At 37.8% G+C, this 138938-nt stretch overlaps 18 protein-coding genes, 1 non-coding gene and 1 pseudogene across 41 annotated transcripts; 9 read left to right on the forward strand and 11 right to left on the reverse strand.

The window, feature by feature from the left end:
* The first annotated feature begins 10465 nt into the window (after positions 1-10465).
* LOC121802256 (4-coumarate--CoA ligase 2-like) lies at positions 10466-14585 on the forward strand. Its single transcript, XM_042201881.1, has 6 exons — positions 10466-11567; positions 12456-12654; positions 13127-13272; positions 13359-13426; positions 13530-13632; positions 14272-14585. The coding sequence occupies exons 1-6, from the start codon at positions 10500-10502 to the stop codon at positions 14386-14388; spliced, it is 1701 nt and encodes a 566-aa protein (XP_042057815.1). The 5' UTR covers positions 10466-10499; the 3' UTR covers positions 14389-14585.
* A 276-nt stretch (positions 14586-14861) lies between these two features.
* On the reverse strand, positions 14862-17810 carry LOC121802158 (NADH dehydrogenase [ubiquinone] iron-sulfur protein 6, mitochondrial-like). Its single transcript, XM_042201743.1, has 3 exons — positions 17584-17810; positions 15290-15374; positions 14862-15178 (listed from the first exon to the last, which is right to left on the reverse strand). Exons 1-3 carry the CDS (start codon positions 17716-17718, stop codon positions 15069-15071), a joined length of 330 nt encoding a protein of 109 aa, XP_042057677.1. The 5' UTR covers positions 17719-17810; the 3' UTR covers positions 14862-15068.
* Positions 17811-18388: 578 nt separating this feature from the next.
* On the forward strand, positions 18389-22907 carry LOC121803033 (ADP-ribosylation factor 1-like 2). 5 transcript variants are annotated; one of them, XM_042202738.1, is made up of 7 exons: positions 18389-18693; positions 19594-19684; positions 20194-20309; positions 21235-21294; positions 21379-21444; positions 22318-22552; positions 22661-22907. In XM_042202738.1, the coding sequence occupies exons 1-6, from the start codon at positions 18637-18639 to the stop codon at positions 22507-22509; spliced, it is 582 nt and encodes a 193-aa protein (XP_042058672.1). In that variant the 5' UTR covers positions 18389-18636; the 3' UTR covers positions 22510-22552; positions 22661-22907. The 5 variants fall into 5 exon arrangements, with proteins under 5 accessions (XP_042058672.1, XP_042058674.1, XP_042058673.1 ...); XM_042202740.1 differs by having other exon boundaries at positions 22715-22907; XM_042202739.1 differs by having other exon boundaries at positions 22318-22513.
* A 2019-nt stretch (positions 22908-24926) lies between these two features.
* LOC121801975 lies at positions 24927-33162 on the forward strand. 2 transcript variants are annotated; one of them, XM_042201466.1, is made up of 18 exons: positions 24927-25384; positions 26505-26563; positions 26649-26780; positions 27092-27232; positions 27543-27599; positions 28248-28342; positions 28534-28666; positions 28779-28934; positions 29294-29484; positions 29602-29668; positions 30088-30221; positions 30340-30406; positions 30516-30578; positions 30650-30894; positions 31009-31138; positions 31969-32061; positions 32157-32354; positions 32709-33162. In XM_042201466.1, exons 1-18 carry the CDS (start codon positions 25063-25065, stop codon positions 32997-32999), a joined length of 2574 nt encoding a protein of 857 aa, XP_042057400.1. In that variant the 5' UTR covers positions 24927-25062; the 3' UTR covers positions 33000-33162. The 2 variants fall into 2 exon arrangements, with proteins under 2 accessions (XP_042057400.1, XP_042057401.1); XM_042201467.1 differs by having other exon boundaries at positions 25303-25384; positions 26645-26780.
* Positions 33163-33680: 518 nt separating this feature from the next.
* LOC121802164 (glutamic acid-rich protein-like) lies at positions 33681-37583 on the reverse strand. 2 transcript variants are annotated; one of them, XM_042201750.1, is made up of 7 exons: positions 37376-37582; positions 35725-36265; positions 35533-35643; positions 35303-35437; positions 34864-35043; positions 34370-34777; positions 33681-34278 (listed from the first exon to the last, which is right to left on the reverse strand). In XM_042201750.1, exons 1-7 carry the CDS (start codon positions 37487-37489, stop codon positions 33854-33856), a joined length of 1914 nt encoding a protein of 637 aa, XP_042057684.1. In that variant the 5' UTR covers positions 37490-37582; the 3' UTR covers positions 33681-33853. The 2 variants fall into 2 exon arrangements, with proteins under 2 accessions (XP_042057684.1, XP_042057685.1); XM_042201751.1 differs by lacking the exon at positions 35303-35437 and having other exon boundaries at positions 37376-37583.
* A 2786-nt stretch (positions 37584-40369) lies between these two features.
* On the forward strand, positions 40370-42459 carry LOC121802023 (60S ribosomal protein L13-1-like). The gene is made up of 5 exons (XM_042201551.1): positions 40370-40489; positions 41163-41275; positions 41420-41553; positions 41753-41911; positions 42000-42459. Exons 2-5 carry the CDS (start codon positions 41170-41172, stop codon positions 42219-42221), a joined length of 621 nt encoding a protein of 206 aa, XP_042057485.1. The 5' UTR covers positions 40370-40489; positions 41163-41169; the 3' UTR covers positions 42222-42459.
* A 3449-nt stretch (positions 42460-45908) lies between these two features.
* LOC121801979 (aluminum-activated malate transporter 4-like) lies at positions 45909-49918 on the forward strand. Its single transcript, XM_042201468.1, has 6 exons — positions 45909-46459; positions 47041-47178; positions 47451-47714; positions 47789-47925; positions 48229-48375; positions 49061-49918. The coding sequence occupies exons 1-6, from the start codon at positions 46093-46095 to the stop codon at positions 49778-49780; spliced, it is 1773 nt and encodes a 590-aa protein (XP_042057402.1). The 5' UTR covers positions 45909-46092; the 3' UTR covers positions 49781-49918.
* Positions 49919-50176: 258 nt separating this feature from the next.
* Positions 50177-52296, reverse strand: LOC121801980. The gene is made up of 4 exons (XM_042201470.1): positions 51881-52296; positions 51703-51756; positions 51172-51297; positions 50177-50594 (listed from the first exon to the last, which is right to left on the reverse strand). Exons 1-4 carry the CDS (start codon positions 52256-52258, stop codon positions 50409-50411), a joined length of 744 nt encoding a protein of 247 aa, XP_042057404.1. The 5' UTR covers positions 52259-52296; the 3' UTR covers positions 50177-50408.
* A 3146-nt stretch (positions 52297-55442) lies between these two features.
* LOC121801982 (transmembrane protein 120 homolog) lies at positions 55443-59277 on the forward strand. Of its 3 annotated transcripts, none has more exons than XM_042201474.1 (10): positions 55443-55780; positions 55897-55975; positions 56074-56168; positions 56751-56850; positions 56960-57014; positions 57292-57382; positions 57541-57648; positions 58042-58128; positions 58254-58322; positions 58856-59277. In XM_042201474.1, the coding sequence occupies exons 1-10, from the start codon at positions 55592-55594 to the stop codon at positions 59009-59011; spliced, it is 1029 nt and encodes a 342-aa protein (XP_042057408.1). In that variant the 5' UTR covers positions 55443-55591; the 3' UTR covers positions 59012-59277. The 3 variants fall into 3 exon arrangements, with proteins under 3 accessions (XP_042057408.1, XP_042057409.1, XP_042057407.1); XM_042201473.1 differs by having other exon boundaries at positions 55446-55780; positions 56746-56850; positions 56935-57014; XM_042201475.1 differs by lacking the exons at positions 55897-55975; positions 56074-56168 and having other exon boundaries at positions 55444-55780; positions 56746-56850; positions 56935-57014.
* A 255-nt stretch (positions 59278-59532) lies between these two features.
* Positions 59533-62700, reverse strand: LOC121801981 (zinc finger-containing ubiquitin peptidase 1-like). Of its 2 annotated transcripts, none has more exons than XM_042201471.1 (6): positions 62560-62700; positions 62361-62454; positions 60865-61622; positions 60661-60772; positions 59960-60055; positions 59533-59775 (listed from the first exon to the last, which is right to left on the reverse strand). In XM_042201471.1, exons 1-6 carry the CDS (start codon positions 62616-62618, stop codon positions 59692-59694), a joined length of 1203 nt encoding a protein of 400 aa, XP_042057405.1. In that variant the 5' UTR covers positions 62619-62700; the 3' UTR covers positions 59533-59691. The 2 variants fall into 2 exon arrangements, with proteins under 2 accessions (XP_042057405.1, XP_042057406.1); XM_042201472.1 differs by having other exon boundaries at positions 62361-62471; positions 62560-62690.
* Positions 62701-72387: 9687 nt separating this feature from the next.
* LOC121802661 (protein RESPONSE TO LOW SULFUR 3-like) lies at positions 72388-73099 on the forward strand. The gene has a single exon (XM_042202336.1). The coding sequence runs from the start codon at positions 72497-72499 to the stop codon at positions 72827-72829; it is 333 nt and encodes a 110-aa protein (XP_042058270.1). The 5' UTR covers positions 72388-72496; the 3' UTR covers positions 72830-73099.
* A 7598-nt stretch (positions 73100-80697) lies between these two features.
* LOC121801987 lies at positions 80698-82834 on the reverse strand. Its single transcript, XM_042201484.1, has 2 exons — positions 82629-82834; positions 80698-81421 (listed from the first exon to the last, which is right to left on the reverse strand). Exon 2 carries the CDS (start codon positions 81348-81350, stop codon positions 80910-80912), a length of 441 nt encoding a protein of 146 aa, XP_042057418.1. The 5' UTR covers positions 81351-81421; positions 82629-82834; the 3' UTR covers positions 80698-80909.
* Positions 82835-87195: 4361 nt separating this feature from the next.
* LOC121801986 (60S ribosomal protein L9-2-like) lies at positions 87196-90131 on the reverse strand. Of its 3 annotated transcripts, none has more exons than XM_042201481.1 (4): positions 89682-90131; positions 88807-88929; positions 88409-88495; positions 87196-87637 (listed from the first exon to the last, which is right to left on the reverse strand). In XM_042201481.1, the coding sequence occupies exons 1-3, from the start codon at positions 90054-90056 to the stop codon at positions 88409-88411; spliced, it is 585 nt and encodes a 194-aa protein (XP_042057415.1). In that variant the 5' UTR covers positions 90057-90131; the 3' UTR covers positions 87196-87637. The 3 variants fall into 3 exon arrangements, with proteins under 3 accessions (XP_042057415.1, XP_042057414.1, XP_042057416.1); XM_042201480.1 differs by having other exon boundaries at positions 87196-87679; XM_042201482.1 differs by having other exon boundaries at positions 87196-87684.
* Positions 90132-91247: 1116 nt separating this feature from the next.
* Positions 91248-93556, reverse strand: LOC121801985 (40S ribosomal protein S4-1-like). Its single transcript, XM_042201479.1, has 5 exons — positions 93418-93556; positions 92727-92804; positions 92464-92644; positions 92127-92224; positions 91248-91885 (listed from the first exon to the last, which is right to left on the reverse strand). The coding sequence occupies exons 1-5, from the start codon at positions 93418-93420 to the stop codon at positions 91454-91456; spliced, it is 792 nt and encodes a 263-aa protein (XP_042057413.1). The 5' UTR covers positions 93421-93556; the 3' UTR covers positions 91248-91453.
* A 1738-nt stretch (positions 93557-95294) lies between these two features.
* LOC121801983 (uncharacterized calcium-binding protein At1g02270-like) lies at positions 95295-98535 on the forward strand. Of its 3 annotated transcripts, none has more exons than XM_042201477.1 (10): positions 95295-95683; positions 95839-95943; positions 96010-96115; positions 96478-96698; positions 96785-96861; positions 96929-97037; positions 97101-97226; positions 97430-97540; positions 97646-97753; positions 97848-98535. In XM_042201477.1, exons 1-10 carry the CDS (start codon positions 95549-95551, stop codon positions 98073-98075), a joined length of 1326 nt encoding a protein of 441 aa, XP_042057411.1. In that variant the 5' UTR covers positions 95295-95548; the 3' UTR covers positions 98076-98535. The 3 variants fall into 3 exon arrangements, with proteins under 3 accessions (XP_042057411.1, XP_042057412.1, XP_042057410.1); XM_042201478.1 differs by having other exon boundaries at positions 97851-98535; XM_042201476.1 differs by having other exon boundaries at positions 96929-97226.
* A 741-nt stretch (positions 98536-99276) lies between these two features.
* TRNAM-CAU lies at positions 99277-99360 on the reverse strand. Its single transcript is given in 2 exon segments — positions 99277-99312; positions 99323-99360. It is a non-coding gene; the product is annotated as a tRNA-Met (tRNA).
* Positions 99361-101284: 1924 nt separating this feature from the next.
* On the forward strand, positions 101285-103834 carry LOC121803236 (annotated as a pseudogene).
* Positions 103835-104245: 411 nt separating this feature from the next.
* Positions 104246-109381, reverse strand: LOC121801988 (two-component response regulator-like APRR5). The gene is made up of 8 exons (XM_042201485.1): positions 108934-109381; positions 107558-107719; positions 107332-107459; positions 107002-107214; positions 106607-106778; positions 106184-106505; positions 105244-106000; positions 104246-105069 (listed from the first exon to the last, which is right to left on the reverse strand). Exons 1-8 carry the CDS (start codon positions 109364-109366, stop codon positions 104971-104973), a joined length of 2286 nt encoding a protein of 761 aa, XP_042057419.1. The 5' UTR covers positions 109367-109381; the 3' UTR covers positions 104246-104970.
* A 12469-nt stretch (positions 109382-121850) lies between these two features.
* LOC121805738 (60S acidic ribosomal protein P1-like) lies at positions 121851-123216 on the reverse strand. The gene is made up of 3 exons (XM_042205715.1): positions 123071-123216; positions 122738-122953; positions 121851-122091 (listed from the first exon to the last, which is right to left on the reverse strand). Exons 1-3 carry the CDS (start codon positions 123137-123139, stop codon positions 122038-122040), a joined length of 339 nt encoding a protein of 112 aa, XP_042061649.1. The 5' UTR covers positions 123140-123216; the 3' UTR covers positions 121851-122037.
* Positions 123217-124281: 1065 nt separating this feature from the next.
* Positions 124282-129274, reverse strand: LOC121801990 (serine/arginine-rich splicing factor SR34A-like). 10 transcript variants are annotated; one of them, XM_042201498.1, is made up of 15 exons: positions 129136-129274; positions 128943-129032; positions 127915-127951; positions 127322-127442; positions 126518-126583; positions 126270-126344; positions 126019-126169; positions 125853-125899; positions 125704-125761; positions 125502-125551; positions 125360-125416; positions 125093-125169; positions 124919-124978; positions 124757-124817; positions 124282-124591 (listed from the first exon to the last, which is right to left on the reverse strand). In XM_042201498.1, the coding sequence occupies exons 4-15, from the start codon at positions 127406-127408 to the stop codon at positions 124571-124573; spliced, it is 810 nt and encodes a 269-aa protein (XP_042057432.1). In that variant the 5' UTR covers positions 127409-127442; positions 127915-127951; positions 128943-129032; positions 129136-129274; the 3' UTR covers positions 124282-124570. The 10 variants fall into 10 exon arrangements, with proteins under 10 accessions (XP_042057432.1, XP_042057428.1, XP_042057429.1 ...); XM_042201494.1 differs by having other exon boundaries at positions 127322-127852; XM_042201495.1 differs by lacking the exon at positions 127915-127951.
* Between the last annotated feature and the right edge of the window lie 9664 nt (positions 129275-138938).

Raw genomic sequence — 138938 nt, forward strand, 5'->3', positions numbered from 1 at the left:
GAGCCACCTTATAAGAGGGTGGGGCATTTGCCCCTCCTCAAATATGTTTAACTATACTATTCTATGTCCAATTTTGCAAAATATTTTAATTTTCTTTATATTTGCCCCTTCTATAATTCTTATATTTTCCAAGTGGTATAATTTTGCCCCCTTTCATTTATAATCCTAGCTCCGCCCATGGATGATTGTGACCGCTGCTGATGACTATTTTATAAGCGAACCCTAATCACAATTGGGCCGCTTGTGTTGGGCCGAATTATTATATACTATTAACCTATATCATATGTACCCCATTAATTTTTACCAATGAAATTCATTAATAAACTTAGTAATTCAGTTTACTATATTTAAAATATTAAATGGAGTAGAATAAAATGCTGTTTTTAAGAAAGAATAGTTAGTGAATGGAGTAGAATACAATGCTGTTTTATAACATTTTTAAGAAAGTAACTTCTAATCATCCCTGATAAAAAAAATTATACAACTATAAAGAATCAAACATAATATAAAAAATATCTAGATAAAATAATAATATAATGAATTAACAAATTATATTGTACATCATACTATAATATAAAATTTCTTAGTAAACAACATTATAATAAATCAAAATTTATGAATTGTTACTCTACTAAATTATGATTTTATGATATACTCTATTCGATTAAAAATATTATCAAATTTACAAAAACCAGTATTCATCAAACCCTAATAAATGACGTTTTGTTATTTCATTTCCGCCTCGATCCCCTCACCCGCCTGCACAGCCACCTAATATCCTTGCACTACTATTTATTTGAAATTATAACTTGATTTGTTTTTTTATCCTTTTCAGAACACACAGCACGATCGAGAACTGCATGATATAGAGAAGATTTAAAAAAATTTCCTTTTTGTTTACAGGTGTTTATTATTAAATTTTGGTGATCTTTTGTTTCTGTGACATGCTACGCTGCTTCGGAAGAAGGGAAAGGAGACTTTGGAAAATAGAAAAGAATAATTTTATATTAGTAGTATAGAATCATAGCGAAAGGAGACTTTGGAAAATAGAAAAAAGTATAATTTTATATTAATGGGTTGGCTCTTTACTTTATGGGCTACAAATTTATGAGTCGCCCAATATTATTATTGCTTAAATATTAGTTTTATTATATAAGTATTACTTTTGTTGGCATTTTAATATTTTGATGGAAGAGCATAGGAAAATATCTGAACAAAAGTATTGTTTTATGGAATACTAATTATAAAACTTATCGTTATTAATCCATAAAAAATCAAATTATTTAATAATTTTAATTTTCAGTCATAAAGTGAGTGAGAGTTGTGGTAAAATCTAATACTATGTCTTTAGTAAAATTTAATTCATTTTGTTGTTTTTTAGTATCTATGCTCACTTAGGTAGTTTATTAGTTGGCTCCGAAAAATAAATTATTAATATTTTTAATTTTTTAGCACCGGCTTGTTTAAAATTCTAGTTCCGTCCCTGGATGTTGTGCACATCATTACTCTCCATTTATTTTTATGAAGTTATACAATTTTTTAAAATTCACAAATCAATGCTGGAGATGTGCACAGCATCCCCTGCTGTGCATTTTGCCACAGCAGGGGATCCAAATCCGGAGTACTACTTTATCTGTTATTGAGCCCACTTAAACGTTAATTTGAAAAGTATGCCTTATTCAATTAGTACATCTGGAATTTAATAAAATTGTGAATTTTTCAATTTTATCTTTAAACATACTTGTATTGTACGTAACTACATTCGAATAGATAGATTTAGACCACCCATGTGTTAATCTAAAGGTCTAAATTGGGTCAATGGTCGGAATATTACGAGATATCAATATCACCAGACATAAATTTGTTCTAATTGTTGTATGAATACCTTTTTCGTATAAAATTAAAGTCTCACTGATCGGGATAGACTTCAATGCATGATACGACCTACCACGTGAAATTTATTACGACTGGGCACGAATTATTTTTCTGATATGGACTACAACAATTATATCATTTAAATAAGGATTTTTAAAAATCGATGATTTAAAATTTCGAAAACTTACCCCCTATTAAGAGCATCAGCAATGATGAACTTTTCGCCGGACATCGGACTGGCGTGCCGGTCGTCCGCCATTAGATCGGGAGAGGCGGACGCGGACGTCCCCGGTTGACGTGAGGTATCCGCGGCCGTCCGTTATTGAGGTGCCACGACGGATGGCCTGATTTTCGATTTTTTTAAACTCTATATATACGGCTCATTGCAAACTCTATATACACTATTTTTTTAAAAAAACTCTACCGCATATATTATCGTTGAAAATGAAGCCTAAAACAAAAAATATCATACGACTAACGGCAAACTATACAGATTCAAGGCATTACATGTACTTTGTTTGAATTATTTTTTTAATTTGGGTTTTTTTTTAACTATGTATTTTTTAAATTTAAATATGTATGTTTTTTTAAAATAAAATGGTTGCAATTTTCCCATATTCGTGTCAAAATTTTAATTCCGTAATTGTGAATTTGTGAATTTTTATTATTGTTCTTATCCGCCGGGATGTCCTTAGGAATGTCAGCTATTGTGCAGTGGGATGTCCTTATGACGTGACAATGCTGTAATATTGCTATTCTTTTGTCCGCTTCTGTTTAGGTTAAACCGATGCATAAATCTTTGATTGAGGAATGTGTATTTTTGTTTGCTTTTAAAAACATAAAAAATAGTACTACTACATTTACATAAGACTCTCCATTGGAAACATATGCAGAAGCAAATGAAATTTTTAATGGAGAGGGTGTGATTTTTTTTATTTTTCGATCATGTTTAAAATTTAATTTGATAAGTGGAAAAGAAGTGGCAGAGAATGAGAGACAACATCATTTTCGATTAACAATAGCTAGCTGTAATTTATACGTTTATCACTCCTACGCCACAAACATTTATATTGTTGCTATATATTTCTCATTAAAATTTTAGAAAATAAAGTTTTAAATTTTATATTTTAAACGACTGATGATTACTAGAATAAAAATAATTAAATAATATTATATTACAAAAAAATCATGTGTATCGATAATAATGTGATTTAAAAAAATGTAGGCAGTAAGTTAGAAGAGATGATAAAAATGCCTTGCAATTTAATTAGTGAGTTTAATCTAAAAAAAAGAATTTTCAAGAACAATACAACTACAAAATCACATTATTATCGATACACATGATTAAATTTTTGTAATTATCGGCCGTTCATATATTCTCGTAAGGGAATTTAGGAGACAAAGATCCTATAGACATGAGTATAAATTAATATATTCTCGAACTTATCTAGTGGTAACTAACGATGACATAAATAAATTTAAATCATCTATTTTTCAATCTAATAATCGAAATTGATTCTATATTCTCGTCGAAAGGGAATTTAGGAGACAAATATCCTATAGACATTATATGCATATATATAAACGTAGAATTATATGCTTTTATAAAATTAAAGGCTCAACCGTCTCGGGTAGAATTCAATACATGATAAGAACATCCACAATTCCAGTGTATTTAACTAGGTATGGGCACATAATTTGTTTTTGATATTTACTTCAACTTTTCAGGATTTTAGTATAATAAGATGAAAAATTTACAATACGTTATAAAAAAACTGATAATAAATTTAGTCAAATTCTAGTCAATCCTGTAATTTTTAAAATAAATAATTATATCATATTTTAACGTTTTCACAATTTTAAGTGATAGTATATACTCTAGCCAAATCATATACGGGCTATTCTGCATTTTCCATACTAAAAATTAATGCGTTTTTGAGTGATATATAAATTTGCAAAAAATTACTATTGATTTTGACTTTTTCGTCATACGTAATTTTTTCTAAATAGGCCAATTGAGAAAACTAACAAAGTTAATATAATTATATATTATTCAGAATAGCATAATTATTCAGGAATAAATTTTGTGATTTTTTCGGCAATTTCTTCCTGAATATTATTTGGTGCCCACCAAATCATGCTCATGTGAATGGATCCAAAGTGACCGTGCAAAAAGTGATGCCAAAGATTCCAACAAGTCACACACGATTTAAGAGAATCTAAAATCAAATACTTCCCCGTCCCTGAAAATTTGTCACATATTTCCTTTTTCGTCCGTCCCTAAAAATTTGTCACCTTTCACTTTTACCATTTTTTGTAGTAGACCCTACATTCCACTAACTCATTCACATTCACATTTTATTATAAAACTAATATATAAAAGTAGGACCCACATGCCACCAACTTTTTCAACACACCTTCTATTATATTTCTTAAAACTCGTGCCGGGTCAAATGGTGACGAATTTTGAGGGACGGAGGTAGTACTTAAATTGCTTCTTAAACAAATACTATAACAATACAAAATTATACTACTACTTCCATTTTTGGTAGTGGACCTTACATTCCACTAACTCATTCACATTCACATTTTATTATAAAACTAATATATAAAAGTAGGACTCACATGCCACCAACTTTTTCAACCCACTTTCTATTATATTTCTTAAAACTCGTGTCGGGTCAAATGGTGACGAATTTTGAGGGACGGAGGGAGTACTTAAATTGCTTCTTAAACAAATACTATAACAATACAAAATTATACTACTACAGTAGTAGTATTATTTTTAGACGGATGAGCTGCTTCAGTATTAGTAACTTCTCTTTTTATAAGCAAGAAATTGTGGTTGATGTTAGACTAGATTCTTGTGTGGTTACTTCTTGTCGTTAATTCGAACCCGTCAATTTGGTTTAAAATCAGATTGATTTTTTTTAAAAGAAATTGTACTAACCTATATCATAGGTTGTATTGTAACTGACATGTCGGGTTTTGTCGATATGGTCCCAATTCCAAAAAATTGAAACCTTAAATGACATTTAACCACCCATTATGATTCGGAGTTGGAAAAAATAGTGAAATTGAGGAAAATTGTTGAAAACGGCCTTAAGACCATCGATTTTGAATCGAAATTGGAATCACCAATTATCTTTAGAAATGTCAGATGCACGAATTTGCTTGTCAGGATGATCATGGTTCTGTCTATTCTAAATGCTATGAACTCAAATGTTTCACATCCATCGTGAATGACAACTTGTGTGAGGTTAATAGAACAAATAAGCTCTCTCCTATCCGAGCATCTGACTAAACCTTTGAGATTTGTTCTTTTGTTTGATTTGCAACATTAATGCTCTATTGAGAACCTAGTGATTTGGGCTAATGGTATGTAGAAGACAACCAAAACCAACATGGCTATGACTAATGAGTCATTTCAGAGTTGACTTGAGAGTGATGGTCTGACAAAGAAACTTGACCAACGAAGATGTAACACATAATGGAGGGTCGATCCTACAAACTTTAATGTCCCAAATTGCTTGTGGAGGTCAACTAATATGATGGATTTTCTCACTTAACAAATTATTTTGTGATGAATTCTCTTATTTGATACTATGTGTAATACTCCCTCTGTCCCACAAGAATATGCATAATTTTTTTTTTAGTCCGTCTCATAAGACAAGAGTATGACGTGGAACTCATTTTCCATTAACAATACTTTAATTACCTTTTCTTTCTACTTTCTCTTACTTTACTAATTGTGTATTAAAATTTTTGTCCAACTAAAAGTGCATATTTTTTGGAAAGAATGAAGTATTAATATGCTTCTCCAGGATTAATAACTTTGGGTTTCGAACCACACACTCATGGAAATTGGCACTACTATATGGTTGTGTAATAATTGTACAACATCTCATGAGTGCACCCACTTAATTATAAGGTAAGTAGTGGACGTTGCGAATTCATATGACTTTAGCAAAATATCGTTCTCAATCAATAAAGCCTCTTAATTCAAGCAATACTCTAATTAATGACTTTGGACCATCTCACCAAAATTACTCTTATCAATTTGTTTAAATCCATTGAATCATTGGAAAAATTATTTATTGATTAAATCAAATTCTAATCCAAAAATTAGTTGAAAAAAGTTTGTACACAATTTTTGTACACAATTAGGCCACCCGCAACGCGTTACGCGGGTGGCCCGTGTTTCGTTCCGCAGTGACGGAACCAGGACGGGACGCGTTGCAGCGTCTCGTCCCGTCCCGCAACCCGTCCCCAGCACGTCCCGCAACCCGTCCAGCAGTGACCAATCGCGTGACGTCTCGCCACGCGCCGAGGAGATGAGGCGAGCTCCCAGGCGATGCGTGACGCCCACTCGCCGGCCCGCGAGTGGGATGCGTCACGCTGACACAATAATTCATTTTTTTTTAAAAAATCGAAATAAAAAAAATTAGATTGTGAAAATGCGTCAAATAATGGAAGAATCACTTGAAGAAGATCTACGTCGGGAAGCGGAGGAAGCCGCGCCGCCCCAAAGACGCTCCCGGACTTACATCCATCGTAACCGGGAGGAAGCCGCCGCAAGGTTAGTCCGCGACTACTTCTGCGATAATCCGGTGTGGGGAGATACCTACTTACGTCATCGTTTCCGCATGCGGCGACCGCTATTTCTCCACATCTCAAATACATTGGTGGGCCGGGAAGAGTTCTTCAAAGAAAGGTTCGACGCCGTCGGCCGTCCCAGCAACACGACGCTGCAGAAATGTACTGCAACAATCCGTCAGCTTGCGACTGGACAAACGACGGATGTGTTCGACGAATACCTCCACATTGGAGACAGCACTGGGAGAATGTGCTTGCTCCAATTCTGCAAAGGCGTCTGGGCAGCCTTCACCGACGAATTTCTCCGGAATCCAAGCACGACAGATTGCCAGTTCATGCTCCGTCTTCACGAACAAGTGCATGGCTTCCCCGAGATGATTGGCAGCGTCGACTGCATGCACTGACAATGGAAGAATTGCCCAGTGGCGTGGACGGGGTTGTACACGAGCGGCCACAAAGGCACCCACCCCACCGTTATACTCGAGGCCGTCGCCGACTACCGGCTATGGATCTGGCATGCGTACTTCGGGGTCCCGGCTCGAACAACGACATAAACGTGCTCCAACAATCCGACCTCTTCGCCGAACTTTTGGATGGTAAAGCGCTGGACATCAACTTCACCGCTAACAACCGACGCTATAGAATGGGGTACTATCTTGCCGACGGCATCTACCCGAAGTGGCCAACCTTCGTGAAGACATGCGCTAGGCCTGTGAACGCAAAGCAGATGCTTTTTGCGCAGAAGCAGGAGACTGCTCGGAAGGATGTGGAGCGGACGTTCGTCTCCAAGCGCGCTTCAACATTATCAAAGCCCTGGCTCGTTCGTGGTTCATGGAGAACATGGTCGACATCATGTATACGTGCATAATCTTGCACAACATGATTGTCCAAGATATCCGTCTATACAAGAATGATTGTCTATTCGGGCAAGGACATGTGACTCTTCCGCCCACGCCCAACTCCAAGATGATCTCATGGAGCACATTTTATTTTTAATGAAGTGTGTTTTTATTAATTGAATTTGGTGGAAAAAAATAAAAAAATAAAATTGAATGAATAGTAATTTAAAGGATAGTTAAGGGACGGAGGGTTGCAGGTTCCACCCCTTAGTTAAGGGATGAAGTAAAAAAGTATAGTGGAGCCCGAAAATAGTGTTTTAAGGGAAGGTTAAGGGACGGTATAGTGGCAGCGTTGTGGATGGCCTTAGAGCATCTGTAACGCGGCGGGCCGGGCCGCAAGTCGCGAGTCCCGGCCCGTCCCATACGTTACAAGGAGGAGAGTCACGGCCCAGGCCGGTCCCGGGGCCGCGTTCCCGGCCTGGCGAGCGTCCCGCGTCCCGGCCTGGGACGGCGTTGCACGGTGACGGGTCGTAACTGGCGAGTCCCGGCCCAGTGTTACACGCTCCTCGGGCCGGGCCGCAACAGATTTTTATTTTTTTTAAATTCAAAATTTTTTTCTATAAATACTACTCCATTTTCATACACATTCAACTTCAAATCTCTTCCTAGAATTCGAAAATATGCCTCATCGTCAAAGAATATTCGAAGATCAAATGTCCCGGTTGTTAGCAGTGGCCGTACCGGCAATCCAAGAAGAAATCAACAACGAAGTTGAACACTACCAAGCTGCTATTCAAGCTTGGAACGAACAACAAACCCGGGTACCACGTACCCGGATGTATATTCAGTTTTAAAATTTATATGTTGTAATTTTGCAGTATTCGGTGAAATTAAATTTTCCGTCTTATAAATTTTCGGCGTTTATTATTTTACGTTCAAAATAGGTTGGAGTTGTGAATAGTGTCATTTATTAGTTGCGGCCCGAGTTGCGGCCTGCAGGGTTACAGCAGTTGGGGCCTGGGCGCAACTGTAGAGGAATGATGACGTGGATGGGACTTGGGGCCGGAAATGGGGACGGGGTTATTGATGCCCTTAGAGCATCGGTAACGCTATGGGCCGGGCTGCAAATCGCGAGTCCCGGCCCGTCCCACGCGTTAAACGGGAGAGCGTCACGGCCTGGGCCGGTCCCGGGGCCGCATTCCCGGCCTAGTGACCGTCCCGCGGTCCGCCCAGCCACGCGTTAAATGGTGCGGGACGTGACGCAATGCGGCCCGACCTAGGGTTATTTCGTTTTCGGGCCGGGCTGCAACTGATTTTTGTTTTTTTTAATTCGAATTTTTTTTAATAAATACCCCTCCATTCCTCCATTTTCATACACATTCAACTTCATTTCAACTTCAAATCTCTTCCTAGAATTTGAAAAAATGCCTCATCGTCAAAGATTATTCGAATCTCAAATGTCTCGGTTGTTAGCAGAGGCGGTACCGGCAATCCAAGAAGAAATCAACAACGAAGTAGAACGCTACCAAGCTGCTATTCAAGCTTGGAACGAACAACAAATCCTGGTACCACGTACTCGGATGTATATTCACCGAGACCGTGAACAAGCTGCCTTGCGGCTTTTCGTGGATTATTTCTCTATAGATCCGCGATGGAGTGATCAGATGTTCCGTCGCCGGTTCCGGATGCGGAGGCCTTTGTTCCTACACATTGTCAACGCAATTGTAGCTCGTGACACGTATTTGTGCCAAACAACCGATGCTGTGGGCCGACAAAGTATATCGACGTTGCAGAAATGCACGTCTACCATTCGTCAACTCGCTTACGGAACTACATCAGATATGTTCGATGAGTATCTCCATGTAAGCGAGCCTACTAGACGAGAGTGCCTAGCTAGATTCTGTCGGGCAGTCGTCGAAGCATTCAAGGATACATACTTGAGAAAGCCAACGACCGACGACGTTAGGAAGCTGGTCGACATGCACGAGCGGGCCCACGACTTCCCGGGGATGCTTGGAAGCATCGACTGTATGCACTGGCAGTGGAAGAATTGTCCAACGGCTTGGAGAGGACAATACACTAGCAGGCACAAGGGCACGCATCCTACTTTGGTGTCGCGGGGTCCAACAACGACCTCAATGTGTTGAACGAGTCTCCATTGTTCAACGACTTGTGTGCCGGGCGAGCGCCGAACGTAGAGTTCACAGCCAACCACCGTCGGTATAGTATGGGGTACTATCTGGCAGACGGGATCTACCCTCGATGGCCCGTGTTCGTGAAGACTATCACATGTCCGACAACGGATCAGGAGGGCATTGTTTGCCCAAAGGTAAGAGGCGGCTCGGAAAGATGTCGAGCGTGCATTCGGAGTCCTCCAAGCACGGTGGGCTATCGTGAAGGGAGCGGCCCGTGGTTGGCAGCGGTCACTAGTCGCTGACATCATGTATGCATGTATCATAATGCATAACATGATCGTTGAGGACGAGGAAGATAATGTCACTTTGTGGAGCGACGATCCGCTCGCCACCAACGGGAGTGACTACGTTATCACCGACCCGCCCGTGCAGGGCCTTCCTCCCGACATCCGCAATGTCATGGCCCGGTCAGCTGCGATGCGCCAAGAGGAACAACACACTCGCTTCCAAGCCGATCTAATCGAAGAGATTTGGACTCGCACCAACGTTTTCGAGCATTGATGTTGTGTTTTTTATCGTTTTTATTTTGTATTTTAAAATTTCTATGTTGTAATTTTCAATCTTCGATCGAAATTAACTTTTCCGTGTTATAAATTTTCGGCGTTTTTTATTTTACGTTTAAAATAGGTTGAAGTTGTGAATAATATCATTTATTAGTTGCGGCCCGGGTTGTAGCCTGCAGGGTTAGAGCAGTAGGGGCCTGGGCCGCAACTGTAGAGGAGTGATGACGTGGAGGGGACTTGGGTCTGAAGCCGGGCCGAGGTTATTGATGCCCTTATTGTCGATTTCTTTTTCTCAAGAAGGTAGTTGAATCGAACGGCGACGAATTGCGCCGCGTCAGCTCTTGCATTTCAGTTAAAATACATCACTCTCAAATCATAATTCTGAACTACCCAAAATACCCCTTCCTTTCGTATATACACTCTTCATTTTCAATCCTTCCTCCAAAAGAAACCGCCACTTCTCTTTTTCTCTCTTTCGAAATCGATCAACAATGTTGAAGGTAGCGGCGAGCGAAGCTCAGAATCCAGAGCTCTCATCTCACGCGCCGCCGCCGCCTCTATCAGCCGAGGAAACTCACATCTTCGTCTCCAAACTCCCCGCCATTCCGATCACCAACGACATTCCTCTCCACACCTACTGCTTCCAGCACTCCTCTGAGTATCCAGATCGCCCCTGCCTCATCGTCGGCGCCGGCGCCGGAAAATCCTACACCTTCGCCGAAACGCACCTCATCTGCCGTAAGGTGGCGGCCGGCCTCTCCGCCGTCGGAATTAGGAAAGGCGACATGGTGATGTCGCTCCTCCAGAACTGCGCCGAGTTCGTCTTCACGTTCATGGCGGCGTCGATGATCGGCGCCGCCACCACCACCGCGAATCCGTTCTGCACCTCCGGCGAGATCTACAAGCAGTTCAAGGCGTCGGGATCGAAGATGATCGTCACTCAATCGGCGTACGTCGATAAGCTCCGAGACACCGGCGACGAATCGATTGTTTTCGGGAAGGATTTCTCCATCGTCACGATCGATTCGCCGATTGAGGATTGCCTGAGCTTCTCCGATCTAATGGCGGCGGATGAGGCGAGTTTGCCGGAGGTGGAAATCGATCCGAACGACGCCGTTGCGCTTCCGTTCTCTTCAGGAACCACGGGGCTGCCGAAGGGGGTGATTTTGACGCATCGGAGCTTGATCTCGAGCGTCGCGCAGCAGGTCGACGGCGAGAATCCTAATTTGTACTTAAAATCAGACGACGTCGTTCTGTGCGTGCTGCCGCTGTTCCACATCTTCTCGTTGAACTCGGTGCTTCTGTGCTCGCTGAGATCCGGCGCGGCGATTTTGCTGATGCAGAAGTTTGAGATCGGAGCTCTGCTCGAGCTGATTCAGCGGCACCGCGTCTCGGTGGCGGCGGTGGTGCCGCCGCTTGTGCTGGCGTTGGCGAAGAATCCGATGGTGGATGGCTTTGATTTGAGCTCTATTAGGATGGTTCATTCGGGGGGAGCGCCGCTGGGGAAGGAGCTGGAAGCGGCGCTGCTCAGCCGTCTGCCGCAGGCGGTGCTTGGACAGGTATGCAGCTCTCTTTGCACGTGAATAACGATAACTGCCGATTTAACTATCTTTATTTTTATTCTTTTAAAATTACGATTGTTTTACTACTATTAAATTTTGTGTTGATCATTGTTTTAATGTGAAAAATAAAAATTTTACTTTATATATTAGGAAATACTAAGGTCCTAGGAAATAAAATATTGTTAAATTTTGAATATTCTTGTAGTAGTATAACAGATAATGTCATATAAATATAAGTGCTTTTCACTCCTTGGCTGGCTTTATGTGTGCATATATATAATGCAATTGCTTGCATTTTCATATAGTACAAAACTTATATGACAAGAAATACTATATTAATTGTTTTTTATTGTTATAAGTATTATATTCTTTTACAATTTTTGGAATTGTGCTTTTAAAGAAATTGACTTGGTATGTGGGAAGTGGAGGTGGTGGAAATGAATGCTCTCTTAATATTGTTGTGTTGTACATATAGTAGTGTTACTTTGTCAACTTGCAATTATAAAATACTCCAAATGAACACTACTAAAAATAGTCAAGCCTAAAGACTATGAAATTTAAGTTCGTTAATCATGCTCCAAAAATTTTAAACAGCAAATTGTCATAACAATTAAATTTGATAAATTCTGGTTAATTCCGTAATTTTCAAAAATATCCGATTAATTTGCTTAATTACTTCATTTATTCCGATTATTTATGTTCGCTTAATTTGTGGGCCCGACAAATATTAATTTAATTATTTAAGGTTGGAGTACAACTACTTAATGTCTATAGGAGTATATAACCAGTTTGGATTATGTCAACGGTCTAAATAGCCAAAAAAAGCAATTTTACTATTCATCTAATTAATTAGTGTTTAATTGATGTTGGTTTATGATTAATTAGGGCTATGGCATGACTGAGGCCGGGCCCGTGTTATCCATGTGCTCGTCCTTCGCGAAGCTTCCACTGCCAACCAAGTCCGGCTCTTGCGGCAACGTGGTCCGCAACGCTGAGCTCAAAATCGTCGACCCCGACACCGGCTGCTCCCTCCCCCGCAACAAACCCGGTGAAATTTGCATCCGTGGACCTCAAATCATGAAAGGTACTCTAGTTTTAACTACACTACTTGTACAATTGAGACCTATAATTTGTAAAAAATATTAATGTTACAAGCTAGTACTACTATATAAATTACTAATATACTTATATTTTTATACTGCATACACTAACAATTACAATTCAAATTGAATGAGAATGAGAGTTTATCGATAAATAAGGTGAATACCTAGTTAAAAGAATGCAAAATCCAAATTGCAAATAAATTTATTCGTTCAAATCAACGTGTTTTAACCTTGTACATGACAAATTAATTGTAGATCAAAAGGTTTCAAACCTAGACATTTGATCGGAATTCGGAATTAGTATTATTTCAAAGATGTGACTTTCTTATTCAGAACTATTTCGATACACACTAGTCTCATTTCAAAGCAACAACAATGACGACAAATCGACAATAGCTATAAATGCTATTGAGTTGATGTATTTTCATGTTGATGTGTAATCATGTGAAATAGGGTATTTGAATGATCCGGAGGCAACTGCTAGAACTATAGACGTGGACGGTTGGCTCCACACGGGCGACATAGGGTACGTGGATGATGACGATGACGTGTTCATCGTAGATAGGGTGAAGGAACTCATCAAATTCAAAGGCTTTCAGGTAACATACATTTATGTCAATCTATATATCAAAGAAATGTTATGTTACATAATATCTTATGTGGGCGTCTTTTATGACGAGAATAGGTGCCACCAGCTGAGCTCGAGGCTCTTCTCATATCCCATACCCAAATTTCTGATGCTGCAGTTGTATCGTAAGTCATCACAAAAATTATATATTTATTATCTTTTAAACTTAATTATTCATTGTTAAAAAAAATATTAATACCCTTTTCTAATTACACATTTATGTAATAGGCAAAAAGATGAAGCTGCTGGTGAAGTTCCTGTGGCTTTTGTAGTTCCATCAAAGGAATCCAAACTTACTGAAGAATCTGTCAAAGAGTTCATCTCCAAACAGGTACATTACTACACTATAAAGGGTAAATTGCTATTTGAATTATAAATTTTGGTTGACTTTCGGTTAATACTACAACTTTCAAACAAAGCGAATTACATTATAACATACTATAGTACTCACAATTGTTCCAAATCGTGAATACCAAATTTTGCTAGAGTTCGAACCTAAATTCGACTTCGTGAATTACGAACCAAGGTCGCTAATCGAAGATGCTAACCTTGATTTCGAAAGCTAAAATTCAGACGCCAATCAAATTAAAAAATATCCTGAAATTGTTTGAAATCATGGAAACAACATCGTTTTAAGTTTACCTGGATGTCAAATGATTTGAAGATCCAGCATTTTGTCCACGTTGGAAAATTCAGCTTTCACGTCGTCACCAATTTTACTGAAAAACTCGTCTCATGGGACGAGACAATTGCAAATTATAATAGCAAAATTTATCATTTAATTCGCCGAATTTGAAAGTTATGGCATTTACAAAAAATTAACCAAAAGTCGGCATATGGTATAAAGAGTATAAAACCCTTGGGAAATAATATTTCTAATTAAATGTTGTTTGAACCACTATTTTTATTGCACTTCTTGTATATGTCACAGACTAATTTATTTATTTATTTTGTCTTTTTTGATGAGCAGGTTGTATTTTACAAGAGACTACACAAAGTGTACTTTGTTCCTTCGATTCCAAAGTCAGCATCTGGTAAAATATTGAGGAGGGATTTGAGAGCCAAGCTTGCTCATGCTTCCTCTTAATAATTATAATTACATATATTCAAATATGCAATTTAGATTTATCATTTATTGCCTCGCGTTTGTTACCTTTTTTCCATGTTTATTTATACTAAGGAAACAGTTTTTCATCATGTAATTTTTTTGGAGACATCAATTCTTTGTATTAGTAATGTCTATTTATTCGATCCAATGAATATTTTGCAATAATTTATCACTTATGTAGTGATTTTAAAATTTTGAATTTTCCTTTCTAGTTAGTTTTTTTTAGAATTAAAACAATACAATCATCACCAATTTCCTAGAAAAAAGCAACTTTGAGATTTAAAAATATGATCTTGATAATTTGTCTTCCGCTTTATTAGTTTTGAATGTCTTCTAAAGATTTGAATATAATAATTGCACTATATACAAAAATTCACTTTGAAGGTGAATCAATAATAGAATGGTTTTTGGTGACACAGGATATTTTATCTTCATGTGGAAATAGTTGTGGATGATCAGAAAATGTTAGATGAATATAACGTTTTGGTAAAATCATTCTGAGTAAAAGAGGGTGCCAAATGCCAATACCCCAAACATGGGCAATCCTTATTTTAAGGAGAAAGAATAACCATGCCAAACACCATATTATCTGAATATTACAGCTTATAACAACCAGGAGGAAGGGCCATCATAAAACAGCACAACATGAGACACGTCGTCTAGTGATGATGGTCTTGCACGTATCGCAGACCACAATACTTGCACACAACTGGCTCGTCCTTGTCAAGGCATATGAACTCGACCGGATGACCCAGTGCCGGGTTACTATCTGCAGTGAAGTCGAAACGGTGAGACACCTAGCATTATGTGGGTGCATATAATACACTTGAAATTGCAAAGATGAACAGTATCCATAGAGACGAATATTAGCAACACAAACCTCCTTCACAAACAGCGATCCTGTCTTCTACTTTGATTGGTGGAACTTCATTGATCAACTCCATTGGAGACTTTTTACTCGTATCCTATGTCAGCATCCGAAAACCATAATTAGACTAAGAGACCGCATTAGTGCTCAGCTGGAAGATGATATGTCACACATGCTAATATATGAACAAAACAGTAGTACATGAAACCAGGAGCGAAAGTGACAAAATTGTTGAAACCTCAAATAATACATAACGTAAAAGTAAGTAGCCATCAACTTAGGGAGGTACGCGACCACGTACATCTACAGCACATATCACAACTTATATTTGTATGCTATCCAGACAGAACTATGAAACCATTTCCTCGTAATTGGCAAATGCACATACTGCCCCTTCATGCAATTTGTGTAGAGATCAACGGCCAACTCAAGTGTGAATGTGTGATCATAATCATCACGGCCTACTCAACCAAATATGCTACTCAAAACAAAGCAGTACACAGAACCAGGGGAAATAAGTGACAAATTTGTTGAAACCTCAAAGATAATTTCAGTGATATAACCTAAAAGTAAGTATTTATCAACTTAGGGAGGTATGCGACCATGTACATCTACAACACATATCACAAACTTATATTTGTATGCTATCCAGACATAACTATGAAACCATTTCCTTGTAGCTTGCCATGCATACTGCACATTAATGCAACTTGCATAAAGATCAATGGCCAACTCAAGTGTGATCTTAGTTAATCATCACAGTAAAACTCAACCAAATACTCTACTCAATATTCAAACACTTCTTATTTTCCTCTTATTCAGTACCCTCAAGGATCTTGGACTCAACTCACTCCTCGTATTTTCCTAAGCTAGGAGCAAATGGAAAAATCCAATGAACTTACCGCTCCTCGTATTTCCTAAGCTATATTTTTAAATATAAGGCACAAGCATAAAAAATTACTCTGTGGCGGGTGGCCTATACACAAGAATATCAACATGAGTGCAGGTATAGACATTCTATAGCTTACACTATTCACTATTTCTACTAAACCAGATTGCAAAACATTATGTATCACATGCAGCGCCTTCAATCGGTTTTTATACACTCAACTCAAGGAGAGTGACAGCCAGAAACATCTGCAGCCGTAACAGAGACTCGATCTATAAGGAACATATAGGACCAGAAAGGTAAATAAGAAGATAATATTCACACTCTATCCTGCCCCTTCCATAATTGGGAAGACAGTTCTTGAGTTCTCTATCACCTTCCTATCCATTCGGGTAATAGATAAAACAAAAGGTTGAATACAACAACACTGAAAACCAACAAACAAATGGTTACAGATCAGCCCTCCGCATGATACCTAAAAGTAAGTAATCACCTTAGGGAGGTATGCAACCACATACATCTACGGCACATATCACACCTTATTATTGTATGCAGATACAACAAGGAACCATTTCCTCATAGCTTGGTAAACGGCATGCATACTGACCATTCGTGCAATTTGTGTAGAGATCAATGGCCAACTCAAGTGTGATCTTAACCATCACAGCCTACTCAGCCAAATACACTACTAATACTCAACACATTTTTTCTGTCCTCTTATTCAGTACCCTCGAAGATCTCATCTCGTCACTCCTCGTATGTTCCTAAACGAGGAACAAAATGGAAAAATCCAACGAACTTATCACTCCTGGCATTTCCTAAGCTAGTTTTCTAAATTGAAGGCGCAAAGCATAAAAAATAGTAGTATACATTAGTTTGCTGACACTACCCTGCCTAGGCTATACGCGAGAATATCAACAGGAGTAAACCACAGACACTATAGCTTACAATATTCACAAGCTCTATTAAACCAGATTGCACAACATTATGCATCATGCGAGAGAAGGCGGTGTGTTTTCGGTTTTATACACTCAGCTCAAGGAGAGGGACAGCCATAAACATCTGCAGCATTAAATCCGTAACATAGACTGAATCTAGAGAGGGCAATTCTCTACCTATTACCATTCCCTTTTTTTGGAAAACAATATTGAACTGCCAAAATAATTATGACAAAAGAGGCATATCAATTCCGGCGTTTTTTTTTATCAACTTCCTGATAAAAAAAAGGTTGAAAACTATAACACCGAATACCGACGAAAAAAAACGTGATTACAGATCTTCAAATCTAAATCGACAAAGCCGATCATTTGATTGAATAAGATCAGAAGCTCGAAAAATAATTGTATAATTATCATCATACTTAAGTAAAAATAAAAAAAAAACACGAATTTCCCCCAACGTATGTATGATTAGATACCTGCATCCATTTTTGGGTATGAGAGGTGGCAACTTCGCTACTAACGATGCCGCTGAGGCTTCTCGAAGATCCGGTGAGGGTTTTCATGAGGTGCGTGGCCATTTTTAATCCATTCCTTCTCCCGATTGCCGCCATTGTCGAGGGTTGAGGTGCAGACTGCAGAGAGACGGATCGATTTAGGTCAAGAGAGGGGGTAAATGAAATCTCAGTAATTGCGTTTGGGACCTAATTTTTCTAGGTAGTTTCATTTGAATCCTATGTTTATATGGAAATTACATTAAAAAATAAATTGAATTATTAATACTTTTATGCAAAAATACACCTTTAAGCACTCAATATTGAACGCACAACACTTACACTTGCTTAAACACCTCAAAATATATTGATATATATGGATTTATAAGTCCATGTGGTTGATTTATAATATGCTTATGGGCATTTATTATAAAAAAAATAAAATAATAGGTATTAAATGACACTCCTTAACGATGCGTCATTTTAAATAGACATCTTAAATAATAGGACAAAATCAATCCTTTATCTAATTCTTAGTATTATAAATTTAAGTTTTAAAATATTCATGTAAAAACTAATACTATCAAACTTTGGTTGATTGTTTGACATACTAAATAAAAAATTGGATTGCTTTTATATCAATTAATTATTTAAAATTAGATTTGCAGTAGTATTACTTTAAATTTTAAATCTATAAATTTTCAATTAGCCCAATTCAATTTCCATAATATCCAATCAAGTGACTATTTTCGAGCTCTGATATTTAAAAGGAAAAACAAAATAAAAAACTACTAATAACAACGCAGCCCTTTCTTGAATTTCTTCTCTTCGTGAAAGAATCCGTCTCTCCTCTCTGTCTCTCTCTCACAGAGACATTTCTTTGCTTTGTAAATTTCACCAGATCATTTTCTTCAATTCCAAAGCTAATTCAAGTTTGAATACAGCATAAACTCTTGCTAATTCTCCGATCCTTTGATTTTCTCCGATTGTTTGCGTAGTGAGAGAATTGAAGGTGCGGGATAAGGATAAAGCCGGGGAATGGGACAAGCGTTTCGCAAACTCTTCGATACTTTCTTCGGAAACTCGGAGATGCGGGTAGGTGTTTTTCATTACTAAGCCAGAGCTGGATTCGCGAAAGCTGTATGTTCTGATTTGTTCTAAGAGAATTTGGTGCTGGTATTTTGTTCTGCAACATTATGAACTTTATTGGAAGGAGACAACTCAGATGTAGTCGTTTCATGCGCTTTAAAGTTTGATTGTTCATTAGAAGTGATTATTAGGTGAAATTTTGATATCTGGTTTATGAAATGGTAATCGCGTGAGGTTGGTTGTTTATTGTCAAAATTTTGTTGGTTCTGATTCTAAAACTATGCGAGCTTCAATATACTAGTTCTATTGATCAAGCAGTCGTTGTTGCTTAGTAGTATAATTTTGTTTTTCCTTATGGTTTTCTGAATTTGAAATGCACTTCAATTATATTGTCGAATCTACCTTGCCTATATCCAGTAACTCCACTTATGAAGCAGTTTTTTTGTGAAAGAAATTTGAGTTCCATAACCAGACGTGGCATCTCAAATAATGTGACATTAAATTAGTGCCAGTGGTATACGGACATTAAATTGTAGTTATGGGGTACATAGTTATGTGTTATCTAGCTGAAACATGGAAATATTTCATGTTCGAATTTGATGAACCAGCTAGAGTGGTATATCAGCTAATGTTTTTATTAGCTAGTCTAGGCAATCAAATTAATAATGCATGTGCTGATTGATTGTAACAGTACGTTGTATTATTGTTTAATAAATACAGAGGTAGCTGCTACACTTACTTAGACTGCGGTTACTATTTTGTATGTGCAACCTCTGTAATCAGATTCAACATCCTTGTTTGTTAGTTTGATTATAATGATTTCTGACAAACCAAAATGATATGTGTAGATGCTATGCTCACTCATGCTATAAGGTTAGTTTCATATAATAATTTCAACTGTCATAGGTTGTGATGCTTGGGCTGGATGCTGCTGGCAAGACCACTATACTGTATAAGCTTCACATTGGAGAGGTTTTATCAACTGTTCCTACCATTGGTTGGTTTATAATTTATATATTCTCCTTTTTCCTCCCTTTCAGATTGTTATTTCATTTACATTATACCCATTTGAGACATAAAGTGGTTACACGTTGAACATGAGTCATATTGAGTTAACAACATAGTGGGCGTGGCTTGGGCACATTTTGGTGATGGTTATTAGTATTATCAATTGTGAATTGTCAATAGTTATGCATCACATTCCCCTGCCATGAGCTTTGGGTACAACTTCATGTTTCATTTTAATAGACATCAACTTGATGTTCTCATAGAAACAGTTGGCTTCTTTGCATCTAGGTTCTTGTTCTCAGTTCAACTCACCTTGTGATTGATGTTGTCTTCTTCAAGACTTCACAAATAATATGATTTGCATGGAAGCTTCATAATTGATAGAATCTGGTCATGCATCTTTACATGTGCATGTGCTATGTGTTTCTTCTGATGGTTTTTCGGGCTCATAAGCCCTGAAGAAGAATTCGATCTGATCAAAGTTGTGCTATTATGCAGGTTTCAATGTAGAGAAAGTTCAATATAAAAATGTGATCTTTACAGTGTGGGATGTTGGTGGCCAAGAGAAGTTAAGACCTTTATGGAGACATTACTTCAATAATACTGATGGGCTGGTAAGGTTCAATTCACTAGGATTATACTTCTTTTGATCAGTTATTCTTAAGGTAGGTGCGACTTTGAGATGCCAACAACATAAGTCTACTGATAAGTTGGAAATATAATTCCACGTGTTTGATGGAGCAACATGTTTGACCCCATACATTGCCCAAATGAAATAATATCTGGAAACTTGATTGGTTCAATACATTAGCACCTGAAATGCTACTCTATTGCTACCATTCCTTGTTCATTTTAATCTTCCTAGTTCTACCGATCTATATGTAGAGTATTAATTTAGCTATGTAACATGAAGTGGAGAAATATCATTTATACCGGAAGGAAGTATCCTTGGTGATAGAAATTTTGTCAGTTTTGTTTCTGAGATGTGATGTAGGGGAATCAATTCCCTGTTCATCCTTAGGAAAAACAAAAAGAACAAGAAGTAAGAAGATGATAGATAACAATCACTAATATAATAATTTTAACATGGAAACCTCCAAATACCGAGAAAAACCACGGCTTACGAAAGAAATTCACTATATGAAAAATTTCTACAATCACACATATTCCCCTCCCTTTCAGCCCGGCCTTCTGCACTATTACAAGCCTCTGAAAAACCTATCACCTTTCTAACAGGATTCTCCCTCATCACAAATGTTGAATAAGGAATTTGACAATTGTGATTTTTTACTAGAGTTATCACAGTACTAGAGTAGTGATTGGTGCAACTGTATCAAATGCTCTTGTGGTAAAAAATGATAATATTTAATTTTATTTGGAGAGGCCAGCTTGTTATTTGTTATCTTCTATGAAATGTTCTTCTCTTTATTTCAGTGCAAAGTGTAATGGTACAATTTCCATAATTACGCGCTTTCTTTCTTGGTCGTATATGAATTCATTCTCTAACTGTTCCTTAATGCCAACTCTGCTGTTATACAGATCTATGTTGTTGACTCTCTGGATCGAGAGAGAATTGGGAGGGCAAAGGAGGAGTTTCAGGTTTATATCCTCTTGAATGATTCATATGTGTATGCCTCATTTTCTCCAGTTGCATTATGCTAAGTTGATTATTATAATCCCCAGGCCATTATCAAAGACCCGTTCATGCTTAATGCTGTTATACTGGTCTTTGCGAACAAACAAGACATGGTACACATCTCTGTCAATCTCTTAACAGCTTCAGCTTGATTTTTTTGGGAAGCCAATAAACTGTAGGTACTATGGCTCTCTGTATTAATCCAATTTGGTTTGTCTGTGGGAGAAAATTAACTTCTCTTGGAGATTGGTGACATATGAACTTTGAACTTCATGCCTGAAAATTAAGAATGAGAATCTGGATTAGGTTTTGTAACTGAGGTCATCGTCAAGATGGTGGTTGGTGATGGACCAAATTTTAAGCAAGATGAGTAAAACGGGGAACTTTTATTATAACAATCTACATACTACTGCTACGCGATGGACCACCTAAAACATGAGTCACGTGATAGGATGTAGATTGTTGATGAGGAATATATATAAGATAATTATAGGGCTGTTAGTACATGGATCTTCGTTCGGAACTTCCGAGTTTGACCTAGGGTAATAGGGCCAGCCACTTGCAAGTCATCTGAATTTGATGTCATCTCTGTACTTCCATGATCTCATCACACATTCTTCCTCGATCAATTTTCTAATTTCTCGCTTGTTCACATTGCCTCTCTTGGTTACTGCTGTAATTCTGTATTATCATTGCTACTACGAAAATTATGAAATACAAAGTTTAAGTGTATGGTGTTTCACACTCATAAACTAATTATGAATGACATTGTACATCTGACCGGTGTCCAATTGAGTAATAATTATTATTTTCTGTTTGTTTGGGTTAACAAACTTAATTTACCAAATGTAATAGTGGAAAACCATATTTTCACTCTGAAACCCAATTCTTACAATGTGTGTATCACTGGGTTGATATATATGCATTAGCAAATTTTAACATGGTTTGGTTCTGTTTGTCTCTGAAAAGTCTGCTTTTTCATTCAGAGAGGCGCAATGACCCCTATGGAAGTTTGCGAAGGGCTGGGCCTTTACGATCTCAAGAATCGAAAATGGCACATACAAGGGACGTGCGCCCTCAAAGGGGACGGGTTGTATGAAGGTTTGGACTGGTTATCAAGCACTTTGAAGGACCACAATGCTGCTGGATTTTCTTCGGTGGCCTCTTCGTCGTTCTAACGAGGTCGAGTCTCGTTTGCCCTACTCGACTCTCTGGAAACTGGTAAAGCTTGTTTCCAGAGTTCCATATACTCTGTTTTGTAGGTTGATCAAATCTGTATATTGCAAAAGTAATACTGCCCCCTTTTTCCCCCTTGGATTTTTTTTGCAGTGTATTACTAACCAAGACCTCAACATCACTTGGATTATGCTTTGTATGATGTAGGAAGTTGTTGGAGTGGTTTATGATGATCGAATACCGAAATATTGATAGATCGATGGTGAAAGACACAATTTTTAATGCAAAATTGGTGCGTTTGTACAATGGATGAAAATACAGTTGCGTTTATGTAGGAAAATTGTTGTTGCGAGTATGACAAATACCGAAATATTGATTGTGAAAAGCATGATTTTTAATGCAAAATAGGTAGAGCATGATTGAGATGTATATCAAAAAAAAAAAAAGTGACTAATTTTTGGGGATGTCTAATGAAAAGCAAAACTATTTATTATTGATTCATGAGAAGGTTTCATATCAAATATTGATTGCATTGAAGCATGTTTATAGAGAACATATCTATACATTAGGCACTAACATAAATTATCATTATCACTCCCTTCGTTCCATGTTAATAGAATAAATTTTTTTTAAAAGTTCTAAATTATTTAAGTCATTTCTATTTTTTTGGCAAAAAGTTACATCTCTTACTTTATTATCTTCATCTCTTTTACTTTATTCACCATCCACTTAACACTCTATTCTTAAACTCCGTGCGAAAAGAAATGTCTTTATTAACAAGAAACGGATGAGTACTTAGAGCACCCGTAACGCGGGCCGCGGGCATTCCGCGTTTCGTTCCTTCGGAACGAAACCGTAGCGGAACGCGTTGCGGCGCTGCGTTTCGTCGCGGTTCCGTTCCCATGCCGTCCCGGGTGCCGTCGGCACAAGACGCGGCACGGTCCGTGCCGCCACGCGCTTCGGCGACGTGGCTCGCCCTGTGTCGTCACGCTGACGCAATAAATTCATTTTTTTTAAAAATGAATTTTTAAAAAAATATTTTTTATTTATAAAAATTGTTTTTTATATTTAAAAACAATTTTTACAAATAAATGAATACTAGATATTCGTATTAGCCCATATATATTTGATGGGCTTGCGAATTTATGAAACTCATTCTTGGTTGTCTCTCTTTTATAGAGACATCCTTGAATGTTTCATGTTCGATGTGGGACAAACTCATTCTTAGTTATCTCTCACATCCTTGAATGTTTCATGTTCCACTTTCGATGTGGGACAAACTCATTCTTGGTTATCTCTATTTTATAGAGACATCCTTGAATGTTTTATGTTCCACTTTCGATGTGGGACAAACTCATTCTTGGTTATCTCTATTTTATAGAGACATCCTTGAATGTTTTATGTTCCACTTTCGATGTGGGACAAACTCATTCTTGGTTGTCTCTATTTTATAGAGACATCCTTGAATGTTTTATGTTCCACTTTCGATGTGGGACAAACTCATTCTTGGTTATCTCTATTTTATAGAGACATCATTGAATGTTTTATGTTCCACTTTCGATGTGGGACAAACTTATTCTTGGTTATCTCTATTTTATAGAGACATCATTGAATGTTTTATATTCCACTTTCGATGTGGGACAAACTCATTCTTGGTTGTCTCTATAAAATTGTATTTTAAATTATGTCATTTTTTATTTTTTTAGGATTTTAATTATGTCTTTTTCTATTTTTTTGAATTTTAAGTTGTAATGTTATTTTAATTTTAATGAAGTGTGTTTATTTAAATTGAATTGGGTTGGAAATAAAAAAAATGAAATTGAATGAATAGTAATTTAAGGAACGGTTAAGGAACGGTTAAGGAACAGAGGGTTGCAGGTTCCGTTCCTTAGTTAAGGAATGGAGTAAAAAAGTACAGTGGGACCCTCAAATAGTGGTTTAAGGAACGGTATAGGAACGGTATAGGAACAGCGTTGTGGATGGCCTTAATACACAGCTTATTTATTAATTTTAAAAATCAGTAGAAAAATTACTACTGTAAACTTTAGATTTGTTTATATTTATTCCACAATAAAAAAATCTAATCATTTATGTAAAATATATTTTTAACTAAATAATATCGTTTTCTGTAATTATTAAAGATATGATTTAACTCACCAACAAATAGACGTAGAAAATATAATTTTATGTTGTTACATTCAATATAATTTTACCAAAAAATTGACTGAACTTAGTAATTTTGTTCAACAAATCGTGGTAGTTTTTATCGTTAGTTAGACCTAATATAATATTAATATATATTTTCAAAACTTATCCAGTTGAATAATTGCAACTAAAATAAGTCTTGGTTGGCGCTATCATAGGAGTATTTAATAAACTATACCCTATAGCTAAGAATGAAATATTTAATTAATCATGTCTTCGCGAAAGTCCCAACCACTCGTTTTCACTCTTTTTTTTCACTCTATCAAGCAAAATATCACTTCACATTTTCACAATTTCTCTCACAATAAGATGTGAATTTCACCCAAAATCACAACCACCAAAGCAAAGAGATGTCTTCATGCCGCTCTTCCACCATGTTCATTGGTCCAAAAACTTCTGTAATTATCCGGAGAAGTCGTTTTTTCATCGGCAAGCCAGCCAAATTCCGGTGCCTTTTGAGTCCAATTTTGCCGGAATTCGCGGTCACGGCGTCTCTGAGCTCAGTTCTCTCTTCCGGAAACATGATTGCGGCTGCCGCTGGATCGAGCACGGCTCATGGAGCTGTGACTTCAGCGATCACGCAAGTGGCGGTGACGGCGGTTGCGATTGCTTCCGGCGCTTGTCTCTCCACGAAGGTGGAGTTTCTGTGGCCTAAAGTTGATGAGCAACCAGGTAAACTGAATTAGTGCTAAGTTTTTATGCGTTTGATATTCTGTAGCTTATAACTATATGCTGAATTTTCGTATTGAGGTGAATTGCGAAGCTATAATGATATTTCTGTGGTCGGTTGAAGGATAAGTTTCTAGCCTTTATATTTAGTTCAAGTGTTGATCTGAAGTTGATGAACAACGTTTTAAACTGAATAAGTGTTAAGTTTTGATGCGTTTGGTTCTTATTCACTAGCTTATTATGAAGATGTGCTGAATTTTTGTATCGAAGAGAATTGCAATGCTATAATAATATTTCTGTAATCAGTCAAAGGCTAAGTTTCTAGCCTTTATATTTGGTTCAAATGTTGATCTGAAGTTCTGTTTGTGGCTTTGTGCTGAATGATTCTTTTTGAAACTGCAAAAATTTCCGATGACTTGATCGTTGCAATGCCAGTCACTTCTACTGGCTTATAAGGATATCGAGTAATGAAGAAATGTTTAATTTTCAGAAATCCATTGCAGTATGCTACAACTCTAATTTTAAGGGTCCATAACTGATAGTGCGGTTACTCCTATTCAGTATGATGGTTGCCATATGAAAACTAGTACTCCACTATATGACCTTTTCTTTGTAACTGATGAAAACTGACTTAGAAACAGGAGACAGAGAGTTGAATCGAAGAAAATAGTTGGAAAGGATTGTTGAGCACTGCACTTGATAGGACATAACTTAGAAATAAGATGCATTAAGAGATGAGAGAACCAGTTTCTGGGCCAGGAGGTACAAATTACAAAGGACAATATATAAGAGACAGAAAAGAAATCCCAAGGCCCACTGTACGAGCTTGCCATGGTTTCAATCCTAGGTGTTCGATATTTTCTTGATTTGTCCTGCCCTACATGTCAGAAAGTTTTTTTTTCTCTAATGGATGATTATATAACTAGTCCATAGCTGTACAAACTCATTTATTTTGGTTTTTGTTCATCCATTTAGTTGATTATCGTTGATGAGTCCCAAATGAATCATACATCATTAGAATTTTATTAGTCCATATAATTAATGAATGGATCATGGGATTAACAACTCACAATTGATGTTTCAAGTCGTTCGCTATGTTGTAATGAAATTGCACTTTGGGCAGGATCTCATATTCTTGATGGAGTAGATGTTACTGGGTATCCCATATTTAATGATGCAAAGGTTTGCCATCTTTACTCGTTTATCTTATTTGCACCAAAATATTCCTCTACTGTGAGACACTTAGATTCTGAACTTGTGAAGGCAGGTGCAAAAGGCAATTGCATTTGCAAGGAAAGCTCACCATGGTCAGACAAGAAAAACGGGGGACCCCTATATATCCCACTGTATTCACACAGGCAAAATTTTAGCTGTTTTAGTCCCATCAGATGGTAAAAGAGTATGTAATTCTCTTTCATATAATTTATTTTGCATTTTGTACTGCAAGATTATCTTATGAATGGCGCAATTTCCCTCAAGTCATTAACCTATGTGGACAAGTATGATGCATGTTTTAATTGCGTCCATATGATATAGATGAATCATGAATATGAAAACTACTTTGTAAGCGATAGACGACATGGTTCAGTTGAATTAGATTTGAGGCTTCTCTAGTGTGCGACTGTATGTCTCTAATTTTGTGGCCTATAACTTAATTCATAGTGTTTCCTTTTGATCCATATCCAGAGGTAGTAACTGCTCTTTGTTCAGGCAGTTGATACAATTGTAGCTGGGATCCTCCATGACATAGTTGATGACACTTGTGAAAGTTTGGACAGCATAGAGCGAGAATTTGATTCTGATGCTGCAAAGTTGGTGGCTGGAGTTTCCCGACTGAGCTATATTAATCAGGTATAACTCTTTTTGCACATATCTCGAACTCAAGAGGGAATCATAGGCTAAACACCTCTGCAGTTTCCCAAACTCTTTAGTAGGAAGGTGTCATAGGTAAAACACCTCTTAAATATAGAGCTTGAAATCGTCTGGCAAAAAAATGTGGACTGTGAGCCTGTGATGATGATTACTAAACATAGTGATCCATCCTACATATATTTTACTACAAAACATTCGTGTTTCTGACTCCCATCATTCTGTTCTTTGTTTTCCTTCTTTGGACTGACTACCATGCTTTGTACTAACACTGAAAGTTACTTGTCTGCAGCTACTACGAAGACGCCGTAGAATGAGTGTAGGTCAGGATACCCTCAACCATGAAGAGGTAAGCATGCAAGTATGCCATGCTAAGTACAATTAACTTAAGTGTCATAGCTGGACCAATGAGTCTGTGACATCCCTTGCTAAATAACTCTGTTCACACAGGGTCAGTAGAATGGTTGAGGTGGCAAGATGAGAGCTAAGTAAGCTCCGTCCGTTCTTATGGTGCCAAGAAAAATGGCATGTAAAAAAATATTCTTCCTGACTAGGCTTGCAATTGCTAAAATATACCAGAACCAATATTATGTTGTAGATATTAGCTTATTAAAACCAAACAGATATTAGCTAATATGTGCTCAAGAGCATCTCAAGGGATCACAATGGAGATGGCTGTAATATTATTGTGAATGTTGTTTTTTGTTAAGTGTATATGATATGTTACTTAATCTTCATATTATTCTTTCATGTGGCTTCCTGATACTTTCAAATTTTTAGTGCTACTAGTGCAGCATGATGGTTTTTTTTTCCTTGTTACTATTTGATCATCTAGTTTGGTTATACAAATACCAATATACCTGAATAAATCTTACTTATAAATAGTTTTACATTGCTAACCTGAATAATAGGGTCTGGGTGAAATATGTTGCTGAACAGATAATGTTATTTTAAAACTCATTGAAATTAAAAATTCATTTGTCTCGTTCTTGTGTAGGCAAATAATTTACGAGCAATGCTTCTGGGCATGGTTGACGATCCACGTGTCGTTCTCATCAAGCTTGCAGATCGACTTCATAATATGAGAACCATGTACATATTTGAAATTTTATTGCTTTTTCGTTGGCTCTATGTTCTACAAGGCTTGACATTTATAGGAATATTTGTATCTTTATTAACTAGTATATCCATTTTACCAGTTCAAATTTTCTATTTTCCACATTTTCCTCAACAGAGTGAGAGCTAAAATTCATAGAGGAACTTATATATGTGTTTTACTGTAGATATGCTCTACCTCCCAGCAAAGCCCAGGCTGTGGCACAGGAGACGTTAGCTATTTGGTGCTCACTTGCTTCCAGACTGGGTCTGTGGGCTCTTAAAGCTGAACTTGAAGATCTGTGCTTTGCTGTCCTTCAGGTTAGACCTAATTAATTATATTTTAAATATTTTGTGGAAGAGGAAAAATCCAGAACTAGATAGTTTTGATCGTCCTCATCTAGTAAAGCCTGTATGTATCTTCATGTTGCAGCCTAAAGTGTTTCGTCAACTGAGGGCAGACCTTGTGTCCATGTGGAGCCCTAGTAACAATGGCAACCTGAGAAGAATATCAACAAAGTCAAGTGGTGTTGTACACTTTCACGAATGTGAAGAATCTGGAGATTTGGATGAGGAAAATAGCATGAAGGTGCAATTCTTAGATGCTAAACATAGATGAAAATCATGACATAGAGGTTTTTTTTTACTACTTTGGTTATACTTGCATGAGGTCACCGACTCAACCTCTTTTTGGATCTTTCTACTGCTCCCTTACTATAGATAATAGAATGTTTTGTCAATTCGAAACATAGCCAGTGATAATATAATCAGGTTTTCATAGATTGCCGACCTACCAAACAATCATGGGGTATCTGTACCTTTTGTTTGCTGCTATGATAAATAATACTCCCTGTCTTATCTGGAATTTGTGCTGACCATGGTATCCGTTTGCCGGTTTTCCATATTGGTCCTTTCTACTAAATAGTCTTGCTTGTTCTAAATCTGCAGGTTCTTTTGCAAGCTGTGCTTCCATTTGATCTCTTATTGGATAGAAAAAAACGTGTAGATTTTTCTCACAAATTTTCAACATGCTTGGATACTCCAAAAAAACCCAAAGTTGTGAGGGATGCTGGTGTTGCTCTGGCATCACTAGTAGTTTGTGAAGAAGCATTGGAGCGAGAATTATTTATTTCAACATCGTAGGTTCTGTCTGTCTACTACTAGTCTACTATAAAATTGAAATTTTCATGAAGCTAATTTTCAGCACAGTTTGTTAAATGCCAAAAGTTTGTTTTATTATGGATCCTGTCCTGTAGTTATGTTCCTGGAATGGAAGTATCGCTATCTGGACGGCTGAAAAGTCTGTATAGCATCTACAGTAAGGTATGGATGCGATTATGGGGTGTTTTAAAGATAAAATACAAAATTGTTCAGTTCTTTCTGAGATTTGAGTTGCAAATTACACGAAGCAGAGGTATGTCATGTAAAGGAAAGATAAACTGGACTTTGTACGGGAATGGAACCTAAGATTAATCTACTACTTTTAGCCAATACATTAACCAATGTACTTCCTTTTAGTTGTTGAGTTATCCTCCCACTCGCAGGCCCCAGCAAGTCCTTGACTAAATTTTCACATACTGTTACACACACACATAATTTTAAATCTGAATTTTAAGACTTAAAGTTCTATATAACTTATGCAGTCTATAACTATTAAGAAATTTCTTTTGATTCATGATTATCAGTTAGCTGTTCTCTTCTAGATTTTAACCATCACCTGATTCTTTTGTCTTACTCTGTAGATGATAAGAAAAGATGTCGGAATCAGGAAAGTATATGATGCCAGAGCATTGAGGGTCATTGTTGGAGATAAGAATGGGACTTTGCATGGGCAGGCGGTTCAATGTTGTTACAATCTACTTAACATCATACACAAGTACATAACCAAGAATTTTCCTTTCCCTCTTTTCTATCTGTTCATTTTTTCTCACTGTGGTGATGTTATGGTCCATGGTATGATACTAATTGGCTATTTCCATCTTTTCATCCCCCAGACTTTGGGCCCCAATCGACGGCGAATTTGACGATTACATTGTCAACCCAAAACCAAGTGGTTACCAAGTAAACTATTTGTGATAAAGTATTTCTTGTTTCTTGTCAGAAAATGCTTCTTGCATTTTGTTTCTTTACCTTTACGACTTCTCTTGCTGATGGATTTCTGTGGTCTCAGTCACTTCATACTGCAGTGCAAGGGCCTGACTCTTCTCCTCTTGAAGTTCAAATACGAACACAGGTACAATTTCCTCCGTATACTTACTTAAACTAGCTAATCTTTGATTCTTACTGATGTTTTCTTTGACTCAGAGAATGCATGAGTATGCTGAACACGGGCTTGCTGCACATTGGTTATACAAGGAAGCAGAGAATATATTGCCATCAAAGATAATTGTAGATGATTCTAACATTGGGGTCTTGTCAGATTTTTCTGAGAAAATAGAAAATCAAGCTTCCGTTGAGACTGATATGCTACTAAAATATAGCTCACTTAAAGTAGGTCATCCAGTTCTTAGAGTGGAAGCTGGCCAATTGCTTGCTGCAGTTATTGTCAGGTATGACATCATTCGTGGATCAATCGAGACCTGTTACTAACTTTTCTGTACGCCACAGGACAGTAGAATCTTCAGATCAAAGCCCTGATTTAGAAACTGAACTGTGATTTTCAGCGTAGATAATGATGGAAGAGAATTGCTTGTTGCTGTGGGTTTTGGTCTAGCTGCGTATGCTGCAGTAGCTGAAAGAAGATCCCCGTACCAAATAAAAAGATGGAAAGTTCATGCAGATCTGTTTAAAAAGGTGCACATTTAAGAAATAAGCACATTTCATTGTTAAACGAATAAAGTATAAATTGGGCAGCTGCTGCACTTTCCATAATATTAGTTCAATTTTTGGGGGGTAGCGCTAACAAGGTCTAATTCTAACATAAATTGAAGTTTAAAATCTAATTGTAATTCAAATTAAAACATAGGGACAGACATGAAGTCATCAACTCAGTTTCAAAAAATAAAAAGTAAGGAAGTGGCCCAATACAGAAAAAAACAAGGACTTAGCATTTTACTTTGAATAGTAGAAGGTGACACAGTATTGACAAGTCAGCATGTTTTACTTTGTTCTTTTTCCCAAATTGCAAGAAGTTCAATTTTGCTACTACGTTTAGCATCACATATTAGATGCATTTTCTCGTAAATGCTCTGAAAATTATTCTTGCCTTAATCCTATACTCAAAATTGTTAGGTATGATACATGCCTCAAAATTGACTAAATAGGTCTCTATATTCCGAATCTAGTGTTTAAAACGCAACTTTCCAAGAATTGAATCATCAATTTTTCCTTTCTCCTTTAGATATTTTGTTGGTTCCCTCTACTGTATCTTCTTACCATGCTGCTTACTTCGTATGTGGCATTGTATTACCAAAGTAATACTTTGGTGTAGTCTAAATTCGGTTTGGTCGGTCTGAAGTCATCAGAATTGTAGAAATACAACTAAATATATAAGGAAGAATGTCATTTCCTAATCAAATGTTGTCTAACAAAATTGAATTACACAATGGAATAACTACAAAAATAGATAGATCAGCAGAGTTCAGCTGCTTTTGGTTATGTCCCTGAATTTTTTCATCTTCCAGGTATCGGATCAATGGTGGTGCGCACCAGGCCACGGGGATTGGTGTACTAACTTGGAAAAGTACACCCTTTGTCGAGATGGTATATACCATAAGGTAACTTTGATCAGTTTTTTCCTTGTCGTAACGATAGGTTGTGTTTTGACTAGCTAAAGAGGAACACTATAACAGCACCGTATATTACCATGCAGCAAGACCAATTTGAACGATGTTTGCCTACTTTCATCCAAGTTATCGAGTTGACAGAGTGGGAAGAAGCTGAATACTGGGCTGTTGTCTCAGCTGTTTTTGAGGGGAAACCGACTACTCCATCTGTTTTCGACTCAAACTCTTTGAAGCCTACCTCTGCTTTTAATTCTGCTTTGCTGGACACTGGCATCAATAACAAGGTTTGGCTTCTTCGCAGCTCTCATACATTAGCCCAAATGAACTTTTTGGATCCTGCCCATTATGTTCGGACAAACCAAAAAATTATTTTGGGCAAATGTTTGGGACCAAAAATTGACTTTAGTCGTTAAATTAAATATGTTAATCTAATTAATTAATATGGTTTAAGTGACTAAATCGGTCAAAATGCATTTGACCGGTTTTGGAACCAAAAGGTACCCAACATATATGTAGGAGAAAAGTTCGTTTGAACTTTATTAGTCTTTTGAACTATCTTAATAAAAACAGTTGAGTTGATTCCAAGCCAAGTAGACCTGAATAACTCATCCTCCATATCTGGTTTTGTCGAATAACAGGTACAACTTCTGAGAACAATGCTTCAATGGGAAGAGCAGCTGCGTTCTGAAGCAGGGCTACGACAGCTTAAGTTCGACAGGAAATTCAGGAACACAGAATCGCTCTCTCTCGGTGAAGTTGCAGTGGTGTGCTGGCCGCACGGGGAAATAATGAGACTGCGCACTGGTAGCACAGCTGGTGATGCTGCTAGAAGGATCGGATTTGATGGGAAGCTCGTGTCGATAAACGGGCAGCTGGTGCTACCTAACACAGAGTTGAAAGATGGTGATGTAGTTGAAGTCAGGCTGTAAGTATCACATTTTCTTTCCATGTATAATTGGCAGCTGCAACTGTAAATGGTAAATTTCGTTTACTTGTAAATTCTGATATTTGTACTATTCTAACTAGTAGGTGTAGCATGTACATAATTCGTGGGAAACAATTATTCTTCTCATTAAATATCTCATTTTGTTATTTTGAGATATCTATTATTTAGAAATAGGTCTCATATCCAAATAACTATTTTTACTTACATTTTATTATAAAATTAATACTATATCAAAATGAGATCACTCACATTTCAAAAAAATTGTGCCGATCCCAAATGAATGGCGGATAATTCCAAGTTAAGTGATCGACTCACTATATTATCTTGTACTTAATAGATAGCTCTTCGATACAAACAAATTTTGGAGTATTGTTGGTTAATTTGTAAAGTTTGGACAAACACGAAGAAATATTAGAATAGAAAAGATAAAGTTTGGCCAAAAACGAATTATTATTACATTTCATAACGAGAGAGAGAATGTTAAATCTTAAATCAAATTTTTTAGCTAAATGCACAAAACCAATTTTAGACTTTCTATTACATTTGACACGAGAGAAATTGTTAACTTAGAATCATTAGAAACGACCAAAAACATACTATTATTAAATCACAAGAAAATGTAAAATTTGGACCTTAAATTAAGGAGAAAACTGGTATCATGTTATTTAGTAAAATAAAGCTTAAACTTCATTCACTCACTCTTCCAAATATCAAAAACTTGCCTCAACACAAGAACCACAACAGTAGAGTGTTACAGATTGATGAAATATCAAAACTCTCAACTCAAATAATCACTTCTCTTCTTCTATCCTCACAACTCCATCAAAACTCTCTTCATCAAAGGTTTTTTCGCTTTCCAATCAATGTGTTCTCAGGCAGCTCTTGCAAAGCTGCTCTCTGGCTGACCTCGTTGCTTGATCGTTTACTCGATATCTGCAGCTTCTCCTTCAACATCTTGGAGAGCTTTCTCAAGCTCTCATCTTTGAAAGGACGCACTTTGTCTTTCCCTGCCTTGTTCGTGTCATCTGCTTGGACAGCAACAGTTTCTTCAACCTCCATAGTTTCCGTTTCTGCCTTCTTGAGCTCCGTTTTTTCACTTTCTTCGACTTGAACAGTTTCAGTTTCAGTCTTCTTCGTCTCTTCATGAATACCAAAATCAACTTCTTGTTCCAGTCTCATCTCTGTGAGTTTACCTAATGTCACATTCAAGTCATGATCATCTTCACACTCTACCTCAACCTCATCATCATCAGACACTACCACTGCAAAATCAAAAGCTCAACATTATTGTCTTAGAATCAAAAGGTGTTAAACTCATCATTATAACAACGTAAAGAATTATCTTTATTTTACCTTTGCTTTCAAACTCAGCAGCATCATCTTCAGATCCTGCATCTGTCTCATCATCATCTACTTCGTTCAACTTCTCAACCGTGACTTCAGTTTCACATTTGCTTTCAAACTCAGTAGTCTCTTCTTCACATCCTGCATCTATCTCAATATTTTCTACTTCTTTTGAGTTCTCAACTGTGAATTCAGTTTCACATTTGCTTTCAAACTCAGCAGCCTCTTCTTCAGATCCAGCTTCGGTCTCAATATCTTCTACTTCTTTTGAGTTCTCAACTGTGAATTCAGTTTCACATTTGCTTTCAAACTCCACAGCCTCGTCTTCAGATCCTGCATCGGTCTCAATATCTTCAACTTGTTTTGAGTTCTCAACTGTGACTTCTTCATTTTCACATTTGGGGGCATCGACACAGCCTGTATCAGATTTTTCATTTAAATAAATTGAAATTCAATTCAGGCATTCAGCCCATGAAAGAAGCACAATTCAAATGAAAACATACCTTCACTTTGTTGAACTTCCAATTCTGTGTCTTCATCAGCAGGATATTCTGCGTTATCACATATCTTTTCATTATGTTGAACTTCCACTACAAAATCAGTGCCCTTTTCTACTTCTCCCATGGTTATATCCTTTTCAGAATTTTCTTTACCCTCCTCCATATTTTCAACTGCATCAGCACCTGAAAATTTACGGCTTAGATAACTAATCAGTGCACAACAAACAAGCAAACATATGAAACACTCTCTCTGTCCGGCAATATGAGTCCATTTTTGCCATTTCAAATGCTAATAGAAGTCATATTTCACTCATTTTATTTTATTATAAAAGTGAGACTCGCATCCAACTAACTTTTTCAACTACATTTTAAAACTCATGTTGGAAAAAATGGCACTTGTAATCGTGGATGGAGGGAGTAACTGAAAAGAAAGAAAATGTACCAGTAATTCCTGACAGTTCATTGTGGTCTTCTTTCTGATTCACCTTCTGATCTTCACAATCTTTAGCAGATAATTCATCATTGGAAAGCTCAGACTTTTCTTTATCCTCATCCATATTTTTAACTGGATCAGCACCTGAGAAATTACACCATAATCATTCACCATTCCACAGCAAACAAACATATGAAATAAACAATCAAAAAAAACAAAGAATCAGAAAAGAAATATACCAGTAATTCCTGACAGTTCTTTCAGATTCACCTCCTGATCTTCACAATCTCTAGAACATAATTCGTGATTGGAAAGCTCAGATTTTTCTTTATCCTCCTCCACATTTTCAACTGAAAAATTACAGCTTGATCATTAATCATTGCAAACAAACATGCAATAAATAAAAACAAAGAATCAGAACAGAAATATACCAGTAACTCCTGACACTTCTTTCTGATTCACCTCCTGGTCTTCAGAATCTTTAGCAAACAATTCCTCTTTAGAAAGCTCAGTTTCTCCACTCAACAATGGCATACTTTTCACTGCCAACCTGGCCGATCGTCGTGTGCTGTACACCTTCTTCTCTGTCTCCTCGGCCCTTCTTCTCCGGCTAGTAGCCCCCACTGCAGCAGGGGTCATCAAAGCATCCTTCTTCTGTTCCACGCATTTCTCCAACTGCGAATCCAGTTCAAGACACGTTGGGGCAATCTGGACCCTCCTTCGGCTAGCCTGGGCCGCCACTGCCGGAGTTTCCATTGCATCGGCCTGCGCTTTGACAGCAGTTTTCCGGGTAGTTCGTCGAGCCGTGGTCATTACCAAAGGTTCGGCGTTGGAGACATTTCTCCGTCGTGTGCTCCGGCCACCAGTTGGAGGAACATATGGAGATGTTACCTCCAAGCTGTCTTGTAGCTCAATGGATGATTGTGTGCTTTCTGATTGAGATGTCTTCATAAAATCCTCAATGCCTTCAACCTGTAAATCAAAATCAGAATAATTTCTTGAGCAACAAAGTGGATACTGAATTACAGCAGAATAAAGCAACACCATAGCTAGTTAAGTTTCTCAAATTCGATTAGATCTCATAATCACCAAATAAAATATTCTGAAGTATGCAGCTCCTTGACAATCTATCGAGTGTTCCAAGAAGTTCAGTTGAATAAACCCAGATTCCAGCAGAAATTTCTCGAGCAACAAAGCTAATTAAATTTCTGAAATCAGATTAGATCTTCTAATCATTATCACCTCGCCGTTTATATGCTAAAAAATCAAATAAAACCTTCTATAATATGCAGATCTTTGACAACCAATTAGGCGTTCGAAGAAGTTCAGCAAAATGAGTTCAAAGTTAAAACTATAAAACCATCTCGCACGCATATAAATGAAATGGCAGAGCAAATAGATAAAGTTAGCCGATTAAATGAACTAGAGTGAAACGAACATGTTTGCAGATGGATATGCTCATCAGTTCATACAGCTTAGATCCTTATCTCTTCCAATAAGTAATTGAGAAAAAATTCAGGAAATGAGATCACGATCTGGAGAGCTTTGAGAGCGTCACATCAATTATTAGCCAGTCAAACAATAAATAGCTGATTAACTGGAGCGAAACGATCATCATTTCAGCTAGATCTGTTCATACAGCCTCGATCCTTGTCTCTACCAATGAGCTAATTGAAAAAACGAAATTAAAAACCACAAATTCTGGAAATTAGTTCACGTGAGCAGGAGCGCTTTGAGAGCGTCACAGCATTTATCAGCGAATCAACCAAAAAGCGTTTGATTAACTAGAGTGAAACGAACATGACTGCAGCTAGATCTGTTCATACAGCCTCGATCCTAATCTCTACCAATGAGCTAATTGAAAAAACGAAACTAAAACCCACAAATTCTGGAAATTAGCTCACGTGAGCAGGAGAGCTTTGAGAGCGTCACATCATTTATCAGCGAATCAACAATAAAGCGTTTGATTAACTAGAGTGAAACGAACATGATTGCAGCTAGATATGTTCATACCGCCTCGATCCTAAACTCTACCATTGAAAAAACGAAATTAAAATCGAAAAATTGAGGAAATGAGCTTACGATCTCGAGAGCACTGAGAGCGTCGGCCATGGCAGCATTGGTCATGTTGGCTGGGATTTTATTCCTCTTGCAGAACGCCTGCAGCTCTCTCCTTGTAAGGCCGTGGAAATCCATTGCTTCGAAGAGTAAGAATTACGATTAACGTATTCCTTGAGCAGCTAGCTTGGACTGCGGATGAAGGCGCAGCAATGAATGAGAAAGGAGAGAGGAGCGTCGGTATATATAGTGTGCGGTGGGGTAGAGAAATGTAGGGTTGAATTTGATAGTTGGAAACCCTCGTCGAAAATGACCGTTGAAAGTTTGAAATTTGAATTTTGTGGGAGAGAAGCTAGTGTTAGATAGTACCCCCTCCGCCATTAGGAGTCCCATTTATGGGCGGCACGGGTTTTAAGAAATGGTAAGAAAAGTGGGTGGAAAAAAAGTTAGTGGAATAGGGGTCCCACTTGAATATATTAGTTTTAAATGAAATGTGAGTGAAATGAGTTAGTGAAAGGTGGAATCCTATTACCATTTATGATAAAAGTGAACCGAGACTCCTATTCGCGGACGGACTAAAATAGAAAAACGGGACTCCTATTCACGGATAGAGGGAGTATTTATTTATTGGTTTTCTAGATTATACTTAAGTAATCATTTGTGAATTAATTGAATGCGCATCAGTGTCATAATCTCTCTAATTAGTAATCTATTTAATTGACAATGCCATTCTTAATAAATTGTGAATTACAACAGTGAGTGAAATGAGTTAGTGAAAGGTGGGACCCTATTACCATTTATGATAAAAGTGAATCGGAACTCCTATTCGCGGACGGACTAAAATAGAAAAACGGGACTCCTATTCACGGATAGAGGGAGTATTTATTTATTGGTTTTCTAGATTATACTTAAGTAATCATTTGTGAATTAATTGAATGCGCATCAGTGTCATAATCTCTCTAATTAGTAATCTCTTTAATTGAATTGTGAATCACTTTTATCATAAATGGTAATAGGGTCCCATTTGAATATATTAGTTTTAAATGAAATATTAGTGAAATGAGTTAGTGAAAGGTGGGACCCTATTACCATTTATGATAAAAGTGAACCGGGACTCCTATTCGCGGACGGACTAAAATAGAAAAACGGGACTCCTATTCACGGATAGAGGGAGTATTTATTTATTGGTTTTCTAGATTATACTTAAGTAATCATTTGTGAATTAATTGAATGCGCATCAGTGTCATAATCTCTCTAATTAGTAATCTCTTTAATTGAATTGTGAATCACTTTTATCATAAATGGTAATAGGGTCCCATTTGAATATATTAGTTTTAAATGAAATGTTAGTGAAATGAGTTAGTGAAAGGTGGGACCCTATTACCATTTATGATAAAAGTGAACCGGGACTCCTATTCGCGAACGGACTAAAATAGAAAAACGGGACTCCTATTCACGGATAGAGGGAGTATTTATTTATTGGTTTTCTAGATTATACTTAAGTAATCATTTGTGAATTAATTGAATGCGCATCAGTGTCATAATCTCTCTAATTAGTAATCTCTTTAATTGACAATGCCATTCTTAATAAATTGTGAATTACAACAGTGTCCTTCCTCCTTCCTATGGATTAATTATATTACTTAATTGTGTGTTTAGTTTAATAGATTATGTTATATGATAAATTAAAATATTATGATAAAATTTTAAAAAATAGAAAAAGGGATTATTTTTATATGATCACGCAAAATTCATAAAATAGGAACAAAACAATGTCGTCTTTAGTAATAATTTATGAATTAATTAGCAATGTCCTTCCTATTAATTAATTATATTATTTAATTTTGTATTTAGAGTAATTGATTATGGTGTAGGATAAATTGAATGATTATGATAAATTGGAACTGAACTGGTGTGATTGTCAATTAGTCTATTAATCGATCGAAACCGAACTAGATGCAGTATTAAATTTGACCAATATATATTTATTTCTCTAACTTCACTATTTTCCCCTATGATATTTATTATCGGTAATATTACATTAGATATAATGCGTTATGACATTTAATAATATTCTTACTTATTTATCCTCTCGAATTACGAAATACTATTATTGCAATTTGTATTCAATAAAGCACTGACAGCACTATGTCTGTAGGTATAACTTTAAAAGACAAGTGTTAAATTTAACGATAAACAATCGGAATGAATTCATTTTATCATTTTGGTATATTTCATAATAGTGTAGTTATTTTTTTTAGTCAACACATTTCTTTTTTACTTACTTTACTCTGTTTTACTTTATTCATTTTCACTTTTCACCTTTTTCATTTTCCACTTTATTATTTCTTTACTTAATTCATTTAACACAATTTTTCTTAATATCCGTGGCGGAAAAAAAATGCTTCCACTACTATACAATATAGCGAGTAATATATAAACACATCAGTAGACTATAAAATGCAAAATGTTAATACAACGAGTTACCACACAAATAAAAACAACAAAATTTTAAAATGTTAATACAACGAGTTACTACACAAATAAAAATAGCAAAAATTTAAATAATAACGTAAGTACGTAACTATATCCTCTAAAACTATTTAAAATAAAGCTATATTATGTCAGAATCCAATCAATGCCCGTAAAAAAATGAGATATTTGATCATATAATAAAATACTATAGGACTGGGTATTGGGTAATACGATCGGATATCAACACACAAAATTATTTTATTATTATTCAATTTACTAATTTTTTAATTAGGATTAATTAGTGTTTTTCGCTTTGCTCTAAATTTTTAAAGCTAATTTTGAACTGAACAGTTAACCCCCACAACTTCAAATATTGCTTTTAATCGGCCCAAATAAGAATATGGACTCTTGTGACTGTTAATCGGCCCAAATAGTCCATTAGTTAAATATCATTGGGCCTTCTCAAAAGCCCAACAATTCAGCCCAATAGTTTACGATGTAGGGTTTTGTTTTGATGTATCCACATTTTATTATCACCGCAGTCGCCATTTTAATCTACCAGCGGAGTGGAATTATCACCGCAGTCGCCAGCGGAGTGGAATTATCACCGCAGTCGCCATTTTAATCTACCAGCAGAGCTCCACTCCGCCACCTCTCGCCGCCGTAAGTCCAATTTGTCATCTTAGCTGTTGCATTTATTTGTGCACATGTTTCCGCTGAATCTATTGGGATGAAATGCCCAAATTCCAGATTAACGTGTCTAAATTGCTCTGTATTTAGGGTTTAGGGTTATATGTCTGGGGCTTGAGTTTAGTTGAATTTGAAGGGATTTGTTCTCTCTGTTTATGTTTTGAGGGTTTGTAGCCAATTTGAAGGCGATCTGTTGCCGTAAGACTAAGATTTTTTAGTTGCTCATGTTTCTGAAATAGCATTTTTTGATAAAGTGTTATTGTTTGTTCATTGGCTGATTTATGCTTAGTTTTGGAATTATGAAACCATTATATGCTTAATGAATCCTACTTGGCAGTGCTTTGCTTTACTCAGCTGAAGATCACTCTTTGCTAAGAATGTTACTGATTTGTGTTTTGATGATTTTGTTTCATTATATGCTTAATTTTGCTGGATTAATTCTATAGTATGAGTATGCATTCATTGATTATATCATTGAAATCATTAGCTAATTGGGGTTGTTGAAGTTGTAATGTTGAGACTTGGGAGTAGAAATTATTTTATTCTTATAATTTTCTTTAATCTTGTTGAGTTGGTATGAATGTACTAGTTTCGATTAATCTCTAAGACAGTGGTTTTAATCTAAGTCTTTTCTTGTTTGCTTTAGGCAAATCATGAAGCATAACAATGTCATCCCAAATGGGCACTTCAAGAAGCACTGGCAAAACTATGTGAAAACATGGTTTAACCAGCCTGCCCGAAAGGCCAGGAGAAGAACCGGTAAACATTTCATCTTGTCGTGTCGTCAATCTTTTTTAATCAACTGATTTGGGCAAATCCGTGTGTTACAATATTTATTTGACTGATCCATGTTGTCGTCTTGTATCCTATGCTTGGCTCTTGACTGATATGTTCCGTTTTCAGCGCGACAAGAGAAAGCTGTTAAGATCTTCCCCAGACCTACTGCTGGACCACTTCGTCCCGTTGTCCGCGGGCAGACTCTGAAGTACAACATGAAAGTCAGAGCTGGCAGAGGATTCTCTCTTGAGGAGCTTAAGGTGAACTATCCGTAGCTCGATTCTCTATCTAATTAACTCTGTTTGATAATATCCTCTGCATATATTGCTATCAGATCAGGATTTGAGCATCAAAATGTGTTTAATTCTATCATTCTAACAAGATTTCCAGTTGCATTCATAGTAATGAGATCGGCTTTTTTAGTTTTCTAAATTTGCTATTGCTATATTTATCAAACAGGCTGCTGGTATCCCTAAGAAACTCGCACCAACTGTCGGCATCTCTGTTGATCACCGACGTAGAAACAGTTCATTGGAGGGCTTCCAAACTAATGTTCAGAGACTGAAGACATTTAAGGCCAAGCTCGTTGTCTTCCCAAGACGTGTTCGCAAATTCAAGGTAAAATTAGCCCTTGAATAGTTGAATGAATGAGCCTTTTGTCCCTAGCATTTGCATTCTGTCTCAATCACACAATTTCCTCTTTCAGGCGGGTGACTCTACTCCCGAGGAGCTGGCTACAGCCACACAAGTTTCCGGAGCTTACATGCCTATTGTTAGCGAGAAGCCGGCTATGGATCTTGTTAAGGTCACGGAAGAGATGAAATCGTTCAGGGCATATGACAAGCTGCGTCTCGAGAGGACTAATGCCCGCCATGTAGGTGTTAGGGCCAAGAGGGCGGCCGAGGCCGAGAAGGAAGAAAAGAAGTAAATCACACATTAGAGTGAGAGTGTTACCAGGCAAACTCAAACTAATTGTTGGATTTGCATTTTTGCTTATATTTATTACTATATCTTTGAAAGTTTTTTGCATTTTGACACTATCAAGCATTACTTTTTGACACAGACACACAACGTGTAGGCATGTCTCTCTGTTTTCTGACTATTTTAGAATATTTAGTTATTATTACAATTATAATTATTAATATTATTGTCATGTTATTATTTTATCTGGTTGTCATGTTATTATTTTATGTGGTTGTCATGTTTATGATTTGTCTATGATTAGAACAAATGTGGCCAACTAATTACTATATTGCAGGCTTAATTTGATAATTTTCCTGTATATTAGTCGTGCCTAGTTGAAACTTTTAAATAATTTGGTAAAGTTTTAATTAGCTTTAGGCTTTAGCTGTGACTTTCAATTAAAAAGTACTATTTCCGAATATTGGCTGTTTTTATGATTTTATAAAGTTACGTGACGTCTTTAATTAACAGTTTCTAATTCAGTGAGATCTTTCGTCATTTGATTATTCAAAAAATTGGGTTAATGATATAAAATGTAAATGAATTGCTGTCATGTTTTTGACCAACTTAAATCTGTATGAACTATGATGTCTTTTTCCAACATATCTATATGATGGACATAGATAGTAATTGTATTGGACATAATAAATAGTACTATGTATAAGATATTGATATATTTTATTATTTAATTTTCAAAAGTTTCATAAAGGCATTTTTATATTAATGTATTCATAGTCACTAAACTATTCTTAAATTGTACAATACCATATAGATATAGCATATTAAACATTTTATTTGGTAGTAATATTTCATGAATAATATGGTAGTAATATTTCATGAATAATATTAAAGAAATAAATACAGCACGAATCAAATAATTGAGAAAAATCAAACTTGTGATTTAACTGACTAATTTTACTCCATATAATTTAAATGACTATTATATCTTCATTTAATCGAATATTATAAATTTATACACAAAGACATACTCCCTCTGTCCCCCAAAATTCGTCCCGGTTTGACCGGGCACGGATTTTAAGGAGTAGTTTGACTTTGTATTAAATGAAGGAGTGTAGTGGAGTTTGGGTCCCACGTGCTATTCTTTTATTCAGAAACCAAGTGAGAGAAACAAGAACTCAAGCTCAATTGCAGCTCCATCAACACAAACATTCATTCTCCATCCGAGAAAATCTCAAAACACAGCAATCGTCATCAAATCTCTGCAAATCTCACGCAGAGAAATCGTGGAAGCAGCCATGGAGGGAAGAGGCCTCAACGCCGAAACCCTAGAGAAACTGACCAAAATCTGCCCAACACAAGAGGAAACCACCAAAATCCTCCAATTCACCGGCGATTCAGCTAAACTCGCCGACGCGGAGGCCTTCCTCCACCACATTCTACGAGCAATCCCATCATTTTTCGTCCGATTCAACGCCATGCTCTTCCGAGAAAGCTACGAGCCGGAGATTCTCCATCTCAAGGAGTCGCTGCAGACCTGCGAGCTAGGCTGCAACGAGCTCCGTAGCGGCGGCGTCTTCTTCAAATTCCTCGAAGCGATCCTCAAAGCAGGAAATCGATTGAACACCAGCACGAATTGGGGAAACGCGCAGGGATTCAATCTCACATCACTGCGGAGGCTCTCCGACGTGAAGAGCGCCGACGGCAAGACCACGCTGCTCCACTTCGTGGTAGAGCAGGTCGCGAAATCGGAGGGGAAGTGGAAGAGTGAAAAAACAGAGATGGAGGAGAGATAGAGAGATTGATGCTAGGGTTGCCGGTGATGGAGGCGGTGGGGTGGTTGAATTGAATTGAAGGCGGCGGTGGGTGGTTGCACATCATTGAAGGAGGGAGTGTTTAGGGAGGGGAGGCGGTGGGAGTGATGAGGGTGGTGAAAGGGTGGGTCAGAGTGTAAATATCGTGTATATGGAGGAGTATAAAGATATGTCCATTTTTAGTAAGTTTGAAGTGTGACAAATTTTCAGGGACGGACCGAAATGGTAAATTGGGATAAATTTTCAGGGACGGAGGATGGAGTATATCTCAGCTGACTCCCTTCCCTTTTTATGAATTCCCTTCCTCCTAAAACAAAAGAACCACTTCTTGAAGACAAAAAGTGAAATTTAATGTGGAGTATGTGATGTAACAAAAACCAAATTTGTAAAAAGAGAAGTAGTAATTTTATAAATATAAAGGTATATAAAAACGTGAAATTATTCTATTCTCATCTTGTCATCAATATAATAATATTTTAATTCGTTTACAAAGATCGACCCCTTTTCATATTTGGTAACACGATCGACCACTTTTCAAGTATTCCTAACTCTGCTTTCTTATATAAATATAGAGTAAAGGCCAAAATTGGTCCTGAACATATAGTCATTTTACGATTTTGGTCCTAAACATTATCTTTTGGATTTTTTTGTCCTGCACATATGGACATTTGATCATTTTGGTCATGCACATATGAAAATTTGATCATTTTGGTCCCCCGTCAACATTTTCGTTAAAAACTAACGGTCAACATTATCTTTTGGATTTTTTGGTCCTGCACATATGGATATTTGATCATTTTGGTCCTGCACATATGGAATTTTGATCATTTTGGTCCTCCTCCGTCAACATTTTCGTTAAAAACTAACGGTCAACGGCCGATTTTTGACTAAAACAATGGGTTGGGTCGGGTCGTGTTTGGGTCGGGTCGTGTTTGGGTCGGGTTTGGGTTACACGTTAAGAAAAAAAATAATTATTTTTTATTAATTAAAAAATTATAAAACTTTAATTTTTAGTTATTTTTGTTGATTAAAAATATTATAACAACTAAAACATGATGTTATTATACGATTTAAACATGATATTACACAATAAAATAAAAAATTACCAAATTAAAATAATCATTTTTTAATAAAATTAAATAATTAATAATCATTAAAATAAAATTAAAGTATATTAATATTAAATCTATATAATAAAATTAAATAATTAAAAAATTATTTTTAATAAAATCTAAGCATAATATTTTCTTCAAATTCATGAAAAAATTAATTAAAAATACTATACTTTAATTTTATTAATTAAAAAATATTAATTAATTTTTTAAGAATATTATGCTTAGATTTTAACGAAAATATTATGCTTAGATTTTAAGAAAAGATTATTTTTTTCTTAACGTATAACCCAAACCCGACCCAAACACGACCCGACCCAACCCATTGTTTTAGTCAAAAATCGGCCGTTGACCGTTAGTTTTTAACGAAAATATTGACGGAGGACCAAAATGATCAAAATTCCATATGTGCAGGACCAAAATGATCAAATGTCCATATGTGCAGGACCAAAAAATCCAAAAGATAATGTTGACCGTTAGTTTTTAACGGAAATATTGACGGAGGACCAAAATGATCAAATGTCCATATGTGCAGGACCAAAAAATCCAAAAGATAATGTTTAGGACCAAAATCGTAAAATGACTATATGTTCAGGACCAATTTTGGCCTTTACTCATAAATATAATAATACTTCAATCTATTTCTCCCTCTATTATTTTTTCAATTTTATTATTAAAATTTATGAATCGCAAAATAATACTAATCCAAGTACAAACCAGATAGATATTTAAGTTGACTCCCTCTCTTCTTGTGTGAATATCATTGATTCCTTTTATTATTACCCAAACACAAAAGAATCATTACAACATTCATCTTCTCGAGCAAAAAAAGCAAAAATTCACAGCCCTTTCCAACATCAAGATCCTCACAATCCCAATTAAAAAATCCGCCACCCAAAAAGCTCAATAATAAAAACGGCACACCAAAATCCGAGTTGTGGCAGCCAAAAACATGGCGAATTTGGGGTCTCTGCGGCAGAGCTTGGTGGAGAGAGGGAGAGAGCGGCTGCTGTCTCGGAAGTACTACTCGGAGGCGGAATCGGAGGGGTACTACGTGCGGCACGAGGGCTGCTTCCACTGGGTGTTCCGAGTGATGGGGGAGAGCCTGTCGCGGTGGTGGAAGAGACTCGAGGAGATTGCGGTGAGCGCGTATGAGATGGGGAGATCGGATCCCAGGAAGGCCATGTTTGCTGCTAAAATGGGCTGCGCTTTGTCCCTCGTTTCGCTGCTCATCTTTTTTAAAGAGCCCTCCACTTATATCACCAAGCATTCCATTTGGGCCGTTCTTACTGTTGTGGTTGTCTTTGAGTTCAGCATAGGTCAGATTTCTTGATTTTGATCGCTTGATTTGTGTTGGATCTCTTTGCTAATTGGTATTGTTTTGTGTGTTAATGGAGATGAATAAAGTAGGAGGAGTGTGCTTAGAGAAAAAAGTAGTCATCTTTGTTGGGATTAAGGGAGTAGTTGTTTTCGAGTTCAGTATAGGTCAAACTCAGCAATTTGATCAGTTGGAAATGGTGTGGTGATTTTGTTTTGGATTTAGGTGTGTTTGTGTTCTATTTCTATGGTAGTAATTGATAGAGTAACCATTCTTACTGTTGTAGTAGTTGTTTTCGAGTTCATCATAGGTAAAACTCAACAATTTTGATCACTTGTGAAGGGGTGTTATGATTTTGTTTTGATTGTAATCGATTGTTGTAGTTGTCTTTGAGTTTAGCATAGGTGAAATTCTCAATTTTGATCACTTGACTTTGTTTGGATGTTTGATTTCTTTGGTAATTGATAGAGTAGTGTGAAGCTTTGCACCAGTCCTCTGCCAAATTTGAGCAAATTTATGTTGATATATATTTGTTCGTTTAGTTTGCCAATACTAACGGATTGTGTGATTCTGATTCCGTAGGAGCTACTTTGAGCAAAGGGTTTAATCGAGCATTGGGGACCCTCTCGGCTGGTGCACTATCTTTAGGGATTGCAGAATTGGCAAAGCTTGCTGGAGAATTTCATGAAGTCGTCGTTGTCATCAGTATTTTTATCGCGGGTCGGTTTCTTGAAACATTAGTAATTTTTATGCACAAGTATTGTCAATTTGAATATTCGATGATCAGACTAACTTTGAAAAGGTTGGATCTAATGAAAAGTAGCAGCAAATCTCTGTTTTTCGTGTCTGAAATTGACGATGATTGATGATTTATGCACAAGTATGGTCAGTTTGTGTCTTACATCAAACTAGTTCTGAGAAAGTTAGATCTAATGAAAAGAAGCTCTGTTTTTGTGTCTGAAATTGATGATTTATGCGTGTGTGGACCTCAGGGTCCTTGTCTAGTTATCTGAAGCTGCACCCGGCCGTGAAGCAGTACGAATATGGATTCCGTGTCTTCATGCTGACATTCTGCATCGTGCTGGTGTCTGATTCGTCGGAGTTTCTTCAGACCGCTGTTTCCAGACTGGTGCTGATCGCAGTCGGTGCTGGTGTCTGCTTAGTCATGAATGTGTGCATTTTCCCCATTTGGTCCGGCGAGGATTTGCACAAGCTGGTCGTGAAGAACTTTAAAGGGGTCGCCACGTCTTTGGAAGGTGAAGATCGTCTCTTATGCAGAAGTCATCAGATTTAATCGTGTCTTACGTTGCGTTTGTTTGATTGTTTCTAGGTTGTATCAATATGTACTTGCAGTGTGTCGAGTACGAAAGAATACCATCGAAGATTCTGATCTACCAGGCTTCGGATGATCCTCTTTACAAGGGATATCGAACTGCTGTGGAGTCCACTAGCCAAGAGGAGACTCTGGTATGAATCTTCTCTTTGTTAGGAAATAAACACGAATATAAAAGCGATAAACACACGAATAGTTTACCATGTTCGATACGATGTGTATAGTCCGGGGGTGATGCCACGCTAACGATTTTACTTTATAATTTCGGATATAATTTACAATGAGAGTTCAGCCTAAATATAAACTATATGAAAGCCCAAACGAGGTGGATCGCTGTTGGTCGTGGACCTATTCACTTCCTCTCATGCTCTATACGGAACAATCTTTCGTTTAATGGGTTGGGGATAAAATGTTGATTGAAACTGTCTATTTTACAGTTGAGCTTTGCTGTCTGGGAGCCGCCTCACGGACGTTATAGAATGTTGAACTATCCTTGGGGCGAATACGTGAAGGTCAGTGGCGCTCTGAGGCACTGTGCTTTCATGGTGATGGCAATGCACGGGTGTATTCTTTCGGAAATACAGGTATTTTAGTTTGTAAGCCTTGAAATTGTTGTTTGTTTATAAGTTTTTCTAGTTTTAAGTTAAGGTTGGTGTAAGAGTCTTTAGAGAAGCTTTTGAGGCACGAAAATGTTTCTCTTACCTTTTTGTTGGTTTTAGAAAACTAATATTACGGCTTGACTGCTTCTACCACCCAATTTTGGTAAGAGTTTACACATTTTCAAAGTGACTCTAATTTTGATCTTGGACTCCATCGTCACACATTAGTTATGTAAGAGAATTGTTGTGAGGTTTATAGACCAAATGAACTCTATCACACAAACATCTCTTTTGGGATGAGTTCTCGTATTTGGTAGTATTTAACAACAATGAACGACTCGGAGTGGTGACCAATGAGATCGTATGGGAGCCAACTCAGAGTGGTGGCCTTGGCTGGTAAAAAGAAGCCGTGGCCAATGAGAGAGGTCAACTGTTACGGATTTTAGTGACCCACATCGGTTGAGTAGTGTGCGGTTTTATAGACTAAATAAGCTCTCTCTACTAATAGACTAAGAATGAAAGGGAAATGGCATGATCTTGATCATCTACATACATATCTTTACATTAAATGTGCAGTCACAAATCATATGAAAAAATTGCATTTATATCTGAGTTATTGATCATTCAGCAGAATGTTACTAGCAATCATAATATTATCTTTCGATTTCAGGCACCTTCTGAACTAAGGCAGGTATTTAAGGATGGAATTCAGAGAGTCGGCACCGAAGGAGCCAAAGTTCTCACAATGCTTAGTGAAAAAGTCGAAAAGATGGAGAAACTAGACACGGAGGACCCTCTCGAAGCTATTCACGATGCTGCGGAGAATCTGCAGATGATGATTGACCAGAAATCGTACCTTTTGGTGAACGCGGAGAGCTGGGAGAGCGACAGACGCCCTGAAAATCTCGACCCAGAAAAGATCCGCGAAATGAAAGAGAATGAAAACAAGCCATTCTTGATCAAGTCTCTCAGCTCAATCAACCAGCAGTCGACTCAGACACTTCGCAACTACGATGCATTTACTGCAAACCGAAGCATCAACAACTTCTCCCAATCCGAACTGGGTTCTGGAGAGGACGTCCTCAAGCAGCAGACCATGTGGCCTTCACGCCTCTCTCTGATCGGTGATTCCATCCTCAATGAGCGTGAGGTCCGCACATATGAAAGCGCGAGTGCATTGTCTCTCGCGAATTTCACCTCTTTGTTGATCGAGTTCGTTGCCAGGCTTCAGAACCTGGTTCACTCGTTCGAGGAACTCAGCGAGAAGGCTAAGTTCAGAGAGCTGGTTGAGATGACGGAAATGCAAACGAGCACCAGTTTCTGCTCCAGAGTGCTCGAATGCTTGTGCTGCTGCAGACAGACTAACGCAGTCCAAGCAGTTGTACGATGATCAGGTGATATGTTGTACTTTCATTAACCAGAAACATTCAGATCATCACTATAGCAATTTTGTGAATTATGGACATAAAAGTTATAACAAAATGTAATTTTCACCCTTTTTTCATCAACTTTTTATTGAATCAAGCAATGAGAATGGTGTCATATCATCACTATGTACTAGACATGCTCAATGAGAATGGTGTCAGATCATCACTATGTTTAACAAGACATGCTGAATGAAATAATAGTCACAGTTTGCAGGTGGGCATACCATCAACGCTATCAAATATCTCAGTGCACGAAACTCGAAACATAGGGTACGATAGGCATGATAAATAATGAAGACGCTGCCGGATCAAGATATAAAATAAATAAGATAAATACACCTCCTATGAATAAAAGATCATTCTTCGAAACTAGTGGAACTCAACTTATTTATGAACATTGCAACAGTAGGAAACAAAGCTATATTTATAAGACTATAAAAGACTCCAACTTGAATAAAGATTAGGGTATGGGGAATGAGTGTCACAAACTGTTAATAAAAGGAAATCATGTGTTCTCCTATGTTTCTATGAGAGAAAACAAATTCAAGAATATCCACATGAAGGGTGCTAGGCTAAACTCACAGCCCTGGCTCATTTCTCTTCGAATTCAACATCGATGATATCTGGTTGAGACTTTGATTTTGACGAGGAAGGACCCTTACCGCCTCTTGAGAAGAAGTCGCCTTGTGGTTGCCAGACAATATTTCCACAGCTAGCACATCGTAGAGTTTGGCTTTTGTATCCGACAAATTGCTTCTTACAAGCCGGGCACTCGCCCTGCCACAGAACAGACCAAGTGAAAAAATCATCTAAGGAAATAGTACAAAAATGTTTCAAAAAAATATCTAAACATTACAAAGGGAGATCACAAACCATAAGAATGGAAGGCATTGCAAAACTTTCTATCACAAAATTAACTCACACTCTAGTAACAGATTTATGATCTAAAAAGAGAAGTAAACTTAGATGACTTGTAAACAAGAAGAATTTATCTAAACAATAGAGACTTCAACAATATAAGAATCTTGTATCTTTTTTTTTGTTTATCTAGTGTTTGCACGTAGCTCCCATAAATTCATTTACATGTACTGTGTTTCTGTACTCAAATGTTAAAGACGGCATAATACAACACATCGAATTATAATTGAGGAACACAAAATGCGGAATCCCAGTCATCTAGGGTTGTCCAAGAACGAAATAACAGTAATGCAGCTAACCTACCAAACTATGGTGAAGAAACATCTTATGAATGTGGAATATAAGTCATTCAAGGGTTTCCATGGATGAAAATAGTAGAGCTAATCTTTAAAATAAGGAAGTAAGAAACAAGGAAGTTAAAGAACAAAAGGTTTACCTTAATGACTAGATTATTTGCCACCGCCCCAATTAAGAGAGGACCAGCAAATGGAAGCACCCATGTAGCAAAAATCAGAATTCGGAATAGCCATCCCGACAAGGCAAACCATATAAAGAAAAGTGTCTGCAAGGAGAAATTTTCACCAATCACAAATCAGAATATTTGTACACCAGCAAAGGACTTTACACATCTAATATCTCTCTCCTCTACATCCACAAAGGCACACACATATTGATTCTAATTAATCCAACTTATCTCCTCTATATACATAACATTAGACTGAGTAACAAACATGAGATTAAAACAACACTGGCTTTATCCATATGTGAAACTCCACCATCCTCAACATTATCCAACTTCATCAAACTATCCCAAGTTGCAAGCATAAATTAACTTCCTTAACTTCAAAATCAATATAAACTAAGCACTATATTTCATCTTTAATGTTCTACATAGTTCGAATTCCAAACTTTTGGAACTTGAAATACATACATACATACATAAACTAATAATGTTAAAGATGCTTACAGCGAAACTTCTCCCCAATGGAGTATCGAGAAAATCATTGAGCTCCTTCCTGTACTGCAAAAAACGAACAGAAAACCGATATTACCGATTAAAAACCTAATCTCATCGCAGAATCCCAAATTCACCGAGGCACAATAAATTGCATCATATAAACAAACACTTGCAATAAATCACATACCCTAGGCAAATTTCTCCTAAAATCCAGCGAAAACGTCCGCCACCGCTGAGTGATTTCAAATTCACGATCAAGCTCGCGCGCTCGGTCGGCGGCGGACTCCGCCACGGCCGATGCACGCCTGGAGACGTCGTATCTCCGGTCTATCCGCTCCGCCGTCTTCCGCGTCTCGTACACGAAGAGCTCGAAGCCGTCGTTGGCGCTCCTCCAGGCGTCGCGCCACAGCTCGCCGGACTGCACGCGCCTGGCGAATCCGTCGAAGTCGCTGCGCCTAAAGGCGCGTATGCTGACGCGGTGGTGGATTGGATTGTTAGGTCGGTGAAATGGGCGATTTTGGGGCTTCGCAGCCAGTAGAGGTTGGCACGGCAGGCTCGACGCCATGAATAAGTTTTTTTTTGGTTTTTCATTTTCCCCTTTTTTGTGGTTCTTCTACAAGGTTTTCGAATGTTGCGTTTTTGCCCCTTACCTTTGTAAGTATTAATTTTAGGGGCATTGGAGAATTTTGACAATTTAAATGTTATAGTAAGAATTTAATAAAAGTTGCATCTATATTTTCTAAAGAATCTGTATAAAAATAGATCATGAGGATTGACAACTGTGGCTCGCAAAACCTTATATATCGTCCGCATTCGCCAAACAATCTTATATGTATCGATACGTTGAGAATAACACATAATCCACGTCCGAATTTAAGTATCAGTGTATCACTATCCTCTAATCATCACTGATTAATGGTGCAAGAATATGTGTGTAAAACATAGAATTGTGTGGATCCAAACTGTGTCATATATTTATACATTTCCCATTTAAACATATAGAGCAATACTCACATACCCTGAAAAATATTACTACTAAGCACCCCTTTAGTTAATCCGACAATGTAGTTTTCCTTTCTTCTTATATGGTTCACATTAGTTTTATAAATATACTATCTCTGTCCCAAAGGAAGGACTAGTCTTATTTTAGCTATTTTGGTCTATTCAGCAAAATCGTTTTACTTTTATTTTTGTAAATTTTTTCATCACATTCTACTATTCCTAATGACTTAAAATTCACTATCCACTAACATTACTTTAACTATTTATCCTCTTTCTTTATCAAATTTTACTAATTTTCACGTTAAAACTTGTATCATTTCCAAAATTTTGATTAATAGGTTATAAAGGGAATATTTTTTTTAAGAATTCCATTTAACACCATACATTCCCAACTAAATGATTCTTCCCACATCATCGTACGTCAGACAAGAAAATCATTATATTCATAATAGATAACTAATTATCTTTACTACACAATTATATAAATTGTGACTATACACTATAGAATCAATATAGCAATATAGGTCCTTCCCATAGCATCGTACATCAGACAAGAAAACCTAAGATGACTATTCATACTAGGAGTAAATAGCAAAGTCTTGCAAAAAACACTAATTTTTGGACAAAACGCCGGGCCGTGCGAAATTGGGCTTTGAAAACGCCCTGCCCGTGCAAACTCTTTGGAATGCATGGCACAAAACGTCTGCCCGCGCGTTTTTACCCATCAAAACGTCTGGCCTGCACAATTTAATCTTGAATGCGCGACTTTCATAAAATGGCCATAACTTTCTCTCTCAAACTCCAACTGGAGATTTCAAGGTACTCACGCGAAGATCTTTCGAAGATGAAGAAAACGGTGGTCTTAGACATCATATGGATAGACATAATACTGTTTGATCAAATCTCAATTCCGGCTTGGCTTTTTTGTAATGTCTTCACCTTTTTATCTGATCCTAATCAACCCATGACCCTTGACGTCATTGTATTATATCATGTTGAACACCGGGATTCACATCACTATGCCAACGAAAGATTACAACGACACTTGAATCGTCTCTTGTTTAAATTGGAGCAAGAGGTAACCGTATGCCAAAATGCAATTTCATAGTCATGAATATTGCAATTTATCTAATAATCTGCCTTGGATTAACTTAGGCGAGCTTGGACCCGGATCACGAGCTACCGAGGCCGAATGCGATGTTCAAAGCGTGGAAGAAGGACCATACGTTATAGTACTAATGATGCAAGTCTCACTATTCACTAATCCTATTTCAACTATTTTTCCTCTTTATTTATCATATTTTACCAATTTCATATTAGAACTTATATGTTGTCTCTAAAGTCTCTATTTATAGGATACGGAAGAAATATTTTTTACGAAATCCATTTAACACCATGCCTTCCAAGCACATGGTTCTTCCTACAACATTGTACGTTAGACAAGAAAATCATTTAATTCATAATAGATGGCAAATTATCTTTAATACACAACGATATTATGTGACTATATATTATAGCACAATACCTAATATAGTAGTAGCAATGTAATATGGTCCATCCCATAGCATCGTACGTCAGACAAGAAAATTATTTAAAAATAGTAGAACTACTATAGTTCAGTTCATTTGATAAGCAAATACAATTCACCAAACAATTGTGTTCCAATCATGAATAAATGTTGATAAATATTAATATCGTTGATAAGCACATAAAAACAAGTAAGAAAAGATGAATCTGAATCAGAATCTGAATGATCAGTTGCTTGTTCTACCTCATGCATAACATTAAATAGGTACGTAACTAAGTCTGATGTCAATTTTTCCATATTTTCCTGAGATAGTAGTTTGTGTTCTATCACTCTTATTTTATTAATTTTATATTAAAAATCATGCCATTTAAAAAAATTATATTTATATTTTTAAGAGACGGTGGGAGTAATAAATTGAGATTATAAATTAAAAAATCTTTAAATTTTAAGCTACAAACTACTACCATTAACTCTTACGAAAGGAATAAGTTCGTGTAAAATATAGGTAGAAGAATATAAATCTCTGTATTAGCAAGTCTTTACTAATTATGGATAGATAATGACATGTTTGTTTAATTTGTGAAACATTCTTTTATTATAAAAATCCTTTCAAAAAATACGTAGGGAATAGGGATATTAGCCTTAAGCCCGATTAACTCGAATTTCAAATAAAAATCTATACTTCGATAAAGTTCATATTCGATTAAACAACAATTCGAACCACATCCACAGCAACAAACAATTATTACTTCATTTTGGTGTCAACATGCATAAATCCATGCTTGAAATTAATTACACATACTTTGTGTAATTGATATTTGAATAAATTATCAGAAAATTCACTAATTTTGTTATGTCTCGTAAGTTTAAAACTTACTAGTAGAAAAACCATGAAATTTGATTTGTTCGCAATTATAAGAACGTGTAATAAGTAAATTTTTATTGACTTTTTTAACCAAACAACATATGATTTTCCGACTAGTATATCAAATATAATTCCACCAAAAAATATCATTGCGGGATGATTGCGAATAATATCTGACTGAATCAATCAAATTTGTTCAATTTTTATAATTTTCAGATAATTTCTGAAGAAGAAAATTGTAAATTATTCATGTGTTTGAATAATACTAATAAAGTGATTAATATATGCAATTTTTAAAAAGATAAAAGTAAACAAATCTAGTGTAGCTGAAAAATGCTGACCCCATCTTAAAACGCCCATCTCCACAAGTTTTCCCAATTCCCACTTCTGTGTTTAGCGTTAGTACGAGAGAAAAAAAAAGCAAGCAAAAAAGAGTTACAAAAAAAAATCTCCGATCAAATCTGAAATATCGATTCGGTTGATCGGACGGCCAGCGTCATCCGATGGGGGACTCGCCGCGAGAATCATTCGGCGGCGAAGTTTCCAGCCTTGTGGAGCAAGCAAAGGACCTGCAGGAAGCGGCTGCGTCGCTCATCTCCCGCACCTCTCGCGAAGAGGACGCGCTCCGCCAGCGTGCGGCGTCGCTCGATTCCCGAATCAACTCGCTGCGCAGCTCCAAACACGATGATACAGTATGTTTTTATGGATAATTCGCAAAGCAAACGCATGCGGCTGTATAATGTATATCAATCACTTCCATTGCGTTTTTGTTTGTTTGTTTGTTTAATTTATTTTATAATTTGGCTAGTTGGAGGATGAGTTGGTGAGAGCGAGATACGTGCTGAGTGAAGGAGATGCGGCGGCGTATCTTCCTAGCAAATCTCACGGTTTGTGGTGTTTTTGTTTGGTACTACTTCGATTGTGATTGTTGTGTGGGGGAATGGATTGGATTAGTGTAGTGGTTTAATTTGATGTGTGGATGTAGGGAGGTTTTTGAGGATGTTTTTGGGGGCGATTAATGTGCGGGCGAATAGGAAGGATGTGCAGTTGAAAGTAAAAGAAGAATACAATAACTTCAGAGTATGATCTTATTTGCATCCTCTGATGTCAATCTCTGTGTCTGTGTGTATTGTGTGTGTGTGTGTGCGTGTGTTCAGTGTGGTGTGTGTGTATTTGTTGAGTGTGTGCAACTTGTGTGTGTGTGTGTATGCAGTGTATGTAGTGTGTTTGCAATGTGTGAGCGTGTGTTTGCTATGGGTGTGGATTGTGTGTTTGCGCATGTGTGTTTGTCTATGTATATGCAGTGTGTGTGCAATGTGTGTACAGTGTGTGCTGTGTATGTGAATATTTGTGTGAGTGTGTGCAGCATGTGTGTGTGTGCAATGTGTGTTGTGTATTTGTATGAGTGTGTGCATGCAGTGTGTGTGAGTATGTGTGAGCACAGTGTGTGAAATGTGTGTTGGGTATGTGCTAATGTGCAGTGTGTGTGGATTATATGTGTGTGCGCTCCCAATGTGTGTATATGTATCGTGTGCTGTGTATGTTTGTGTGCCAACATGAAACAACGTCGTTACATTTTGTATTGATAAAGTAAGTACCCTGTCGTTTGGGCTATATGAGCTTAGCCAGTTAAAGTAATTGAGTGTTTGAATGGCAGGATAGAACGTCGTATCTGTTCCTGTTTTTTCCGTCTTTGCTGCTAGTCCTAAGGTCGTGGATGTGGGAAGGATGCTTACCTGCATTGCCAGTTCAACTTTACCAGGTATTACGTGGCGAGGTTTTCCTTTTACACCAATGCATCTTGTGGAAGTTCAAAAGTTATATCGAACTGAATGTCTTCATCCAGGCATGGTTGCTGTATCTCTACACAGGTTTGGCCTTGAGAGAAAACATCTTGCGAGTTAACGGAAGTGATATACGTCCATGGTAACCAAAAACATTTTTGACCTTGTTCTTTATTATTAATAATTAGCCATTTAAGCTATAAAGCATCTTATTAGGTGTTAAGGAAGCAATGCTTTTTTCTTCCCGTTTATGTGTCTTTTGAGAATGAATCAGGTTTTGCTTTATCTGAAAGAGCAGAGTTTGCTAGTGTTAATCTCCTACAAATTGTGCTGCTATCACTACATAAATAACTGCTCAAGTTAGGAATAGAATGAAGTCGAGACTTTCATAATTTTCTTTTCCGACTTCATTTATGCAGGTGGATTAAACACCATTATTGTGCTATGGCTATGGCTCTTATTAGTCTTACTTGGGAGACTGAGAGAGGACCCGATTGTGCTCAGAAACAGGTGATTTATGCATTATCGATAATTTCCCTTATAAACAGAAGTGCTCAACTACCAGCCAGCTGGAAAACTAAACTTGCATAGGTCCTTTTGTTATCTATCTGGTTGTTTCTTCTGCTTCATCTGAGTGTCGTGTAATCAAAAGCAAAATGGTCGTGCAGAGAGGCGTTGAGTTGTTTCTACGATGGGCTATCATGCAAGGAGTTGCAATGATTCTTCAGAATCGGTATCAGAGGCAAAGACTTTATACACGTATTGCACTTGGCAAGGTAACAAGTTTCCCTCTTTTTTGGTGTTTACAGTTGCTCTGCCAATTCACTCTCTCCCATAGGGGTTGGATTTAAGAAACTTCGACTCCATTTATCTTTTTCCCTTGCACATTTTCTGTCATTTGCTATTATAATTGTGTGCACTTTTGCATTATTAACAAATTATTAAGGTATGTCATTTTCAAAACATTGTTGCATGATCAATCAACATTGTTCTTCTGTTTGTTTCACTTTTGGTTAAAGTTATCAGCCTTCTCACTTTTCGAAATACCTAGAGCTTTGCCAAGCTATTAACTATGTGTCGTTTTGAACGTAAAAAAGAACTATTCCTATGCAAAGCAAACATGAACTTTGTTTTACTAAAGATATCTCCGGGTGTTGTTTTTGTCGTAGGCAAGGAGAATGGATGTTGTTTGGGGAGAAACTGCCGGAGTGGAGGGTCAGTTATTGCTGCTTTGCCCTATACTTTTCGTACTGCAGGTATTCTAAACATAACCATCCCCTCTTCGTCCTCTTCTCTATGGTAGGCTTGGTTAAGACTCGATTTTCTACCCACTCAAAACTGTCAGTCTAATTCAGCGAGTATATTTTTCCCACCATTGTAGGGTTTTGAAGCCTATGTCGGGGTCTTGTTGCTTAAAACCGCACTTTCTGGATTCAGTCCAGATTGGCAGGTAAATAGAGTATTCATTATATGCAAATTTAATGCCGAACACCTAGAAACTTGAGTAAGAGTTGATATCATCATATGTACTGCCGGGAACAAGTGAAGTGTTCAAGGGGCTCGAGCCCCCCCCCCCAGCTCATTTTTTTTCTTCATAATGTCTCTCTTTTATAGAGTTGGAAATTATCCAAAATTTATGTACTTTTTCTTAGTTCAATACCTACTACTAAATAAAAAAAAATGAGTAGATCTGTTCCGACCAAAACGGGAATGGACTAGGGTTATGAACTTATAATCTGATGATCGAGTCGATTCCATGATTATAAGTTCATTCCATACCGGACCAGTCCCAAATATACATTCTCAAGGAGTCATTCGAGCGTAGTTACATATTGTTATGCAAAAGCCTCATCAATGATCTGATTCACCTAAAAAATATAGTATTTTCCAATAACACTCAGAAAACATAGCCTCCCTGCCAATCTTTTCTTATGCATCCGCCCCTGTTCGTATGGAATCAGTGTTGACGCACACTTATTTCAGGTTATTACATGCGGGATTCTATTCATAATCATGGCTGTTGGGAATTTCGCGAACACGGTGCAGACACTGGCGACTAAGTCTAAGGTGAAGGCGAAGATAAGGAAAGGTAAAAGCAGGCAAGAATTGAACAGTGGATCTGAGGGTAAGAGTTTATGATGAAAGAGAAAGGGCACTCATTTGTGTAATAATGGGGAGAAGAAGGCTTAGGGATTTTGACCTTTGTTCACGAGCTGTTGGTTTCTGACAGTGACAGGGAACTTGGATTTCAGGAGCTGAAGAGGTTGACTTTTGTTGTCTGTTTTAATTTATTCTGTGTTTCTTTTTTTTATTTAACTTTTATAGATGTTGCCCCATGTACAATGAATTTCCCATAATTTTTATTTAATGAAACCTATTGGTTGCAGCGGGCTTATGCTCGAAAACATGTGCATTGGCTACGTGCTTAAGGAGATCTGCGACGGCGTGCTTAATGCCTTAATGGCCTTATACACGTTGAATACGAATGATAAAGAAAGCAGAAATATACTTATGTTTCTCATTCGTCGGTACGTATAGATCGATAAGAATGAGATATTATCCGTATGTATACATTTCATCATGGGAGCATAATCCTTTATTTAGACAATTAATCCCTAGCTTTATTATAACTTCAATTTCCCTCTGAAATTATTCAAAACTATATTTGCAGAATAGATCTCATACTTAATTGGGTTAATCGACAGACATTTACAACCTCCATATTATAATGTTCCAACAAAAGCACCTTTGCTTTTAATTTAGAAGAATACAACATTTTAAACTGAAGTAGTGATAGATAAAATTAGTCAGATTAGTTTCTACAACTCATGGAGCACACTGTGGATGTTCTTCAGCTCCTCCAACTCTTCACCACTTGCGATTCCAGGATCAACATAGCATAACTGGAAAACAGACCAATTTCTCGGATCAATAATGATTTCGTATTTACCCCGTGACTATGGTGACTCGAATCCCGAACCCATAGGTTTGGTTGGAGGCTAAATAAGCGTCTTAGTAAGACTGTAAGATGCGCTTCATTGTCACTAAGAGACTAAAGGAATAGAGCGTAAAGACATTTTTATGAACCTGGTATTGCGGCTTCTTCAGAGTGTGCACACCTCTCTTTATTAATTGCTGCCAACCACCATTTACGCTGAGAGATTTCTCCAGAGCTCTTGTCCTCTACGAGAAAATTATACCGGAAATCAAAACATTAAAAATTTTCAACAGGTATCTGCAAAGGTAGTTCTAAACTTGATTTACAGTAAATGTGGTGCATGCAACGAATGGTTTATTAAGGATCAAACAGAGGAGGTCTCGTAGATAAGGGAATTTGCCGGTTGATGACTGAGATCATTAGCTCTGTAAGTGAAGGGATGCGGACTCAAGGAGATCAAAACATTTTACCTCAACATTCATCTTTAGGAATGAAAGCCCCAGGCTGTGGTGGCCACAACTAGATTAAGGCAAGCTCGAGATTTAAAAAAAATCAGCACGAAAGTAAAGACGAACAAATCTATGCTAATCAAACCCCAACACACTCTCCAAATATTCACATTTGAAGCATCAATTTCCTAAAATTAGCAAATTGGTAAATATACACACATACATATAGAAGGAACCAATGGGCTATGAGTAAATTATAGACAAACTATAGTCATGACGGCTTCACAAAGGCTAGAAAGTTCTACCTTTAAACACAACATGTCAATAGCATCATATCTCCATATAAATATAAAAAAAACATTGATAGTTGATGGATATGACTTGCAAATAAGTTTTCTTACTTCACTAGGATCCAGAATCAGTAAGTTGTACTGCAGCATCCCATTCTTCTCGGGCTTAGCTTGAATGCCAACAATGGTTCTTGAATGGCCATCATGTTGGAAGTACAGAGGCCTGGTTGGGAATTCTCAGCATATGTTAACAATGTCTAACGCATATTCAAATTAAAGTGGATCTTATTCAAATTAAATACAGAATTCACTTACGATTTCTCACTAAGAACAACACGCTGATTGCCTGATCTACCTGTATTGCTGCTAGAAAAGTAATTCCAAACCCATCGAGCAAGAACCTGGTGACCCTTACCCTTCCCATAATCTCTATCGCTTTCTTTCCCAGTGGATACTGCAATTGAAGAGCCTACTCCCTTTGAAAGAAACCTGTCCATTGGCCCATAAACCCCTGCGGCTTTCCTCGTAGAAAAATCCACAATTCTGGCACGCAGACCAAAGGAATGGAGAAGTGCAGCACACTCCGTGGTTCCAATCCACGTTCTCGTGCCATGAACTCTCCGATCAAAATCATCAGAGCCAGGAGGATCGAACCCTTTCTCCCAGGCAAGTTCAAGCCACCTTTGAAGCGATTCAATATTAGGTACAAACCCAGAACCACCATAAAGGACTTGTCGTGCTTCTTGTCTTTGTTTGATCAAGTGAGAGCTGAGCATCTGTATGTTACGCCACCCACATCCCCAACCATGATCGTGGGATACAATGCTCTGGAAATGATCAATATACCCACACAACACAGTTCTCGAGCTTCCTGATTCCGATTCCAAACATTTTCTCAGCATAACCATCAAATCACATTCGATTTTGTAGAACACCTCCTGTCTCTGTGAGACGACTAAAGAAGCATGGACTTGATCATATCTATTCCCTCCACTTGCAGTTGTATCTACCCTAGCATCAATAACATAAGAACTACTCGTAGCACTATCCTCATAAATCGAAATATAGTTATTCTGCACAAGAAATCATATATTCATCGATTGTGAAAATAACTATGATTGCGAGTAAACAACACAGGTAATAAAAGAAAAGTGCCTACTGCCTAATCACCTCATCTCAATTATAGTAACACTTCAGGAGTAATTTATAAGGAAGAGCTTAAGGATCAATGCTATGCCAATACGACAATTTATTCAATTATTTTCAATTTGCAACGTAGCTGAATTTATCTTAATCCCCCTAACAGCAAAGCCAAAATAACCATCAAATCACAATCAATTATGTGAACACCTCCTGTTTCAGTGTGAGGACCAAAGAAGCATGTCCTTGATCATTTTTATTCCCTCGACTTGCAGTTGTAGCTACCCTAGCATCAATAGATTCAATACCATAAGAACTGCTCGGAGCACTATCCTAACAAATCCAAAAACATTTATTCTGCACAGGCTTTCATATATATTCATCGACTTTGAAAATAACTACGATTCTACGAGTAAATGACACAGATAACCAAAGCAAAGTGCCAAATCACCTCATCTCAATTGTGATAGCACTTCAATCTGCCAAAGCTCAAGGATCAATACTAAGCCAAGCCTATTTACTTATTTTCAGCAGACTTTATCTTAATACGACAAACAGAAAAATTCAAAACAATCTACAATTAACGAATCAGCAGAGACAAAAGCTAAACAAATCACAAATTCGAAAAAAGTGAATCATATAAAATCCAATAGAGATAGAACAAAACACACAGTTGGAGATGGACTGGGCGGAAGATGAGCGATTCGCCGCGCGAACTCCATATCTCTCGCCTCATCTTCACCGATAAAATGCTGATTCGCGTGTCTGGAGAATCGATTGAACTTGAAAATCAATAATAATCAACAAAATCAGATGTGAAAAAGCGCGTTAACGAAAAAGTAAAAGAGATAAGAGAGAATACACAATCACCTCTCTAGTTCGTGAGTCGGAACGCTGAAATTGCAGAAAGGGCAAGCTGAGAAAGCCATGAACACCAACTCAGAATTTGAAATTTATGTGTAGATTTATTGTTTGGATTAACCGCGGAAAAATAAGTCTTTTGTAATCCATTTATGCAATCAATTAATTAATTCTTAAATGGGGATCCATTTAATTTAGTTGTATTTTCAACGTAACTGAAAATATTGTGAATATTTGGATATTTCTGCAATTAAATGAAGGGTAAATTGCTTCAAAAGTCGTCAACTTTGCAAATAGTTTGATATTTCCCGTAAACTTTAAAAGTTGCATGAAAAGTCATGAACTTTACATTTGGGTGCCGATTTCCCGTGTCGGGTATTCCGGCAATGGAGAAGAAAGAGTTGAACCCTACCTATGGAGGAAACACGATGGGACTGTAGATTGACGAATCGCGACCAGTTACATGTAGCAATGAAGAAGAAAGAGTTGAAATCTCGACGGGAATTGAGATTTCTGTCACAGAGAGAAGATACATAAACCCTAAATTGATATATATTTTAATTTAATTGAAACTAAAAAACAACGTCGTTTTATTGTTCTGCCGGAGATTTTGCCATGTTACGCCTTCGGCGAGCCACGTAGGATTAGTTTTTGCCGGAAATGTATCGGGTCGGGTCGTACGGGAAATTTGCAACACCTGGTAAAGTTCATGACTTTCCCTGCAACTTTTAAAGTTTACGGGAAATACCAAACTATTTGCAAAGTTGACGACTTTTGAAGCAATTTACCCTTAAATGAATAATGCCAATATATATGAATAACAATATACTATTAGTCTACATTTTAAAGATGTCATAACTTTATGTATAATAGAAATCGTAGGCAAATACTAATCGCTTAGTCCCTTATATTTTCTATTTTTGTGATTTTGGTACATACTTCTATATTTATTTATAGACATCAACCACAATAATATGCCTATTTATTTATCAATTTTATCAAATCCACGATAGATTGGTTGGAGGAATTTTGTAGTACAACCATGAGCAAACTTCAAGTCTTTGATTAGATTGTGTAAATAAATTATCCTCTTCTACTTGGTCTTTGTTGTTGTTGTTTTTTTTATATTTCTAGTGTTACAGGACATCGTTGATAGCTTTTGACTTTTCTTATTTAAAAAAAAAATCAGTATATTTTTCAAGGTGAACAATATCAATATATACTATTAAGAATATACTATTCTATATTTTAAAGTTGACATAAGTAATACTCGTTAATCATGAATCATGTATTTTAAAGGTGAACAATTTCAATCATTTTGGCATATCTATAAAAAAATAGTCCATTTTTATCTATAAGTTATAAACATCGTCATGTACTTATATTGCTCTTTACTTCGTATATTTTTATCTTGATGAATCACTATTTTTTGAATTCACAATATATTTATCAAAGTGATACATGTAATAAAATTTATGTCGCACTCCATTAGGCCCATATTTTCCAATAAAATTAAACAATGCTAAAGTAATCGGCCCAATTCTTAATAAGCCGGCCCTCTCTCCATTTCATAGTTTAGCCCAATTTGAATTATCAATGAAACAAGAGTTCGACATTGAAATTTTTAATTAGGTAAAGTATAGATTTAACCAAAGACACAAGATTTTCTTTGTTGGTTTTTTTTACCGTCAAATGTAAAACTAACTCAATGCAAGTGTCCATCTCATATTGAAAAAATAGTGTGAGAAATACTTTTCTAAATTCACCATTATATGTAGTACTTACAACTTTTTTCTTATAAATACAAAATGCTTTACGAAACAATATCCCGTTTTACCATTTCGGGATGTTAACGATTTAAAGTCTTATTTAGCTTTTCCTATTTTAAATAAGTTAACCCCACATTCTACTAAATGTCTAAATCATTAAATTCAGAGTACTATTTTATTTTAAAAAATCAAATTCCATTTATTTTCTTTCGTACGAGTGTTTCTTGAAATTAGTAAAGTAAGACCTTAAACAGTTGACTATAGGAATATTTTTTCTTAGGTCATCCACAATAGGAATAGCCCAGCAATAGCTCAGCCATAGCCCAGCCACTGCCACATCATCAGCACTAAAAATCCTCCTGCCACATCATAAATAGCCCAGCCATAGCCTAGCCACATCATAAATAGCTCAGACACATCAATAGCCACATCACTAATAACAATTATATAAAATGACATAATTAACAATCACACAATATACGGAATTTAATTTACGAGACATATACGGGAAAAGTTTAATAATACTATTAAAATTTAAAAAAGTACAATAATTTAAAAAAAGTACATTAATTTAAAAAAAAAATACATTAATAAAAAAGAGTAACAATTCACTCCTCGTCTCCGTCGTCGTCGCCTCCGTCGCTGTCGCCTCCGTCGCCACCATCGCCGCTGCCACCATCGCCGTCGCCTCCGCCGCCTACGCCGCTGCCGCCGCCACCGGTCTCCCTCCGTATAGCCTCCAACTCGTCCTGCAGGCTCATGAGCAAGGTTTGAAGCACGCTCTTCTCCACGGGATCCGTCGCCACCCGCCATTCGGCCATCGTCTTGATCAACTGAGCGCGCGTTTGGGCGCGAGCGAAGAATTTGAGCTCCTGGGTGGATTGGCCAAGGGGGGATGCCGACTGGACCTCCTGGGAAGCTCCGGCGTTCCCTCTCGCCGCCTGCTGAGCGCGCTTGCGCCCAATCGGGCGAGGTCGGCCACCGACCGAACGCGGCGTGGGGAACTCCTGCGTCGTCTCGGGGAGGTCGTGGGAACCTCCGCTGCTGCCGCTGTAATCGCCGGTGTAGTTCAGTCGTTGCTTCTTCGGCCAGCCAGAGTCGACACCTACTCGGAACTTCTCGGACTCGCTCAGTACAAGAAAGCAGTTCCAGTAGGTGAAGTCCTTGTATAAACCCTTCAGTGGGAAGGCTTTCTCCGCTATTCTCCTGCAGTCATCCTCCGTTTGGCCACTGCTCATCATGCGGAGTGCGTTGGTGTACAAACCCGAAAATCGGGAGACCGCCGCCCTGATTCGGTTCCAGCCCTTCCGGCAATCCTCCCCGTTGCGGGGCCTCCCCTCCGGGCAAAATCTCTAGTAGGCTGCTGCTATCTTGCCCCACATGTTTATGATCCTTTGCTCGTTCGAAACGAGAGGATCGTCGCAAACACTCACCCACGCCTTGCTGAGCGCGACGTTCTCGTCGTCCGTCCACCTCCTCCGTACCTCCTCCTCACCCGGCTGCGACGACTCGCCGACCTTCTTCTTGCCCTTCTTCTTTGGGGCGCCACGCCCCGGCACTGCCCCCCCTTGAACTAGAGTCTCCGGAGCTCCGAGAGTATCAAACCCCAACTCATCTAAGGAGAAACTATCAAACCCCAAGGGTGTTTGGGTCGATGTGTGCGAAGACCCAGTCGAAAAATCAAAACTGGGGCGATAGACATCCCCCGCCGTCGCCGGGGACCCCCCAGGAGTCCCCTGTGTAGCCGGTACGACCCCCGGAGTCCCCTGTGTAGCCGGTACGACCCCCGGAGTCCACTGTGTCGCCGGTACGACCCCCGGAGTCCACTGTGTCGCCGATGCTCCCCCGGGCATCATCTGCATCCCGGGTACCCACCCCGGTATCGTCGGAAACCCCCCCGGCGGACTCCCCCCCATTGGGGCCCCGGGCATCATCTGCTGCCACGGGTACATGTTGTAGTACCCGGGCACCTGACCCCATCCACTTCCCACAGGGATCGTTGGAGTTTGTGGCCCGCTACTCCCGGTACTAGGCTCGTTGTTGAGATCCATTTCCCGTTGTTGATCTTGAACAGAAATTAAGATAGAGAGAGTACTCGTTAAAACAAGTGGTGCGAATGAAAATGACGAGCAAAGCGCGTATATATAGTGTTTCGGAAAAAAAAAATTAATTTTCGCGCTAGGCGGTGCGCTGGGCGATCCGGGCGCTGCAATAGCGCCGAACGGACCGCCCAGCCGACCGCCCAGCGCCGGCGCTCGGCTGGGCGGTCGCTGGGCGCCTATTGTGGATGGCCTTATGACTCAATACCTTTGTTGGAGTTAAATGATAATCTCTATAGAATAAGTGGAAAGAGAAGAGTAGTATTTTAAAGGGAGTTAGCATTAAATAAGACTACTAGTTTATTATAGACTCCATATTTTATTAAAATTTACAATAATATTCTTTTATAGTCGACAACATTATAGCTCATATCTTTATTCAACAGTAAAATGAAAATGATTTAAGAATAGAGTTTGTTTTTTCTATATCTTTAGTTATTACTCTCTCAATATGCAGTTTGAGTTTGATACGAGTTTAATGCAAAATTGGTAAAGTAAGAGAGAGGAAGAGAGAAAAAGTAATTAAAGTATTGTTAGTGGAGAATGAGTCTTACTTATTAGAGAAGAGAATTTCTTAAATTAAAAAGTGCATATTCATGTGGAACGAAATGAGTATTATGTTAAAGAAATTGAAATCGACTTTTACGGAATGTCCACGGAATATTCCATTTTGAAATAAGGGTAATAGTGCCGTCATAATTGATTAGAAACTTTAACGTCAAATAGTGTTGGTTAAAAATAATTGTCATCTGTCACTCAATTTATGATCTGCTCCTATTTCGCAAAAACCACTCAAAAATTACGAACTTTTCTTTTTTCTAACGTCCTAATAAATATTTCTTCTCTTTTGTCCTTTATCCGAGTTTACCAATTCAAAAAAAGAAGGTTTTCGTGGGCGAATATTTACTCTTTCAATCTCTATTTCAGTCCTAGCACGTGTTCGTCATTTTTCAAAATAAATGAATGGATTTCTGTATGTGTCGCAATTATTTGATGATAAAAAATTTGATCACGTGCGTGTAATATATTGATGATGATGTTTTTAATAGACGAATCATTTAACTTACCAACGCCAGCCTATATTCCTTCCACTATCATATCATATACAATGTCGTCAAAAAATTTCAACATGGACAGTTTCATATAAATTATAATTTTAAGATTATTCCAGCTAATATTTTAAATAATGAAATACAGATAATAATTTAATCAAATTTCATAATTATTTACTGTCATTTTTAATTCTTGATACAATCCTTTTCAAAATTTCTAGGATAGCACTTCAGATCATTCAATTCCACAGCTGAGAAGTCAAGAAAAAAAAATCTCATTCTCAAAAGAATAAATGTGAGAAAGTTTATAATATTAAGTAAAAATAAAAAATATTTTTATAAATTATTGCCAAGAAGAATCGAATCATAAAAGGCCAAAGAATGAATTAAGTACTGTACTAAAAAAATCACAATTTATGTGGTCCGAATTTGTAGAAGGAAAAAAAGTCTTCATTCAAGCCAATGGTGGATTATTATTCTTCGATCCAATCACATAAAAGAAATTAGTTCTTTTTAATTTTTATCATTTTAATTGGTTCACAAAAAGTTTATTTTCTTTTGTTGTAAATGGAGTATTTCAGAACTTATTATTTAATAAGATAAGATATACTATTATCTACTTATAATCCTTTTTTAAATTTCATTAAAACCTAACTATATCCTATTTTTTATGGAGACATGAAATATAAAAGTAAAGGAAAAATTGTCAAAAAAAGAATTAAATTTTTTGTTAAATTTTGGTATATCTTGTAAATTTAAAAATCACCTGTCATGTATAATATATTGTTGATGTTTTTTCAAATAAATGACGTTGTTTTCTTTATAAATAGAACGATATCATTTAACTTACTGATGTTGACGTCCCCATAGGATTTTTCGACTAACATGTCAGATATCATTTCATTAAAAAATTTTGTTATACGATAATTACAAACATTTTCGATTGGTTTTAAAGTAGCGGGATGGACAATAATAACTAAATTTGGCGATTTTTTTAGCAATTTGTTCACAAATAAAGCCATAAAACGACATGAAAGGGTAAAGACAAATTCAATAAGATGGTGTTCGGTTTACATAATAAAATAATACCAAGATACAATCTAGGATTGAGTTGTGATATTATTTTAGTAATATGAGGTTATTCATGACTAATTATCCAATTATTATCCATCTAGGATTGAGTTGTGAGGTTAAATCTCATGAACCAAACACACTACAAATTTGATTCCGGATACAATCTTGCAAACCGAACACTTCCTAATAGTACTCACGAATTGCAATCTTGCATTCTTGCATAATAATCGATTAAATTTTATCAGATCCAGTTTTCTTGCTATTTTCAGATACATTGAACCTAGACACCCTTCACAAAGAAAAAGGAAATTAGTTATTAGCATAGTCCACATGATACTTACATATACACTTTACAGTATATATTTTCCTGCATTATTTACGTAACGGCATATAATAATCACAATAGATTTAACACGCAATCATTTGATATTACGACTATTATTGTTTACTTTTTCATTGCACAAAATTAATATCTTAATTTAATTGACAAAATATTTTTTCTCAACAAATAAATTCTGAGTTTAAGTAATCTCTTGTGCATATCTGCAAATGTACAAAACACACAATCTCTCGCCCACAACTGCGTCTCGTAGAAGGAAAGTCTCATCATTATGGGATGATCCCCTTTTTTCGATACATTGCTGACGCCCTTTAACTCCGATTTACAAATATTCTAAATAGATAATTTATTCTCCCTCCATCCAACTATAAGAATCTTGTTTTTCATTTTAGTATTTTTTTTTTATTATAGTTGATATATGAGATTTATATTCGCCTAACTCATTTTATTAGTATTTTATTAAAATTATTACTATAAAAATGAGACTTGGATTCTTAATTATGGATGCCATTCTTACTTGTGGTTGTGGATAGATGAAGTAATAAATATATGACAGATATGCATTAATTGAATGAGTTAGAACAACAATTGTAAATGTGCTAAATATGAATTATGGATGTGTTTGATAAGTTAGTAATACTAAGATAGAAAATTATATATGAACATTTCTAATTATTTGATATCATAGTTAAGCAGTTAAGTTTAACTCAAACCTCAATATAAGACAATGGCCCTCTCCAATCTTACCAAAATTATAACTTTAACCATGTTTATGTAACCCATCAATTTGTCAAGTTAAGCCATGTTATTTAATATACTATACAAATTTAGATAATTTCTTTTCTATCAACTAACAACGAAAAAAATCTTATCTTTGCATATCTTGACATAAAGCACGTATTTCTTATCTTGTTTTACATATCTTCTCATATCCATCTTTCTTATCAAACGGATACTGTTTGTTACACAGGTACTTATTACTACTAGCAAATTCGTATTTAAAATATTGACCTATTAAAACGATATTATCAAATAAAGTAAGATGACTTTATTAAAATATAACAAATTCAATAATCCATGTAAATTGTAATATTGTGATTACGTCTTAGAGCATCCACAATGGGGCGGACGATAGCGCGCCTTGTAAATTGTAATATTGTGATTACGTCTTAGAGCATCCACAATGGGGCGGACGATAGCGCGCCCGATCTATCGTCCGCCACTGTGGGTGCGCGGACGACGGACGATGCGTCGTCCGCGCCCTAAGCTTAGTCGGCAGACGAAGCGCGGATGATGCCCACTATGGGTGACGCGGACGATGGTGCGGACGATGCAACGCGTTTTAGTTTTTTTTTTTAATTCAAAAATTTTGTTTATATAAATACTCCATCCTCATATTTCATTTGTAATTTTCGATTCACTTTTCAACTCTCAAATTACGCTATAAAATGGATTCCGGTGGATACTCAAGTCCTGGTAGCCCGATATTTGGAGATGGCGCACGGTGGCCGGGTACACAACTTGGCGAATATCGGGCGTTCGACGACAACACGCAGTACGACCCCGACTTCAGTACGGATTCGTACGGTCTCTCTGACATAGAGTCGTCTCCAACTCGCCCTGCCGCCCCTTCCCGTCGCGCAGCCGCCGCCCCCGCCTCGCCCGCCGCCGCCGCCCCCTCCGCCGATGAGCCCTCGGCCGCTGCCACCTCCGCCGCTGTCGCCCCGCCAGAAAGAAGCGGACCAAGCACCGCGCGTACAAGTTGCCACCTCCGGCAACGAATGAAGAGTACGCCCCCCGGTCGTACGAACTACTAGCCAGATGAAACCCTCTTCTTGGCGAGGTGTTGGGTGGATATATCGGAGGACCCAATATTCGCTAACAACCAAAAGCAGCTCGCGTACTGGGAGCGCATCGCCGAGCGCTACAATGAGGCGAAGCCGCCGAGCGCGTACAAGTGCCAAAGGGAGCAGCTCCGCAAGCACTGAGATCAGGTGAAGAAGCATGTCAACCTCTTCACGGCGGAGTACGAGAAGTGCTCGAGGGATCAGGGAAGCGGCGAGAGCTTGAGTGACGTGCGCGATAGAGCGTTGTTGCCGTACCGGTCCATGTACGACGACTTCAAGCATTTCAGCATCTGGGCGCTCTTGAGGGACAAGCAGAAGTTCCAAGGCAGGATTCTGCACACCGGTGCGACAAAGAGGACGAAGACCACCGACATTGGTGGTTACACGACCAGCGAAAGCGAAACTCGTCTGGTGGACCTCAAGCGGACGTGCACGGAGGAAGAGAGTTCCGGCACACCGATGTCCTCCCGGGGACGTCCCATAGGCGTCAAGGCTGCGAAGAACAAGGGGAAGGCGAAGGCGACATCTTCCTCGGTCGCCGCCCCCCATCGCCGATCCCTACCCCGACCCCAGCGACAATTGCCTACTCGGATTTGGCAACAGCCTCGATGGCGCGGACGTTGTTGGATACGCACAACGCCCTTATGAAGTGTACGGATCCGACCAGAGCCGAATACCTCCAGGGGTTGATCGATGAGTTTCGCCGGAAGTTGGGGCTTTTGTAGAATAGTCATTTTTTTTATTTATAACCATTGTAACTTTTTTTTAAGAGCATCCACAATGGCGCCTAGCGCACCGCCTAGCCGAGCGCAGGCGCTAGGGGGTCGCTAGGCGAACCATTGGAGGAGCCGAAAACCGCCGAACGGTTTTTCGGAAATCAATTTCGCCTAGCGCTAGGCGGTCAAAATCCGCTGGGCTATGCGCTGGGCGATCCGCTCGGCTCCATTACAGCCCCCGGATCGCCCAGCGCATAGCCCAGCGGATTTTTTATTTTTTATTTTTAATTTTCGAAACATTATATATACGCGATTTGCACTTCATTTTCATTCGCACCACTTGTATTAACGAGTACTCTCTCTATCTTAATTTTTTTATTAATGTAATTTTGAATGTAATTTTTTTATTAATGTATTTTTTTAAAATTTTTGTACTTTTTTTAATTTATTGTACTTTTTTTTAAAAATTAAATAGTATTATTAATGTTTCCCGTATATGTCTCGTAAATTAAATTCCGTATATTGTGTTATTAGTGATGTGGCTATTGATGTGGCTGAGCTATTTATGATATGACTAGGCTATGGCTAGGCTATTTCTGATGTGGCAGGAGGATTTTTAGTATTGATGATGTGGCAGGAGGAGTTTGTGGCTAGGCTATGGTTGGGCTATTGCTGGGCTATAACCACTGTGGATGCTCTAATCAATGTATTATTTGTAGTTTCTATTTAATCGTTGTGTTTTTTAATTAATTTGCATTTATATATTTGAAAATATTTAAATTAATTAATAAAACAATAGTAAAATCTATATGGCGCCCATTAGGGCGCCCCACTGCAGGTGAAAGGGCATGAGTATAAAATGCTGACATGGCGGTGCATAGGGTGGGCTTTAGGATGGATGCCTTAGTAAAATTTACTCTATAAAAAGCCTTCAAACTAAACCAAACACATCACACTTCGCCAAATTAAATCGATCGCTAATTACTTCAGCAATTTAACATTGCATTTTGCTTTTGCCTTTTTCCCCCAAATTTCCCAACCCAACCCAAATGGCTCCAACAATCGCCGTGCCGATCTCCGGCCAACGCCGAGACGCGGCGGAGGCGCTGCGGCGGAGGAACGAGGAGCTGGAGAAGGAGCTCCGGAGCAGCCTGGAGAGGGAGGAGAGGATGAAGGAGGAGCTGCGGATGACGTGGCAGCGCGTGCGGTTGGCGGAGGAGGCGGAGGAGCGTCTCTGCAGCGAGCTCGGCGAGCTGGAGGCGGAGGCCGTCGATCACGTCAGGGAATCTAGGGCTCAGATTACGCTTCTGATGGAGAAGCTCTCCGTTGCTCACAAGCTTCTTCAAGGTGCTTCAATCGATGCTTTCTCTCTCACTCAATAATCTCTCTCTCATTCGATAATCTCTCTCTATCTCTATAGATCTGTGTGTGTGATGTAGATTTGTAGTATTTTGTAGTTTCGTTTGGATTTGAAATCCTTGGGATTTTCATTTTTTAGGAGTTTCCTTGGGATGAATTGTCGTAACAGAGATGGAGATTTTTATGTAATTGTAGTGTTATTGATTTTGTAATGGTGATGTTTAATCATGCATTTGTATATTATTCATCTTTTCTTCATAGAAAAATATATTATGAGTATTTTGTATTTTAAACTATTGGTAATTTATTTATTTATTGGACAAATTGACAGGAAAAATTATGTATAGCTTGATTAAATTCGAGTATGTTTGATGACTATAAAAATCAGATACAGAAACCAAGAAGTTTAACATCTTTGCCTAATTGTATTTATACATGAATTTGAATCTACGAGTGAGTAATTTTCATCACTTTGACAAAACATAACACATACTCAACCACGTCACCAATTTACATATGCATCACATCAATTTGGATGCGAGAATATGACCTAGCTTTTAGTTTTCCTAATTTTTATAACTATGAGTTTTTGATGTATCCAATTGGCCTTTGACATGAAATATTACAAACCAACACGTGATAACTCAATTTTAAATGAGAGAACTCATTTGATCTATAAATCAAACCCTAATTATTCACATAATCAATATGGACCACTTAAATATGTTACAATCGCTCTCCTATAAGGATCACTGTCCTCTTTGGCCATGGTCACATTAGTCACAATTGGTTTCTTTTACTTATCCACCACCGAGTTGGCTTCCAAACGATCTCGTTGATCACAATTGGTTGTTTTCCCAAGCCATCACTCCAGGTCGTTTAGCCTCTCAACGTAAGCATGAATGTTACATATTAAACATAAAAATTTTATCAGTATATACCGAATACCATTTGTTTACTTAAATAACAAAAAAAATTCTAACTCTAATTTGTAGATGACATTACATATGTGGTAAATTTAATTATTGTGACTAGTTAGTATAGTTTATTGGTAACTTTGGCAATATCTGCCAAACATCCATGTAATCACAATTAATTGTTTATCTAAATATCTAGACTTTCTACTTATGAATAGGTTTGCTCGTGATAGTTCCATTATCCATTTATTATCAATTAGTGATATGCAATGACAATCAATACAATTAATTGTTTATCTAAATATCTAGACTTCCTACTTATGAACAGATGTGCTTGTGACATTTCAATGCATTCTTATCAATTAGTGCACTCAAGTATGCATGAAGAAATATTATCTTGATGAGTCAACTTCAACTATTTAACCACTTTGTGCTAATTGGAAATCTTTAAATTGGCTTCTCACCTATCAAATGAAAGTTTTGGATTTATGGGTTTCCTTGTTAAACATAGTTTAATTTGATGGCCGGCCTATGACACTTAAAATCTAATTTTTGACTATTTAACCACTATCTGCAAATCTTTAAATTGGCTTCCCACATATCAAATGAAAGTTTTGGATTTATGGTTTTGTTTGTTAAATAGTTTAGTTGGCCTTATGAAATTTTAAATTACAAGTAGCACATGAAAATCACCAAGAGCCACTACTTCTATTTTCTACAAAAGAATAGGGAAAACTTGGGATTATTTAATGGTTTAGTGGAGTGTAACTCACTAGAATAGACAACCATAGATTGTTAACATGAGAAGAGTATAGAAGGAATGAAATCAAAATTGGAATATAATAGACATATATTGTGTGGTGACTAGGTATTCTAAAGGAGAATCATCAATAGTGTCATCTTTGACACTGGGTGATGATTTTAAATAAAATTATACGATTGGTCTCGTACAGAATTTGAAATTTTGATGGTGATGTAATCAAATAAATTCAATTACCATGTGTCATGGATTTTTTTTTGAAGATAACATAAATTATGGAGTCCTAGTACTATTATGCAGTTTTGTGAATGATTGACACAAATTTTAATATATAATACTAAATAAATAAAATTAGTTTGAAATATTATTAATAAAAAATAGATTTAATCTTAAATGAGTGAGAAACTTATCATAAATAGCTAAAATTAATTTTTATGGAAGACTAAAAATAGTAAAACATGATTATTTTGCTTGAGCGGATGTATTATTTTTTTCAAATCAAACGAGCCATTTTTCTTTGTAATAAACTCTTTTAATCTCTCATATTTTATTTTTTATTCACTTACTATTTACTTTGACCTCTTTTGTTTTTGTTCTCTTTGTATTTATCTACTTTATTCTTATTTCAAATAACTACTCCATATAATACACTTGAAAATCGTGCATGCTAAGCTAAAAGTCTTACAAAAAAAATCGAGATTTGGGATTTGGAGAGTGATTTCAATGTCTATAGAAGCACTCCATCATCAATTTAATACTAAGAGAAACATTTAAAATGAGTACATCCTGATTCAGATTCCACAACAACTTAGCCACCTTTCTCCAAACAATTTTGTTGGTCATAGACATGTCAATTGCAATTAACTTTTTTCTCCGGCCATGATTCCAAGTCACTATTTATTCTCAATAAAAGCATAACTATTACCTACCAAATATACCAAATATGAGAATTCATTAAAAATATATATAATCTATTAGAAAAAAAGTGATCTATTATAAATTTTACACTGATTTTATAAGTACTATTCCCTCCGTTTCATGTTAATTGAGTCATTTTTCTATTTTAAAAAGTTTCAAAATAATTGAGTTATTTCTATTTTTAGTAAAAAGTAGCCTTCTCACTTTAGATTATTCTTACTTTATTCACCATCTACTTAACATACTATTTCTAATCTTCGTACCGAAAAAAAGTGTCTCAATTAACAAGGAAGGGAGAGAGTAACTATGGAACATTGAAGTCCGTACGTAACACAAAATCCTATGCTGACATTGCATATTTGGTAAAAATAAATATTGTGACTAGTTAGGCCATCCGCAATGTTGTCTCTTATCCGTCTCTTAACCGTCTCATCTCTTAACTATTCATGGGCCCCACTGTACTTTTCACTCCATCTCTTAACTAAGAGACAAAACCTGCAACCCTCCATTTCTTATTCGTCTCTTAACCATCTCATCCCTTAACTATTCATTCAATTTCATTTTTTATTTTTATTTCCAACAAATTCAATTAATAAAAACACACTTCATTAAATAAAATAAAATTACAACTTAAAATCGTAAAAAATACATAATTAAATTCGTGGCAAAATAAATAAAAAAAGACATAATTTAAAATACAATTTTATAGAAATTATAAAAACTACTCCGCCGACGAATCATCCCCCGAGGGAGGCGGAATACCAAGTTGTCCCGCCAGATACACAATGTCGGCATGATGGGCTTGAAATTGGGCAGACGTCATGCGGGAAGTGTCCGCCATTGTCGTGGTGAAGTACATGGACATTAAGGAGGAGGGCGACCCTTGAGAGCCCGCCTGACTTGATTCGCCTTGGCCCCTTCTCCCTCTAGCCGCCTTCGCCGCCTTGGCCCCTCCTCCCTCGAGCCCGAGCTGGACCGGACACCGCCGGCCCACCTTTCCTCGTCTTTGACGGCCTCCCAAACATCCACATGTCTGAATTCTTTGCCGGTGTCGTTGAAATAGCTCGCAAAGCCGATCTTAGAATGTCGTCTCCCGTGGCTCCGCTTTGGTAATGAGCCGCTTCGTTCTTGTAGATGCCGCATAATTTTTTAACCTCTCTGTCGACTCGGTCAAAGTGAGCGCGGAGCATCTTCAATGTGCGGCGGTGGGACCCCTTCGGCTTAATCTCGTTGTAGGCCTCGGTGACCTTTTCCCAGAAGCACTTCCGGGTTTGTTGAATCCCGACGATGGGATCGTACGAGATGTTGATCCAGGCGTTGTACACAACCATCGTGTCTTTGCGGCTGTACGGATGCCGGCCTACATCCTCCCCCTCCTCGGCCGCCTCCGCCTCTTCTTCCACGGTGTCGAATGCCCTGAAGCTTCCACCGCCTCGTCCTCCTTCCGGAGTGGGTTCATCTGGATAATCCTCCCGAATTTGGGATAATCCCTGCGAATACCTCGGGGCGGAGGGACGGGCGTATGCATCAACGTCAAAATGGGGTGGTTGGTACCCCGCCGGCGTCGGCGAGCCCTAGGTGCCTGGCGTTGACGAACCGGAACCGGAACCACCCAAGACATTGTTCATGCCCCCCCAGTCGCCAAACGCGTTGATGTCAAACCCGCCGAAGCCGCCCTCGTTTCCGTCGCCGGACATTTTGTGATGAAAATTGGAGAGGTTAGATGAAAATTGAAGAGGAAATGGAGATGATTTGGGAAGAATAGATGTGTGTTTGTGTGTAATAAGGATGAAATAGGAGTATTTATAGAGTAAAAAAATTAAAATAAAAAATGGTCGAAAAAAATGATAATATTACCGTTTTCATTTTTTAAAATTTTATTTATGAAATTCAAATTTTTTAAAAAATAATTTATTGCGTCAGCGTGACGAAGCCCACTCGCGGGCCGACGAGTGGGCGTCACGCGTGGCGCAGGCGCATGTTGAGCCAGCCCGAGAGACGTCTCGGTGGGACGAGCGTCTCAGCTAGACCGGGACGAGACGGGGCGCTGCAACGCGTCTCGCCGCCGTTTCTTTTCGGCGGGACGAGATAGAGCCACCCGCGGGACGCGTTGCCTTAGGCTAGTTTATTGGGCACTTAGGCAATATGTTATCTGCCAAGCACTTAGGCAATATGTTATCTGCCAAACTATCCATGTAATTACAATCAATATATTAATTGTTTATCTAAATATCTAGAGTTTCTACTTACTTATGATACGTGTGCTCGAATCAATCAATTAGTGCACTCGATTTCTTTTGAAGAAATATTTTATTGATGGGCCAACTTCAATTATTCAGCCACTTTGTGACTATTGGAAATCTTTAAATAGGTTTTCCACCTATCAAATGAAAATGAAAGTTTAGGATTTATGGTTTACTTGTTAAATAAGTATAGTTTAGATGGCCCTCCTATGAAATTTTAAATTACAAGTAGCACAAGAAGGTCACCAAGAGCCACTACTTTTATTTCCCACAAAAATAGTGGAATAACTTATTACTTAATGATATAGAGCGTGTCACGCAAAAGAAAATAAATTCAACATTGGAATATAATACTGTATATTGTATGGTGAGAATAATCAATAGTGGCTTCTACAGCTTTGACTTCCGTGATGAAATTAAATAAAATTATATTGGTCTCCTATATTTGCAATATTGATGGTGGTGCAATCAAAAGTTATTGAAATAAATTCAATTGACGTATACCATGAATTTTAATTTTTATAACATTTAAAAAATTAGACTCCCTCCCATCTCACAAGAAGCGGACGGTGGACGGATAATTTTTTTTTTGTAGGATATTATCTTTATTTCGTATTCAATATATTATCAGAAAATTTTTCCTATTATTTGTTTCGATAATAGAGATTTTGGTATAACAATTTATGCAAAAATATTAATTATCTAACATTATTATAAGAATAATTTACTTTGCTAAGGGCTGAAGCCTTGCATCCCACTCTCACGGTACATATTTCTTTTCTTATTTCGAAATGTCTCGTTAAGGTATAGTCTTTTCATATTTTGACATTTTTTTATCCTTTTATACTTTATTTACTTTACACTAAACACTACTCCTAGTATATAGGCTTTTCATATTTTGACAATTTTTTTATCCTTTTATACTTTATTAACTTTACACCAAACACTACTACTTTCTTATATTATTTGTTGAATTTTTTTTCATTTACCTTGAGGAATTAATAATTTGAATATATAATGGATAAAATGGTACCTACCAAGTTCCAACTAGCTAGTTCTAACAATGTCTATAATAGAGTGACACAACCACGATTCCGCCCAAGATACAACCACAAAAACTCTTCCAGCACAATAATGACCACACCACAGCCACAAATTTCTTTAATTTATCAATTATTGATATATTTTAATTGGATTAGAATAAAATTAATTGGACAAAAATAAATAGATCATGGAATGGAACGAAAAGAATGATTTGAGAATGAATATTTTATAAATAACGATTTTAAAAATAAAAAATCAGCACCGCGGCAGCTCCGCCCACCACCTCTGCTGCCACCTCCCCTGTCCACGCCGCAAATGCGGCTCTCATATATTATTTGGAAAGTGATTTCAAATATATTTAGCTTTCTTTAGAATTAAAACCGTCAAATTAGCAACAGTGACAAAGCTACATATATGCATGGGTCTTGGAATTTATACGTATATATATTATGTATCCATAAATTTATATGTATTCTATTTCAGTGCAATTGGTCTCGAAATAGATTGTAGAATCACTTGATTCCAAGGCCGAGTTCGAGTTGAATCTAGACACAACACATATATTTACTTTCTTTAGTAGAAATAAATAGTTTAAAAATAAATTTCCCAAAAACAGAGAAATTTGTCAAAAACAAGCTGAATCCGTTTAAATGCCATTTTCAGTTTTCACAGTTAGATTCACAGTCAGGTTCACTGAACCGAGACACCACACCTATTTTCCTTCTTACTCCATTTTCCTCTTGCATATAAAACGAAACAGTTTAATCCACAATGCTATCAAATCAAGAAAATTAACCTCAAATCGCAGACATAAACAAATCGACGATGGATTCGATCGGTGTGAAGGCGGAGGCGCTGCGGCGGAGGAACGAGGAGCTGGAGAGGGAGCTGAGGAAGAGTTGTGAGAGAGAAGAGAGGATGAAGGAGGAGTTGGTGACGGCTCTAACGTGGTAGTCTAATGTTCAAAAACAGGTATACAGTATATTTTTATGATATAGGAGTATCTCAGCAAACCAATTACATGCCACATGAATTTTCGATTGTCAGAAATAAGCCCAAAATCGAAACAAATTTGTGGTAACTTAAAAACCAGTAAAAAACCAGCTGAAATCATAGAAAGAAACCGCAATTTTGAAATAGGAGCCAAACTGTGAATTTTCTTGCCAGAAAAACTGTTGAAAATCCAGAAAAACCAGTATCAACACCAGAATCTTAAACTTTGTAGAGAGTGATCGCAATGAAACTTATTTCCCGATAATATCAACAAGAACTAAGCAAAGAATTGAAGAAGGGGAAATTGAAAGAGAACAGTTGCACATACATGACATATTTCCAAATATGTAGAAGCCTGATGAAAACTGACTCCAAAATCGTGGTCGATGATTGCCTTGATGGCAGAATGTCCGGGAACAAAATTATCTCCTGCACGAGAGACTTTTTTAGTTAGAAGCTTCCACAAGATGTATAACATAAATCATTAAAAAACAAAACAAGAGATATTACAAAGCCTCCTGTAAAATACTTAATCCCCCTGCAAAAAATGCCATAATGTTAGGGTACAAAAGGAGTAAAAGACAGTTCAACCAGAACAAAAAAAAGGAAATTACTCCCTCCGCCCCGACTGAAATGATGCATCACTTACTTTCGGATGTCTCAATAAGGAATATGCATCACTTACCTTGAGACGGAGGGAGTATAAATGAATTGAACTGATCAACTGTGTTTCTTCCTTGACCTGCAATGCTATCAAACAGATAAATTGAATAAAGTTTCCGTCAACAAAGAAAGTATTATTGCTCCTTCTGACCCAACAAATGGACAATTCATCAAGTGAAAGGATGTTTCTAAGGAAAGAGAAACATCACATGCATTTATAGATCAGGCAAGTTTTGGATCGTAAAATTCTCCAGAAAAAAGATCTTCCGGACTAGCACTCGTTAACTAAAAGTGATTGGATTAATGCTCAAGGGACTAGTGACAAAAGACAAAGTAGGAAGAAAGAAGTAATATAAAGGTTACAAAATAAGGTTCCACCTTCCTTTCTCAATAATAAGCAAGAAATACCGAAGACAATGTTTTTCCTGATAAAGGGCAGGGTGGTCATGTCCGCCAACAAAGTAACGACCAAGTTCTTTTACACATAACTAGTCCTAGGGAAAAAGTAATTAAAAGGGGTAGGGGGTTAGGAAGGCCAAATATAGCAAGAAAGCAGCTACAGTATCTAGCTCATATCCATGCCCTCTCCAATCTGACTGCAGATTGGGCTAACAGCAGTAAATGATCTCTCAAATGGCGAGGGATGGCGCTGTGCATCCCTTCTGCGCTTGAAAGAACAGCTCTCTGCCGTGGAGAAACTCTCAGCATCGAGCTTCCTCCGGACACCTCTCACGGCTTGTTGTTCAACTTGTGATAAAGGAAAAATCTGCTTGCTCGCTCTGCAGAGTGAGCTATGGTTATCATACAAAATTCTCTGGTTACAGTTTTTGTCACAAATGTGCATCTGTCCAGTTAGCCTGCAGCGATACATATTCCCACATACAAGTTCGTTTTCACATTTCCAGTCACACTTGTGAACTGGGTTAGGCCCATCTTGGCCCAGAATACTCGACAAATAAATAACATTTGTAGGTACAGTTACCATAGATTTGCCAAATACCTCCATTTTTTTTTATCTTGGCAAGCAAATCTTAACGACTAGAAGGAATCTCAATCCGAACTCCTCGACCAGATCTTCTGCATACACAAAAGGAGATGTGAATTATTATGTTTTGATAGCAGAATCATTTTGAGTATATCGAATCTGCTTAGATAAAACAAATAAACAGTTGCTCCGCTACTAAGAAGCTCTAGTCAAGTAAAGAGTTTTGAGGGATAAAAGTATAATCATTTCCACTGGTAGCAATTTTTAACTTTTTAACCCGTTCATCCTTAGTACTGCGCTAAGACCATCTCAAACCAGTAATTAATGTGTTACATGCTTCCGAAGAGTCTCATAACACACAGCTTATGAATGTAGAAGGCATAATTAAGACATGACCTACTAAAGAAACAAGCTGCTTCAAGAGCACATCACATAAAAGCATAACTATTTTGAAAGCTATAACGAGTATAAGAGACTGCAAATGTATACCTAGCGCATTACAATACATGAACGAGCTAACAGATAAGACTCAAGCCACCCATGTGATGTATTTTGAACAAAATCCACAAAATCTCTCAAAACCAAGCAATTTCTGCTATCTTCATTACTTCACAATACAAAGCGATTTTTTGTGCAGATCCTTGACGCATAACAGGGAAAATTATAAATGCACATTTGTCTGATGAAAATTAAACTTAAAGTCTCAGAAATTCAAGTTAAAGGCGCTGGTTTCCTTCTTTTCCAATGTAAAAACAAACAAATCGACATGTTCTAGCTTATTTTTGTGTGATATAAGTGATTTACCCTTCAGCCAACAATATGAGACAAAACAGTTCAAATTACAATCAGATTCCTCAAAAAAATCAAAGAAATGAAGAATTTAAGAAACGAGTTACATATCATCACCTCACAACGCACAAATAACAGAAAATAATCTCTCGCGTAGCTCGGCCAAATTGATTTATCCTTAAGCCATCAACATTACCAAAAAAATTCAAATTACAATCAGATTCAAACAAAATAAGAGAAATGAAGAAAAATTAATACTCCTAGCTACATATCATCAGAAATAACATAAATACAATCTCTCGCGTAGCTAAGCAGATTGATTTATCCTTCATCCATCAAAATTACTCAAAACAGTTCAAATTACAATCAGATTCATCAACAAAACAAGAGAAATGAAGAAAAAATAACACTAGCAACATATCATCACCTCAAAACGCACAAATAACAGAAACAAATCTCTCGCATAGCAACAAAATTGAAGAAAGGAAGAGAGAGGGAGAGAGAGCTTACACAGTAAGACGGAAGCTTCGGCGCAAGCCAACGGTCACCGACTTTCTCTCTCACACACACACACACGCAGCACGCACACGATAGGCGAAAAAGGGGAGGGAGTGTGTGATATTTATAGAGCACGAAGATAAGGTGATCCGATTCAGACGTTGGAGTTTTCCACGTGTTTCAATTCGGTGATGAAATGCAAATGCATGTATAGTATTGTTAGTGCAAATGTAGGTGAAATTTCGGGGAAATGCAGATGGAATTCACATTTAATATGAGGCCACAAACTAGTCGTTATCCATCCGTGAATTTTAAATATTCATGAATCCGATTCCTCTCTTTTACATGATTGATTTGTTTATATGCCTAGAACTAGTAGACATGACAAATTAATTTGAAATATTTGCAATTTAAGTAATAAAATTAATGTTCGTGAAGTTTTAATATGAATGACGAATAAATATTTAGTGAGTTAAGTGAAATAGAAATAGAAATAGAAATAAAAATAAATATGTAAAATAGATATTATCTCTATCTCTTGTTAAATGATATTTTTTCATTGAGTATGTAATTTAAGAAAGTGGTATTTTAGCTGGTTATGTATAAATCACTTAATTATAAAATAAAAATAGTAATTGAAGAGAGAATAGAATGAAAGAAAATTATGTGTATTGAATTTTGCTCTGAACATGCCATAAAATAAATACGTATTGATGGCATGCTATATCATTACGTAGTAGTGTTGGAGTAAATTTTTTCTGTAAGACTTATAATGGGACAAAGCTAATATTTAAAATTGATTGTTTCTTTTAAGTCCACTCTTCGACCAAAATTAACAATAACGTAGTGATGCTTACTTTTAGTCATTACTTGATGAACGTTGTGGGATGGGCCCACACGGATGAAGATTTTTAGAGCATCTCCAATGGTCGGCGTCACCACCGGAGCGCCGATTTTTCGCCCACGCCGGTTTGACGCCGAACCATTGGAACCGGCGTGGGCGAAATCGGCGTCAAAATCGGCGTCGCCATGCCGATTCCCGCGCTGACGCCGGTTCCCACGCCGATCCTCACGGGCGCCATTGTGGCTCCCGGATCGGCGCCAAACCGGCGTCGGATTTAAATATTTTTTTTTTTTTTTCGCAAAACACTATATATACGCGCGTTGAACCTCATTTTCATTCGCACCACTTGTTTTAACGAGTACTCTCTCTCTACCTTACTTTCTGTACAAGATCAATTTAAGAAATGAGTAATGCCGGTGGTAGTGGTGGGGATGCGGATGAGTACGAGCGTATGATGAACGAAGAGCTTGATGCCTATACGAGCCGTGAGGTTGATCGATGGATGCAGAGTTATATGCAGCCGGCGGCACCTCGCCCACGACCAGTTGTCCACCGTCGACAAGTGGTGCATCGTGATCATGACGCTGCACATCAGCGCCTGTTCACAGATTACTTCGCAGAGGAGCCGCGTTTTGACGCCAACCATTTCAGGCGTCGTTTTAGGATGAGGCGGGACTTATTTATGCGTATTGTTAACGAATTGGAGCAGCGATATCTGTATTTCCGCTTCAGGCACGATGCGGTTGGCAGACCCGGCCACACCCCTATTCAAAAGTGCACTGCGGCAATCAGGCAGTTGGCCTACGGCACCGCGGCAGACATGTGGGACGAATTCCTCCACATCGGTGAGACGACTGCCATCGAATGTATGAAGTATTTCTGCCAGGGCGTGATCGAAGTATTCGGTGATCAGTATCTCCGAAAGCCTACCCCCGAAGATTGCCGGAATTTGCTGCGGATGCACGGGGATCAGCACGGGTTCCCGGGAATGCTAGGCAGCATAGATTGTATGCATTGGGAATGGAAGAACTGTCCCGCTGCCTGGAAGGGGTTTTACACGACCGGCTACAAGGGAAAAAATCCCACGATGATCCTCGAGGCCGTGGCTGATTACCGGTTGTGGATTTGGCATGCGTATTTTGGGATAGCCGGTTCGAACAACGACCTAAACGTCCTCAACTCGTCGCCCCTTTTCAACGAGCAGTGCCAGGGCGTCGGTCCGGCCATCAGTTTTGTCGCCAACGGCAACCAGCATGATATGGGCTACTACTTGGCGGATGGGATATACCCTAGGTGGCCCGTCTTTGTGAAGACGATCCGGTGCGCATCAGAGCCGAAGAAGGCCTACTTTGCGACGCGGCAGGAGTCGGCGCGAAAGGACGTGGAGCGCGCATTTGGTGTGCTTCAAGCTCGATGGGCTGCAGTTAAGGGACCAACGCGTTTGTGGCATGTCGACTGCATTGCTGATATAATGTATGCCTGTATTATCATGCACAACATGATCGTCGAAGATGAAGGTGTACAACTGACTGATTGGGCCACCGACGATAATGAAGCAGGTCCAAGCCACGGCGTCATCACCGCCAACGTACGAGGTGGGGTACCGCACGATGAAGAAGCCCTCCTCCAAGCACATGCCGACATGCGTCAGACGGAGGCTCATATTCGACTGCAAAATGATTTAGTTGAAGAGTTGTGGGCGCTGAGGACTGCAAGGCGGTAGTTTTTATGCAAATTTATGTAATTTTTTAAATGTAATATTTTTAATTATTGTACTTTTTTTTATATTAATGTAATAAAAAAATTTTAATATTATTATTCGAATTTTCCGTATTTGTCTCGTAATTTAAATTCCGTATGTTGATACAAGTGTAAATTAAATTATATAATTGTTATTAGTGATGTGGATAGGTAGTGTGAAGGCTATTTGATGGCTATTTGATGTCCAGTTGATGTGGCAAGCTGATGTGGCAGGAGAATTGTAGTGCTGATGATGTGGCAGTGTGAAGGCTATTTGACGGCTATTTGACGTCCGTCAGCATTGGAGATGCTCTTAAGCCGCAATTCGATGCAATTTCACATGTGAGTGATATTATTTGTAGATACAATTTGAATTTATATAATTTTATTGGTGGATGTATTTGAATTTGGATAAAAGCGAATTGTTATTGATCTAAACATGTTCTTTGTGTGACTTTGTTCTGCATTTCTGTATTTAAATTTAATTTTGCATAGATCAAAATTATATATATATATATATATATATATAGAGGATGTATTCATTTCCTTTTGATATATAGGGATGTATATATCAAATGAATCAAGTTATAAATAGAGTTGTTTAAGTGCACAATTCAAAAATAATTCTAAAATATGAATAAATGAATGTAATAAAGACATGTCTTTCCCTATACTACACGTAATAAATGTAAGAGATTGCCACTCCTAGAATTACAATTAGGGAGTACTCCCTCCGTCCCGCACTACTCGCACGTATTTCCTTTTTGGGCGTCCCAAATTACTTGCACTCTTTCCATTTTTAGTAAAAATTTTCACCTATAGCCGTCATTTTTTACTTTCCTATACACTCATTCCTTAGTCTCCGTGCCGAAAAGGAAATGAGCGAGTAGCTCGGGACGGAGGGAGTATTATTTAATGTCACTAAGTGAATATCATTGAATGTCATTTAATTTTAGATATATTCAGCAACTCAGTCTAATTTCCAAAAAGGCAAAAACCCTAGCCATCACTACCGGAATACAAGAAACCTTAGCTGCCATGGCCGGAATTTCAATCGCCCAATAGCTGCTCATGTCGCCCCGACCGCAGCACCCCCACCGGATATCGACCACCTTGGGGCGAGTCGGACCTCACTCCTCACTCTTTTAACAATTCTACTTGCAACTTATATATTAATGTACCAACCACCCAACTCTAGCCATATATGGGTTGACATTATTATACAAGTGCTAAACATGATCTTCTCGGACAAAAAAATGCAAAATTACTTCGCAAATCTGAACACCACAAGAATTAAGGCTGAGAGAGTTATATTGTGTCATTTTTCTATTTTGGAAAGTTTTATGTCAATTGAGTCAACACATTATTTCACCTTCATCCAAATAAACAACTTGTTTCACCTAATTTAACACAATAATCACACTCATAACATAGATGATATTTCAAGAACCAATTACCTAAAGCTACCAAAGCCATTCAACCCTTTCTTTCTCTGAATCCATAATTGGAAAAGTAAACCTCTCAAGAACAAAGATTGAGAGAGTTGTATCATATCATACGTCAATTCATCATTTACATTAAATATATAATCTTTGCATACTGATTCTGATTAGAAAACGCCAAAATGATGGAATAAAGATACTCCCTTCAACCCAAGTTATTTGAGTAGTATTTAGTTTATTGAATTTTCTATCCTAATTTACTCTCTTCTATACTTTATTCTTTCTTATACGTTATTCCCTTCGACTTGATCATCAAACATCACTTTCTTAAATCTCGTTCCAAAGAAAGCCTCAAGTAACATGAATCAGAGAGAGTAGAAAGAAACGATTTTCAAATGGATCATGGATGTTTGCCGGAGCTTTCTAGAAATGAACAGCTCACAAATGTATAAATTTAACAGAACAATCACACTCCTAACAAAGATGATATTCTCTGATTCCATAATTGGTAAAGTAAACCTTCAAAACACCACATTCAAAATATAGCGATCACTTTCCAGAATCAACAGGTATACTTATATAGAAAAGAATCATCATCAATTCATCATCATCCTCCACTACAAAGAATACAACAAATAACCACTCATATCAATATACATACAATATAAAGCGCCGAATTCTAACCTCAATTCCAAATGTAAGAGAAGTAACAAGGAAAACCCCCTCCGAATCGGATCAAAGCATCCCAAACAGCACAAATATGCCGAGCAAGATCAGCCATATGATGTGAACCAACAGAAGCGCCTGACCCGCGGGGCCCGACCCGCCATTGCCGACTTCACAATACCCGGATTTCTTCACACGCGCCCCGGCGCAGTGAGCCTCTGCGCACCCGCACCAGTAGGTGACGCCGTTGACGCCACAGACCGGGTCGTGGCGGAAGCATTTCACAGGGCACGCATCTGGTTCCGAATTCAACGGGCAGAGGTCGGTCTCTGGGTGATCGGAAGGAAGCTTGAGGATACTAGGCTCGGATACTAAGCTTGAGGATATTAATTATTCAGAACCATAACAAATTTAATTCATGTTTTAGATCATATTAATAATAGAGTTTTAACACCATACAAAAATTCGATTGGAAAGCTGAGGTGAACTTTTTCATTTTAAAATAACAAAGATCACCAACTTTACCATATTTCAAAAAATATCTCTAATTGTAGCATACTTTAGAATGCATCCCCAACATTTAAGTTAGGAAAAAAGCAATACCACCCTTGTTTTTTATTTGCTAAACCGAGATTACGTAAGTGTTGTGTAAAACATTTTATGGAAAAAACCGAAAAATTGGGAACATTCGATTCAAAACAAAAGTTCAAGAAATTTTATAGAAAACACTGAAACTTGGAGACAACATAACCAAAACTCATTTAACAGCAAAAAATTAACCGAACCCCGACAAAATAAAATTTCAAGATCAAACATTTTCACCACCAAAAAAAGGATGTATAAAAGAGATGAGCATTGTCATTTTTCATCGAAGAAAAATGAAAGTCTTTACAAATTCAAGCAAGTCATTGAACATGTAAACGGAGAGTAATATTCTTACATCAAATGGCCTGTGTTTCCATTAAGCAACTCTCGTGATAAAAAAACTGTAAATACCATAAGCACCTATCTATCCATAATAAGCTCTATAATAATATTTGACTAAATTGAAAATTAGTCAAAAAAGAGACTATCAAAAGAAAGCACTTCAATCAACTTACTTATTCTTCAACAGCTATAGCCCCCTTTTCACTTACGTAGATACCGTCAAGGAACTTCCGAATATCCTTGTTCTTCACATGGCATTTCTGTACAAGTAAAGAAAAGCATAAGCTATGTATGCATTGGAAGATAAAAACACATCCGGGTCTGAATTATATAGTCCACTAAAGAATTATGCCCTGTGTTGCGCATAGTAATTAAAGGAAGGCATATGTACATAGGATGTTTATTTGTGAAAGTTGTTTTTCTAGTACGCATACATGTTCGTATGAAAGTCAAATTAGGATAAATAATGGGTGGAAATAGTATGCAAAGTGCTTCCAAGAATAGTGTTAATTTATTATAGTGAAAAGATATAGTATCAATTTAACATCATTGGTAAACAGTGATGGAATACCTGGTTTATCAAAGCACATGATCTAGAAACAAGCTCGATGTCATTGCCCTCCAAAACAAGCTCATCCTTCACCTTCTCAGACCGCACAATGGAAACCCCTCCGAGCATATCAACCTTCCTCACCTGTGTTCATTTTTACAGGAACAAGTATGAGAGACATTAGTCGAACCAAGGAAAGATCCAGCCATGTGGATCCAAATAAAAATAAACAGAGCAATCTTATTCAAGAGATACATAACAAGCATTGACGGACGCAAACGAGGAGCTCAGGGGGTTTAAGTCCCTACTAAACTTATTTTAAAAACTTTATCCAAATTTTAATGCAAAGGACTCTAGCAATGGGCTAAATCATCCAATTTTAAACTTCATTCCAATTTAACCCCATACTATATATTTTACTCTGTATAAAAAGTACAAATGCCAAGACCACTGGGAATTCAATGTTCATGAAATACTCTAGCATTTCAAATATCAATAGAAACATCAAAATTTCTTAGAATTCCACTATAAATCGAAATTCTAACTTCAAAAAATACAGTATAGGATATGACACAGCTGCAAATGAAAAACAGCATTTCTGAAAAAAGCATCAGAATTGTCCAAAATTAAAGAGAGCAAACATCAAAGCTCAAACCACTGAGATTTATATGAAATCCAAACAACAAACTCATCAACACTATCATGTGTTATGATTCAACTACGAATGAAGAAACAGTATTTCTAAAACCATCAGAACTGTTTCCAAACTTTAAAGGCACAAAGCCAAACAACAACAAAATCATCAACACTATCAATACTTGTGGCAACATTTGAACTTATTAAAACGAAAAATCCGTCGCAGAAAAAAAAATCAACAGAAAAATAGTGCTACCTACCTTCTTCTCGCCAAGGAAGTTGCGGATCTCAATGGCGGTGCCGCTGCCAGTGATGGAAGCGTTGATCGGAAAGTGAGCATAAACGAAACGCATCTTGTAACGGTAGCCGTTGGTGACACCGTTGATCAAATTCTGGACGTGGCTAAGCGCGGTGCGGATGGAGGCGGTGGCTTTCCTGCTGCCGAACCAGGCATCGATCTTCAGCTTCTTCTTCCCGGTTTCCTGGTCAGTGACGAGCTGGAAATCCAGATTTAGATGCTTGAAGTTGCGGGAGAGTGTTCCCCTCTGGCCTTGGACCTCGATCACCTTGGCGCTAACCTTGATTTTGATGCCGTCGGGGATATCCATGGAGTCGGAGGATAGGATCGTCTTCATTTCTGCGTGTGTGTGTATGAGCTCTGGGAAGATGAACTATAACCCTAGCTATGGCGAATTTTATGTGAAGAACCCTAATTTGATTTAAATTAGGCTGTTGCAAAATGGGCTGGTTTTCTAAACTGATTTCTATTTCAATTGGGCCTATCGGTGGCTATTTTTAAATATGCCCTTACTTTCTTTTCTTTTTTGTTATAAATAAAATATTCCATTACGCTTTGAAAAAAATTGCAGAGAGATGAAAAGGGAATAAGAGAGAAATTGAAAAAATGCAGAGAGATGAAAAGGGAATAAGTAAGAGAGATTAAAGTAAGTGAAAAGAAATGGGTTGACTTTTATTAAAAAATGAAATGACTTCACTATTTCGGAACGTACTAAAATGACAAAATGACTCCAGTACTGTAGAACTGAGAGAATAGGAGATTGGTGTGAGCCAATTTGTTACGGGAGTGTTTCTCGCCATGGTTCAAATCTACGTGACATATCATGGTACATATCTACGTGACATAATAATTCTACTAGGAACGTGACATAATCACAGTTGAGTTACATCTCGGACCTCACAAGATTCAGGTCAAATTGGAAGATTTGCACAAGTTGCTAATTCTGAAGACCTATATCAGAGTTTACTTGAAAAATCAAATTTTGTTACAAGTTTATAATTTTAGATGAACAAAATACTTAATAATTAAACGTTTAACTTTTATTACCTATCTTTCTCTTTCCTCTATGATATTGATACTACAATAATATATGATGTACAATCTCATAATCACAGTAGTGATTTTTAAACTATAATCCATCATACTATATAATTGTGGAAGTAATATATTTTGGACTAAAGTCCAACCCTTAATTGTGTCATCCTTTTTCCATATTTCACTAGACAGCTGAAAGACAAGAATTTGAGCCTTAAATTATTCTAGGCAAGTGATAACAACTACATTTCGAACTAATTTTGCGTAAATCTTAAAGTACTATTGAAATTATTAAGATAGTAAACCTTAATAACAGTGATAATGATTAATCAATTTTGTGTTTTAAAAAAATAAAAAGTAAACACTTTCAATAGAAGACAAAGAATCCTATAATAAATAGGGTCCACCGGTGAGAAATTCAAGGATTGCACAATCATTATTTTCAAGGGTGAAAAGTCACAACGCAATACAATGAATAAAACTAAAAGTAATCTTGTGGAAGAAATCAAACTTTATAAAAAATTGTCAGCAAATACCCAAATACAAGATTATCCAACAGATGAAATGGGAAATAGAATAGCAAACTTTATCAAAATTGTCAAAATTTAAGGTTGGAAAACACATAAGTTTGCAACAAAACATCCTATAATAGCACAATGATATCATCTCATCGTACAACTTCCAAAACAATTTAAACAACTAAGCTGTAGCAGCCTGAGCCTGAAGTCTCTTCCTTGCCTCCTCAATAATGGTCAACTTAATACCTTTGTCCTTTGGAAGAGATATCCACGGCTTTGTACCCTTCCCGATTGTGAACACATTACCTGATCTTGTTGCAAACTCATGGCCGGTAGCATCCTGAATGTGAAGAGTCTCGAAGCTTCCCTTATGCTTCTCACGGTTCTTGATCACACCAACACGTCCTCTGTTCCTACCACCAGTCACCATGACAACATTGCCCACATCGTACTTGATGAAATCGACAATCTTGTTGCTCTCAAGGTCCAGCTTGATGGTGTCGTTGGCCTTGATAAGAGGGTCTGGGTAGCGGATGGTCCTTCCATCAAAAGTGTTGATGTAAGGAATGCCCTTCTTTCCAAACTGAACGGAACGAACCTTGCACATCTTGAACTGCATGACATAATAATTTGATGAGAGCTACAATGGTAGCAAGTGAAACATTGATAATAGTACTACAAAGATAGTAAAATTGGATTAAAAGCATTGCATAAAAGTGATTATCTTATTCATAAACGTTTGAACAAGAAAAGCAGTAAAAGTTTCGACCACAAACGGTAACAATTAGCATGTACACAAGCTGTCTACAGAAATTTAATTTAATTGAAAACCAAGAACGACTAAGCAGACGTACCTTAGCCTCCTCGTCACGGATAGAGTGAAGTCTGAAGCGGCCCTTGGTGTCGTAGAGAAGACGGAAATTCTCATTGGTCTTTGGAATAGATACAACATCTGTAATGAAAGGAGAGTTAAGTATGGTATCAAACTAAACTACACAAAAACTGTAGCAAACTACACCACAAGTAAAAGAATAGTTCATGCAAGCTGCTTATCACATTAAACATGTTAAAGCAAAGAAGATTTAATCAAGCATATAACATGACATTGGCAAAAATATCATAAAGAGTACCTAAATTACATACATAGTTTAGAAAACAAATGTCGATAGAGGTAAAGAGGGGAATGCATACCCATGAAACCAGCAGGATAAGTCTTGTCAGTCCTGACCTTTCCATCAACCTGAATGTGACGTTGCATCAAAATAGCAATAACCTCACGGTAAGTAAGAGCATACTTGAGCCTGTTCCTGAGGATCAGAATCAATGGGAGGCATTCCCTGGATTTGTGGGGTCCAGATGATGGTTTGGGGGCCTGTAACAGATAGGTTGAGGGCGATCAATACAAAACATTGACAACTACTGTTCAATCACTAAAGAGGCCAGCAATTACTTACAAAAGCACCACCAAGCTTGTCAAGCATCCAATGACTGGGGGCATTGAGCCTCTTCAAGTGTTTCTTCAAACCTCTAGCCTGAAGTTCAACAAGGCATTAAAAAACAGACAATTATAACAAGCTTTGTGGAGGAATCAAATTCAATCAATGCACCAAAACACAAAGTTAGCAAGTCTTTCATTGCCAAAACTATGACATCTACCGTTTACTTTGTATATGACAAGTTAATAGCATAAACCAGCAAAACATGGATAATACCAATTTGATATCCATATTTATGTAGAAGGAAATTTAATTGACTACATCAATTTTGGATCAGAAAAAAGTGAATCAAAATAATTAATACTCTCCTAGCCATAATCAGTATAACTAATCATAGGTATCGCAACAGAGTCGTGAAAATTTCAAGACAGTGCTAGAATTGTAGCAATTGGTTCTCGATAAACAACCAATCGCTTCACTATTGCAGTTTCTATATCACTGATTGTTGAAACTTAAAAAAATTGCAACCCTAACAATAAAAAACGTGCGAAAACCAAATCTGAGCATGAACCAGCTAGCGAGTCCAGAAAAAAAAAACATCAAAACTCCAAAACCGGCAATTCAGCAGGAAAACAAAATCCTTAGGCGTATGGAAGATTAATAGATTATCAAGATACATCAGTAACATTAAACGTAGACGGAAACTAACCATATTGAAGACGAATCTTAGAACTCTCTCTCTCTCAGATGAACTCAAGCTGCGGAAATATTAGGTCAATACTTGCGTTTGCTCTCAAGTAGGCTGAAGTGCTACTCGGCCCAGCAAATATTACAGAGCCCATCAATAATCATTTAATAAAGAAATACTAATAGGTATTTAAATCAAATTCGATAAAAATTTAAATTGGTTTCCTAAGAACAAAATATTAAATCAGAAAGTTATTATTTCGATGTTTCATGATTCATTCTTGCCAAAACGGAATAGTGCTAAAAAAATATTGGTTTCATGAGTACAACATAGTTTTAAATATTGATGACTAATGTGGGAAAAATATGGATAAGGAATCTCATTGAGACTATATTTGGTGTTCATAATCATATATACTCCATAAAAATAGAGAGAAGGAGTTCTTATCAAATAAGATACACAACTCAAATGAGAATTATGGCAAATAATATTTATTTTATTTATTGATCCAATGATATAAAGCATGTCATGTAGCAATGGTTTTTAATTAATTTAAACAAAAATCATGTCACCAGTCGTTAAAGATAAGGTAGTTGCGATAAGAAAAATATTTACGGTGTCTATTGATATTGTGCGTATCAAATATCGATGTATCATAGATATACAGATATGACTTTACTGATATATACATATATGATATACCTATAATGTTATTATAGGTCGAGAGTTTTTTTTTGGTCTAAAGTAGCTGAGTTATTTCTTTATTTGGAAAAAGTTTTTTCTCTTTCTAATATTTTATTCTCTCTTTCTCTTACTTTCCCCTCTTACTTTATTTTCTCTACTTTAACCTTTAACCAATCAATTTTTTCAATCTCGTACCCAAAAGAAATATCTTTACTACTTTGGAACGAAGTGAGTATTTGTACATGGTGATAGATTGCAAATATTTAAAGATTTTAGAAATACATGAACATGCAACTAAAATTTTCAAATTTAACGATGAAGCACAACTCAGTTGGTAAAACACTTCTAATCCATCCAATAAATCGGAGGTTTAACCAACGACCAAAAATGTCAAAACAAGAACCGGAACGGACACCATCCAATAGGTCGGAGGTTTAAGTCGTCATTTAGGTAGATAGAGAACCATTATTGATAGGGCTGTGAATTCGGTCGGTTAGGTTCCTAACCGATCCGATTGGTCCGTCCGAAATTGACAAAACCAAGAACAGTGGCATTAAGTGTGCAATATAAGAAAATAATATCCATCGATAACAACAAATTTGACATTAGCTACAAATGATCTGGTTAAGGTACTTGAGCCCCATATACTTTTCGTATAGTGTCTAAAAATTTATCCATATTTTACAAAAATATAAGTACTACTACTACTACATAAATATGATGCAAAGGCCATATCAACCCTCTAAAACAACGTGAAATCATTATTTTTAGTGAAATTTGGAAAACTTAGCTTGTATCAATTTGTTATATGCGTCCGCTCATGTATACTACTATATACGCTAACACACGCGAGAGTCATGACTCATGTCATTCCAAAATGCACTGCATAATCATGATGGCCTGACCCGTAGCCAACGAGTCATATCCCCATGCAATGCGCGAGGGCGAGCGTTGCCAATCCTCTAAATCAGATCTTCAGAATCGTATACGATTCAATATGTCCCGAATTAAATGGATTACTTCTCGAGGTCTAAGCTTCTAATTATTACCAAAATAGTATCATGAAAATATCCAAAAAATATTATAATAATATCTAAAGAAGAAATATAGGAGAGATGAAACAACATGCGATTCACACTGCGGAAAATTTGGCCACATGAATTTGCCAAGATTTTCGAGCACAATAATTAACACCACCATTCCCCTCCCTCCTTTCCTCTCTCTCTCCGTCTCTCTCATTCTCATTCTCATTCACATTCACATTCAAATAAAACCACCGCCATCGCCATCATCTTGAGGAGCTCCAACATCTTCTCTGCATTCGTTGGTTGCATTCCTTCTCATTGCCACCTGCGAAGCAAACACCGTCATTCATTCCTCTCTCTCTCTCTCTCTCTCCTCTGCATTATACATTATTGAGCTATTGTTTCATCGCAACTTCAATTTTCTCACGTATACTTTGTTATTAATGGGGGGGAAGAACAATGGCAGGGTTTCGAGAATTGGCAGTTACGCAATAGCTTCCTCGATCACGGATGCAACTTGTTTCTCCTGCACCACTTTCAACATCCTTGCTCCTATTTACAAAAGACTTGATCACGAGGTATTTTGTTTCTAGCTCTTCGATTTAGTAGTTGGTTTTTATCTCTGTTTTCTATTTTCAAATTATGCATACAATTTTATGTTGGTGGTGCGTGTTTCAATTAATTTTATTCAAAAAAATGCGAAATGTTGATTTGTTCGTTGCATTGAGGACAGGATCCTAAATGTCGAGAAAGCGACGTTAAGGAAATTTGGCTTAAGAGGAACAAACGGATTTTGGATTGGTTGCTGTGTGAAAGATCTTCCATTATATGCCTTCAGGTTTTGTTTTCCCTCTTTTTTCTGAAGTAGTGCAAGTTTGATTAAGATCGAACTTCAAATGAGCAGGAATTTTGGGTTGGGAATGAGGAGCTTGTAAGCATATATGATAAGAGGCTTGGAGATGCTGGTTATGACAGTTTCAAGCTTCCCAGGACGAATAATCGAGGCGATGGTATTCTATCATCCTTATTTGTAGGATTTGATGCATCTTTACTTTGTCTATTGTTGTTTTGATTTGGTAGATTATGAAATTTACAAAATTATCATGTAATGTAGAGAGAAGCATTGATGGAACTTATCATATTAAGCATTGATAATGAGTAAGATAAATGAGTATATTAGCTACTGATTAAATAGAGATAACCTGTTTTTCCATTGGGATCAATATGAATGCTCTTCTTTTAGAGGAAAATAAGTTCAATTATGTAACCTGCATTATGATTTATAGAACATGTAGGTTTAGTCTTATTTAATAGTAAAGGAAGTAAGCTTGTTATCCCATCATGAAATTTTGTATTTCTTGAATTTGGAAAGGTCTTTTGATTGCTGTGCGTAAGGACTACTTTAGGGTCATCAACCACAGAGAGTTGCTGTTTAATGATGTTGGTGACCGTGTGGCTCAGCTACTTCATGTCGAGCTAATTCCTCGCTTTTCTCAATTGCAAAGCAACTGCATACGCCAGGAAATTATCATATTGAACACTCATTTGTTGTTTCCACATGATTCGAGTCTGTGCTTGGAGCGGCTAAGGCAGGTATATGTTGAAACTCAATCTCATGATTAAACTGAAATCAGCCATTGGCATTGCTGAATTGGTTTGTGCCATTATTTGTTTGAAAGATCTACAAAATATTGCAATATGTGGAGTCATACCAGAAAGACAAAAACCTCAACCCTTTACCGATTCTACTTTGCGGGTACGTGTGTTTAAACGCCAAGGCCAAATATGAGAGGAGAATAAAATGTTTGGTTTGGTGTGTTCAGTGACTTGAATGGGAGCAAGAGTGGACATATTTACAAGTTTCTAAGGTCTCAAGGATTCATTTCATCATATGATGCTGCCCATCTGTATACTGATGCAGATGCACACAAGGTATTACCGTTTAGTTATATGCAAACAAATCATGTTCCTGATGCCATTCTCATTTTCTTGCAGTGGGTGAGCCACCGTAATCACCGTGGAAACATATGTGGTGTGGATTTCATATGGCTCCTTAATCCTAATAGATATAAGAAACTACTTAGAACAAGCTGGGGTGAAGCATTGTCAGGATTGCTCAAGGTAAGACAAGCAGTAAGTGTTCAAATTTCTGATCTTCACCATATATCTCAGTTTGAATTTTTGATACATTGTTGTGTAGTTTCGACTTAGTGCAGAAGCAATAAATGGTGTTTCATTTTTTGGCACATACATCCATTTCCTGCTCAATCCGAATGTTTCCATCGGTCCGTATAATGTTTGACAGGTTCGTGTTTGTGTTTCAGTATCACCTGAAGCGCGCTTTATTCACAGAGGACAGTGCGTTTGCGTTCCTAAAGGGGAGTGGTCATGGACACGGCGTCTCATACTATGACTTCTGTGAAGCATTGCAGCAGGTAGGAGCATTTCTACTAGGTCAGCTAGCTTTCTTCATTTAGGTTGCACCACGCCATGATGTCTCAGAAAAAGTAACACATCTTCTTCTTGTACTGTACACCCAGCTGAATTTGATCGGTCACTGCTACGGGCTCCACGAGGAAGAGATTCACGAGCTTTGGGTGCAAGCAGATATGGATGGAAATGGTGTTGTTGACTACGATGAATTCAAGGTACTAGAGAGACTACTTTACTTTTAGTTTGTCCCATGCGTAAGGACATGTGTTTGTTTATTTACTTTGTGGTGTGGTGTGGGTTTCATTACAGCAGCGGATATGGAATGCATATTCGGGGCAAGGGGAGAAAGTGAACGAGGGTGGTGAATCCATATTTGGCACGGAGCAAACAATAGGATTCAGCATCAAGAACGCGGTCTTCTTCCCCACAGAGGTGGAGAAAGGGCTGTGGCCCGAGGATTACTCTCTCTCTGATCACGCCCGACTAACAGTGGTGTTTTCGCCAGTGAGAATGCCACGCTCACAATTGGCCACTTGACTTGAGGGACGATGGATGCATATGCACCGGCACCCCTATTTGAGGCCACCGGCACCTACGATGATAGATGGTAAAATTGTGATTTTACGGTGTATGAAGGAAGTGTGGTGGCGTTGGGAGGTTTTTGAGGGTTGATGACATCTCTCTACTTTGTTGGGAGGTTTTTGAGGGTTGATGATATCTCTCTACTTTGTTGAGTGGTGATTGATGATAAAAAAAAAAAAAGAAAAGCATGTACTATAATTTTTGAGGGTGTGTGGTTTGAGTGGTGAGAGTTTAGAGAGATTTTCAAGTGTAGTTAGTTGAATAGATGAGTAGACATATTCTTTATAGTTATGTTTAGACCATCAAAATTCAAAGGGAATTCGTCTTAGTAGTGTTTTAGTTTATGTGTATCTGGTGTAAATACTAGACAAGTTGGACGAGTCTAATTTGTACATTGTTGTGGCTATAAACTTGTTTGGTCATGCCCCCAAACAAATAATTTTGTTGCCTTATCTTTTATGCGACTTTTGGTAACTGATATACAATTTCTCTTTTGTTTACGTAGATTTTGCAAAAGATCTATCCATCTACGAAATGAAGAGTTTTCTTTTGCAAAATATGTACACGTGAAGTAGATTCATTGTGACATACTTAAATAGTACTCCCTACATTCCATGTTAATAGAGTCATTTTTCTATTTTTAGAAGTTTCAAGTTAATAGAGTAATTTCTAGTTTTGGCAAAAAGTTATTTTCCTTTTTACATTATTCACTCTTCGATCGCTTACTTTTTTCATCATCCTTTTAACACACTATTCTTAAACTCTGTGCCGAAAAGAAATGCATCTATTAACAAGGACTCTGTGCCGAAAAGAAATGCATCTATTAACAAGGAATGGAGGGAGTACACACTCAATACAATACTGACCGTCACACAAAATAACGTTGATGGCAAAAAAAATCATACTAAAACCACACAAAATGAAGTAGATGATATAAAAGCATACAAAATTGAAGTAAATGGTAAAAAAAACATATCAAAACCACACAAAATGAAGTACTCCTAGATGGTAAAAAACCATATTAAAACCATACAAATTGAAGTAAATGGAAAAAAAATAAGTAAAAAATCACACAATTCAAAGCACATAAAGTGAAGTAAAAAACCATATTCAAAACCCGCAAAATACAGTAAATGGGTTAAAAACAAAAAATAAATGGGGTGAGAGAGGCTCGAACTCTCGACCTCAGGATTACTCGTAGCTATGAGACCTACGCGCTAGCCAACTGCGCCACCACCCCTTGGTGTTTACTTGCTACTATTCTGTATAATTGTAAGTGCAAAGTAAAACTCCATATTATGTATCAATAATTTTCTTATTTATGATATGGTAATGATATAGACGATCATGGACTATAATAATTTAATACTAGTCTATTGTATTTTCATACTCCCTCTATTCTCTGTTAAGACGTTTTTTTCATGTAAAAAAAAAAGAATAAAGTAAGACTTATTTTTATCTTATTATTCATTTCAATCGATTTATGTTTCAAACTGTTAAGTTCTCTAACCGCAAAATTGAACAAAACTGTTGATTGCCTATAACAGCAGGATAAATACAGTATAAACTTGCAAAAACATGTCATAAACTGTTCTTTATTGCGGTACAGGGACAGATTGAATCTCAGATCAGGATTCTCCTCCAGATCTCTCAACAACTGTTCGTACTCGGTGTTCGTCTTCTCCTCGTGTTCCCTACCATCATCGACATCCATGTTAAGAGAACCGTTTAACTCGCCAACCGTTTGGCCTGTTTTGTATACGGGTTATAAATTACAGCTTTAGCCCATTTATTTTGTCGGGCTATTTGAATCGATCCACAGATTTTGAGTTAGATTGGCATGATGTTATGCACCTCCCCGCACTCGTCGCGATGCCCGTCTTAAGTTCCCCATAGCGGAGGGGGACGCTTAACGCACCTTCTGCATCGCGGCTCCCCCTCTTCTCTCCAGCTATGGATGCTCTAATTAATTGTATGGTACTCCTATTATTGTAAGTTACTATTAATTTTATAAGTATTTATTTTCGTAATAAGTAAACTTTTTTAGTTCATCGCTTGAAAAAAACTAAATTATCACTATTTTTGGCTAGGCAGCACACCGGCGATAAGTTGATCTATGGTCATGCCATATAATACTCCCTCCATCTCATAAAAATATGTGCACTTTCCATTTTTGCACGTCTTACAAAAATATATGTATTACATTTTTGAAAAGTTATAGCAATTTAATAATGTATGTCTCATTATCTCCTAATACTACTTTAACTATCATTCTCTTTCTCTCTCTTACTTTAGAGCATCCGCAACCGAGGACGTCCCGGCGGACGTTGCACCGGCGTGCCGGACGTCCGCCATTAGGCGTGCGAGGGGCGGACGCGGATGTCCGCCGGGATGTTCTTGAGGATGTCCGTCATTGTGCAGTGGGATGTCCTTTCGCACCACTGTGGATGCTCTTATCATACCATTTTCCTCTTCTCTCTTACTTTATCAATTTTGTCTTAATTCTCATGTTATATCCATTGCTCATATTTTTATGGGACGGAGAGAGTAATTAGAAAATTGACGGGGAAAATTGGTCGGTTGAACCGGTTCTCTCAATTTTTTAATATTTTTGAGAAAGTTTGCTATAAAATCAGAGATGATAATATTCTTTTATTTTCATAAGAAATGTTACTATATATACTCCATAAATGGAGGAATTCTCATTATCCATAGTTGGAGAAATGGTGGCCTCACTTTACAGTTGCTCTTGCACATGCTCGTTGCTTCTTCACCAAAAATTTCCTAGTAATTTCTCTCAAACTACTTTATATTCTCTGTCTCTGCTGCTTTTTATCATTATTGTAGCTTCGTTGAGGCGTTTCATATATGAGAATCCACTCTATAAGCATATCATATCTTATGATGATATATATAGAAAATATGTAAAAAAAATCATGATTTAATGACTGAATCGAAGAGAAGGAGTGTAATCAAGTTATTGATATATATAAACAGGTAAGTGCTATAATGCAAGGAAATCAATTTCAATAAATAATACTCCCTCCGTTTCTTCATAGTTGAGTCATTTTTCCATTTCAGAAAATTTCTTCATAGTTGAGTCATTTCCATATTGTTTTCTCTTTCTTACTTTACTCTATCTCTTACTTTTTTTCTCTCTACTTTATTCACTTTCTACTTTATTCTATCCACTTTTTTTCTCTCTTACTTATTTTATCTATTTATTCAACATCCATTTCTTAAACTCCATGCCGAAAAGTTTCGTCTCAACTATAGTGAAACGGAGGGAGTTGTAAATCAGAAGCAAGCAACCTTATTATGAGAAGTGTGAACATGGACGTTGACGTTGTAGTTGGGGAAAAGCTGTATCTCGGAATGGACTTCGGCACATCTGGTGCTCGGTATGCTCTGATCAACAAGGAAGGCGAGATACATGCCGAGGGAAAGAGAGAGTACCCCTTGCATATGGAACACTCTCATTTTTTTTACTCGGCATAAATGTAAAAGAAAGTGGGTTGAAAAAACTGCATCCCACTTTTATCTATTAAATTTTATAATGAAATGTGCAGTGGAATTCTGAGTCTACTTTCCATTTATGGTAAACAGTTAAATGTATTAGTAGTATTTGATAGATTAGTTGTGTCAAGTTATTGGTAAAGATGAGTTTGGAAGTGATTGTTTGTGTTTTCTAGAAAGAGTGAGGAAAGAGTAGATTGGGTGAAATCATGGAGAGCAACACTATACAGTCTGTTGGAGGATATCCCAGTTAGCCTTCGGCCCTTTGTTGCTTCAATTTCGATTGATGGCACTTCTGCAACGACGATGATTGTTGATAGGTTGGATAAAAAGCTCATTTATAGTCCAATACGGGCGAATGCATCTTACATTTTAGTTTGATTCAGAGAAACAGGTGAATCGTTGTGTAGACCGTTCCTCTACAACGAGAGTTGTCCAGAAGCCTTGGCGACTGTGAAGGAAGTCGCTCCTCTGAATCACACGGTTTGCTCTGGCTCTTCCACGTTGTGCAAGCTCGTCTCATGGTGGCGTAGTACTTGTGCTGCTGAGAGGCCTCCAACTTCAGCAGTGCTGCTGCATCAAGCGGACTGGCTGTTGTCGCTTCTCCACGGAACGATTGGATTACAACAATGCTTTGAAAGTAGTACTACTCATATTTCTTCTTGCTTTATTTTCTATACAACATGTCAAGATTGTAAAAAGATTTTCTTGTTTGGTAGGTTGGTTATGATCCTGAAGTCGAGTCGTATCCTCGTTGGTTGCTGGCTCAGCCGTATTCTAGCGCTCTGCCTCTTGTACAAGCTCCCGGAACCACAATTGGTTATATGCAAGAGAATATCAGAACATGTTATGGTCTGTGATTTATTGCCTCCACAATTGGATTAATAGAAACTGGAGATATATAAGCCAAGTCCATGCTCCAGTTATGTAATAATCTAGCTAGCTTTTGTTTTTGTTTTTAAGGGCATTTTGTTGTTGTTAGGTTTCGGAAAGGGTTGTGTAATCTGCAGAGGGACGACGGATAGTATCGCGGCCGTCCTTGCAGCACTTGCTGATCGGCCTGGAAAAGCTGTAAGATGCAGACACATAACTCTTCGACTCTAGCAAGAAAATGGATTGATTCATTTTGAAATTGTGTGAAACAATTAATTAGAAAAATTTCAGATTAGTTTTAGTCATTATGAACTTGTGCTCAGGTCACATCTTTGGGTTCGACTCTATGCGAGTGGAAGATGCGCGTGTATAGCCATAGGCTTGACGATAAATGGCTTGTTGGAGGAGCGGAAAATTTTCACAGACGAACAACTACAAGAGCTAAGCAAAAGCAAGAGGATAAATCCCGAACGAGCCTATTATCCCCTCGTAGGCATCGGGGAGAGGTTTCCTAGTGCTGACCCGAATATGGAGCCGAGGTACTCATTAAAATTTAATACTAACATATATAGCTTATAACTCGGTCGTGATCAAAATACAACTAATTCCTAATGCAGAAGTGTCATTGTTAGATACTAACATTTAGGAATTAGTTGTATTTTGATCACACACTGAATGTATCAGGTTATAACCTCGCCCGCCCAGAAAATGATGCCGACTACCTACACAGACAGTATACTGGAGTCGATTGCTCGCATTGAGGTAGTGAATAAATTTATAATCAACTCCATTTGACATTACTAGTTAGTACTCCCTCCGTCCCGCACTACTCGCACTTATTTCCTTTTTGGGCGTCCCAAGTTACTTGCATTCTTTCCATTTTTAGTAAAAAATTTCACCTACAGCCGTCATTTTTGACTTTCCTATACACTCATTCCTTAATCTCCGAGCCGAAAAGGAAATGAGCGAGTAGCCCGGGACGGAGGGAGTATATCCTTACTCCTTACATGTTATTCTAGGCAAAGGGTTACACCTTGTTCGAGGAACGAGAAATGGATCGCTATCCGAGAGCGCTTGCCTGTGAGTCGGGCGCTGCTTATGGAACTGCATTGCTAGCCATCAAGGAGCTATAATTACATGGTTATTTATCCATACATATATAAACCACAATAACCAAATTTTGTCACTATTTCAAAGATACAACTTCAAATGACTTACTATTATGGTTGACTTCAAATGACTTGCGTAGCCAGAGAAGATGAAGCCATGGGTGTAATGAGGCATGTTCTTTATGGTCAATTATTTAATAAATACTTAATTAATCATGGATTATCTATTTATCATACTAACAATTAGTCAAAAATGACTTAATTATGTTTGACCATTAGTTTTGAGACGGCATAGTAAAAAAAATAGATCATTTTCGAACCGTTTTCGTTTGTTCGGGATTCAAAGATCCAGAAGATAATGTTTTGGACCAAAACATAAAATTGTTAAATATTTAGAACAAATAATGGACTTTATTCTTCTGAAAATAACTCTAAAACTCGCATTTTATATTAGTATAGATATAAATAGATTTTCTCGTTTTCTTCATTCCATCTTATTATTTCTAAATATAAACTAGTATTATTCAACAAATAAATTCTTTAATTTGGTACCCATCTTATGTCATTATACTACCACCAATGTAACGCATTCGATATTATCATGTAATTAAGTAAATAATCAAGACAGATCAACAACAAATTAATTTAATTATTTACATCGAGTGATCTGATTAACACCCCCTTTTAATATTAGCCAATATTTAATCATACAAAAACATACTGAAGTTCTTATTGTTAGATAAACAACCAAAACAGTTATACAGCCTACATAGAATCTATATCTCCTTGATATCCAATTCGGGAATTTCCACCTGAGGCCGCCGGTGACCGTGAAACCCAACGGGCAGTCTTCCAGCAGCTAGAGATGGGTCGACTGGCTGATTGTTTCAGAACAAGGAGGCAATGCACGTCGATGATCTTGAAAGAATTGCGGAATGGGAGTATCGGGAGTGATGGAGCGGGATATGGCTATTAACTAACATTATATCCAGGGACGGATGGAAGTGGGGTCGCACCGGTTGGCCCATGAGTACCCGGAAAATCTATTAAATTCGGTCTTTTGAGTCACCATCAACTCCACGTCCGGAAGCTCCGACCTCACGAGTTCTGTTTCTCGAATCCGTCACTGCTTGATATATCTACAAATCAAGATGAAAAGGGAGGAGAAACCACGTTTCTACGTAGTAAACGCCTAAACAAAGCGACATAAATTACATGGTAACCAGCCATTTTTCATAAGCCGTTGGAACACTGCTACTTTGTACTAACAATTACCACCATCTAACCGACCAATCTAATTATTTCCACCTAAGTATCTAAAATTGTAAGAGGATGTTGAGCTAACCCGGTGGTCAGCTCCCGGGTTGAGCATCATCGTGTACATGACGCACAAACTGTCCTCTTACACGAGGACGCTGCTCAGCCAGCTTCCTTCTGCTTTCATAGCGCACCTGTCAAACAAAGTCGGATATTGGATACGAAAATACACCAGAGTTTTCAAGGATTGTGCAATTACTACCCTTAACAACACCAGTGCTCTCACAGCATCACCAAACAAGATAATTAGTTTCGTCATACTATGTTTTGGTAAACGAATAAGACTGAGATAAGTAAAACCAACAAACCTTCTTTTCAAAGCATCTCTCCTTCCTCTTCAGTCTGAATTTTTTTAGAGCTGCTTCTCTCTGCACGGAACGGCTTGATGTACTATCATGAACATGAACTCCATCTTCGCTAGCAACGTCTGATGTGGCATTGACAACTGAGATCGAATTAATCTTGCTGATGTCACCAGAACCTACGCTGTGATGGTGGCTTGTATAGCCGTTATAGAAACCACTGTTACGACTCTGATCATTGGCAAAAGAAACATGTCCCGTATCCTCAAAAGTTTCCTGCTCCTGCCCTTGTTTATTATCAGTCTGATGCATGGTACAGTTGATCCTTTGATCAAGAAGGTCACGAACACTCTGGGTATTTGCAGGTTGATGGTCTGTTTGATGGAAAGGATTCGAATAAGCAAAAGGTTGTGAGTTACTAGCTGCGCCTGGACTAGGCAAAGGCGACAGGCCAGACTGTGCAGAATGCATTTCAGGCATCACAGCACCTAAGCCGTTGATCACATTTTCAAATCTTACGCCTCTAACTGGAAATGGTTGAGATGTTTCTTTTAGCTGAGGGTCGGAAAATGGAGTTTCAGGTAGTTCGGGTTGGATCCCAGTCACAGAAGCACATTTCTGTGAGCTTATTCTTGAACCATGTGCATCGGAAGTGTACTCAGGGGTATGATTGGATTGTTGTTTCTCAGAATTGGTCTCGAGGTCTTTCTGTTGATTACAAGTGCTTCGAGATGTGGAATTGGGCAATGACTTGTTGACATACCTGCATGAGTTTATACCCATCACTGTCAATTGCATTCACATTGATAACAAAAGTCATGGAATATAGGGGGGAACACTTGATTTGAAGATCTTCGATGAGATGATGGTGGTGGAGGGATTAACAGGAAAGCATAATATAAGACAATAAGATTGATGAACAATTTCTTTTCGAGTGCCAACTCACCGAGAGAATGCTGATGCATCGGAATGGTTTATCCTGTGGGTTTCGTCATTTTCTTGATTCACTGAGCCACTAGGATGAGATCCTCTCAAAGACAGATCCAACAGTGGCAAAGTATCAAACTTGTTCGTGCTAGTATCTGAGGCGGGACTAGCCAAAGTGCCTTTACAACAGTTACTAAAAGCTCCAATCAAGTCAATAGCCTCTCTGACATGATTATTCATAGCACTCTGACCATTGACATTAACTTGTTCCGAAGCAGAATTCTTGTCCTGTCCTCGTGTCGTTTCATTGCTAACATCTATGCTAGCCACAATCTGCAGCCCTAATTTCAAAATGACAAAGTTTGCAAATTGTTAAGCCTTTAAATATTCATGGAGCTGAAAGGGTAAATGATAGATACAGGAAAGGCAAAAAGACCATTACCTCCCCCCTCATTATCATGAGCTCCTGTTCTTTTAATTTCTTCTTGACATTCTTTGTGCACATATTTATTTACGTCGTCTGAAAGGCATTTATTGGTTTTTGGTTGTAAGAGGGAATTTAGTTGCTCAACATCTGGTTCATCAGTTTCCAGCTCTGGTCTCGTGCATGAACTCTGCAAATATAATCCACAGGTTCTATTTAATCATAACCGCACAGGATTATTTGGAGTTGTGTTCATTCAACTAGCTATTGATAACGTAAAAATTGATGCTTTTATCAGCTGTACCATCACATGGACTAGCGGATAAGGCGAGGTAGCATAGAGTATTCGGAATCCAGAGATGCATCAACTCCTAGAAGGAAAAAAAAGAGAATATGTACAGAACTGAAAATACCTGGGCATCGGTTCCTTTCTCGATGCACTCCCTATTTCTCTGAACGCATGCCCTATAACCACTCGAATGATTACTAGCAGCATTGTTCTCAGCTGTGGCTTCAATTTTCTGTTGACTTGAATGATTACTAGTAGCATTGTTCTCGGCTGTAGCTTCGATCTTTTGTTGAGCCATGCTCTCATCTAGAGGTACACGGCCAGCACCACTTGATTGCTTCATGATCAAAAAAAGGAAGGAAACTAGAGAGATAAGATTCTTGATCTTCATGAAACTTTGTTCCTAAAAGTAAGAAAAATGCGAGAAAAGAAAAGAAAAGTAAGGGATCACAACTTGTTTCCTCCACACATGCTGCCACAAGTTCCTGAGCTCGTTTTTCCTTACAGGCTTTACGAGAAAATCAGCTGCACCTCTCAGCATGCATTTGTAAACTATACTGACCGAGTCATACGAAGACATCACTGCATGATCAAAGAAAGGTGTTTGAATCCATCATTATCAAACCATATTGGAAGAAATATTCGAAGAGCCAAACAAGGCAGAGCATATTTGAACGCACTTATCACTGGAATTTTTTTGCAAATATCATGCTCCATAATTAAAGTGAGAAGAGCATATCCAGAGATTGATGGCAATTCAACTTCTGTCAGAATAAGATCAATGTTCTCAGCTCGCGCTTTCAATACCTCCCATGCTTTTAAACCATCAGACACTGCCGCAACTGCTTAAAAAAAAGAAGAGGTGCTTAGTATGTGATTTCTGAACTACCATGCAACAGTATCAATCCACAAGCAGAAGATTTAAATCAAGATCAAACAGACTAAATAACCAGAAACTAAAAATGCCGGAAGTAAAGCTCAGACGCAAGAAATCCCTTCGTAGAGCATTTCCCTCGTCCAAACATAAACAGATTCTGATGACCAAATTTGCAGTATCTCATTAAAGCCCCTGTCAGTTGAGATTCAACTATCCAGGAGCATAGCTGGCATTATCTGAACCACGACAGGAAACTACTTAAGTCAATAATTAGCTGGTGAGAGATAAAAGGATGCACAGAAGAAGGACTCAGTATTTGATAAACAAGATGCGATTCACATCACATCTTTTAAGCAGGTATTTTCCGACCAGAACTTAGTAGGTATTGAGCCTATTCTTTTATTGATGATTGACCATCAAAACGAACACCATGAGAGCAGAAAGATAACTGTATATAAGATTATAAATCATATCTTCTTTCCTGAAGGAATGAAAGTGTTGCCTACCAAATTTATTGTTCTGGCCTCTTATAGCTCAGAATCAAACTGACATAGATATTAACAAAATATAACCGCAAATCTACACCCAGCTGGCTAAAAACAAACGTATCTCAAGATTGAAGGCCACAGGCCAAGTTCAAGTTTGATGCATCTTTTACCTCTCCAGCTCAACCTGGTTGCTGCAAGTTAGAATTTATCCTCTTTGCCACATATAAAGCTCCTTAAATGCTAGCAGAATTCGAAAGCGTATAAATATACCCTGCGAATATGTTTCTAATTTCAAGTGTCAGCGTAAATTCAAATGTCCAAAACAACAATTTCAGTTCCAAGTATCTATACCATGGATCCAAGCTTTCCAAATTCTTGTGATAACAGACTCCATGGTGCCAATATACAACCACATGATTTACTCATATAAGCATATGAAAAAACCAAGGTAGCAAAATGATCACCTTAAGAGGCTTTCAGGATTTGCAGAAACAATAACCTTTTTCCACCTTCTATATAGATTATAAAAGCTATATCTAACTAAACAATCAACCCTAGCTTCACCTAAAAATCAAAATAGCTAATCAACAAAATACCTAAACAATTAACCAAACATATCCCAACCCCAACACACTGCATGCCTTACCATCAAAAGCCAAAAATCAGAGAAATCACAGAAAATAAAAGCAACCTTTGTAGCTACATTTCCTGAGAAGCGCAGCAATGATCTGTCGAGTGGAATCATCAGCTTCTACCAACAACACTCGCAAAGCCAATTTCGGCAGAAACCTCTCCCACCGGACGAGAGATGAGCTGCCGGCAGCATCCTCCGCCGCAGCGACGTTTTCCGCGGCGTCAGACGTGATATTCTGGCGGCGATCGCTTTCAGCTGCGGCTGCTTCCATCTCTACGGCTCCGCCTTCATTGCTCAACACAACTTGTCCCATTCCTTTGGAGATTGGTGGTGGTTTGAGAGGAGGAGGAGGAAGAGGAGTGGCAATGTGAGCAAGGATCAACAACTGAATCGATTGGAGAATTATGCTTTCTTCAGCACCAAAATATCTCAGAAATGGAGTCGCCTTTTTCTCAGTATTTTCATCTCCGATTTCTTTTTTTTTCGACATAATTGTGATGTTATCGTCTTTGCAGACTTGCCCCCTAAATAAATTATGATTATGCTTTTTCACCCCAAAATTTTGACAAATGTTTACTACTCCTACTTATATCAGAATGATTTTATATAAATATATTTATAGAAAATTTTGAAAATAAAATTTCAAGAGTTTAACTAGAATAACAAAACAAATTCGCTTAGCGTTCCCTCTGTCTCAAATTAATAGATTCATTGGAGTAGTATTTATTTTTCGAAGGTCATAACTCATAAGTAAATAAGTCATTTCTTATTTATGTGTGTGAGCATGAGAAACGCAAAGACGTGTCTCCACTGTTCAAATATGCGATGTTTTCAATTCGATTTGTTGAACCATTAGAAAAATTATTTTTTGCATTTTAGGCTTTGGAGCATCTGTAGAGATGCTCTAACCACTATTCAAAAATTATTTTTTGCATTTAAGTTCAGAATCGTTGATTATAGTTCCAAAGCGGTGGATGGACCAGCTCAGTTTAATAAATTTATGTTGAATTTACTAAAACTGTAGGGTGAAAAGTGCAATACACAAAATTCTAGGGGTTTACCTATGCAAATATAGGGAGGGGTAAAAGTGGCTGAATATATAAAATATCTGTATGCCTCCGATGTATGGCCCAAATATGCGTATGCCACGTCCCATAATACTCAAAGTGACGAAAATACCCCCACATCAAAAAGTAGCTGCCCATTGGTTTTTAGTACTTTTACCCCCGTTTTATTTACTAATATGATATTCGCTCACATTTTATTTCATACATATTTTCCCAATTTATAAATATTGATGTGGCCCCAAATAGTAGATATTTTTTGTGTCTTGTGGATAAGACCTTGACACATGGACACAAGGACCAAAGATTTTTTTATAAAAAATTTCAATAATATTTGTCCCACAATAACTAGAACGCTCGATCTATTTGACGAAGGAGAAATGTTTAATTAGTACAGGTTGTCTTTCATCAATCAAAATCTGTATTAAGTTTACATTTCGTTGAACAATGTAAAATGTTTATAACCTTAAGCTACAAATTTTATCTTCTCTTCGAAGTTCGTTGGATAGATAATCCAAATTTCGATTAGGTAAGCTAAGCGCATCCATAGTGGTGCGGATGTCTTGGCGGACATTCCAAAAACACCTTCTGCTACGTCATAAGGACTTCCCACTGCATTGTCACGTCATAAGGTCATCCTATTGCCCAGTGGCGGATATTTCCCACAATAATAAAAAAATAATAAAATAATCGGGACGTCCACGCAGACGTCTGTGGAGTCAACGCAATGGCGGATGTCCGCAAGGACGTCGCGACGGACGTCCCGAGAACGCCGCGGAACTCCGGTGTCCGCAACGGACGTCCGTATCCGCGTCACCGTTGTACAATGGCGGACGTCCCGCGCGGAACTCCAGCACGTCGGCCGGACGTCCGCCGAGGTGAGCGCCATTGTGGATGCTCTAACAATCATGATATGTATCATGGTTTGTACTAGCTATGATTAGTAACATAGCCTAAAGTTTACATCATCTTTAGTTTATGTAGTACAACACAAAAGAATACCATGTTAACTTTTATATAGCTAAAATAACATTAACAATATATCTACACAAATAAAGAGTGAGAAAGATGGATGGAAACATTGTACTTTCATCTCATTATCTAGGTTGAATTTCAAGTTGTAAGTCTAACCAATCAAAATGATGAGATTAAATTTCTAGGCTGAAACATAAGTTTAAGACGGATTTTTCCAGACCATAAAAATAATACGGGTCATTCACTAAGACTAACATGTGTATCAAAATTTCGCACAAAGTGGTTTTGACTTGCTCTAACATGGTTTCAAAAATAATTCTGAATATTCATATATTACACTACAAATGACGCGGATTTCAATATCTATTAATACTATTTCGACTATTTAACCTTTTTTATATTTTATTAATTTTGTATTAAAATACACATCATCCTAATGCCTCTATTTTTAAATATCGGTGGAGTAATTTACAAAAATTAGATTAGCTCATCTCCACCTGAGGGCTCATCTCAGTTCTTGCACAAACATTGATCAACTTCTTGCAATGATCAAACTTGTCTCTACCTAGAGACTTTGTTAGCATGTCAGCCGGATTGTGCAAGGTGTTAATCTTAATCACCTTCACTCTCCCCTTCTCAATCTCATCTCTAATAAAATGCAACTTTATGTCTATGTGCTTGCTCCTTTCATGAAAACCCGGATGTTTAGCCAAGCACATAGCTGAGCTGCTGTCACAATGAATCACCATTGTCTTTTGGTCAAAACCAAAGTCAGAAATCACTCCCTGAATCCAAAAGCTCTCCTGTACAGCTGCAGTGAGAGCTATATACTCTGATTCTGTTGTTGAGAGAGCAACAACACTTTGCAAACCTGATTTCCAGCTGATTACAGTTCCAAACATGGTGAAAAGATAACCTGTTTGGGACTTTCTGTTGTCCAGGTTTGCAGCATAGTCTGCATCACAATAGCCCTGCACAACCTCCTCAGATTCACCTTCCCAGCCATTGAAGACAATTCCCCAGCCACTGGTTGACTTCATGTACCTCAATATCCACTTAAGAGCATTCCAATGCTCCTTCCCCGGGTCAGCCATGTATCTGCTAGTCACTGAGATAGCATGTGCCAGATCTGGTCTGGTACAGATCATAGTATACATAACACTTCCAACCACACTAGCATAAGGAATAGACTCCATCTCCTCAGCCTCTTGCTTAGATTTAGGGGCCTGCTCCTTTGAAAGCTTAAAACTCTGGGACAGAGGAGTTGATGCAGCTTTTGCATTTTCCATTTTGAATCTCTGCAAAACTTTCTCAATATAGCCAGTTTGAAGCATCCACAGCTTCTTGCAGCCTCTGTCTCTCTGAATGTGTATGCCTAGGATCTTCCTTGACTCTCCTAGATCCTTCATTTCAAAGCTAGACTTCAAATCCTCCTTGACTTGCTGAATTTCTGTCATAGAAGGTCCTGCAAGTAGCATATCATCCACATAGAGCAATAGATAGGCAATAGGTGTTTTGCCCTTCCTCTTGATGTAGATGCAATCATCAAACTCTGATCTAATGAAGCCAATCTTCTTCATTTGTGCATCAAACTTCTTGTTCCACTGTCTAGGACTTTGCTTAAGACCATAAAGACTCTTTTGTAGCAAGCACACCTTGCTTTCTTCACCACTCTTCACATAGCCCTCTGGCTGATCCATGAAGATAGTCTCCTCTAGGTCTCCATTTAGGAAGGCAGTCTTCACATCAAGCTGCTGCAATTCCCAATCTAGCTGATTCACCACAGCCAACAAAATCCTAATAGAAGTGTGCTTAACAACCGGAGCAAACACCTCATTGAAGTCAACTCCTTCTTGCTGTGTAAATCCCCTTGCCACCAGCCTTGCTTTGAACCTGATTCTGTCTTTATCAGTGGTCTCTACCTTCTTTTTAAACAACCACTTGCAACTGATCAGCTTCCTCTCCTTTCCATCTGTATTCAGCTTGGATTTGTCCACCAAAATCCAGGTTTTGTTCTTGAGTAAAGACTCTATTTCTTCATTCATGGCCTCTATCCATCTCTCTCTGTCTTTGCTTCTCATGGCCTCTTTATAGGTGAGAGGATCAGCAATATCAATACTCTCAGCAGCACAAAGTGCATAATAGACCATATCTGCAAATTTCTCGGGAGGCTTTGCATTTCTCCTTCCCCTATCTCTTGCAATCTGGTACTCTCTGGTAGGATCTGCTGTGGGCTCATCATTTCTTCTACCTTGAGCTGGAGCACCATCACCCTCTGGATCAGGTTCATTTTCTGAGTCAGTGACTCCACCTGCTCCTAGGCCAACTCCCATAGGCTCCACCTTGAAGAAATCACTCTCAACTTCACTGGAGTCACTGGAGTCCAGCTTATCTTTCAAGTAGGGCATCTGATCCTCCAAGAACACCACATCCCTACTCACCACCACCTTCTGCCTACCAGGCTCAATACACCAGAGCCTATACCCCTTAACACCCCTCTGATATCCCAGCAAGATACATTTCAGAGCCCTAGCTTCAAGCTTACTTTGCCTAGCATGAGCATAGGCTGCACACCCAAACACCTTGTATTTTGAGTAGTCACTATGAGCTCCATACCACATGTAATCAGGAGTTTCAGATTTCAGGGCAGTAGATGGGCATTTATTGATGAGATAGGCTGCTGTATACACCGCCTCTCCCCAGAACCTGCTGCTCAAACCAGAACCAAGAAGCAGGCACCTCACCCTCTCTAGGATAGTCCTATTCATCCTCTCCACAACACCATTTTGCTGGGGATTACCAGGAACAGTACGGTGCCTCTTCATACCCTTCTCTTTGCAAAATATATCAAATTCAGCAGACAAGAATTCCAAGCCATTGTCAGTTCTTAAACATTTAACACTCCTTCCTTTCTCTAGCTCCACCTCCTTACACCATATCTTGAACTTAGTGAGTGTTTCAGATTTTTCCTTAAGAATATATACCCACAACTTCCTTGTATAGTCATCAATGATAGCTAGATAATACTTTCCTCCACCAATTGAACACACCGGTGAAGGCCCCCAAAGATCACTATGTATGTAGTCTAAAGGGGCTGTAGAAGAGTGAATACCTGTAGGATAGGGTGTCTTCTTTGCTTTTCCAAGTATACACTGCTCACAGGGGTCCATCTTGTTGAAATCTCCAGAGATCAGGCCCTTCTTGATGAGTTCTTTCAAGCTTCCTTCTGCTGGATGGCCCAGCCTCTTGTGCCATAGCATTAGGGAATCATCTGACACAGCATTGCTTTCTCCATCAACAGCCTTAGCCTTCAAATAATAGAGAATATGCTCTCTGTCAGCCTCCATCATCACTGCATCTCCAGATTTCACAAACAATTTTCCTTGACTCATTAATATAGTGAACCCCCTCTGCTCCAGCATTCCCAATGAGATGAGGTTCCTCTTCACTTCTGGAATATACCTCACCCCAGTCAGGATCTTCACAGAGCCATCTTGTAGGCTTAGCTTCACCTTCCCTATCCCTTTTATCTGACAAGTATGATTATTTCCAAGAACAACCGTACCCGATGCTTCTTGAAGATCATGAAACCAGCTTCTATTGGGGCACATATGGAAGCTGCACCCCGAGTCCATTATCCACCTGTGACTGACCCCACTGTCACTAATATTCATAAGTTGAGCCGGGGGATCAGCACTCTCCACACAATCAGATTGGTTGTGTCCCTCAGAGGCCATCTTTCTCTTCCATGCATGACAATCTTTCTTCAAATGTCCAGGTTTCTTGCACCAATAGCAAGCTCTGGTTTCCTTCTGAGCATCAGAACTTGAGGGTTTAGGGCCCTCAAACTTCTTCTTGAAGTTCTGCCTCTTGAATTTCTTCACATTCAAGGCCTCTGCAGCTTGAACATTGGAGCTTGCAGAGCCTCTGTTGGCTGTCTTCTGGAGTTCTTTGGCCATCAAGGCTGAATAGACTTCTGCATAGGTGATAGGTTTATCTCTTCCATAGATAATTGCATCACTTAACTGGTCATACGAGCTAGGCAAGGCATTCAATGTGAGAATGGCCTTATCCTCATCTGAAATCTTGACATCAACAGATCTCAGGTCATCAATGATCTTGTTGAACTCCTCTAGCTGCTCAATGATGGACCTATCTCCAGAAAAACTATAGGCATACAGCCTCTTCTTGAGATACAGCCGGTTAGCCAAGGATTTGGCCAAGTAAACTTCATCCAACTTGTCCAAGATCTCCACCGCAGTCTTGGCTTCTTGAACATCCCTCAAGACCTTATCTCCAAGGCACAGAATCACTGCAGAATGTGCCTTGAGCTGCATCTCCTCCATCTTTGCCTGAGCTTTATCATCAAGCACTGGAGCCTTTCCTTTCTCCTCTGGTTTTGCAAGAACTGCGGCCAAGCCTTGTTGAATCAAAACCGCCTTCATCTTCATCTTCCACAGGCTATAATCATTCTTGCCTGTGAACTTTTCTGCATCAAGCCTTGCTGCCATCTCTGAAACCGTTTGATCCTCTGCAAATCAGCTTCAATATCCATTCCCACAGACGGCGCCACTTGTTGGGATTTACCCACACAAGGCTTTCACACACTCAAGAAGATCACACACACACTCACTGTTGTATGAGATCACACAATGCAGAAACACACACACACTCACACTTTGAGTATTGAAGATGATAATCTTGGAGAGAAACTGGAAAACTCTTTATTGATCAAAACTACTAACTACATACACGGTTTATGAGCTATTTAAAGCTCTACAATCAAGTAGCAACTGCTACTAACTAACTACAACAAGAATCAAGAAAACAAGAAGAATAACCGCTACATCTCAGCTAACTAACTGCTGCTCCAACGGCTAGTTTCTCTAGGTTGCTTCTTCCTTCTCGGCTCAAGACCGAACTCCCTTCTCGGCTCAAAACCGAACTCCCTTCTCGGCTCAAAAACCGAACTCCCTTCTCGGCTAGTTCCAGCTCAAAGCCGAGCTTCCTTCTTCTGCCTTCTTCTTCCAATTGAAATGAGCACTCCATTATTACAGCTCATTTGGCGCATATCCATTTACATCGTTTGAGAATAATTTTAAAGCATGGATTATCCAATTGAGGTGGGAGTTGAAGATATAGACAAATTTTGCCCCACTTTCTCACCCAAACATTCGTTTATGCCTAAATTTTGAGGTAGCCTTTTCATCTTTATGCCTAAAACCCTACATTCTTGGATCTTTTGCCTCTATTCAAAGAGAAAGATAGGGGAATATGTTACGTTGATCATTGGACTTGTTAATATTTTTTGGTTGCTGGTTTGAAAGAGGAAATAACACATGGGTCAAAGAAATTAAGTCTAGTTAACAACACATGATTATAATGAAATAATCATGAGGGAAAACATCAAGAACTTGAAATGGTCTCATGATATGCAATGATGAAATAATTTTTATTCTTAATTCTTATCCTTTTTTTAGTGTCTTAGCTAAAATTACACTATCACTCTACATTTGTTCTAAACACACCAAAATTATAATTGAAATAAAATAAAACCCAAAGCTATAGTCAAGTCCGAAGTTCAAGCGTTCGTGCATCTGTTTTCGATGTTATAATAAAGCCGGAAAACAAGTCCCAAAAAATTAAGAAAATATATTTTTCCAACAAAAACTATTTCAAAGATTGTTAGATGATGAGAAGAAGCAGATAGTAAACAAATGTTTTTATTCCGTAGCACTAAAAAGAGTCACATGGACTATGTTGAAGTGAATCAACAGGAATAAACATCACCTACAAAAATATCAATGTGCTTAAAAAACAACCTCATCATACAATAGATATTGGGTTTCCTACACAAACATCATTTGCCAAAACTATATAACCTCCATTGATAAAATTATAGCAATTTGGAAATTGAAGAAGCAACTAGGACTATACCTGCAAAATGTCAACAAATATATTAATACTTCAAAAACTATAGAAGGTTGGGTATTAAAAAAAATAATTACTTAACGATTTTGAAGTCACTAGGTCAAAGTTAAGTGGATTTTATTTAAAAAATGCCATGTATAACCTTTTAAGTGGGCATTTTATATTCAACTAGATATTAGTGGATAAAATAAAAATAAATAGACATTGTAGAAACAATATTTTAAAAAAAACAAGTAGAACTATTACAAATTTGTATTTTACAACATTTATTTTATGTTGTATAAATTTTTAATTTATACTTCAATTTTATGCGCATGGTAATATTTAATATTTTTTTACTATAAATATCAAATATAAAATAATGTATATTCACTTCCACCCTATTTAAGTGATGCATTTAATTTTGGTACGTGAATTAAAAAAAAATTGATATTTAGTGAATCAAATAGATATTATAAACAAGAGAGAATAAAGTTTGGAACGGTGATACTATAGTTTTTTTAATACATAAAAATTAATTATATATCGTATATTGAGTAGAAATTATATTGAGTTCATGGTTATATATTAAATAATTTATCAAATAATTAAATTAGATAGGGTTGAATAAAGCTCACGGATGAGAATAGTCTAACGTCGAACAATCGTCTCGAAGCAATGCAAACCATCAAACTGTGGAGCCAACTTCGGCACCACCGCCCCCGTCGACTTTTTCTCGATCCTCCCATTTTCCTCGTCCTTGGGCGCCGTCATTCCGGCCATTCCTCCATCCTCACCATCCTACAAAACACAAAACTTCAACAAATTCCAATATTATTGAAAAAAACAACAAAATAAATTAGGTACATTGGTGTTGGAGATGTTTTTTCCAAAGAAATAGAGCCCCATTGCTGCTGCTGCAGCAGGTGCTGTGACATAAACACCACTTAGAGCCATTGTGATTTTTTTTTTAATATAGATTTTTTAGCTCCAAAGTTTGTTTTAGTGTTTATTGAGAGAGAGATGATATCTAAAGAGAGAGAATACAAGGAAGGGATATTATGAATGGGAAGATGGTTTTTAGATTAGATAATGTATAGATAAAGCGTTTATGAAGGACCCATTTTGTGTGGGATTTATTATGGCCATTGCTTTGTAGTTTGGATATTTTCAACCATTGTTTTTTTACAATTTGTATTTTTTTGGTGACATAAACCCTTTTCTTCAATTCGTGAGTTAAGAATTCTTACAAAAACGAGTCTACATTTTTTTTTGTCAGAGGGTGAAGGTTTAGTTTCAATAGTAATCAGTTTGGTATAGTAGTGGAATTTTTATTTTGTGGTAATATAAATCGCTCTGTACAATTCATAAGGCATGAAGTCCCAATTAAATTGCCATCAAATAATTACCATATTTTAAAGGTATAAACTTAATATTTACAAAATCCAAATCGTATATTTTATCTATTTATTAGTAAATATCCATTTCATATTTATTAGATACAGAACATACTTGCATGTGAATGGATAACTTTATCATAATTGCCATCAAATAATAATCATAGCTTTACAATGGTACGTTATTTTGGTCATTCACAATAATTAATACGATTATTTTTCCCTCTGTTTCTCTTACTATTAGTATTGAATTTTCCCTATTTATACTATATTTTCCCTCTAATTCACTTGATAACACTCAAGAACCGAGTACCCAGATTGTCAGGCAGTATTAAAACTGCATTACAGTAAGGCATAAAAGCTAAAGAGAAAAAAGACCTAACAGAAGTTCAACAGAAATGTAAAACAAAATGCAAATTCAAACAAGCCAAAACACAAGTCATCATCACTTTCCTCCTTTTCTTCCTCCTGAAATTAGAACAAAAAAACACAATATTACTCAACAAAACCTCATAAGAATATATACAGATGGGGGTGTAAATTAAAATCTACTTGTAATCTTAAGAAAATTAATTAAGAACTAGTTCACATACAAAGTCCTACTGATGTTCAATCTACATACAATGTCACACAATTAATATCATACCATAAATAATAGTTCAATCAAAACAATCCTCTAATCCATTATAAATATCACCAAAATCCTTCATAGCTATAAGCTATGATCAAATCAAGTAAACCATAAACTACTATTCATCTTAACTTATTTCAGAACTAGCTCAAGTTTAAAATCCATACCAAAACACAACCACCTCATGTTTAATTGAAAACAATCTCACGAAACAAATCTCAATGCTACTACCAAATCATGAAAAACAGAAACCACTTCCAATCATCTTGACTTATTTGAGAACTAGCTAATTATTCAAATCCATATCAAAACCAACAAACAATCTCCCAAAATCAATACCTTCAAATTAATCTTCATCTACTTTCACCCTCTTCATACTTCACAATCATATTCTAGTCCACATTATTAGAGATCGTTCACGAGATTCAAAAATTCAAACTACAGAAAATCTAATAGATAAAAAACAAATCAAATTATACCTTCTTTTTCTTATCTTCATCTACTTTTACCATCTTCATCATTTCCCTTATTCCACCACTTCTCCTTCCTCTTCTTTGTCTGGCCCTCACGAAAATCTTTGTGATCACCTTTGGTCTTGACTTTTCAATGTTCCTATGAAATATGCCCTATGCATAAAGTCAAAACCAAAGGTGTTGCAAAAATTTTTATGAGGGTCGTGAAAGTGGAAGAGGAAGGAGAAGTGGTGGAAGAAGGGAAATGATGAAAAATGTGAAAGTAAATGAAAATAAGAATAAGGTATAATTTGATCTATTTTTTTATCTATTTGATTTTCTGTAGTTTGAATTGAATCTCGTGGACGATCTTTAATAAGCAGGACTAGAATATGATTGGGCTACTAAAACCTTCCAAAAAACGGCTACTAAAACCTTCCAAAAAACGGCTACTAAAACCTTCCCAAAAACGGCTACTAAAACCTTCCCAAAAACGTGTAACCATGATCTCTTGCCCAATGCTCCTTCATGGCTTGCGGGAATTTATAGGGCTTATAGCAGCAATTACACCGGTGACGGCAACCATTTTTCGCCATTGATTTCTGATTTTTGCGCTTAGGATATGACTTCAGAACTGAGTACCCAGATTGTCAGGCAGTATTAAAACTGCATTACAGTAAGGCATAAAAGCTAAAGATAAAAAAAGACCTAACAGAAGTTCAACAGAGACATAAAACATAATGCAAATTCAAATAAGCCAAAACACATGTCATCATCACTTTCCTCCTTTTCTTCCTCCTGAAATTACAACAAAAAAAAATAAAATATTACTCAACAAAACTTCACAAGAATATATACAGATGGTCGTAAATTAAAATCTGCTTGTAATCTTCTGAAGAAAATTAATTAAGAACTAGTTCACATGCAAATTCCAACTGATGTTCAATCTACAAACAATGCCACACAATTAATATCATACCATAAATAATAATAATTCTATCAAAACAATCATCTAATCCATTATAAATATCACCAAAATCCTTCATAGCTATAAGCTATGACCAAAACAAGTAAACCATAAACTACTTCTATACATCTTAACTTATTTCAGAACTAGCTCAAGTTTCAAATCCATACCAAAACACAACCACCTCATGTTGTTTAATTGACAACAATCTCACGAAACAAATCTCATTTCTACTACCAAATCATGAAAAACAGAAACCACTTCCAACCATTTAATTTTGGTACGTGAATTAAAAAAAAATGATATTTAGTGAATCAAATAGATATTATAAACAATAGATATTATAAACAAGAGAGAATAAAGTTTGGAACGGTGATACTATAGTTTTTTTAATACGTAAATATTAAGTATATAGCGTATATTGAAAAATTCAATATTGTGCGAATATTATTGAAAAACACAAAACTTCAAGAAATTCCAATATTATTGAAAAAAACAACAAAATAAATTAGGTACATTGGTGTTGGAGATGTTTTTTCCAAAGAAATAGAGCCCCATTGCTGCTGCAGCAGCAGGTGCTGTGACATAAACATCACTTAGAGCCATTGTGATTTTTTTTAATACAGATTTTTTAGCCCCAAAGTTTGTTTTAGTGTTTATTGAGAGAGATAATATCTAAAGAGGGAGAATATAGGGAAGGGATATTATGAATGAGAAGATGGTTTTTAGATTAGATAATGTATAGATAAAGCGTTTATGAAGGACCCATTTTGTGTGGGATTTATTATGGCCATTGCTTTGTAGTTTTGGATATTTTCAACCATTGTTTTTTTTCAATTTATATTTGTTGGTGCCATAAATCCTTTTCTTCAATTCGTGAGTTAAGAATTCTTACAAAAACAAGTCTACATTTTTTTTTGTCAGGGGGTGAAGGTTTAGTTTCAATAGTAATCAGTTTGGTATAGTTGTGGAATTTTTATTTTGTGTTAATATAAATCCCTCTGTACAATTCTTAAGGCATGAAGTCCCAATTAAATTGCCATCAAATAATAGCCATATTTTAAAGGTATAAACTTAATATTTACAAAATCCAAATTGTATATTTTATCTATTTATTAGTAAATATCCATTTCATATTTACTAGATACAGAACATACTTTGTGAATGGATAACTTTATCATAATTGCCATCAAATAATAATCATAGCTTTACAATATAAACTTACTAATATTTGATAGTAGAAGGAATTTAAGAGTAGATGGTGATAATGGTATGATAAGCAGTGTGTGATCAAAAATTAAATACACACACATAAACATTTAATGACACAAAAAAAGGACTATATAACTTATTTACAGAGAAAAATAACACAGAGATGTATGCAAGTTTAGGATCAAGCTGAGAATGATACTAGGACCAAAGGTGGAAAAATCAAATCCAGCTTAGCAAAATCTAAAAAAATTTATGTTTATTTTCCAAATTGAAAAAATGAAACCAAACCTGCTGAGGTTATACAATTCCAATTCAAAGTTAGTTGATTGTTCAAAGATAAGAAAAAGAATACAAAAGCAGAACTAATAGTGTGAAAATTGAAGTTCACATAGATGAGTAGATCCCTTGATAACACTCAAAAACTGAGTACCCATATTGTCAAGCAGTATTAAGACTGCATTACAGCAAGGCATAAAAGCTATAGATAAAAAAAGACCTAACAGAAGTTCAACAGAAATGAAAAACAAAATGCAAATTCAAACTATAAATTTCCTTAATCAAACAAGCCAAAACCCATGTCATCATCACTTTCCTCCTTTTCTTCCTCCTGTAATTAGAAACATTAGAAACAAAAAAACACAATATTACTCAACAAAACTTCATAAGAATATATACAGATGGGGTGTAAATTAAAATCTACTTGTAATCTTCTGATGACAATTAATTAAGAAATGTTCAATCTACAAACAATGTCGCACAATTAATATCATACCATAGATAATAATTCTATCATAACAATCCTCTAATCCATTATAAATATCACCAAAATCCTTTATAGCTATAAGCTATAACCAAATCAAGTAAATCATAAACTACTTCTAATCATCTCAACTTATTTCAGAACTAGCTCAAGTTCCAAATCCATACCAAAACACGACCGCCTCATGTTATCTAATTGATAACAATCTCACGAAACAAATATCATTGCTACTACCAAATCATGTAAATTGGAAACCACTTCCAATCTTCTTGACTTTTTTGAGAACTAGCTAATGATTCAAATCCATATCAAAATCAACAAACAATCTCCCAAAATCAATACCTTCCAAGTATATTATAATTTTATTATAACAATACTTTAAGTCTATCTTGAACATCACAATTATATTCTAGTCCTGCTTATTAGAGATCGTCCACGAGATTCAATTTAATCTACAGAAAATCTAATTGGTAAAAAACAGATCAAATTATACCTTCTTCTTCTCCTCAGCAGCAGGAGCAGCTGCAGCGGCACCACCACCAGCGCCGGTGGGGGCAGCGACGGCAACGGCGCCACCGCCGCCACCAGCGCCGACGTTCATGATGAGATCCTCTACATTCCTCTTCTCGCAAAGCTTTGCGAAAAGGCTCGGCCAGTAGGATTCAACCGACAAATTGGCAGCCTTCAACAGAGTCGAGATTTTATCCGCCTAAAATCGGAATTCAACCAAAATTAAACACAAAAACATATCCACCAAACAACAACACGAAATTCCAGTGAGAAAAAAAAAAGAAAAACACGAAGATGTAAATCAAAAAGTAATTACAGTGATAGGAATTCCATCGTCGTGGAGGACCAAAGCGGCGTAGGTGCAAGCGAGCTCTCCAACCGACATCTTTCTCTTGCAGTTACGGAAACTAGGGTTTTGCAGATGAGAGAGGGAGACGCTGCTGCGAGTTATGTAGGGTTTGCATACACAGCTCATCTATGTATCCATATATATAAGAAGAGGTGTGCAAAGGCCTGCGGCCCAAATCAAATAGTTTTTGGGCTTTCTCGGTTTATTGATGGAAATTTACTCTATTAGATGGGGTAAACTGGAAAGAAGATTATTATGGTAAATTTCTAGTTAATTTGGTAACTTTCAAAAATAAAATTTTAGTATTTTTCACAATTATTCCATGATTTGGGATTTTTAAAAAATAAGTCTTACTCATTTGGTACACTGAAAATGCATAAAATCCATGTCTTTAATTTTGTAAAATAAAATGGTGTCGTTTAACCAAAAAAATTTACTATGTGAAAAATATCAAACTTCTGATTTATCGGCCAAAGATTAAACACAAAAGTATATTACAAGGATTACAAGTTTAAAGTATTTTTATTAATTTATTAAAACTATTATAGTTCAAGAATAATTTTATATTTATTCAATATAAATGTTACTTTTACTCTCATATACCTTACTAAATGGCAATTTTATTTATAGCAAGTATAACAATTTTCGATAGAGTAAATTGTAAACATAGTAATTGTAAATCACTTTCATATATAGTAAATGTGAAAACAGCAATTACCAAACAAAAAATTTACCAATTTTATAAGAAATCTATATAGGAAAAAATTAAATTGAAAATGTATATTTCTCATTTATCTTTAAAAAATAAAGATTCCTTTTTAAAAGTAGTCAAAATTAATTAAAAAAAGTAAATAAGAAATAATTACCATATTTATCTTGTGTATAGAATAGGTAAATGTACCTCTTTACAATTAAAAAAAATATAGCAGTAATAATACATTCTCATATAATCTTAAAATATTATAGAATGAATGTATATATAAAAAATAAAGATAAATAAGATAGGTGTTTCTCTTTAAATTTTTATTTACTATATCTTGGCCTGGTTTTTCTCTAAGGTTCATCTTTTCCATCACAATTTTCTTATTTTCAAAAACACTACACATGAGCCATGACCACCATCTGTCCTATATACAATTACTACATAACATTTATAAAAAAAATCAGATAAAATGCTGTTATCAACAAACAAGATGTCCACAGTAGTAATTTCATAATATTCAAAGTTGTCAAGAATACTGTTTGATTCAACTAATGACAGAAAATACTTGGAAACACAGCAATGATAATACTAATCCAAAATGCCAATAAAGTAAATCTAGTCGCAGAAAACCATAAAGCCAAACAAATCTCTCCAAGTTGTGAATAAACTAGATCTCTAAATCGATAACAACAAACATCCCCAAGTTCTAATAATTTTCGATGTCGAATGAAGTTTCAGCTGAAGCCATCACGTCCCGCTCCAAATCAGGCACTGCCGGACCTCGCCTGCAATATAAAAAAATTAGAAAATATATTTTAAAAAAATCGTTATAATAATATCCATTTTACTAGTTTCCGATTCAAAGGAGAGAAGAAACTACTAAAGAGCGTGAAATTATGCACTTCACAAAATTTAGGGACATTCCGTTTTCATTTGGAACAGGGCATTACCGGAAGTGGGGATGCAGACCTCGATTTGGACCTTGATCTTGATCTGGACCTCGATCTGGGTCTGCAAATATATATCAGGCAAAGCCCAAGAAAATGAATCGAGATGTTCAGAAAGTGAAACAGCAGAACAGTATCACAGCAGTTTCATATCTACCAACGTACCGAGATGGTTTGACAGGCGATGCTGAGGGTGATCTTGAAGCTGATCGGGGCAGTGACCTGCTGCATAAAGAACGACTATTTTTTAGTGTCTGGAATCAGATATGAATATCATACCATATCTTCTGCAGTGAGGCATGTGCTCAGTCTGCTTCTAAATAAGAGCTATGTTCATACCTTCTCCTCCTCGGGCTTCTGCTTCTGCTGCGACTCCTGCTTCGGCTTCGGGATGGACTGCCCTTGTATTCCTTCACCTAAATTAAGTTCACAGCAGACAAACCAAAAATGAAAGCATACAATTGATCAACCAAACATCATTGCTCAAATAGCAAAGGCATACAGATATGAATGAACAGCAAATGCTGATATGAAATTTTGAATAATTAAAGACAACCCAACCAAAAAGCGTAGGAGATAAAGCAAAGAGTAGAAGAAAGGGGATACCCGGATATAAGTTCTGGTCCAAGGGTTTTTGAACTCACTATCATCAAGCTTACGCATCTGAAGAATAAAAAAAGTTTGTTTGGAGAAATTAAAAGAATTGGAGTCATTATTAGTATAGAATGACTGGTTAAGATAAACTTACAGCATATTTCATGTCCTCATAATTAGTATAATCAACTAGGCCGTACGTTCCTGCAGTGAAAATAAAGCTCAGCACCCGCTTCAGCGACTCATTCATAACCATAAGTTAGCTTTAATGACAATGGAAAACATTATCTTCAAGATTACAACACTGCAGCTGACAAACATGAATCCGTTACCTCTGCTGTCAGTAAATGTAATACCTTCACTATCTCGGGAAACTTCAGCAAAACACACATCACCAGCTTTCCGCATATGATCCTGAAGCATTTCATGCAAGGATTAGTAAACAAGTCTAGTCAAACATGCACCATATTAAAAATTAGAATGGAAAAGATCCTACTTAACTAACCTTTAAATCTTGCCAAGAAGCAGAAGAAGGAAGCCCACGCACAATCACTGTTGCACGAGGTACCAGATCAAGGGAAATCATAAGATTATGCAAGAGACTTTCAGAAAAGCAGCCATATTCAGGCAAGCATAGAAACATTTCAAATTTTCAACCAGAATCAGCATACCTCGATAATCAGAATGGCGGGACACACCAAATCTGCCACCACCGCTGCCACCTCCGCCTCCCCCACCACCTCCACCTCCCCTTTCACTATAACCACCACCACGACGATCACTAGAGGATGATGGTCCTCTGCCACCATGAGCAAGTTCAACCTGAATTCAGAAGCAAATTAGCGAGAGAAGGAAAAATACACTATAAGATTTACAAATAAAAGGATAGGGAAGATATTCAAGTTTGAGAAAATGCTCTCACCCTCAAACGGCAGCCATCAAAGCTATAGCCATCTCTTCCCCTTATCGCATCTTCAGCATCCCGAGCATTCTCAAACTACATATACGAAATTAGACAAACAGGAATAGAATATTTTATATCAAATGTTTCGGGGTAAGAAAATAACATCAGAGAGAGATACAAATTTGCATTGAAATATCTGGAATATAATATTTGAAAAGCATCTTGCAGACAGCAAAACTAGTGCAGGCCGCAGAGAAGAAAAGTACCTCAACGAAACAATAGCAAGGTGGACGAGGTGGACTCTTCAGTTCAATATCCAAGATGCGACCATACTACATGAATAAAAGAGTGAGCAAATAAGGTTTACTATTAATGCACGAGGTAAAAACAAAATCACAGAAAATACCAAAAGGCAGACAGTAAATAGAGGTTTTCTAGATTTAACTATTTATGCTTTAAATTTGAAATGCAATATGAACTTTCAATTTTGAGAATTTAAGTCGTGAACTTTAAAATTTTCTGATTGCAACATTTTACAGCCCAGTATTATTTGATATAAATGCTAGATCTTGTCCGTTACTATCACATAGACACACCATTAAAAAATTTCAAGTAGAGAGAGAAAGATTCATATTTTCAAGGTTGAAGGTTGAAAATATAAAAATAAGTAATGGGAAATGGGATAAAAGAAATATTAATGTATATAGCAAGCAATCTAAAAATATCAAATATGGCTTTACCTCACCAGAATCTATAAATGTCAACTTTCTGTTTTTTACAAAGTGTGTAATGTTTATTTTGAAACTGAAATATATGAAAGCTGAATGATATTGAAAAAGCAGTTCATTTTTCAATCGAAAACTGGATAAAAATTTATAATTGTTATGCAACTAGCCATTTTTTAACATTAGGATTGTCATGCATATCTAACAAAAAGAATAAAACATAAAGAATAATTTTAGATACTAACTTCCTACAGCAAGAACAATTAAGTAACCCAATGAAGGGGAGTTGGCTACCACAATAATACATAGTCAAATTTAGTCAAAGCTCACAATAAAATGACGAACCTTATAAAATATGTCCTCGACTTCTGATTCCCTGATATCAGCAGGGAGGTTTCCAACATAGATGGTGCGAGAGAATCGGCCACTCATTCTTGGTCTTTGTAGGTGAAGTCAAAGAAAAATTCTGCAGATAGAAACCACTTATGAATGGGTAGACAAGTTATATCAGTTAACAGTGCCAGCTTAGGTAACCCTATATGTCTTCGTCATTATCTGAATGGTTTGACATGAAGTGAAAAAATCAAACAAGAACAAAACTTATGAAGCAAACCAAGAGAGCAATCCTTGAGGTGAGCAGTGCTCCACAAGCTCCGTTGCTCATATGCTCCAAGATACTCCAAAGCAATTATTTATTTGAATTAAAATATGATCTCCTCATCCTCTAATTTTTTGCCAGATCAAATACTCTCCAGAGAGCGAGCAAGTACTTCCAATTATATAAATATACCAAAAACTCCACCCTGACTTCTCCCACTCCCATTCTACATCCCTATGTATGATTGCAACGCTCATATTTGTCCAAGCGCTTGACATCTATCATAAACAAAGCGTGTGTCATGAAATGAGACAATAATGTCATATACTGATGTATTCACCTTATTTAGACCTCTTTACGCTGTGGAAAAAATGGTCCTGGAAAATATGTATACATTCAGGGATCCAGTATTGATTACCCTTTCTTGACATGATATTTATATCAGTAAGAGGTAAAACATTTATTAGTAAAAAAACAAAATGGCCTGAACAAACAAGACTCGCTGATGATTTTGCGACTATGGCCAGTTATCCATCAGGAATCAATTTGTGGGGAAATGATATGGAACAAGACATGTTTAAAAACCAGTACATATGCCTGAGGGATTTGAAAGAAAAGTGTATACAAAACAAACTAATAGATACCTCTTTCCCTAGGCTTTTCCATGGACTATTGTCAGCAAAAAAAAGAGAGATTTTTCAAATATAAGTTTCAAGAAAGATTATCGCATAATATTTCAAAACAACGCAGCACATCAAAATTATATCATTATCACCAAGACTCGGACATTGCAACAGTTCATTAAACTTAACTAGAAGACCAGAATACACATGGATTTGCATTGAACATAAACCACACAAGGGTGCTAGTTTATTCAGAGTCGGATCAGAATACAGTTTTAATTGTGTGCAACATCTCCCACTCCAGGAGACCACGAAAAGCAAAATGACTGGCCTACTTACACCAGGTAATGCTGTTTATAATTACACCTCAACTCGTTATCCATTTTGAAATAGTTCTTTCAAGGTTACATAAATGGTTGACACAAAATACAAATACACTTGTATCTCACGACTTCTTAAGGTTTAAAACTTGGGATATTGGTCCCTGAAACCACGAATTTTGGCCTGATTCTGGAATTTCCCACCAACTTTAAAATTGATCAAATTGGTCTAAACCTACATCAACGAATTGCATTCAAACAAAATTTACTGATACAATTAGCTTTAAATTCGAGAGCTTGGAATTGGAAATCTAATAGAAAGCCTAATTTTAAAAAACGCATAATTAGAATGATAAAAGGCCAAATTCCAATCATGAACTCGAATCGGGTAACGAATTACACCGACGCGTGAAGTAAACACATACCCGAGCAAATAATAGTAACTCCTCGCGCAAATCAACTATCTGAAGCAGAGACTCCGATGCCTCGTACAGCTAGGGTTTCTTCAGCTGAATCTGGTGAAGCGGTCATGAAAAATCGTGAGTCTAGCGTGAAATTCAATATGAATGCCGGTAATTATGGTTGAGAAAATGAAGAATCTGCGCAATTTCTACATACCTGTTTCGCAGAATTTGGGCGGCGCCTTTGCAAATTTTTCGAATTCGCTTCGCTGCTAGCTTGGTTTAGGGCTCAGCCTTCGCCACCAGCGTATTATATTCCCCTTTCAGGTTTTGCAGTGAGGGTGCTCTTCTTTTGCAAAATTGCATATAGCTCCATAAACATATAATATCTATCAATTAGATATTTGTATTTAGACATGGACTAGAGACAATGACTCCAAATCCCGATCTATTTGTTCGAGCCTTCCAAGAGGATGTTAGAGTGTCCACTATAAGGCGGACACGCCCAATAGCTCTGCCCCAATTTTTATCTATAACCCAAGTTTTATTGTACATAGCCCCAAAATTCTATTTCCGCCACTATAGTGGACACCTCCAATAGCCCCCAAAATTTTATAATCAACTTTCATTTTATAATGTTTCAAGTAATTATGAACAAATTTATCGGGCTATACGTAATTAGAAGAACACGACTATACGGAAGTAGAAGTAGAATTAGAATTAGAATTAGAATTAGAATTAGAATTAGAATTAGAATTAGAATTAAAATTAAAATTAAAATTAAAATTACACACTACATTTAATCTAGTACAAATCACTAACATGTTTACACTGCGCCACCACCTTCTCTACGTGCCCACACTTCTTCAATCAAATCGGCCTGCAGCGTGTTATGTGATGTGGTCCTGCGCATATCAGCGAAGCGTTGGATCAAATATTCATTGCTCCGTGGTACGCCCACCTGGATCGGCGCGGAGGCAACACCGTGACTTGTACTTGCGCCTTCTTCCGGTGCCCATCGCTCTGCCGAAAAGCCTTCATCTTCTACTATCATATTATGCAATATGATAGAGGCTAACATAATATTCGCGACATCCTCTTCTTGCCAAACTCGTGCCGGACACCGTATCATAGCCCACCGCGATTGGAGGACACCAAAAGCCAGCTCAACATCCTTCCTAGCACTCTCTTGTTTGCGCGCAAAATATTGTTTCTTCGGTCCAACCGGTTGGCGGACAGTCTTCACGAATACAGGCCAGCGCGGATATATCCCATCTGCCAAATAGTAGGCCCTACTGTACTGCGTACCGTTGGCTACAAAGCTGATTTCTGGACCCTCCCCCGGCACTCCTCGTTGAAGAGCGGCGATGACTGAAGAACATTGATGTCGTTGTTCGAACCTGCCACACCGAAATACGCATGCCAGATCCGCAGACGGTAGTCCGCAACGGCTTCCAGAATCATCGTTGGATGTTTGCTTTTGAATCCAGTAGTGAACTGGCCTTTCCATGCCACGGGGTAGTTTCTCCACTCCCAATGCATGCAATCGATGCTTCCTAACATTCCTGGGAACCCGTGCATCGAACCGTGCATATCCAGTAGGCGCTGACACTCATCCGGGTTGGGCTTCTGTAGAAACTCCCCACCGAAAATTCCCCGGATCCCCTTACAGAACTGCCTGAGCACCGTGAGGCCAGTCGTCTCACCCATCTGTAGGTATTCATCGAACATGTCTGCTGGTCCGGCGTAGGCAAGCTGTCGGATTGCAGCGGTGCACTTCTGTTGCGTAGACAGCCCGATCCGGCCAGCCGCATCACGCCGGAGGGTGAAGCACCGGTAACGCTCAGCCAAATTCGTCGCTATATAGTTGAACAGCCGTCGCGACATCCTGAATCTCCGGCGGAATATCTCGGGTGGATAACGGGGGTTATCCACAAAGTAATCATCCATTAGACGATGGTGCGCACCGACGTGGTCTCGTGGGATTGTCCGCCGATGAGTAATGGCACGAGGGATCGCATCCTCCGCCAAACGGGCCGCTTCCTCCTGGGCGGCCTGGTGTTGCGCTTGTTGAACCAGAGCATTCCAGCTGTCTCTCCACAAATTGTTCATTTTCAACCCCAAATTGTAGTGAGAGAAATTTTTATAGATGTAGAGTTGGAATGGTGTGAAAATAATGAATGAAGTGGGGTGTATTTATAGGTGAATTGAAATTAAAAAAAAATCGGCTATAGCTGCAGCGGTCGGTGCCGCCACTATAGGCGCCGCGGCTATAGCCGCGTCCTCGCCCCGGAGTCGGCTGAAGGCCGTCCGCCCTCCTACCGCCCCCAAATCACCGTCCGCCCGCGCCCTCCACTATAGCCTGCCCGCCCCCCGCCCCAATCTGCGGCTATAGCCGCGGGCACCCCGCAGTGGATACTGGGTGTCCACTATGGGACGCCCGCGGCTATAGCCGCGGGTTGGGGCGGTGGGCGGGCGGCTTATAGTGGGGGAGTTGTCCGCCCCGCGGGCGGACAACATTTCGGGGGCGGTAGGCGGCGGACGCCGACTCCGGGGCGAGCCCGCGGCGGAGAGAGAAGGAGTGAGGCTATAGCCGCGGCTGTCTATTGCTATGAAATGGGGCGGACGCGGCGGCGCGGCGGTTCAAGAAGGGGGGCGGCGGTGGGAGGGGCTGTCCGCCCCTTATAGTGGACACTCTTATATCAATTGAGTTGCATTTTGTACTACGTGTTAAATTCAAAGTAAATACACAAATCCAGAAATTCATTTTATTGGAATTGAAATTTGGTGTGGCATGAAGTTCATTTTTCAATAATATATATATTTTAAATATGTTGCTAAGACCCTATCGATGAAGGCTTTGTAATTGTATAGATAGTATCACTAAAAATAGACGTAAATGACTTGAAGAAATTATCACCCGAGTCTAATTTTGTAGTTGAATTTAGATATTTGATGCATGTACCATTAAAAAGGTATCATCGATAACTTTATAACGTTGTTTTCAAATTCTGCATTTTAGAGATGCAACAAATTTTAATAATTGTGTACCTTTTAAACTCAAAATAAAAGAAACTGGTTGAAAGCTAAATTTTGAATACACTTCATGTCTATTATATATAGACTTGATTCTTATATGTCCTCTCCTATTAAAGTAAATTGACTAGTCACTAAAATTAAATATTTGATCATACAATTGAACGTTAGTGCACTTGATATATATATGTAATCATATTTTCGAAAATAGTCATATTGGCTTTATTGTTAAATTCAGTTTCAATTATGCAATGGCATATAAATATTGCGTGGATATTTTTTAGTAACATTAATCTCAAATTCTCAATGTAGAGCCTACTAGTAAAATCCACACAACTTTTACAAACATACTCTCTACGTGCACAATCAATAGTTATGTTTTTCTAATTTGCTAGTCCACGAAAATTAGTCATAGTATTATATTTTTGAAAATATATATCTTTAACGTGTCGAGCTCATTCTCCACTAATAACACTATTTCATCAATTTTTTATTTTTATCATATTTTAACAAATTTACATTAAAACTTCTACCTATCCACATAAAAGGGCCACATATCCTAATATCATCATACTTACATGCATTATTAACCACTCGGACTGAAGAGCGGGTACTAATATGGTGGATTCGTGTATTTCAGTGTCTTTGCTGGATGTTCTTAGTGTTTGGGAAAATAAGTTGGTCAAAAGTCAAAACTTATAGCAGATCAATTTAATAATAAAATATAAAAAGTAATTGAAATAAATCATATACTAGTTTAAAGAATACCGTTTTTCCCTCGCAAAAAAAACTCCACAATATCATTCATTACAATACTCTAATCATATAACATCTCAAATGAAAACTATATATAATCATAGCATAACCATGTGTATAACATAATTAACATACACATAATGACAATAACTAATTGCAATTATTTCCCACTGACTATAACAACTATAATGACCTCAAGTAATTACATGTAACTAACATGCTCCACTATTTAATGGAAAATTTAGTTTAAATAACTATTGCACTCTTCCATACCTTTTTTATGCATGATGTGTATCAATTGCATCATCGTCGAACAATTTTGTTATCAATAATGGGTTTTGATGGGGTACGTACTAAACTAGCCCAATAGCAGTGACAGCTCGGCCAGCCCAAAGCCCAAGAGTTCAGTTCGGCATTACCAAAGAGTTCGGCCTCAGCCTACAGCTCGGTAAAAGCCAACCAATCAAGCTCTGCTCTCAGGTCGGCATCAAGCTCTACTCTCAGATCGGCAACCAAAGCAGTTCGGTCTCGGTATTCGACCGAACAAGGAGTTAGTGGACCCATACCGGATGTCCAACACACCCACTACCACGTGATGTCAGTTCAGGCCACGATCGTAGGCCATGACCTACGCTTCACCCACGATCTTAGGCCATAACCTACACGACATCCACGACTTAGGGTGGTGACGCAAGCCATGATCTGAGTTCATTATATAAATAGAACTTAGATCTGATAGAAGAGGTTGGAATCTCTCTAGAGAAACAATCATATAGCAAGTCTGTGTTGTAAGCTGTATTTGGCAGATCAAGCAATACAATCTTGCCCTCCCTTTTTCCCGTGGACGTAGATTTACTTCAGTAAATCGAACCACGTAAATTCTTTGTGTCTGTATTTTCATTCTCTACCAGCATTTGCTAACATCAAAAATTCGCGGATCCATCACTGGCGCCGTCTGTGGGAAACGAAGAACAAAATTTGTGATAAAGCGAATTTTTGATCCATTTTTTCCACCCAAAAAATGCATACCAGATCGCAGAATACCCGCATTCCTGCCCGTGAGAACCCGGAGGAAGCCAATCCATCCCATAGGTCTGGAAAACAGCCTAGGGATAAATCCACCACCAGTTCTCATGGCGAAGGAACAGGCCGCTCCAAAAATCGTCCCACTGAGTCTTCCCAGCAGCCTGATCTGAATGAGGCTGTCAAGCTGTTCTTGGCTGAGAAGCAGGATGAGTTCTTAGCCTTCCTGCAAAAGAGCCAAGAGCCGAAGACGAAAACGGAGGATTCTCCTTCCTCATCCAGACATGAAAGTCACTACCGCAGTAGTGCCGTGTCTTCCAGGAAGAAGAATCCTCAACCCCGACATATTCCTGATCTTCCTCGGTACCGGAATCACAGGAGAACTCAATCTCCTCCATACCGACGAGATATCGGATTCGCCGTGTACGGAGCACTGAAGACTCCGTTCTCGGACGACATCACCCGAACTCCCCTACCACAGAACTACCGAACTCCGTCGATGACTTACGACGGGCTCGTGGACCCTCACGATTTCCTGGGGCGCTATCAATATAACATGGCGAACCAGGGTCTCAACGAGGTCCACATGTGCAAGCTGTTTCCCGAGCTGCTCATCGGGAACGCGAGAAGGTGGTTCGATAGCCTCCCCCAGGGCAGCATCAGATCTTACCGAGATCTAATGGATGCCTTCCACAGGAGGTTCTTTCAGAAAGCGGAAGCCCGAATTACTTCGGCTCAGCTGCTTTCCATTCGTCAAGGTCGCGACGAAAAAATCAGCGACTTTATGACAAGATTCCACAAGGAATGCCTGCAAGTAGACGATCTCAACGATCTGCTTGTCATCTCGGCATTCCAAAATGGAATCCTGCCCGGAGCTCTCTACAGGAAGCTCGTTGAGTGCGGTCCGCAGACAGCTCAAGAAATGTGGGACATTGCGGACCAGTACTCCCGGGCCGATGAGGCAGACCGTCGCAAACGGTCGTTAGACAGCTCATCGTCCCGAGGAGACAGGAGGAAGCCCGATCATAGCGATCAGGGACATCCTCGCCGGACTCCTTTTGGCGATCAGGGACATCCTCGCCGAACTCCCTTTGAAAGGATTCAAAGGACTCCGGTGCAAGACAGATTGGGACCCCGTCTCAATCCCGAGAAGCCGCCCGCTCAGTTCGTACCGCTGAACAAGCCGAGAGCGGAAATTTTCGAACTGCACTCTGACCTGTTCGAAAAGCCAAAGCGGATGACGAAATCAGCCGCGCGCCGACCCCAGGATAACTACTGCTCCTACCATCAAGACCACGGTCACGATACCGAGGAGTGCAGAAACTTGGCTGCAGGTATCGATGTTCTTGTGAGGGCAGGGACATTGAAAAAATACCAAAGCAAGCAGTCAAAGAAGAATAAGAAGCAGAGAGGGGCGAACTGCGCTCCTCAGGATCCGAAAAGGCAGCCGGATCCCGAAGACGATGACGAGCCGCAATATGATGGAGTAATCCTGACTATTGACGCTCTCCCTGCCGGGAAGACCAAGTCGTCCCTGAAGTCAGAGCGCAGGGGCTCCAATCGAGAGGAGCCAACGCATAAAAGGCTGAAGCAGGACGAAGTGATTACGTTCTCGGATGCTGATCCCGTCCCGGCCATCTCTCCTCACCAAGACGCCATTGTCATCCAAGCCGGAGTGGCAAACAAACTGATCCACAGGGTGTTTGTGGATACAGGAGCGTCAGTCAGCATTCTTTTTAAAGAGTGCTTCGACAAACTAGAAGTGGACCCAGCTCGGCTCAGCCCGGCTCCGCTTCCCCTGAAGAGCTTCGCCCAGGAGGACACCCGCCCTGAAGGTATTATCAGCCTTCCGATCACGGTGGGGAAAGCGCCTACTAGCTCCAGTACGATGATTGAGTTTTTCGTGGTGAAAGCTCGGTCCCCGTACAACGTCATCCTGGGAAGAGACTGGCTCAACACAGTTCGGGCCATTTGCTCCACTTATCACCTCACCATCAAGATCCCTACTAAAGGAGGGATAGCGGTCATCCGAGGTGACCAAAAGAGAGCAAAGGAATGTCTGCAAATTGCGCTTAGAAGTGCCGAGCAGTCAGATCGGCACCACCAAGCATAGCAATCACAGCAGCCGGAGTCAGAGGCGATGACCGAAGTCATACATGAGCCGAACTCGATGACAGTTCAGCTGTACGAAGACGACCCATCCAGAACGGTTAAGATCGGCTTCGCGGGAACGCCTCTACTTCGGGAAAAAACCATCCAGCTCCTCAAGGAGTACAAAGACGTCTTTGCATGGTCTCCGTTGGACATGACCGGAGTGCCCCCCGAGGTAATCACTCATCGTTTAAATATTGATCCTTCGGTCCGGCCGATAAAACAGAAGCAAAGACTCTTTGCGGCAGAACGAAGTCAAGTCATCCATGACGAAGTCCGTCAATTATTGAAGGCGGATGTGTTATTCGAAGTGAAGTACCCTTCGTGGGTGGCCAATCCTGTCATGATCAAGAAAAAGGAAGGAGGATGGCGGATGTGCATAGATTTCACCGATCTAAATAAGCACTGTCCCAAAGATTGCTATCCCCTTCCGAACATAGATAAAAAAGTAGAAGCTCTGATAGGCTTTGAAATTTTTTGTTTTCTTGATCTATACAAAGGATACCATCAGGTTTTAATGGATGAGATTGACGCTTCAAAAACGGCCTTCATTACTGATTTCGGCATTTTCGCTTATAAAAAGATGCCATTCGGTTTAAAGAATGCCGGAGCCACTTATCAAAGGATGGTAGACAAGCTTTTTCGGCACCTGATTGGAAAGGAAGTCGAAGTATATGTTGACGATATAGTCGTCAAGAGCAAAAGCACCTCGGAGTACGAGCACAACCTCAAGTCCACTCTCAACGTGCTCAAGAAAGCCAACCTCAAACTTAATCCCCAAAAGTGTACCTTTTTGGTAGATTCGGGAAAGTTTCTGGGTTGTTGGGTTTCAAAAGACGGACTCAAGGCAAACCCATCAAAAGTTCAAGTCGTTCAGAACATGGCAATGCCGAAGTCCATACATGACGTGCAAAGGCTAACCGGATGTCTAGCCGCACTGAGTCGATTCCTTTCCCAAGCAGCCGAAAAGCAACTGCCGTTCTTCAAGGTGTTGAAAAAGGCACCAAAGTTCGAGTGGGGAGCCGAGCAGAAAAAGGCCTTTGACGAGCTCAAAAGTTATCTAGCCGAGCTTCCTATTCTCTCTGCTCCAGCCGAAGCCGAAGTACTATTCTTATACTTAGCGGCATCGGATCAAACCATCAGCGCGGTGCTTGTACGAGAAGAAGGCCTAAAGCAGTTTCCCATCTACTTTACAAGCCGAGCATTAAGAGGTCCAGAAACAAGGTATCAACCTCTGGAAAAAATTGCTCTGGCGTTAGTAAATGCAGCAAGGAGACTGCGGCCATACTTCTATGCTCACAAGGTATGCGTCTTAACCGATCTACCTCTTCGGCAAGTTTTGACCAAGCCAGAAGCATCAGGCAGAATCGCCAAGTGGGCTATAGAGTTGGGAGAGCACACAATTGAATATCTACCTCGGAAAGCCATCAAGGGACAAGCCTTGGCAGATTTTCTTGCAGAAGCGAAGTTCGATCAAGCAATTCCTATTATTGCCGAACAGAAGAATTCTGCCAATGCCGAACTAGCACAGCCCTTGGAATCCGAAGTAGAGCCGCCGGACTGCTGGAGCGGATTCGTAGATGGAGCTTCAAACAAGATGGGAAGTGGAGCTGGTATTTTACTTGTCGCTCCCGACGGACACGAGGTAACCTACTCACTTCGTTTCCTATTCCCCACTACTAATAATGAAGCCGAGTACGAAGCCCTCCTGGCCGGACTCCAGTTAGCGCAAAGTCTACTCGTCAAATCTCTCAAAGTCCATTGTGATTCACAAGTCATAGTAAATCACATGTTGGGTACAAGTGAAGCCCGTGACGAGAGAATGAAGAAGTATTTGGACAAAGCGCAAAGCATCAGCCGAAGTTTCTCCTATTTCCGGATAATCCGCATTCCCAGAGCGGAAAATAGCCGAGCAGATACCTTAAGTAAGTTGGCCTCAGATCCGAGCTCAAAGGCGGAAGAATTAATGCATCGAAGCATTGATGAAGCCGAGGTACATTCTGTATCCAGCTCGCCGAACTGGATGACGCCGATCTTGCAGTATCTGGATCAAGGACAATTGCCCGAGGATAAGAGAGAAGCTCGGAAGATCACGTGCCGAGCTCTTCGGTACGAACTTCATGAAGGAGTCCTCTTTAGAAAGTCTTACCTCCAGCCGTTATTGCGGTGCGTAGGACCAGAAGAGACGGACTACATCCTCAGAGAAGTTCATGAAGGATCGTGCGGTAGCCACATCGGAGCCAGAGCTTTAGCTAAAAAAGTTCTGAGATGGGGATATTATTGGCCAACCATGGTACAAGAGGCAGTGCAGCTCGTCAAGAAGTGTACGAAGTGCCAAATTCATGCAAATGTCCCAAGGATGCCGCAGACCGATCTATACACTATGCAAAGCCCTTGGCCTTTCATGCAATGGGGCATAGACATAGTGGGACCACTTCCTCAAGCTCCTCGGCAAATGAAATTCCTTATCGTTGCCGTGGACTACTTCACGAAGTGGGTGGAGGCTGAACCTTTAGCTACGATAACGAGCTCAAAGGCATTGGACTTCGTCTGGAAGAACATAGTGTGCCGATTTGGCATACCCCACATCCTCATCTCGGATAATGGGACTCAGTTCACCGACAAGACGTTCAAGAATTGGTGCCAAGAGCTGAACATTCAACAGCGGTTCACTTCGGTCTCCCATCCCCAAGCAAACGGACAAACGGAAGTAACGAACCGGATTCTGGTGAAAGGGTTAAAAGCTCGGTTAGAACAAGCCAAAGGACAATGGGTAGAAAATCTCCCTCAAGTCCTATGGTCCTACCGAACTACACCCAAAACCTCCAACGGTGAAACTCCGTATAGCCTGGTGTACGGCACTGAAGCCGTAATTCCGGTGGAGATCGGCGTACCCAGTCCCCGAACCCTAAATTTCTCCTCAGAAATGAATGACGACGGACTGAGAGCAGAACTAGATCTCGCCGAAGAAAGAAGAGAATTGGCGTGCATAAAAGCAGCCAAGTATAAGGAGCAAGTAGCCCGGTATTATAACCAAAGGGTGAAAAAGCTTCA

This window comes from Salvia splendens, chromosome 5, assembly GCF_004379255.2.
Source record: "Salvia splendens isolate huo1 chromosome 5, SspV2, whole genome shotgun sequence".
In the NCBI taxonomy this organism is placed as follows: Eukaryota; Viridiplantae; Streptophyta; class Magnoliopsida; order Lamiales; family Lamiaceae; genus Salvia; species Salvia splendens.

Coding starts and splice junctions, on each gene's coding strand:
- LOC121801983 (XM_042201476.1), top strand. CDS start 95,549: ATGGGGGGGAAGAACAATGGCAGGGTTTCGAGAATTGGCAGTTACGCA. Junction 96,699..96,784: donor GCTTGGAGCGGCTAAGGCAG/GTATATGTTGAA, acceptor TTTGTTTGAAAG/ATCTACAAAATATTGCAATA. Junction 96,862..96,928: donor TTACCGATTCTACTTTGCGG/GTACGTGTGTTT, acceptor TGGTGTGTTCAG/TGACTTGAATGGGAGCAAGA.
- LOC121802164 (XM_042201750.1), bottom strand. CDS start 37,489: ATGGATTTCCACGGCCTTACAAGGAGAGAGCTGCAGGCGTTCTGCAAG. Junction 35,644..35,724: donor AGAAGTGTCAGGAGTTACTG/GTATATTTCTGT, acceptor GTAATTTTTCAG/TTGAAAATGTGGAGGAGGAT. Junction 34,279..34,369: donor TGCTGAGTTTGAAAGCAAAG/GTAAAATAAAGA, acceptor TTGATTTTGCAG/TGGTAGTGTCTGATGATGAT.
- LOC121802023 (XM_042201551.1), top strand. CDS start 41,170: ATGAAGCATAACAATGTCATCCCAAATGGGCACTTCAAGAAGCACTGG. Junction 41,276..41,419: donor AAAGGCCAGGAGAAGAACCG/GTAAACATTTCA, acceptor TTCCGTTTTCAG/CGCGACAAGAGAAAGCTGTT. Junction 41,912..41,999: donor GACGTGTTCGCAAATTCAAG/GTAAAATTAGCC, acceptor TTCCTCTTTCAG/GCGGGTGACTCTACTCCCGA.
- LOC121801981 (XM_042201471.1), bottom strand. CDS start 62,618: ATGGCTTTCTCAGCTTGCCCTTTCTGCAATTTCAGCGTTCCGACTCAC. Junction 62,455..62,559: donor CCGACTCACGAACTAGAGAG/GTGATTGTGTAT, acceptor TCGATTCTCCAG/ACACGCGAATCAGCATTTTA. Junction 60,056..60,660: donor TGATTCTGGATCCTAGTGAA/GTAAGAAAACTT, acceptor ATTTTCTCGTAG/AGGACAAGAGCTCTGGAGAA.
- LOC121802661 (XM_042202336.1), top strand. CDS start 72,497: ATGGCTCCAACAATCGCCGTGCCGATCTCCGGCCAACGCCGAGACGCG.
- LOC121801979 (XM_042201468.1), top strand. CDS start 46,093: ATGGCGAATTTGGGGTCTCTGCGGCAGAGCTTGGTGGAGAGAGGGAGA. Junction 46,460..47,040: donor TGTCTTTGAGTTCAGCATAG/GTCAGATTTCTT, acceptor CTGATTCCGTAG/GAGCTACTTTGAGCAAAGGG. Junction 47,179..47,450: donor CATCAGTATTTTTATCGCGG/GTCGGTTTCTTG, acceptor TGTGGACCTCAG/GGTCCTTGTCTAGTTATCTG.
- LOC121801987 (XM_042201484.1), bottom strand. CDS start 81,350: ATGGAGGTATTTGGCAAATCTATGGTAACTGTACCTACAAATGTTATT.
- LOC121801975 (XM_042201466.1), top strand. CDS start 25,063: ATGTCTTCATGCCGCTCTTCCACCATGTTCATTGGTCCAAAAACTTCT. Junction 26,781..27,091: donor TCCCATCAGATGGTAAAAGA/GTATGTAATTCT, acceptor CTCTTTGTTCAG/GCAGTTGATACAATTGTAGC. Junction 31,139..31,968: donor ATGCAGATCTGTTTAAAAAG/GTGCACATTTAA, acceptor TTCATCTTCCAG/GTATCGGATCAATGGTGGTG.
- LOC121801986 (XM_042201481.1), bottom strand. CDS start 90,056: ATGAAGACGATCCTATCCTCCGACTCCATGGATATCCCCGACGGCATC. Junction 88,930..89,681: donor ACTTCCTTGGCGAGAAGAAG/GTAGGTAGCACT, acceptor AAATGAACACAG/GTGAGGAAGGTTGATATGCT. Junction 88,496..88,806: donor CATGTGCTTTGATAAACCAG/GTATTCCATCAC, acceptor TTACTTGTACAG/AAATGCCATGTGAAGAACAA.
- LOC121801990 (XM_042201495.1), bottom strand. CDS start 127,408: ATGAGTGGCCGATTCTCTCGCACCATCTATGTTGGAAACCTCCCTGCT. Junction 125,552..125,703: donor AGTTTCCCGAGATAGTGAAG/GTATTACATTTA, acceptor TTTTCACTGCAG/GAACGTACGGCCTAGTTGAT. Junction 125,170..125,359: donor GGACCAGAACTTATATCCGG/GTATCCCCTTTC, acceptor AACTTAATTTAG/GTGAAGGAATACAAGGGCAG.
- LOC121802256 (XM_042201881.1), top strand. CDS start 10,500: ATGTTGAAGGTAGCGGCGAGCGAAGCTCAGAATCCAGAGCTCTCATCT. Junction 11,568..12,455: donor CGCAGGCGGTGCTTGGACAG/GTATGCAGCTCT, acceptor ATGATTAATTAG/GGCTATGGCATGACTGAGGC. Junction 13,427..13,529: donor TCTGATGCTGCAGTTGTATC/GTAAGTCATCAC, acceptor TTTATGTAATAG/GCAAAAAGATGAAGCTGCTG.
- LOC121801982 (XM_042201473.1), top strand. CDS start 55,592: ATGGGGGACTCGCCGCGAGAATCATTCGGCGGCGAAGTTTCCAGCCTT. Junction 58,129..58,253: donor CTATACTTTTCGTACTGCAG/GTATTCTAAACA, acceptor CCACCATTGTAG/GGTTTTGAAGCCTATGTCGG. Junction 58,323..58,855: donor GATTCAGTCCAGATTGGCAG/GTAAATAGAGTA, acceptor CACTTATTTCAG/GTTATTACATGCGGGATTCT.
- LOC121805738 (XM_042205715.1), bottom strand. CDS start 123,139: ATGTCGGTTGGAGAGCTCGCTTGCACCTACGCCGCTTTGGTCCTCCAC. Junction 122,954..123,070: donor ACGATGGAATTCCTATCACT/GTAATTACTTTT, acceptor TTCCGATTTTAG/GCGGATAAAATCTCGACTCT. Junction 122,092..122,737: donor CTGCTGAGGAGAAGAAGAAG/GTATAATTTGAT, acceptor TTCTAATTACAG/GAGGAAGAAAAGGAGGAAAG.
- LOC121802158 (XM_042201743.1), bottom strand. CDS start 17,718: ATGGCGGCAATCGGGAGAAGGAATGGATTAAAAATGGCCACGCACCTC. Junction 15,375..17,583: donor ATACCCAAAAATGGATGCAG/GTATCTAATCAT, acceptor ATGCTGACATAG/GATACGAGTAAAAAGTCTCC. Junction 15,179..15,289: donor GATCGCTGTTTGTGAAGGAG/GTTTGTGTTGCT, acceptor ACTTCACTGCAG/ATAGTAACCCGGCACTGGGT.
- LOC121803033 (XM_042202738.1), top strand. CDS start 18,637: ATGGGACAAGCGTTTCGCAAACTCTTCGATACTTTCTTCGGAAACTCG. Junction 18,694..19,593: donor TCGGAAACTCGGAGATGCGG/GTAGGTGTTTTT, acceptor CAACTGTCATAG/GTTGTGATGCTTGGGCTGGA. Junction 21,295..21,378: donor GGGCAAAGGAGGAGTTTCAG/GTTTATATCCTC, acceptor TATAATCCCCAG/GCCATTATCAAAGACCCGTT.
- LOC121801988 (XM_042201485.1), bottom strand. CDS start 109,366: ATGTCGAAAAAAAAAGAAATCGGAGATGAAAATACTGAGAAAAAGGCG. Junction 107,460..107,557: donor CAAAAAAATTCCAGTGATAA/GTGCGTTCAAAT, acceptor TTGATCATGCAG/TGATGTCTTCGTATGACTCG. Junction 106,506..106,606: donor TCATGATAATGAGGGGGGAG/GTAATGGTCTTT, acceptor TTTTGAAATTAG/GGCTGCAGATTGTGGCTAGC.
- LOC121801985 (XM_042201479.1), bottom strand. Junction 92,225..92,463: donor TTATCCTGCTGGTTTCATGG/GTATGCATTCCC, acceptor CTTTCATTACAG/ATGTTGTATCTATTCCAAAG. Junction 91,886..92,126: donor TCCGTGACGAGGAGGCTAAG/GTACGTCTGCTT, acceptor TATGTCATGCAG/TTCAAGATGTGCAAGGTTCG.
- LOC121801980 (XM_042201470.1), bottom strand. CDS start 52,258: ATGGCGTCGAGCCTGCCGTGCCAACCTCTACTGGCTGCGAAGCCCCAA. Junction 51,298..51,702: donor CATTGGGGAGAAGTTTCGCT/GTAAGCATCTTT, acceptor TTCTCCTTGCAG/ACACTTTTCTTTATATGGTT. Junction 50,595..51,171: donor CAAATAATCTAGTCATTAAG/GTAAACCTTTTG, acceptor GTTCTGTGGCAG/GGCGAGTGCCCGGCTTGTAA.